Raw genomic sequence first — 144179 nt, forward strand, 5'->3', positions numbered from 1 at the left:
AGTACTTTGTATCTCCAGCTACAGCTTACATTCACAGCATGAAAAGAATAAGAAGTTAATGTACCAAATCAGAAAGTCTCTGTGTGGCAGTGTTAATCTCAGTGTTGAGTTATTATTTATCAGTAGTATTATGGTAGCGTCTAGAGACCAGGGCCTCATTGTGTTGGGCACTGCATAAAATACACAAAGAATATGTTTACTCTCTAGAACAGCTCACAGTTTAAGTTCGAGGATGTGGACAAGAGATACTACAGCTATCATTACTGCCACAGCCAGAGGCAAAACTCTTTTCATGCTTATTGTGGATGCTGACACCAGGAATAAAATTACCTACTGACAGACAATTAAAATGAAAACATTATTCTGGAATCATACCTCAAGGTGCAAGAAGACGAAAAGAGCTTCCCTGCCTGATTTCACGCCAGGCCAAGCACAGTTGCAGATGGTGTCTTGCTGCACTCTTGGGTACATTAACCATCCATAAGAAGCTCAAGAGGTGTCAGGCATTTGAGCTTCTAAGCCAGTCGATCATGGAGATGTCTGCAAGATGAAACTGCGGGTAAGATGGTGAAGCAGTTACATATCCCTGTGGGTTAGAGAGTACTGGAAAAGCGTGCATCTGTGGTGGTAGATCTACACATGGCTTAACACGTTTTCGGCATAGCAGCCGGAAATGTGGGTATGTTTTCTAGCTTACACACTGGTAACCATTCTGAGATTCAATGGCCTTTCTTTGCTATCTCTAGTAAATAATGTTGGGCTCCTGTATGTTGAATGCTGTATTTATATCACAACTTACTTCTAGGAACTTTCCTATGAGAATGAGTCTGATGCAGTCATTTCTGTCTGTACCTGGGCAACCCCCACTAGATGATTTTGAACTGCTGGTTAACGGTACCAAATGCAAAATACACTTGGGGTCTCAAGATAATTACCTTGGACAGAGTAAACAGCCAGAGAGAAGGGGGTGAGTATCCAAATACTCACCAGTTCACCTCTTACAACCTCAGATTCCCATCAACCATTCTTTACAGCCATACACAGCAGTCCACAGATTGTCATCATGTGTACGCAGGACTATGCGAAGAAAATAAAGGAAATGTACAGTTGTGTGAGGAGAAATATTAAAAAATAAATGAAAAAAAAACAAAACCAACAAACAAAACCCAAAAGAGCATACCTTAGTTAAAAAGTCAGAATTACTATAAATACCAGATTTATAAGAAGTTGCTTCCACTGTTCAGGGGCAAAACTGGTTAAGTAGCACATTGAAGCTGAATTGGGAATCCAAGAGCAGATACCCTCCTGGAGTGCTTGTGTAGCTGAACAGCACGAACTCAGTCTCTGAGTGTCTGCAAATAACTACAAATGCACACAAACTGTGAGACACCAACAAAACACTAATTTTCCAGGTAGGTTCAGAGCATGCCCTGAAATTCATTGGTATAAAAACTCACTTCCCTTTTCAGCAAGGGACTGGGTTCTCAGTCACTCAAGCAGCAAACTTCAGCCTGTTGCAGCTAAGCATTTACAAGTATTTAGTTTAAATTTTTCTTTGGATATTCCATCACTGGCCACAGGCAGCGGGAACTGCTGCTTTTGGCCTGGCAAGAGCAGCTGTAGGCTCATCTGCTTTGTGGGGCCCGTGCTGTATGGGGAGGGGGTGCTGCAGGCGGCTGCTACGGTTCCAGGACACTCTTGGATCTCGTTGACACGGTAAAGCAGAGACATGGGACTAATAATACTACTTGGCACTTTGACAGTCCTAGCTGCTCAAAGCACTTTATCAGTGTTAACCAATTGCCCCTCAAACTATCTCTGTGGAAGAGGGACTATCTCAGTTTAATGGGTAGGTAAGCTGAGGTGCAGAGCTTGGCTGGGACACTAGCAGCCTCTGATTTTCAATGACAAGCACACCACTGGGCTAGAACCCTCAGCAGAAGAAGGAAAGGGCTCTGCAAGGCAGCAAAGGAGCATCCCATGCAAATAAGCTGTGCAGACCCACCAACCACGCTCCCAGCTCTCCGCTAACAAGAAGTCATCATTATATTTCTGTGTGTTCTGGCCGGAGCACAGGCTCTGAGGGAGGTGACCATGCGACAGGATTTGAGGAAAGGTCATCCCTGTGCATAGGGGTCACTTAAGGCCACAAGTGAATTCCTACCTGTAAAATCTATCCCCAGTGCATTTGTCCACTCTCTCTTCCTTCCTCTCCCACCATCCTTCATTCCAGGTTGGCCCCAGGTGATTTTGCATTCATAGCAGTCCTGCTTTGGCATCACAGCCGCATCCAGCCTGGTATTAGCTCAGTGATGCTGCACCGTGCTACCCAGAGCAGCACCGCTCCCCAGCCCACACAGGCTGCTCCCCATCTGAATGTGTGTCCATCATCCTACCTCCTCTGGAAATGGATCAGAACTCAGATCTGCCCCTTTTCTCCTGCTCGATCCCCACAGGTCCTCTCTCCCCTGCTAGCTGTCTGGGTACTCACTGCATTAGCTTGATTCACCGTGGGATGCTACTACCTGATTTCAAACACCTTAGCAGAGTAGACATGTGAAGGTTTGAAGCAGAAGCAGGACTGCACCTGCTCTTCATGATGCACAAATGGCACTTTCAAAGAGTTTGTTGGGAGGGATATTGGCCTAGAATAGTGACCCACTCAGGTTTTCACCATGACCCCAGCCCCTCTGGCAGGGTGAGGTGTGCCATGTCCCAGAGCTGTGAACCAGGTGCTGAGTAAAGCAAAGACCCTGCCCAGAAGACAGGTGAAATCCATGGCTCATCCTCCTCTGCCTACCTGCCTTGTTGCATGCTCTCCCTGGCTAAGATGAGCCAACTGGCTCTTGAGGTTGGAAAATTAAGACACCGAAGGGCCTGACTCATTGTCCCATTCTGCCCACAACAGGCCATACAGAAACAACCAACTTATCCTCCCAGATCTGCGAAACAAAGTCCAAACTTGTGCACAGCAACCGACAGTAATACAACCCACTGGCCGTGAGACATGGCTGCCAGTCCTGCTTAACTACACTTGAAATATCCTACTGGTGTCTGCCTGCCTCATTAGGTGCTTAAATATCTTTGGGATTCAAGTCCTGAGCCTTTTGTTCCTCACAGTCCCCCACTGCTAATGGACATTATCAACTATCCTGAAAAGGCACAGGAAAAAATATTTATTAAAGATTGTGAGGCTCAAACTGGGCGGGGGGGGGGGGGGTGTTAATGGGAACCACTTAGGCAAATAGTGTAGCCAGAGAATAGGTGAAAGAGAATAATAATTTATGGGCTGAGAAGAGGAAAGGAACACAGGTCCTGGTCTGCGAGGTAATTCTGTTTCCCTGGCTGCCATACAAAGCCAGCAGAACTGACAAGGAATAGTCTGTAAACTTGAAACAAAGCATGTTTCTGCAGCTGGATGGAGTCAAGCACAGCTCTATATTAGCAAAGAAAAAAGAGATTTCACAACTTTATAGCTTCAGGCTCGTTTCCCCTCAGGGAGTGAAAATAGACCAGTCTCCCCACCTCCTGCCACTGCTCCAGGTCTTGTTTGTCTCAGCCATACATCAAACAGCTCTGGGATGTGAAACCAAGCAGGGTCAGCACTCGGGTCCTTTTACTCCTTGAAAAGGGTTTAAGACAACATCAGAATAATTAAAGTGTCCTTTTTTGATATAAATCCAACTTTGAGCTTAAAATGACATTTCTTTTTTCTTATCCAACCAAATTGTTCAAATCTCAGACATTAAATTGCAGCATCATAAACCTTCATAAGGACAAAAAACATGTGATGCACACAAGCCCGGAGCTCCTCAGTGGTTTCTGGCTCTGATACATGTGAGACCAGCAGCAGGGTTTAGCCACGCAACAAAGGGCCTTTTGGACTGTGGGGACAGCATTGCTGTAGCAGTGACACATAGCCATGACGCAACCCCCACCACTGTTACGCAAACCTTGAGAGAAACAAAACAAATTTCCACCATCTCTACATCCTGAGCTCAGGAAAGCAAAGAAATTGAGCTCCATGTCCCCACCACATGCATGGTCATGGTGCGTAACACCAACACACACAGCCCAGCGCAGACAGCACGAGCCCTTGTTGAGTTAAACGGCTGCTTCGGGCAGAGTGAGGATAAAAGCCAAGTCCCAGACTTGCTGCGTAAGGGGAAATGGATTAAGACATGTATAAAACAGCATATTTGTTCTGCACAGTGCTACGAAACCATCGAGTGAGCAGGGAGGGAGCAAAGAAAATGGCTGTGATTAACTACACCTCTACTGGTTTCAGCCTGGCTGCTTTAATAAGGTGCCTTTCCCCGGTTTTATGCAGGATTGTACACAGGAGGCCTCTTGACCAGCCAAAGTCTTAAGTTCTCAGTAACTCCTGCAGCTGCCAACAAGTACTTGTATTTTAGCTTGCCCAGGAGAGACCCTTATTGGTATTTAAAACACACCACTCTCCTGCAGACTGTTGGCAAAAAAAAAAAAAAAAAAACTATATATACAGCAGGAAATAGAAGGTGAAACAGGCAGTAATTTGGCATTATGCACCAAAACCTGAGCTCAGACTGAATAAATGGCTAGGCAGATGTGCCAGGGCTAACTGTGGCCCCAGGAGCACGTGCCACCTGCCCGTCACTGCAGACATGTGGCAGGAGAGGAGGCAGGGCTGGTGTGGCAGCCGGCCGCTCGCCCTTACACCTTCCCTCGCCCTTGCCTGCCCTGCAGGCAGGTGCCAGCGCGGAGCAGGTCCTCTCCTGGGACTAGCCGGCACATCTGTGGTACCTCTGCCGCAGCACGGGGCCATCAGGGCAGGACCAGGAGGCAAGTGCCAGCCTCCTGCCAGGTGCTCGCTCTGGCTCACTCTGACTGGTGTAAATCAGGGGTTACCATGCTGCAGGCAGCGGAATAGCTCCTGATTTACAACATCCTACACAAGAGGAGAACTTGACCTTACACTTCAACATCAGTGCAGCTTCCTTTGTTGAAAGCTTCTTAACCAAGACATGTAATCAATCCTGGAGAGCCACTGAGCAGCAGAGCTCAGGTTCTGCATAAGTCAGGGCTCAGCCTCCTGGGGAAATTGTCTGATCCAGGCTTCCATGACATCTATTCCTAGGCGCTGCCTGCGTGCTCTCTGATAGGAATGAGTGTGGTTTTCTGTGTTGCCTTTGTCAAAAATGTGTTGCTTTACTCCACAAGGAGAATTTTTCCGTAATAATTCTGACTTACCTATGCTACTAACCTTTCAAACAGACAGGCTTTTTGTGAGCTCAGGTCTTTCTTTGGAAATTCTGGCCTTTATAGACATTTGATGTTATTTTAGAATCTAAGAGGAAAAGCTTACTGCCTTACCTCTGTTTTCATGGCCGTAATTATGAGGGCAGTCTGGTGACGTAACTTGCTTGGGAAATAAATGATAGCTTTCAACAGAAAGTGCTGTCAGACACTTGGTTCCTTGTAACTATTTTAGAAATCCAAATTCATTTTGCACTCCACAGCACCAGATGCTGCTCTTACTTATGCTTGTGTAAGTCCCGTGCTACACTGCTGCCTTCAGACCTAACCCATGTTTACACTGCCTGTGAGGCAGCAGAATTTGGCTCATGGCGTAAGTCTATCTATACCTTGTGGTGTGATCTGCTAGTCCAGTAAATGCAATGGGAGAACTGTACAGATGTATTTAGTCTTACTCCCTCACCAGTTGTAACTATTCACCTTAGTGATACAGACTGTGAAAGCAAAGGTAGGATCAGACTTCAGGTATTTTCACACTTTAAACAGGTAGAAGAAAAGGGGAAGGCAAAGAACAGACAAAGGTTATTTTTTGCACAATAAAAGAGACAATTTCTTGTGATAGAGGCATTACCTGTTACAGCCTGACACCAACCAGAACCCGAGTGCTAGTGCTCCACTTGCTGAAATGTTACCCCACGGTCATCACACCTTCACCCTGCACATCCCTGTGCTTAGTGCTCCAGCACAAGCCACCTGCTGAGCTGCGGGAGAGGCAGCAGCTCCCGGGCTGCCACCCAAACAGAGCACCAGTCATAGCAGATATCTGCTAACCCCCCAAAATATATGTTTAAGAATTAGCAGTTACAAGCACAACCAGAGAGAACACGACAATATTTAGCCCTGTTCTTCTTCCAAGTGTGATAGAGTCCTGACTCTTGACAGCAGCTCTGTGGCAAGGAAGGATCATCGTTCCCTCTCGAGACATGAGGAACTGGGATACAGAGAGGTGAAAAGCTCTACCAGCTCAAAAAACAGACAAAAAAAAAAAAAAAAACCCAAAGTGAAAACAATTGGGTACATGATAAACCATTTACCATAAAATCTGTGGGAAACAGTCGGGTTTTGAAGATACCCCCCCGCAGTGTTTGTAACCCAAATTCTGCAGAACTGAAAAGCTGAGAGGTGCACTGACACAAAACAAAAAATGAAAAGAGGGCACCTTATGATGTTTCTTAATATCCTAAAGAAGAGCGTGTGGGCAGCAGCCTTGTCTGCCATGTGTGACTGCCATGCTGTAACCTGGCGAAGCTCCAGCGCTGCCGGCTCCCAGACCTGTGGTCAGACCCGCAGCTCCGTGAAGCAGCAAAGCCCCAGCCACAGCCAGCACTGCTCCCTGCCAGAACACTGCTCACGACAGAAAAGCTGCTGAAATGGTGCCAGTTTTCATGGCCAAACAAACTCACCTTTGTCCTCGCCACAGATGCACTCAGAGGTATTTCTCCCCCTCTCTGCTGTCCGGAGGTGAGTCGGTGTTTCTGTCTCATTCAGACACTTATTGAGTTTTACAGCCCGATTTGGGCAATTGTTTGGTGGGGCTGATTTCCTTTGCTGGAAAAACTGGCTCCTTTCCTCCTTGCCCTGGTTTCACCAAGTACGTGCCATTCTTAAGATCAAGCCGGTTGGGAGCCAGTTCTCTTGGAGTTTTTTGCATGGCAAGGACGTGCCTCTGCCATCATGAAGCCACAGGGATCTCTCACAAAGTCTGGGATGGTTGTACTTAGGAGGGGTCTCCTCCCTACCCAAGCACCAGCAGCAGAGCTTGTACTCAACTGCTCTAAACCCTGACTGTCCCGTCTCATTTTTGACTTTGAGAGCTGTTTTCTGCCATTCAGCTCCAGAGAAAAGGCTTCTTGAAGGATCCACTCGAGGGTGAGGACAACCTTGTCAATGCTTCTCTGCAGCATGGACCACTTTGAAGGAGTTCCCCCAGGAGATGTCCTCAGGCTTGCAATGCCCACAGTGTGGCCAGGACAAATAGCAGCGCCAACACGTCTTTTCCACCAGCCCTAGGAAGCTGGGGCAGTGTCTGGTGCTGTTTACACCAGGCAGTTCTAGCTACAGATTCTGTTTGTGCATTTATTTAAGATTGCCAAAATTTTCCTGTTTCCTCTTACCCCTCCTCCCTGCCTTGCCGCCCCCAGGGCAGGTACCAGCTCTCCTGCCAGATGATTTCTGTGTCAACGGAGTGACATGCAGTATCCGCCACTGCCCTGGCAGGCAGCGCTCAATGAGCAAGGTGGGACTGCACCTCAGCCCCCCAGCCCTCCTCACGGCTTTATGTTCTGATGGGACAACTGATACCAGCGTTTAGAAACAAGAACCGTAACCTAAATAAATGTGGTGCCATGTAAAATAAAACCCAACAGAGATTAATTTCACCTTCACTTATAATTAGACTGGAAAAGGAAAGTAAGCCTAAGAAATGCCATCTTAAAATAAAATTAAAGCCTGCTTCAATTCCTTGCCTAGCCCGTTTCTTCTACTAACAGCACACAAGCATTTGTACATGTTATTAAATTGACGTTGTAGCATCCTGGACAAATCAAATTAATTCAAATATCTGCAGGTATGAAACGCTGTAGCTGAGAAATGAGCACATGAAGTATATGCAATTTTCCCCTGGCAGTTTATTATGGTATGAAGAAAAAAACATTCTGTGCTTGAAGCTGACGTTATATTACAAATGTATTGCGAAGTATGACGTGACTATTAAAATATGATTACACAAAGTATGAACATTTTAAGAAGTTTACAGTACAGTGAATCTTTTATAAACAGACTCTTAAATATACATAGGACAACAGTAGCTGACAGAAAAACATCAAAAATTAACTATTAATGTTTATAGACTTTTCCCCTGAAAAAAAGTCTCACATGAAAACAGAAAATCTGAAAAGCCTTAAAACCAGGAACAAATCACCTGTACACTACAAATATACATGGCAGAGGTGTGCAAGCCAGAGCTGCCTTTTCACGGAAGGGCACGGTCGGCAGGGAGGTTTGGCAGGGGCTGCCCAGCGCCTCCGCCCCAGCATCACCCAGTTCGTACAGCACAGAGCTCGCCTGCCCGCGATGCCCAGACACGCGCCGGGCAGCAGCTGTAACATCACCAGCACACACTCGCTGCAGGACAATGGACGACACATTGTCAGTGTCAAATCGACCTACTGGAGTGTATCAAATTGAGAACTTGCCCAAGATATTGCAAATGGATCTCTGTGGGCAGATCTCTGAATGCACCAGGAGCCCAGATGGGACCTCCATACCAGAATCGGGCTGCAAGACTGAGCCACAAGGGAATCAGCAGCTCTTTTTATGGATTTTATTTTTTTTTTTTTATGCAACTTTTCCATCTTTTCTCTTCATATGGGAGAACAGATGCCATATCTGATTTCTGCTTAGTCTGGTTGCAATGACACCCCTAGTTCATGTGTTATGTCAAAAACATAAGTAGTTTATGCTGTAATACACAGTATTACTGAAACTAACAATATTATTTGCATATTTATAACAAGGTATAATGAAATCACTATAATAAAACCAAAAGTTATGCTATAGATTTATTTACAAACAGTCCAGCAAAGAAGTATAAATACTTCTACATTTAAGGTTTAGGAAAACATAATTTACAAAATATTCAAATATATACAGTCATCTGAAAAACTGCCAATATTAAACTTTGATGCAGGCAAAGAATTGGCTGAGTCTCTTCATTCTGTATTGAAAGAGGCAGCGGCTTTTGTGGGTTGTCTGCTGCTTTTTGAAAGTCACACGTATGTTTTTTACAATGAGACTGCTTCTCTCTGAGCTAAACATGCCCGGAGCTTTGAGCGTGCTGTCCCAAAATGTCATCTATCATTGTCAGATTGTTCAACCACTCCTCGTCGTTGCTGCTGCTGTTCTTCATGAGAGAGTCGAGGAAGTCGGTGTCGCTGCAGTTGGTGGGCATGACGGAGCCGCTGTGCTGGGACACAAAGTCATACTGCGGCAGCTCTGCCGCCGTGCTCATCCTGGGGAAGGCATCGGGCGGCTGGCCGGCGGCCGGGTAGCTGGGCGGGCCAAGGCCTGAGGCAGGATTGAGCTGGTTAAAACTGGACACTCCTTGTGGCATTGATTTCATAACATTCATAGCTGGCAACGGTCCTCTGGTTAAATTGTGTCTCAAGTTCTGATTACTCATTGAGCTCAAGCCCTGGCCAGACTGCCCCATGCTCAGTTTTTGCATCTGTCTGACCTGGACGCCGGGAGCGATCTGATTAGGCGGCACGACAGGCTGCTGGGAGAACTGCTGACCCGGTGCGCTTGGCCTCACGCTCTGCTTGGAGAAGAGAGCGTTACCGGAGAACTGCTGCATGCTGGCATCCATTTGGCTTTGATTTGGCATTCTTGGCACAGTGGTCGGCGTCCACATCTGGGCAGATGAGCTGGGGTAGACGTTGGGGATTCTTGGCATACTCGGCTGCCTGAAGTGCTGCTGAGTTGCAGAGTGATTTGCTAAGGAACCAGAACTGAAGCCTGCCATCGGCATCCCCGGCCGCACAGCAGAGTGGCTGTGTACTGTTTGGCACCCTGAGTTCATGCCCAGTGAGTTCTGGCTTGGCCGCAGTGGGATGTTAAAGTCAGAATTAGGTGGAAAAATCTCCTGCTGCTTGCCAGGGTTGTGTGGAATCATCACCACGGTCCCGCTGCTCTGGCTGGCGGTGGCCGGGGCCATGCCAGAGCCCAAGGAGCTCTGGAGCATGGCTGGGTTCGATGGCAGCATGCGGTGGTTGGGCGGAGGAGCCGGCATCACCTGGCTGCAGTCAGCGGCAAGGGGCTGCGGCACAGCTGCGTACAAAGAGACACGTTAACCCGTCAGCACACGTACAACCCTGGAAACACGGCAGAGCCTTAAAAGGCTGCTGCTCCATCTTCCTCTTTCATTACATGGGTCTATCCTCTGTGTTCTTTGCAATAGTTATTACTGGAGCGAAAAGGAAATGGGTGAATCTCATGATATATGAGAAAATGTTATATGCTTTTATTTCAGGGCAGAGAACCATTAAGCAGCCTCTTTTAATCAGAACCCAGGCCCTGGCTCCTCGAGGCTTTTCATAGCATGCCACTTCCCTCCTTACCTTGGAACTGATTTAATTGCTGAGCTGCAAATAAACTCCTCTGCTCAGATGTTACTCCCAGCATGTTTTGTTTCTGCTTTTCCTGGAAAACAAAAGGCATAACAGTCAAGCTGCAGTCTCTTGCAGACACTTGAAGTGTAGCCACTGTCATCATTAACAATTTCTCCTGTAACACACACCTCTGACAAGACTCAGCCCAGACAGTTCATTTCAGACCGGATCTTAATTGTTCCCATGCCCCTTCTTGCAGAGGTGTCCTGACAAGAGCCCAGCACAAGAAAGTGCAGCCTTCAGCAGATGCTGTGCAGGCAGCCTAAGGCCCAAGGGAGCTGGATGAACATGGAGACCCTTGTGTTCACCAGCTTACGAGTGAAGTGCAGCACAGCCAGAAGCTGCAGGAATCCTGATGTCTCCACAGTGCTTCTCGTGCTGACTACTTGGACGTGTTCTCTGAAGTACCAGATCCAGGGACAAAAGGTGCCCAAAAGTGTATTAGTGAACAGAATCTGCAGCAGCATTGCAGGGACACATTGCCAAACAGGAGACTGCTGGTGACCATTACCCTGTCTGAAGGATGGCTCTGCTCATTTGTACCATCACCTTTTGTGCTGGTTGCCACTTCTAACCAGAAGAAAGCAGTGAGCCAGAGCGAGCCAGGGATCCTCAGCAGATGCTCCCTGAGCAAGGCATTGCTGGCTTTCTCCAAGTGACATGATTTGCATCTCCCACCATTTAACCCCAGAACTCGCCACCACACTCTCATCCTTGCTGTGGACAGCAGCTGTGATCTGGGGAACTCTCCACGGATGGTAGAAGCTGAGGCCTGGCTGAAGTCCTGCTGTATTAGAGCAGCACAGAGAAGCCTGAAGCCAATTTGTGACAAGGAGGCAGAGTTGATTTTGAAAGGGAATCTGACCAATGAGCAGGACAGTACTTGGTTGAAGGTTTTCCTGAGCTACTTCTCGTCTCATTTCCCATCCAAAGAAATGAGTCCCCTTGACCTGAATCCAGCAGCACACTCAGAAAGTCAGGGGCACATATTCAATGCTGCGTCACCCAACTCATCTGTGGGATTCCTCCACCCCTGCTCCTTTGTACAGCATGTTACAAACCTCATACATGGACTTCTGTTGTTAGAGAGACCAGCATATTCCAGGACAAACTGAAGTCTAACATGTGATCTGGTAAATCCCCAGGGAACCAGAGAGAAAGGCAAGCATGGAGAACATCTCTCCTAGAGCTGACTCAGTCTCCAAGCCTCCTTTCTCTGCATTTTCCCTCCCAACACTGTAGCTGACCAAGGATGACAGCAGTGATATGGAGGTGACTGAATCCTTCCCTTGCATACGAGTGGGCAGATCTGCACTTGGACATGCTGAGCAGCACTTGACCACAGCCTGCCTTGGGTATGACATCCTGGACTCACCACCTCAGCCCCAGTCTGACTCAACCCAGCAATTCCAGGGTGACTCCTTAGTGTTTGCTGACTGGTGATTTCGCCATTCCAGTTAGTCCTGTCCTTCCCAGTGAGGCGGACAGCACAGGAACCCACAGAGGCACTCGGCATCCTACCTGCATCAGCTGTCGTTTCATTATTTGCTGCTTCAGTAAATGGTTCCTCATCGTGTACCCATTCACCGTGGCTGGTGCCGTCACAGAGCCTCCGCTTGGGATGGAGCCCGGCTCCTGAAGTCTGGCAACCATTCCAGTGTTTTGATCCTGCCAAGAAAGATGAAAAAAGAAAATTAATCTCATCAGGGAGATAACAACACAAGCCCTTATCCTCTTGATGTCCTCTCTCCAGTCTTTGGCTGTCCCTAAGGCCAAAACACCTTCTGCATTCACATGGACCCACACATCACAGTGAGGACAGCGAGGGGCGGGGGACTGCTCTGATTTCTGAGGATCAGCACAAGAAGAAGTGAGAGAAGCAAAAGGTTAATTCAAAATTATTTGTGACTAGCCCAAGGCTACAGGACTGATTCACCACCATTACTGGAGTCACATGGCTGCCTGGGTGGCAGAAGGGATGTGAGTAAAGTGTCACATTTCCCACCAGTTCTCCAACTGCTACACTGAAAGACATAAGGAAAGAAAAGTTGCATCAGAGTAGGATTTGGCAATTTGATATAAAGGAGAAACTTACAGTAAAAGAAAGCAGCTATCTAAAGGCAGAAGAGGGGAAAAGGTGCCGTCAGACTAGGGACCTGGAAAGATGGGGAAGATGTGGGCCTGGGATTGAAGTGGCTCTTGTGGTTTCCATGATTGGACAAATGAGAAGAGCTAATTGTGAAAGGAGAGGAGAACATATAAAAATGCCGGTCAGGTGACGGCTGGGCACAAGTCAGCAATGCCGTGGGCCTGATTCCTGGCTGGTGCAAACTGGCCTTGCTGTAAGTCCTCAGTGCAAGATCTGAGTTGACTTTCAGCAGCTGAAGATTTGACTTCAAAAAAAGAGCATTGTGGGGAGAAGAGAAAAAAAAAATCACAAGAACATGATGAAGACACAACGCAAAAGGGAAAAAGAATTTAAAAAATACTGAAGGCTAAACATCTTAGAAGCTGGCAGGTAGTCAGGGAAATACAAGAGAAAAATGAAGTGGAAGTCAGGGCCTCACTGAGGACAAGTAAGTGCTGTACCCAGGACCAGCAGTACTAGTGTATTCCCCTTTCTCCATTTTCACATCCAGCTTCTACATTATTTATGATGCTTTGTTATTATTGGCAGGGAGAAGTATGTATATTATATCCAGCATCCTTAGCTGGGCCATGCTTCCTTTGTTTTCAGAATGGAAGCCCACATCCTTTGTTTGAGAATCAATGTTATCAGGAGATAAGCAAGAAGAAAATGGTTGTTGCCTTTTGACATCTGACAATTAGAAGCATGCTCAGAAGGAGAAAACAGGATACGAGCCATGTTTCAGAGTTGCCAGAAGAAAGCCTTGGAAGGCATTTGTCACCGGGCAAGCTTCTCGGGCCTGGGGCACCTTTCCACAACAGTTTCACCATGAGGAATCACCCAACTCCTTCCTAGATATTCTTTGTAAGAGCGATTACCAAGAAGGTCACTGAAATGACTAATTTTTATGGTGCCTCCTTTTGTTGTAGCACTTTGGTCTATTATGCAGAAGCACAATTGATGAAATGTAAATGCCTGCTAGATAATTTACTAAAAGACACAAACCTGCAGCTCATCACTGCTCTCATTATCATTCCTATTCATGGGCAGTCTCATATGACTAGACTTTATTACTGGTGCTTTGCTTACAATTCTGCTGGACATGTCTCCTCCTCCTTCCCTCCTACCCATTTTACTCCTTGTCTCCCACAGAAAAAGAGGGAGGGTAGGAAAAAAGTAAATATGATTTACTGCAGATGTAAATATGAAAGTTCATGTAAAGCTAGCACTCTGCTTTCATGTCAGACATGATTCTGCAGCTACAGTTAAGCTTTGAATAATGCAGATTGCCTCTAGGGGAATATTTGAAAGTGCAGAGATTCAGTTTGTGTACTCTGCACATGAAAGACACTGAAATGTTCATAACACCAAAATCCCTGCCATCTATCCAATTTCCTCCAAACTTGTCTTGTTGCGTGCAGAGGGTCTGTGCTTACTGAAGCAAATGAGTTTAGTGCAAGGACAATCATTCTGATGTCTTGCTCAGGGCTATTGCATTAACAAGTCATAATATTAAAGTCTCTTTTCTTAATCATGTCCACCTCATTCTAATTTCTCCTAAGCATCATCAAGAAGATAATGTTGATTTTTCCATATTATTAATGTTACAGAAGTGTAAATCACATTATTAATTGCAGTTCTTGTGCTGTGGCAGTACAACAGCTTAATTATATGGGACTTTCTGCAGGCACCCTATAGCAATAATGACAATCAGCGAAGTTCATTTGCAAATACACAGAATAGGTTGCTGAGTTTTTCAGAGCAAAGTTGTATAACACTTAATTAGCCAGTAAAGAAACAATCTACAGATATAAATTTTGCTTTTGGGGAAATTAGGACAAAATAGTGTAGATGGGAAGACAAGAAATGAATTAAAAATTTTGCGTTCTACAGTTCACATTTAGGTTAAGTGAAAAAAAAAGAAAGAAAAAAAAGAAAAGAAAAAGGAAAAAGTTCTCTCTTTTCACCACTAGTGGGAACTACTGTATTTCCTTACAATAAAAAATAACCACTTAAACGTCAGGACTAAGAATAGCTCTGGTGTAGTCTAAAGGACACTGCTATCTGTACCAAAGGTTAATGAACTTTAAACATTTTTCCTTTTCATCACTCCCCAAGAAAAATCACTTTCCTTCCCATAGTAAGGGCATGCCAAACAAGCCATAATCTTAACTTGTCTATAGTTCAGACTATTGCATTTTAAAATCCAGGAAGACAGCAAAGGGAGAAGGATTCTCGTCTCAAAGTCGGGAATGATGGAAGTGGATATTCACAGCCAAAGTGCCGTGCAGCTGAGCCAGCTGCCAGCTACGCTGGAGGATACAGATGGCTACAGGGGATTCTTATTCTGCATTTTTTTTAGGAGAAAAAAAGTGTACGTAGGTATGAGGGTTTTTTTGCCATTCCCCCCGCAAATTCATATTGCAGTATCAAATGGTCTGAATTTCTAGCCAAATGGCATGCTGTGCGGACCTAGAACTGGAGAGCATGTATTTCTGTTGCTAGGCAAACTGTGGCACAGCAGATCTGGAGCTCCTGCAGCTCTCCCTGGGCTTTCCAGTGTGGCAATTTCTGTTCAAAAGGCACTGGGGCAAGCTTCACTGCTCTGACTTGGAGAAAAGAATCAGGTTCCAGGTTTGCAGGAATGTATCCTGTTTGTGTCAGTATTCCACCACTGGCTGTAATTGTAAAAGCCACTGCACAGCCCAGTGAAATCAGTCCCTCCCAGCCACCCAGCCTGTGCAAAGGCTGCCCAGTGTGGGCAAATGCATCTGCAGATCCCTGCGTCCAGCTGCAGTGAGTCTGGGTCTGGGCCAACACAACATTAATGCAAAGAGTGTGAACAGTCCCATTGAGATCTACCACGTATATTTATGAATCTACATCCTTCTAAAAACCCGCTGATGAGCTCGACCTGTCCAGCTCCATCACTTGATTATGTACAAGATGGACAACGGCAGTAAATAAGCACAAAGATACATGGTTCTGTGTGAACGCGGTTGATAAACTCCAGTCCTCGGCACTTATTTATATATCCAGTAATCACTTTGTGGCTTCACTTAAGCGAGAATGAAGAAATTTATGGCCCCTAATTCCTCTGAATCCTCATTAACAAACAGTCCAAAAAGAATTTAAAAGCAAGACTTTCTAAGGATCTGAGTTAGAGCTTTAATCACTCTTTGGCAAATACGTTAAAATCCCGCTAATCTTTAATAAAGAGCATTCATTGTTTTTTCAGGACTATGTGAAAACACTAAACTCATTTATCATTATTAAACTTTCCCATCTGCTCTTACAGTGTAACTCCAAAGAATATAACAAAGAAATGTACATGTTAAATTGTATTGACTTAAGCCCAGAGCTATTGGAGATGTACAATTTATTTCAGTGAGGGCATGAAGGGGACTGCAGGCTGCTAGACAGAGTCATTTGTCCAATGCTGAAAAGACAGTTATCTGCACCAAAATGGCTCTTGGAAAAGCACATTTGCTTTACAAGAAATAAGCTGCCAGGTGAGACCATTCAGCATTATGTTACAGACCCAGACAATAAAACTAAGCCATGAATTTCAATAGTTAACAGATGGACTAATTAGAGACAGAATTCTTTGCGGTTCTAACAGATAACCAGGTCACAGCAAGGTTACTGAGAGAGAGACAGGCAGCTCTGCGAATTTCGGTAGATATTTGCAGAATCAGGGAAGAACTGCACTTCCTAACTGAAAGCATTAGCAGCTAGTGGAAGAATGGAAACACGCCTAATTAAAAATGCCTGTAGTACCTGCATTTTAAAAGTTTCTTCCATTTCAAAAGACATTGCTGATTTGAAAAATATTCCCTCTGCTTTCAATGGGGCATCCAGCTGAATCCAGTAATTATAGAGCTTAAAACCAAATAGTTGTTGACACGAGCCACAGCACCTCAGCGTAAAAGATCAAAGGAACTGGGTCGCTCAGGGTAGACTTAGCTGTAAATACAAGAAAGGGACAAACTGCCTTTTCCACCAGTTGTTTTTCTTTGTTTGTTTGTTTCACTTTTAACCAAAGATAACTCAGCTTGAAGTATTTACTGAGACATCACACAGAAAAAACCAGACCAAACAAACAAAAAAAAAGCCAAACAAACAAACAAAAACAGAAAGGAAAACCATGGCTACAGGACTTGACAGGAGCCTGTGCTGATCCGCTCCGAGGCCCCGGCTGCTTGGCCAGGGACTTCAGGTGGATCCGTATTCACGGCAGGGACAGCTGTTCTCGAGGGGTGGGGTGAAGCTTCATTAATCAAGTTTTGTTCTGTACTTTAAGAACATCTGTTATGTATGGGGAGTTCTGTCCTCAGCTGAGGAAATGCAAATACTAGTTTCAAACTAATGCCCCTGCGCTTCCCTGTCTCCCGCCTGCCCGCCAGCGCCTCGTCCCTGACTAGTAGGTGTGCTGCATCGCCATGGTGGGGCTTTCATGCCTGGGCAGCACTTCAATCTGACATCCAGGACTAAGACTTGTAGTCACAAACACTCTATACATCCTACAGACTAAGCAATTAAAACACTAATACTATTAAAGTTGGCTCAACCATAGAAATGCACGTAAAAACTTTTGTGTTTAGATCTACAGAAAAGCCACATGTAGATTCTTGGTGTGTAATAACCTCGTGCAACCCCATAGAAAATCTTGACGCCACCTTGACAAAGGAGGATCATTGCCTCCACAGCTGTTAATCCAAGTAGAGACTAAGATGGTCAACCTGCTTGGTCAATGCATACAAATGAAGCAAACAAAATCCAGGGTCATGGTTGGGCAGAATGATTGTGTCAGCCCACTAAAGAGTGCAGTGGCTGTGAGATGCCATCTTCATTTGCTTCATGCTGAAGTCGGGGGTTACATGTGCTACTTGCCTTTAACAAAACTCTCCATTTGCTCTTCGGAAGTTTTCTGTCTTTTTTCTGCTCACAATTCAGAGATGAATTCAGCCTTTCAGTTCAGAAATGCTCCAAAGCTTTTTGTTTGTTTGCTTGTTTGTTTTAACAGAATGTATGAACATTGATGAAACAAACTGGGCAGGTCAGTGGATCCTTTTTTACCCGTCTTTCACCCATTTACTTGATATACAAGCATATGAAATACTAACAGACTCAAGTTTCTAAGCTTATCTTGGTGGCTGTCAGTCAGGAAAAGGCTTTGTTTGAACACTGTAAGTGATCCACGAACACATGGCTTTGTTTTTAAAAACCACTCTCTTTCTTTTCCGACGGTACAAGCATGCACGGCTTCCTCCAAAGGTAGTCCCCCTTCTTTGCTAGGAGCAATGACAAGATCAGCACACCTGGCTAGCAATTTTATCAGGGTCTCCTCCCTTCAAGCAAACCAGATGAAACACTAATTTCCCTATAGCTGCTTTTATATTACCTGCCGTTCAAAACAAAATAAAATCCTATCAAAGTATCCAAAGTGCTTTTAAAAATCCACCCATGATTTTAATAAGATGGAAACTGAGTCTATTTCCGCTCTTAAAAAACATCATATTAGTTAAACCTTTTGTGCAAAAACACTATCAATATTTTCAGAGCTGGTTTCATCCATGAAAACATGCTGTTGAAGAGCAGGAATAATCAGAGAAACAGAAAGACAGAAAATCCAGAGTGAATTATTTCAACAGTGATTTTTTCTCTCTTAGATGAAAATGCATCCCTTAGCAGGCAAGTTGAAATCAAGCTGTGATGCTGTTACCGGCACCATGTTGTTAGAGCATGGAAAACTGCTGTGGGAGCAGCCAAGACCCCGAGGCAGAACACGGACAGGAGAGCTGGTGTATCACAGACACACACACCTGCCCAGGGACTGTGGTGCTTGTAAGGAGGCACGATCAAGACTCCAGCAACAGCAGTTCCCCTGCAAATAGATCCTTTGGCCCCGATGAACTGCCAGGCCATAGGTGCAGGCAGCCCGGACAACAGCTTTGCTCCACCATCCTGAGTGAAAGACAATCCTTTCAGCAGGACTGGAAACCCACAGAGGGTCTGCCACACCCTGAACGCAATGGGACCGTGGTACCCACAGCATTAATATACTTCTCTTCCACCTGAGAGCAATGCTATGGGGCTGGACTCATCCCCAGAAGTCTTTGTACCACTGCACTGCATAAACTGGGTCTGGTATTGTTTCTATGTGTATACACCCAAAGATACAGAGGTGGGTGTTTTGTACCTGTCTATATAACATATTGTCAAGACCCAAAATTGAATTCTCTGCAAAGAACAAAATATTTATATTTGGCTTGTACAGCTATCATGATTCTCCAACCCTTGACACCATGCTCTTGTTCCCATGGAGGGCAGCTTGCCTATAAATTCAATGAGATAATCTAAAACTGTATTTATCTCACCCAATTTTGGCCGGTAGTCCTTCTGCCCGTCTCTACAAGGTTGCGTTAGCTGTGATGACAAACTACAACATCTCATATCTATAAAGTGGTTTGACTCAAGTAATCCTTGTGTTATGTCAAGGCGTGCTCTCAGAGGTGTCAATGAGATTCAAAAGGAGCTGGGTTAGCTCAGCACACAGCAAAAGCTGCTACAGAGAAATGCAATAACTGCCTAGTGGATTTATGTATTAGGCAGAACAGAAAAGATCTGATCAAAAAAAGGTGAAGATTTCACTCTAACAAAGTGAAAGTCAGGAAAACTTGAGCCAATGGGAGAAATCAGTTCTCTACCTGCCCATTTCCAAAAAGCTCTGTGAACAGCAGTGAGGTGGTCTGGATCACAGAGGCTTGCGAATCCCTTGATTTCTCTAAGTTAATATTTCCATGAATTTCTCTTTCCTTTTCATGCAAAGGTTCAATCTGCAGAGGCAGATGCCCAAGTCTTGTTGACTTTCAATAGCAGTTGGCTGCTGAACTGCTTCTGAGAAGGCCTTTGCATGAAAACCTGCCCACATGCAAAACCCACCAGTATATACTCCTGATTTCTCATGTAAGTGCACAAACAAAGCGTGCTCTGGCACGAAGTATCACATCACTTTTTCAGTATTAAACCTCTCACAATCTTACTCTTTCCTAACAGATGAAACTATTCAAACACCTAAAATGGTTGTAGCAGGTCAACTACCCAGCTGCCAAAAATTACCACATGACATACAAAACAAAATGCAGTGATAAATAATATGCTAAAATAATGAATACAAAGTAGGCTGTGACTAGGTAGCCCTCATGATCAAATTTTTAAAACCAAGATATTGACATGTTAAAAAAGCAAAACGTATTAAGGTGACCTTGAGCATGTGGAACAAGGAGCGATTCCATTATTTTTTTAAATGGAAATTATTATTAAAACACCCGGAGCTGAACTGCTGTAACCAAGTCAACTCAATCTCCCCTTAAAAATTCCTTTTCTCCCCTTCCATTCAGATTGTATTTACAAACTGTAGATGTCTCATTTTTTTTCCTGTGTCATTTCATTATTACAGAGTTGAGATCACTAGCCATCTGCAGCTTCATTTCATCAAGCTCTGATTTGTCCTTGGAGCAAGGTCATCCGGGACAAGAACATAAAATGCTGCTTTCCTCAACTGACAGTTCTTTATGCCTTCCTGTAAATATTACCCACTAATTTTAAATAATTTAACCACTTCATACTCCCCCTCACACACACTGAAAAGGCTGATATATATGCATATTAATAAGGATCTTGTCATTTAACCACTACATGACATATTAGAAGCAATTAATGGTGTTTATTTGCTGATAACATAGGCATTTCGAACTCCAGCTCAAGAATCCTTGGTAGCTTCATGTGACTTGCAGGATATTAGCTATGGGTCAGAAGTTGGGACCCCCCCATTCAGCATTAGCATATGCTTGCAGCGACTCTGTCTTCCATCAAGCAGAAAAAAAAATTCAGTCAATGCACAAAAATTACCAGCTGCTACATACCCTATGGTGGGTGAGTGATAATAAAACATCACTAGGTATATGTGGGTTCATTCATTGAAATCAATAGACTGGCAAGGAAATATTTTCAGGCGCATCACACAACATTCCAAGCTAAAAACTAAGAAAATGGAACATGGAATTTCTACTCAGATCACATGTGACTTGCCATAAATTTCAGAGCATCTTCTCTGAAGCAGAGACTGCTGCTCTGGATTATGGCAAAGCCAAACTAACCAACCAACAACAACGGCAAAAAAAGCACAGGGTAAATGAATATGATAGTCTTCATTAGCACACCCATAAAGCAACAGGGAATAAATGAGTGATAAAGAATAATCAGCACTAGCTCTGGGAGTCACTTTTTCTCCCAGTATCTGGCTGCAGATGGTGGCAACAGCAGACCGAGGGTCCAAGCTCTCCTCTCCAGCTCAAGGTGTGTATCTTTTGGCACCTGGAAAACTCACTCCTGGGCTGATGTGGTGCATTCTGGGATATGCTCTGCTGTGCACAGACATCAGCCTCACAAATAATCACGTGAGAGTTCTTACCTGTGTGCCTTTAATAGGCCAAATAGTCCTAGACATGAAGATGGGCACATCATAGAGATGTGCTTGCAAGCACACCTGGATACACACCGTGCAGACTGGCACACGAGCCTATGACAAGTTTACTTGCACAAGCAAGTGTCCCGTTGCACACACAGTGGAGCATCAGCTCATAAGACTGTGAGCACACAATTTGTCAGAAGGAAATGTAGCAAATGGGATCATTAAAGGTGAACTCCCAAGCTACCTCTAAAGGAGACGATCCTGAATGTTGAGTTTGCTTCATGGCTGAGTCACAGGATAAAAGCTGGCCATATGGACTGGGGCTTGAATGACCAGGTTCAGTTTCCAGTTCCATCATACATAATTTCTTCAGGTGACTATGGACAGGTCGCTTCATTTCTCCCTCGTCTCAGTTTCACCGTAAAAGGAATTAAAGTTACTCCCTGAACAGGAGGCTGAGGTTCAGTTCCCAGGCAGCATGGGGTTATTTCTTCAGCCTCCTGAAATGGTGCCTCTCCCACGTCCTTGGGTGGTGACCCCACAGACCTGCAGCAGAACTGCGCTCCATGCTGCTCACCAGCGAGAGGTGGAAGGGCTTTTTCTGCTTCACTCCACATATGAGATTTTGTCGTGTCCTCTCTGCATCTCTCCTCTGGGTCCGGCCACAGCTGGTTGCATCTCAGAGGAGCACTAAACTACACCAAGTTGTAATGGTCCCCTGGGGCCTCTAACCTGGCTGCACGGACCAGCGGAGCGCAGCATGTCGCAGCCACACGCCCCGTGATCCCATGACTTGCCCCTTCTGTGCCAGTGAAAGAAGCTGCTGCAACAACTACGGACATCGCTGCAGCAGCGAAATCCCTCAGTGCCCAGCTGGGAGCTGTGTGAAGAGGGCTGTGTGCTGGTACAAAAAGAAGAGATTGTCTGAGGTATTTATGGGTGAGAATCCTACAATCTTCCTGCAAGTCCTGCTTCATATTTTATTGTGAGAGCTTTTACTGCAGTGAGAACAGCCCTGCTTCGGCTCAACAACTTTTCCCACATCCCTGGCTTCTGCCTCCGTCCATCCCCATTATATGTCCTTCTCTCTCATTGGCATGGCCAGAGATACTTTTCATTCAAAATTTATCCACGCTGAAAAAAACGCCCAAGTGCCTCCAGATACCATCTTCTCAAATCAGCCAACAATCCCATGAAGTTCTATGGGATTTTGGGACCTCTGCCACTTAAGATAATGGAAGTTGAAGAAACGTGTGCCTTTGAACATTTGTCCAGCCACACTTCTGCTGTAAGGAAAGAGAGAATCGTGTAAAAGAAGCGAGGAGGCTGGAGCTAGTCCATGTTCCCAGTGAGGCAGAGATGTTGCAGAGCACTTATAAGTGTTTCTTCTACAGAGACACTGCATGTCAACAGTTAACTTCCCTTTGTTCCCATCCAAATGATTAAGGTTAGAAGCCTGGCTGGTGACATCACCAGAGTTTAAACATGCTGGATACGGTCCAGGGAGCCAAAGTTATTGCTGACCCCATGGTTACTGATCCGCTCCGCAAGTAGCTGATGTCTGCTCTCACTTTATGAATTATTTAATGGGTTAAAGATTGGTCAGATCTTCTTTATGCAACATACAGCTATACAGTGGGCAGGAGGACATAAACATGCATTAACAAGGTTAAAGTCATATACTGTAACTACACTGTCTGTTTTCAGCTTGCAGCTTTATTGACTTAATCACGCCGGCACCGCAGCCAACAAATCATTAAATCCATTCCATTCTTTTGCTGGTTACCAACCACAAAAACAGAGGCAGGCAAACACGGAGCAAATCTCGGAGGGGGTGGGGAGCGGCGGCAGGGTGCGGAGCAGAGGGAGAACAGTGGGATCACTATGGAGCGCTGCACTGCCCTGTCACTGCCAGCACAAAGACGCCAAATCTGTCTTTACGGACTAAGTGGTTTCATGGTTTAAAGTGACACACTCATTTGTGCCTGTTTTGCAATAATTATACAAAAGAAGAAGAGGGGAGGGGGGAGTAAAAAGCAAACTGAGCTTCTTCATACCGTAAGTGTGTGTGTGTGTGTGTGTGTGTGCATCCTTCCAGCGCTGCAGATCTGTCTGCGAGCACAGCCCAGGGCCAGGGCAGAGATCTGGGCACTCGCTCTACCCCGGGGGTCTCAGGCTCTGCACTGCACTCCCTGCTAATCTGCAGTAAAATGCAGGCATAATTAAGAGTCCAGTGTAAAAGAAAAGGAGCACAAAAAAGACAAGGAGCATAAAAGAAAAAAGACAAGGCAGACCAGGAGTCCTCTGTTGCCCTTCAGGAGCAACTCTGACCATAGATGTCCCAATTTTCAGACTGAAGTGACAACTTCACTTTCAGAGGAAGGCTTTAATTTTTGAGCCGGCACTTTTTTGTAACTTTTCATATCCATGTCCAGACAACTTCCTAGAAGCGCCCTGATTGTCAGCAGTGCTGATAACACAAGTGCCCACCACAGTCAGCAGATTGGCCTAAGTACTGTTTCTAGGTGGTAAGTTCAAGACATCCAAGCTTGAAAAGAAAGCAGTCAGCTTATCGGTTTTGAACTCGTAAGATCTTTATTTGTCACTGCTGTCGTCCCCATTCATTTCTTGATGGAAATAATCTTCTCTATCACCATAAAATATAAGTGGCTTGTTCTGCGCTATGGGAGCACCACGTTGGGACACAGCTCCTCTGTGTTATGATCAGGCTACAGAGGAAGAATTCAGTATGAACTCTTGGAAACCTTCAGATACCAGGGTGTTTTGATTCTTTCAGAGATGCTAGACACAGCCTATTTGCAAGCTTTCCTCCGCTGAGAGAACACGAAATAAGCTCTGCCTTTCTGGGGAAGACTCAGCTACACCAAGAAAGCTTCTTGGCCCATTACTCTCTATTGTGAAAAGGAGGAGTGGCCAACAAGCTCCTTTTTCTTCACCTTCTGGGTACAGGCTGCTTATAGATCCCTTTAAGAACAACCCAGATTTTTGCATCCTACCCGTGTAGGGGCTTGGCAGAAACATTTGCACCTTGTCCTGAGATAGACTGCTGCAGACCTTTCTGAACACCATAATTATTTGGTTTTTATAGTTGTTTTCTTTAGACCCAAACAAGTGTTCTTAGTTGGAGTTCCAACATTGCCCTCTTTTGTTTACTAGTCTCCAGATCCCTATCACCCAAAGACATCTCCTGGCTCCATATAATGCAAATAAATGTATCATTACTTGGTGCAGGAGTCAGCCAGAATTCTTCTTGGAAACAGCCACCAGAGAACAGCTTGTCCCACAGCCCCTTGCCCATGGTAGTGAGGTGACAGAACACCAGCAAAGGTACTTCTTTCCAGCCATTGCACTGGAAAACCAGATAGAAACAAAAAATGCTTTCTGAGGCATATGTCAGCTATTTAAGGTACCTAAATGATTTTCAACATCACAGACTTTTGTATATCGGATCACCAGAGCTGCTGCTCCTTCTAAAGACGGAGAATAAAGGTACCCCCAGCAGACAAGTGTCAAGCCTAAGCATGTTGTCCAGGCTTCCCTCACTGCAGACCATCCATCACATCTCAGAGGTGCAATTTAGGGTGAGGTGAAATTATCCTCCAAAGACCTTTTATTCGTGGGCCACAGGAGAAGCCTAAAAGATGGGAGCAGGAGGATGAATCCCAAGTGGTTGCAGAGGAAGGCTGACAATGGAGAGCACTAAACCCACACCTCACAAGTTCCAAGCCAGTGCTTAACTAAGGAACTATTTTGCCTTTTGTCCAGGGTTCAGCAGCCCTGGCTCCACGGCTTGTGCTCAGCAGAGCAAGCTCCGTGTCACCCTGCTGACACTACTTCCCACCACCCAGCCCCAGCGTTCCCTGCCAGCGTGCACCCACCTTTCCATTCACGTGTGCTCACTGGCCCGAGTCGGCAAAGCAAGGGCTTGTGTGATGGCCACATCAGCCTGGAAAGCATCTTATCATTGACCTGTGCTTATCGAGAGAACGTGGAAATGCAGGGGAGGCTCCGCTGCCACGGTCATTAGCCAACAAACTGCTTCAAAGGGAAGTGACAGTTGTGGTGATGTTTTAGGACCGACACACCCAGCTAGGAGTAACACACCACTTGGGCTATTTATAATCACTGATTCTACAGTCTTAAAATAGCACGGCTTTTATTTTTACATTTTTAGGCATGCTTGTATATTTAAGCAACTCCATTAGCAGGCTCCGCATCAAACACGTCACAGCCAGTCTTGGAAATGAGAAGCTGCGCACTGTGCTTCCCAACTGAAAGCAGAGGTGAATTCCTCTCTCCCCACAGCCCCTGTCTCCTTGGACAGTGTGACTAGAGTCCCCAGGCCTGTTTCCACCTATTTTTACATACAGACTGGCTCTTCCAAATTCACAAAGCAAGGGACATGCAGCATCCGCCTGCAAACATCTGAATGCAGCAGAGCGCAGAAGTGTTTCACAGGCTGCGGTACATGGCCACACGTGTGCGGCTCTTATCAACAGAAACCACAAAGACCCTGAAGGAGTTAATGTATTCTACAATAAAGCAATTCTGATTGTTTGTGTTTTTCTTAAAAAACAAAGGTCAATACACAAAAGTAGTCAAACAAACCATGGCTGCGCCTCTGAAAGGAGAGCTCTCTACGACCTCAGCACAGGTATAGCTATATGTTCTCTGCTCTCTGGTGCCACAATATACCTTGCTTGGCATTTCTTAATGACTGGAGCATCCATGTACTCTTTAAACAATTATAAAATATTGAGGGCAGGAAAAAAAATACCTTGTGCAGGCAAGGCTCCGGCAGACTGCATAGGTGTCAAATGGTAAATCGTTAGGTGTTTTGTTTTAATTGCAGAGTTATTTATACCCTGGAACTTGTTATTAACATAGGAAAAAAAAAACCCAGAACCTACTGTTACCCATAATTATAGGGACTATTATGGGACTGCAAAAGCTCGGATGGCCCCAGCCAGACCACCCCTCCTTTGGCAGCAGTGACTGGCATGGGGAGGAACATTAAACAGAGGCCTTGTCTTAAGATACTTCAGCCAAGAGCTTCAAAGGTCCCAACATGTGAACCCCAATTTCTGCACTGAGCCTCACCCCGCTGCACCCCTCCCTCCTGCATCTGGCCACTGACCTGGCATAAAGCAGGGGTGCTTTTGGGAGACGGTACTGCAGGGGCGCAATCCCACCTTCCCTGTCAGCAAATCCTTTCTGACCAAGTGGCACCCAGATAGGACACAACCTGGATTTGGCCTGGAGTTGCATAACCATCCTTGTTAAAATTCAGGATTAACAGGTTATATTTTCATTTGTGAGATTGCTATCTGCCCCAAGAAAGGTTTCCGATTTCACCAGCACTAATCAGGACGCCACAATGGATTTCCGGTTCCAGCAATGAGGCTCGAGAGTCTTTGTACCTTGTGGAGCTGGTTTTAATTCAAATCTAACTGGCACAGCTATTGTAGACTGCATGTTGAACAGATTAGATAAAAAAAAATATTCACTTACATGCTACTGTACCTCATTTCTAAATCCATTCCTTACAGACACAAATCCCTCTGACCACCAAAGCATCTGGTGGCTGTGCTACCTTTCCAGGAATGACACCCTCCATCTCTCCAGTGGCCCTGAGCAAAGACCCTCATTACAGCTTTGTGCCTTAAAAGAAACCTGTCAAAAACCTGTATTGGTGCCCACCTCAAGCTCTGGTTTATGCTGTTATAAGGATATCATAAAAAATAAGAAGCAAATATGTCCTACATAAAGAGATTAGCATGCCATGATAGCCCATGCTCCTGAACAACACGGGGATACATGCCCTGCCTTATACGTCGGCTCATTGGGCATTTCACATTTTAATGCTACCACCCAGGCACGACACCCTGGCAGAGGACCTAGGAGGACAGTCAAGCACAAAACTACAGATGCCATAATTACAACTGGGAGGCCAAACAGGCTCTCGAGAGGGACTATCTCTGTGGACAGAGAGGGGCAAGGCTCACTGATGACTGGCTTTACCAGATGAGTAAATTAGACCTGGGTTATAGCCTTCTTGTTCTCCCCCTGCCTCCTCCCCCAAGTACTGTGTGAGTCAGTAGAACTGGAGGGAAAATATATACTAAATTCTACAAGTGCAGGAATTAAAGAGACATCTACAGAGCTTGCCTCTGGCACTTGATACCAGCTGCAAAATTGGGTTAGCTTGACATTGCTGCTGGAGGTGAACAGAGCCAGGCAGGCTGGCCGAGCAGCAGACGAGCAAAGCTCCTCTCTGCAAAGCAGGTGAGCTGAAAGCTGACTGCAGGCTCATTGCTACAGCACGGAAACACGTTTTTAAATTTTTAAATCCGGGAGTGGAGTGAGAACAATTAAGAAAACAAACTCTGTTTCCTGAACAAACATGAGGTTCAGACAGTTTGGGATTATAAAACACATGCAAATCTGCAAGTCTGGCCTGAGCCAGTTTTTGAGGGCTGCAGACCCTTGCAAGTTCTCCAAGGTTCAAAAAAGCTTTTCCTTTAATAGTCAGATCAATAACATCTCGGTGCTGAGGCTCTTATGCAGGTGAGAGCACCACCAAATCAACTCCAGTGACATTCACACTGTCAGGCAGCAGCCTGGGAGATCTCTGTAACGAGCATTGCAGCTCCAGAGAGGAAATCTCAAATGTCTGGTACATCCTGCTGCGGGGAGTGCCACATCGCAGGGGGCTGGCTCAAAGCTCTCCGGGTTTGTCCACCGGGACAGGATGCCAGGACCCGCCACCGATGACACCCAGCTGCCCCTCCCAAAAGGATGCCACCCGAAGCGTCTGCCTGTCGCTGCCCTGTCCCCGTCCCAGCCTACCCCTGGCCACCAGCAGCCTTCAGAATCCGGTGTACAAACTAACCCAGAAAAAAAGCAACAAATTACCAGGTTACAGCTGAAGAGGCTTTTTTTTCCTTAACACTTTCCTTTCTCTGCCCATTTGCTGCTGGATTTGAGATAAAGGCTGATAAAGTCCAGAAGCCTTTGATACCTCTCCCCAAGTTAGGGAGGTTTCCCTGGGGCTGCGGCTGCTGCTGGGGTCAGCTGGGAGGAGGGCGAGGAGGGCAGGGGAGGGAGAAGGGGAAAAAATGAACAGCTGCAAAGCAATTAAGCCTGCCTCTCTGCCTTACTGTCCAAAGCAGGAGGCAATCTAATTCAGCCTGGTGCCTCTCTTCCTTCAGCCGTCTGGTGCCTGCCTGGGATTCAGGAAAGGGGCTGTCTGACTGCCCACTTTGTCTGCTGAGCCAAAGGGGCCCTTCCCAGCCACAATTTCCAAAGGAAAGAGATCTTGGCGGGCGCTGTCTCTTCTTTTCTGAGAAAAACATGCGCTGAATGTAGTGGCAGCAGCTTTATAACCCTCTCCTGCCCTTCCTCAGCAAACAACCAAAGTGGAGTGAGAGCATGAAAATGACCCCACTGGCTCCTCGGCTCAGCACTTGTCTCCCAGCACAATGAATCAATTAGCGTCCGATCATTATTGTGGTAACTGTATCTTTCACAAGCAAGATTTTATATAGAGATAGAATAGGATGTTTTCTGCTCATTTCCTTCCTGTCATTCCAATCACGAACTACTGTTAAAAATACAATGCATTTAAAGTCTGTAATATTTGCAAGCATGTGTTCCAGTTTCCCAGCTGAATGGCTGGTCTTTTGTTTTCTGCACAGTAAAGGTATGGAGAAACAACTATACAGGAGAGCCTATAGTGCAACTGGGCTAGAAAATCGCGCAGGGCACATACAGAAGGTCATCTCATTTTCATGTTCCTAATATCAGGGATTACTTTAATTCCTTATTCTGGCCAACTGTTTCAGTTTATAATCCATGGCACAGGACTCCTTCCAGCACGTCTAAGGTGGTACTTGTTCTGCTTTTTATTTGGAAAACGTTAGTGCAGCAGTAAATGCCTTTTAGTGCCCAGTCGGAAGGAGAAAACAGGCTCTGTTAAAGGAATAGAGTACAATTCAACGGTACTTTTGGTTAAGATTGACAGTAATCGAGTCAGCAGGTAGAGCCCCTCCCTCTATCTTAATCAAGACAGAAATAGGCAAAAATGTGTATTTTAAATGCAGAGAGACAGCATTTCATCTTATTAAAAGCCTCGACACTATTATCATAAGCAGCAAAAAATAAGAAATCACAGAGAGAGCAAGGTTTTAGCTCACCATACTGGGAAATGCTTTATAAACTATGAAATTTGAGGAAACCTCTGTAAACAGTTGGTTTTGCATATTGTGTCAATCTAGAATGGAGCAGCACACCCAAGGCAGAAGTTCCTTTCTGACCTTATGCCAGATAGGGTCCCTGATACAAGGTAAAGTTATTTTTAAAACTAAAATTTAAAGACATAGACATATGCCACCTATATAGCAAAAAGCTCATACTCTGAACTGGCCACAAAACGGATTTGCCCATTACCACCCCCACTGCCAATATTTTTTCATAACAAAAAAAAAAGTTCTTATTAAATGGTCACTTTTTAAAAAAAAAAGTAAAATACAACACAAATGAATGCTGGGGATTTTAGACAATGACTTAAACTACGGGAAAATACCAATATGTCTAACAAAACTTTTTTTCAGTTTAAGATTTACTCACATTTCAGGACCATCACACAGTCTATGGTGATGTTATCAGCATTTCTCTGTTCCTGCTGACCTTAAGCACTCTCAAGCCCCTAAATACATAATATTTTCTGATAATAAAATGCCGTTTCCATTTCAGTAACAATAATTCACTTTGATGAGATAGGAACTTACACATCAAATGAGTCTACCTCTGTTTGAGAAATATTAGCGCACTTTGGGGAATTGTAGAATCACAAATAATGACATCAAGAGTCCAACATATTCCTGGAGAACTTGTAACTCCCAGTTACATCAACAGGAATTTGAGATGTGTAAGGATTGCAAAATCAGATGTTAATCTGCAGCCAACAACACAGGTATGGGCAGTCTGTATTTGTGCCGTAAGCAAACCAGGACTAACAAAACTATTAATGAGGGAAAACAGCAACAGTTTCTAACTGCATGTATAAATACACATTAAAAACAACTGTATTCCTTAAGTGAGTCATTACACGGTAAAGAAAACTTTTACAAAAAACTGCATGTTGTTTGCAAATCTCTCTTTTTTTGCAATTCTTCCCTTCCCACTCGTAACACACACCCCAACCTCGGCAAAGAGAGCTCGGAAACCTGATGCTTAAATTAAAAAACACAGAATCATCAAGATTTACTGCAGCACCTTCAGTTAGCAGGTTCTCCACTTTTTCTGCAGTCGAATAACCAATGCAATCTAACCATAGACCTTCTTATCAAACTAAGACAAGATTACTCAGCTTTCTCCTGGCACGGGGAGGTGCAGCTCTTTAGCTCCCGGCGGCTGCTCTCGGTGCAGGGTCTGGGCTGCGCAACTGCCTCAGCGCTCCCCATCGCCGAGCCAAGGACAAAAAATACAGCAGGAATAGCTTAATTCCAGCTCTAAATGAGCTCAGCGGGGAATCTAAACAGTCAAGTCAATTGCCAGAATCTGCACTTTTCAACCTCGTTCTGCTCCTTTGATCAGGCTGAATTTTGAGTTACGGCGATTAATGGACTAATAGAGGAAGTCACAGGGTATCTCTTGGGAGAAGAGGGAAAGGAGAAAAAAGTATCTCATCCTCATTATGCGTCTATTCTGCTAAACGCCACATTTCCACGTAGAAAAATATAATGCCGCTGCAGAAAGTGTGCTGACTGAGCTGGAAAGGAGGAGAAAAAGGGGCTGTACGAAAGCAAAAAAATAAATGCCCATACGATCGTTCATTCATTGCTTAAACACGCCCTTCAGAGCAATGGTAAAAGAAAACAGACTATCCAAATACAAGTGCCCTGTAAACTGCCCTTCAATCCAGTACAGTAATAGTTTGTACTTAATAATGCCAGAGAGAAAAGGAAATAGTAAACACTTTTATTATGCAAAGAGAAGCTTTTAAAAGCCCTAAGTATTTAAGCACTGAGAGAAACGGATTTGTTTGTGACAAGGGTACATACTACTGATATCCCAGGACAGTACGTCCTCATCCTTCTGGAAAGGGAAGAAACACATTAACAATAGCAGCCTGCAATGACCAAGAAAAAAAAAAAAAAGAGGGAGAAAGTTGTGTTTTTTTTTCCTCATTGGCTTTTGTTATTGCTGTGCTCAAGAAGAGGGGGCAGCTTTTCTTCCTGCAAGGGGCGAATTTTGCTTCTGCAATTCATGACTGGAAAAAACCAAACACCAGAGGACTGCAAATAATCACTGGACTGATTAAAACAGAAACTTATCCAAAGTTTGGCACGTTTACAAAATGCTGGTGCTAACCTGCATGAAAACAAACAAACAAACACAAAACAGCAACAGAAAAGCCAAAATAATTCAAACGTAAGCTTGAGCTAAGGTAGGAACAAGTGCATCAAAGCTTCCTATTCTCTCTTTTTTTGTCGTAGCACTAATATGCCATTGCCAATGATTACTGTGCCCTTTGCTGGATCCTCCTCCTCCACCTTTGCTCTTTCTTGAGCATACAAAGACTATATACATACATGATTCACTCTGCATCAGAAATAATCCTCTAGTTGTCCTGGAATGACCTCCCACTGTATAAATTTAGGTGTGTGTGCATCTTTACAAAATCAAGCTGTTAATGCAATGTCTTGAACAGGGATATGATACTATTTTGTCTACATTTTGTCTCCTTGTGGATCTCTTATCAATTCTGTAATGGGGAAAAATAGCTTGGCACAGCTTGTCCACATCTGCATCTGTCTGGCACTGATCTGAGGTATCATGTTTTCACTGTTTAAATGAGAAATATTACATAATTTTCCTGGTTATATAGAGAGTATAACTTAAGCTAAAGTAATGTATTTCTTATCTTCTTATTTTAACATTCCCATATGCAAAGGGTTTAATTGTAATATAGGATGACTTTTTGTTTAGCAGTAGTGATTTAAGAATTACATACTGATAATTATAATATTTGCCTTTAAATATGTTATAAAAATTTAACTTTAAAGTGTGCATGTAGTAGAGTGATGAGCCTTCAAAGTCCTAAGAAGAGCTGCTACATTCTGATTGGGGATTTTTATCAATTATTAATGCTGGCTGTTTGAAATAGTCCAAAGTGCTCGAGACAGGAATATTACAGAGCCAACACAGCAGACTGATACGCTTCCTAAACGTACAGTTTTTGAAGACAGCTCGTAATAGCGTTTGGCTTTCAAAGCTTAATGTTAACAGCTTTGATGGGACTGCTTCTAATTTGTATTTAAGACCCATTACCTCTCCCTCTAAGCAATCTTCGCAAAACATCATTTGTTCCAGGGGGATATTTGCCATCCAGTGCAGCGCTGTAATGGCCGTTAATTCACACCATTTTGCTTGCTCCTGTATTAATCAGCAAAGTGTGAATCATCCCAGTGTTTCCAGACTCGCAGATGTACGAGAGAACCACTGAGGCCAGTTCAGTTTCTCTCTCCATTCAGGCGCAGAGACAATATCAGTTCCTGTTTACAGGCACGGCTTTGTTTTCCCCCACCCACACACTGAAATTTCTCCAAAATGCCCAGAGAAAAAGAAAAAAAAAAGACACTGAGTTCATTTTACCAGGAAAGTTATTTCTAGGTATTGCATCTGAAACAAAACATGTTTGTACTTTTATTTTGTGTGCAGCATTTACTGCAGCGAGGCAGAAATGACAGGGGAGCAGAAGGACAAAGTCGGCTGCTCCGGCACCCCACCCTGCCGAACCGCCGGCCGGCGCCAGGCACAGGTTTAACAGCATCTGAGGGACTCTCTTATTTATTTGGTTGCTTTTTTATTCTAATTGTTAAATTAAACTTTGGTTCTGTAAGTATTTCTGCCTTGTGGAGTACAGACGTCATTTTAGACTACTGCAAGACAACTCTAGGTAGAAACCGCCCCCAAAAATCAGGGGTACAAACCATGCTCTCACAGTATCACTGCAAAAAGTACTAAAATTAATTATTAATCTAGGCATCAAATTTGAGGTAGTAAGAAGGGTAAGGTTTTAGGGAAATGAGCACATTTTCTGAAAGCCAGGCTGCTTTTAGTTCAAAATAAGCGCCTCAAACTGCTATTTACTAAGAAAAATACAGAATATACAGGCAACAAACAAACCTATCTTCCACACATGTGGGAAGAAATGGAATTGAGAAGTTCTGATATTCATGGGAATTTACAACAAATGAAACAAGTTGGCTGTACAACAGGGCCATGGAAACCATTTCCTCATTGCTGTTCATCAGCATGAACACACCTTCTCAATATAAGAATTATAGGTGCACTGACTGGTAAGTGAGGATGCAAGTAGTGTGTCTTACCCATCGCTAACCACTATTCACATTGTTATTTGCAAGAATGATACACAGAAGGAAGTTGTGGCATTTGTTATGAAGCCAAATAGTGAGAAGGTCCCGGAGTCTTTCCCTGGATTCCTAGGATGTTTATATCTCCATATCATCTAAGTGCACAGTTGAGAAAAAAAAAATGTTCCAAATCTTTTGCTCAACTGCTCATAATTTTAAATTCCAGTATATGGATTTTAGGGCCTGATTGAGCTGATGTTTAGCCTAGGAAAGCTTGCAAATACTGCTACCAAGCTGCCTAGAAAACCCAAGAGAAACCGCCCGCCCAGTCTGGCCAGATCAGAGTGGTTTTGGTACAAATGGGTGTCAGAATATGGTTTGACATGCAACAAATCAGGCACTTTTTAGCGTTACACCACCACTCTCCTTACGCCTGTGAGAGAAGAGGTTCTCTACCACCCCTGACTGCAAAGCAGAAGGAAACAACTGTCTGTTGCTTAAAGCTCAAAACCACAAAAGCGAGGGGGTTTTTGGAGCTGATGCAGACGCTTGGTGCGATGGCAGACTCTGCTCCGCTCGCCCTGGGGGACACAGCCCGTGTCCTGGGCACCGGGAGCCTCGGCAACAGCAGCCTGTCGGGCTGAAATCCAGCACCTTGTCCTGAATTTCTCTGTGATAAGTCACGTTTTCATCTAGCTGTTCACTGCACATGAATACTGCTTCCTCTTGTCTTTCTCCACCAAAATCCTGGACAGCACCACATCAACCCCCACACACACGTTGCTTCACCTTCCGGCAGGTAACGGAGCCAAAGCCTTTCTTGAACCCTCCCAGCAGCCCTTGCTGGTGTTTGTATTCTAGTACCTCCCATGTCTCTTTTTTCTTTCCAAGTGGATTTTAATTGTCCAGCATGAGGTTCCCATAGAGTTGTCTATATCCTAAAGGCTAAATTGCTGGTAGAACACCTTCCACTTTATTAAACAGGTCATAACTAAAGAAAAGACCCAGCTGGGCCGAGGAAAGTGGTGCAGCTTTGGTGTAGTGTCCACATTAATTTCAGATTCAAAAGGATGGTGATGGTGAGGGTGGGGAAGGATGCTTCCTACATGCTTTTCAGAAGGATTTGGTCTATTTACAATCATCTCCTCTGCAGATGGCTTCCCCTAATGATGTGCTCTGTGGTATCCAAAAGTGCTTTCAGCACAACAGAAAGCTAAACTGGAAGGAATGATGCATTAGGCAGAGCTGCTAGAAATATCGATGCCTGTAAACATCTTAAAATACATGCCAAAGAACTGGGAAGGTTAAGACATGGTTACCAGGGCTCCACTACAACAGGGAAATGCTTTGAAATACCTGTAATCTAACAGAAGAAGACAACACGTAGAGTTTAAAAAACACTTTGAAAGAGCAATGGGCTAAGAAGATCAGATGTGAACCAAGTTTTTTATCTCGATCACTGCATTTCTGAAAACGTTGTATTGCTGCTGGCATGTTGAGGGCAAACATCCCGTTTCTTTCCACAAACTTACTCCTTACTTTCCAAAACTTATCTTACATTATTTATTTCCAGGGGAGGGAGAGGAAGGGAAAAGATGGCAATCAGAAAAGTTCAGTCAAGTTCCTTTCAGACTCTCTCGAAAGAAGAGAGGGGAGAATATCCGAGTTTGGGGAAAAAAAGAATCAACTCAGTTGCAAGTGCATGGGTAAATATAAATTCAGAAATGACCACTCAGGAAGATGTTTTTATATCTGTGGAGAGGTCAAACTCCAAGCTCAGCCTTATTCCTCTCTGTAATCCAGATGCATCACCAGCTTCCTTCTTTCACCTATTCAAAGGCACTTAATTAGTGGAAGGGTTTGTAGCTTTGCCTTCAAAAGCTCTCCACTCCTTCAAAAGCTTTGCTTTGGTACTGTGCTACCATTGCCCTGTGAAATCAAATCTTGTTTTGCTTCTCCACAGCATCAGTACAAGAAAAAAATAAAAAAGTAGTATTTTAAAAACTTTTTCAAGAGAAAAGGAAAGAAAGGAAAATAAGGAGGGGAAAGAAAAATAAAGGAAAAAGGAAAGGAAAGGAGAAAGAAGAAAGAAAAGAGAAAGAGAAAGAAAAGGAGAAAGAGAGAGAAAGAGAAAGAAAAGAGAAAGAAGATAAATAAGAGAGGAAAGGGAAAAGGAAAAAAAGAAGAAAATGAGGGGGGAAATACCACTGGAACTTCATTGAAAATGGCTTTAAAGGTAAGTTTGACACTTAATAAAAGGAGGGGGGGGTGAAACTGCAGATGAAATCTGGCCAGTACCTTTGGTCTTATATATTATACATGATACTGTAGTTTTTTAATGTGTTAGGAAGACTCCTTGTGACATCCTGGGGATCCCAGATAAAACATGTTTTTTCCCTGTACTTACAAGAGGACTGTATGTACTCAGGTGCTGCGTTCTCTGCTTTTCCAAACTCTTCATCAACCTGCATCAGAGCTTATAAATATCAAGTGCTGCCCAGTCAGAACAGCCTCACCTAACAGTCCGGGTGCGCTGACTTGTCGCAGGCAGAAGTAACTTCACATAATGTAGAACACCGAGGAATCGATCCATGGTATTAACATTTCTGTTTATATTAAAAGCTGTATTTTGTATCCCATTATATTTATTTAACCTTTGACATCTAAGCTCTGGGTCAGTTTGCTCTTTATAACTATATATATAGTGCATTTTTTATATATATATATATATATATATAAAAAAAACTACATATATAGTGCATTTCCTCTTCAGTTTTGTTTCTAAATTTAGAGAACTCATGCTCAGAAACAAGATTTTTTGTTTAATTTCCCCCCCTTAGTGTATTTAATCTAGCTCAGGGGTTTTGGTGTTTCTCTGCAAACTATAATTTACGCTGCCAACTCAGATGCTGTATTGTTGCTTTTACCACAGTTAAAGAAAAACTGCTAAGTCTTTTTCAAAGGTTTTTTTAGTCTTCAGCATGTTCTTCACTATCTCATATGCAGTCCATATTAGTAAAATATGGCCATCTTTACTGCAAATAAAATTATGTTTCTCTCTGTCTCTTCTCCTATCATTTTTCCTCCACCATCATTTTTGGAAATGGAGCTGAAACAAATATATCCTTCACTGACAATCCAGTACACAACTATCTGGATGTCAGCAGGAATGCGAGGAGCTCTAAGAATAGCACATTTGGTTCCAACAGCGCAAGCAGAGCTCAGAAATGCACAGTGTGTCCCACCCAAACAATGGCTATTTATTAGCTGCACCCCAACAACAAAACAACCTTTTAAGTTGTGTTTTGGTTTTCAACATTTTACACCCAGAGCAGGGGGCAATACTGCCCTCTGCCCCGAGACTCTCAAATTTTAACTCGGGCACACTTGGGCTTGGAAAAGCAATGGCCACCCAAAGGGATTCTTTTATTCCAGCCTGACAGAACCTGCAAAGATCACCGTCTCCTTTTCCTGCCTTTTGAGGAACCCTCCTTTCTGTTCACAAAGACCTGTATTTGTTCTTGTATTGGCGAGAGTACAAGCAGAGCTCTTCTGGAGGCGGTGATGTTGTAGCAATATTGCTGAAGGCAGAATTTGGCCCAATATATCTGATGTGCCAGAATAGGAGATCTGCAAGTACGAACTGTATTTAGACAGGAAAATCAGGGAGATGCCCAACTATTCAACCTGCCTGGGCAAATGCAGCTTTTCATGCACCCAAGAACAGCCAATAAAGTCAAGTGGCTAAACTTCAGCCCAGAAAATAACAAGTGATAGTTTTGGAGACTATCTTTGACTCTCTGGCATTTACTACCAACTTTATTTCGCAGATTTATGAGCTCAGACCTTTGAGTATAATATCACTCAGCAAGTATCAGTCCTACATGAGTAAAATGAAAATCTGCACATATCCACAAGAGTGATGTTAGCACCACCAGGCTTTGCAATAGCGCACAATGCAAACTGTCAGTGCCTCAATCAATATCCCTCAATGCTCAACAATAAAGACATAGTGCTTCAGATGGGAAAAGATTAGCCCTTATCAGATTTACCAGTTGTCCAGGCAATACAGGATCTGGGATGCAGACTGATTACACTTAAGAGATATTATCATTAAGTACAAAACCAGTAGAGCTGTGAGGCACCACCAGTAACCCAGCTTTTGGAATGCGGACTCTTTGCTTTAATACGCATTTAAACAACAGCAAAAATCTCACTCTGGGTCCATGTCCCAGCCGCTGCTGTCTTGCCCATGTTGCTCTGCCTGCTACAAGGATCAAATTTCATGGTTTATTGTTCTCTCTCCAACTGGCCACCATCCACATTCTTTTTCTGTACAAAGCTGCACCTCTTGCTCAAAAGAAGAGAGTACTATGCCTTCTTTTTATAAATTTTAGTCACATTTAAAAACACACACACAGAGTAAGGGGATGACTTTTAGACACTAAACAACATTCCAGGGAATGCTGGGTTTGTTTGGGTTTTTTTTTGAGCAAATTTCTGTGGGCGATGCTAAAACATGCAATTTTCCACTAGAAGGTTACTAATTTTTGAAGATGCAGAAGTCGTCTCCCCTGTCTTCTGAATCTTTAACATTTTGTCTTTTAATGAAACAACTGCTCTATGCTTGAAAAGTCCTATTCATCACTTGCCTCAGGAGAGAATTGGCACTGAGATTCTGCAAAGCTCAAATTCAGCTCCAAGTACACTGCTGGAAATCAAAACTAACAGTCACTGTAGCTACTTCACTATAATGGAGTAAAATTGGTACACAACAGGTTGGGTCCAAAATTTCAGTATCAATGTCTCAATGTAAATAATAAATCTATTGCAGAATACCTAGAATATTTTTTCCATGTGACTTTTCTTCCAATTCAGCACTCAGGATCCATTTTCTTCTATGGGATTTGCAGTTAAGTTATCAAAACCTAACAAAACATTCCACTCCTGAACATCCACCATCTTTCTTTGGCAGCTCAACAGACTGTAAAACTGAAGCACTGTCATCTGGTGTGTAATTATTGTAATAAGTCTTACTTGTAAAATGAGGGAGGCACCATAAGCTTACCTAACTAGTCTGAAAATGTAAAATGCTCATCACCTGTAATCATTGTTTTAACTGTCCTTGATCTTTACTGATAGCTGCCAAATTATAATAACTCTCTCTGATGGTGAGAATCAGCTAAAAATGCAGCACAGGGCACTAGGAAGGCTGCTGGAGGAGGGGTTATTTTGGCCAGTTAAAGAGACTCACTGCAGGATTTTTTCTAACCCCTGCACCCCCCCCCCCTCCTTTTTTTTTTTTGGCTAATCAATGAAGTAGGGGGTTCAAAGGTGTAAGACAAACATGCAAAGCAGGGAAAACTAGGGCACAGGAAACCTCAGGAATCCAACAGGGACGAGGCAATTCCACACACCCAGCAAGGGAGCCAGAAAAAAAATGTGCTCAAAGGTTATGGACATACGATCAAAAGTAATTGTGTTACTGCAGTTAACTTACCAGCCATCATCCGAGATGCAGTAAAACACCATGAATGTATTCTTCACCCACACTGCCTCCAGAGTAAAACATCTTATGGGCACTAATTCATGAAGCTGCAGCAACCTACTCACTTTCAATCATATGTCCATCCATACCCCTAGCTCCCAAGCCAGCAGGACCCTCTACTTTGTGTTTAATTTGGGTCTGACTGAACACAAACAGGGTCCTCACATGCTTATAGCAACATAATTGCTTCAGGTCTTTCTTGAATTAGGGGTCTTATACTGATAACCCTTTAAAATGAACTATATATGCCACATCATTACGTCACATGTTTGGATAAGCGAATGAAGCAAGGCACCGGTCCTTCCCAGCTATCTGCTTTAAGCTGCTGTGTTGAAGCAAGGGAGTACTGAACGTGCACAACTTGGAAAAGAATTGATCCTGAAGTGGCACAGTGGAAACGCACCTCATTGATTTACCACAAGAAGCTGACATTTAGTAACTATCCCCTTACTTCTCGTTGCTATCATAGGACAAGGTTACACCAAGTCATCTACATGGAGGAAATCCACCTCTAGGAGAACCAGTCACTTAGCAGGGAAGAAGAGCAAAGAAACCCAGGTTGTGGAGTGTGTTCCCCAGCTGAGCACCATGCTCTCGAGCAGATCCTAGTGGAGCTCCAGAGATCAGCTGGGTGAGAAGTGCTTCAGTCCTTCACGGGAGCTGATGGAGTGCCTGTGTGCACAGCTCCGCAGCTGGAAGGATTCTCCTTCTAAAGTGTTGGTTCAGCCTAATGAGGTACTTGGCTTTGGTGGTGGAGCTCAGTGTTTGCCACTATTTTTCTTAATAAGAAATAGTTATTCCTCACACCCAGGCTGCTCTCAGACCGAGTCCCCAAGCCCTTCCTTGCTCTGAAGTCCCCGTTCACAGTAAATCTCTCCTCTCTGGTGTGGTGGCAAATAGTGCTTCACACCTCTCCTTCAGTCTCAAGGAGGGTTGCTGGAGAGAAATCAGGGTTGTGTCTCACTCCTGCCAGCTGCATTTTTGCATTTACCAGCTCGGCTGGTATCGCAGATCAGCAAAGGGTGGGGAATGGATCTCATCCAAAGCAGGGCATTGCTCCTGGCAAATACTGGTAACAGGTATTTCAAGTCTGCCTCTTTGCTATTCGGCAGCTGTACTGTTTGACCTGCTGTCCATGAAGGAGTCATACTTTAACTTCACTTCTCCCCTGCCCCCACCCTGATCTTTCCTAGCCTCAGAAGCGTAACACAGACATGAATTTTTTGAAGGGCACTAAGAAAAAAAGTATTTTCCCACTAAGAAGATGATGGGAACATCTCTACAGATTACGAAAGAAGCTAAATAAGAATACCACCTATACACATAAAAATAATTTCTTTTGTAATAGCATAATTGCTTTGTGTAATAGCATAAAGTTCTCCACAGGGCTAGAAGAGACAATGGATGATGGAATTAAAGTACATTTCAGGTGAAGAAATAAATAAAGTTACTTCTGCTAACACCAGGATGTTGTTACTGCCTTGTCCGTGTACACACTGTGCACACCCCAGAACTTCAGCAACGTTGCAATTGAAACACAAAGAAAGTAAAAATAAGAAAATAAACGACTCAATATTTTCACATAAGCCTTATAAGACAGAAGAGACGTTCTCACCTGTCTGCTTTGAGACGGCAAGGCGGCAGGCTGCACGTGTCTCTGCATCCGATGGGGCTGCATCAGCTGCCGAAACTGCTGCTGGAGAAACTGGCTGTTGCTGGGCTGCTGGGCCGGCTGCGGGGCTGGGGACTGCTGCTGCTGGAGATAGTGCATGAGGGACTGCTGCCCTTGGCCTGCTGACAGAGGTGACATCTTTTGAGTAGCTGACTCTGAGGCAAAGTGAGACAGCGGTTTGGTGTGATTGAAAGAAAACTGGTCTTGGCTAACAGGGCTCTCATTCACCAGACCTGGCTGTAAGCTACTGGATGGCTGTTGCATAATTATGTTCATATTTTTGGACTGGTTTGTAGTCATTGATTTAAAAAGGGAGCTCTGCATACTTGTGGGGTTGCTGTTTGGAGTGATGTTGGAGATTAATGTACCTTGAGGACTGAAGGGCTGCTGATGCAGAGCTGGGCTTGACAGCTTTTCTGGTCTGTATGGTGGAGAAGGTCCAGTATTTGTGGAGGCCATGCTGCCAACCAAGTTGTTCTGTGGACTTTTAATGTTGTTGGCTGGTAAGCTGGCTGCTGTCAGGGTGGGCAGCATGGAGCTCTGTGGGCTGAAGGGCTGCTGGTTCAGAGCTGGACTGGAAAGCTTCTCAGACCCATAAGGAGGAGAGGGGCCATTGGATGCGGTGCTGTTGGAAGTCATGCTTGAAAGCAGAGTGTTTTGAGGACTTTGAATGTTGTTTCCTGGTAAATTATTAGCAGGCATGCCAGACACCATAACATTTTGAGGACTGAAAGGTTGATGGTGTGGGGATGATCCTGTCCTGTAAGGCGGAGAGAGACCAGGAGGAGACATAGCTGGCCAGCTGGAAGCCTGCACTGGTTGCTTAGTAGTAGACACCTGCTTGCTTGCTGCCAGCTGCTTTAGCTGCTGAGCATGCCAGTTGGAGCCAGGTATGTTGGGTAAGGGGACTGGAAGCATAGGTGGTGGCTGGTTCTTGCCCTGAGCGGCTGTAGAAATGGGTGATGCAGCAGGTTTGTTTGAGGGAGGAACTTGGAAGTTAGCTCCAGCAGACGATGGCCTCATCTGAGGAGATCCTCCACTGGCTGGATTGCAGCCTGGAGAAAAATCCTTGTTAGCAACATGGTTCTCCAAGTGGGAAGTCTGTGGGGAGGACTTCGGAGGAGTGCTTATGCTTGGTTGAGAATGACTCAGCCCAAGTGGCTCTTCAGCCTTGCTGCACAAAATCTTCTCCAGATCCAGGTCACTGGGTGAAGGATCAGGCATTTTTGTCAGCTCTTCCAACAGATCTTGCAGCTCCTGGTCCACAGACTGTAAGCTGTTTCCTTTCTCATCATAGTGGACGATGTTATTGTTTTGCCCTCCTATTGATGCCTTCTGATTTATTTCCGTGTTGGGTGGCACTGAAAATGGGGAACCAATGCCACCACCATTCATGTGATTATTTTCAAGGAGCACTGAATGACCTGTGACACCCAGGGAAGAAGAGCTGTGACTGGTGGAGAATGGAGAACTTTGTATGTCTGGACATGCCACATTGGGATTGGCACCTTGGCCCATGGCAAGGTTCACATCATCAAGACAAAGTCTTTTACTGTCGTTCGGGAAAATGACATCAGGCACGCCACCAGAGGCCGGAGAGCTATCATCTTCCAGTTTTCTTTTAATGGATCCCTGTAACTGGGAAAATAAGAAAGAAGAAAAGATCCATTATCAACCTTATTCTAACATGCTCTGAAGCTCCATAGTGTAACACTGGATTGCAGATAAAGAGAATTAAATCGTACAATTAAAAAACAAATCATGTGAGACAAATTCAATCAGGATTTAAGTGTGTGCAACTTCACTGAAATCAAAAGAGTTACAGTCAAAGGCTAAATCTCACATGTTGGCCTTAAAACAGATGTAAAATACGGTCTGTCATGTGAACTGTAATAGAAGTTTTTTAAATAGTTTCTGGTACCATTTCAATTAAGACATTATACTCCCTGAATGACACACATGCCAACATTTTTATGGTAACATTTTTTAGGTCTAAAAAATGCCAGATCTGAATGAAACCCTGGACTGAATTTAGTGACTTTCTACCAGTGACTCAGATTAAATTCAGACCTGAGACAAATAAATTGTTTTACATTCTTTATAGGCAGAACATCTGAAATAACTGGCATACTTTCTAAACAAACCAGAACAAAACAAATTCTCAACTATCTGTCTAAACAGACTTCCAAGCTTCCTAATCACAGATGTTTTAGATTTCAGAAACCAGCAAATAACAGCTAAACCTCTTAATTCTTGTTTATTCTTCCAAGTCTAGGGCAGTATGGGGTTTATTCTTTTGAAGGATTGCAAATCATTCATAAAAACATAAATGTTTTCAAAATGCAATTATATAAATATCTTGACCTACAAGAAATGGTAAAGTTGTAAATCCACAAATCTTAGGGGAAAAGACCTGCCTTATACATATAAAGAAAGTGAAATTGAAAACAACGCTTCTAACACTAATTGAGCATGATATGGCAATCTCTTCAAAATATAATCATCTGTGGCTTTCAGTTTTAACAAGCATGACCTGTATGTCATAGGATTAATCAGACATTAACATTACTGCTTCAAGTTAAGGGAAATAAGCAGTATGTCCTTGTTTATCAATAGAGGGAGGCAGCATTTAGAGAAGTATCTAGGCAGCAATGGCAAAACCATAAGAAGTCACTGTTCCTCTAGGGTGGCTCACAGTAAAGCCTCTCCCAGCCCTGGCCTACACTTGAAAATGCTGCCAGTCATCTTCTACCACGAAAAAAATAACATCTAATAACTGCTAATATCAACAGAAAAGCCCCACCACCCAACCCCCGTGTAACTAGATCCACTCTAGGGCTCTGCTAGGTATGACTAACTTCTAAACTTTACACTAATTATTAAGCACATCACAGTTTTGCCTGAGAGTCACTATGCAACAGCCAGCAACTTTGGTGCTCTCAGACAGCAGTGTCAGAGGACGATTGCTGTAGGGTGTGCAGAAGGTGCAGAGCTCAAGATGGGAACACCTCCTGCAGCTTCTTCTGCAATGGGCATGTGAAGGCCACCGTGCTAACAGCCCATGTCCACCCCTAAATTCAGCCTGTCTTCAGGCAATCGACCCCAAACGTGCATTGTTCTGACCCGGGAACACAGGAGAGCTGCCCAGTGGCTCACTCAGCTGGCTCACTGAGTGCTTACTCATCACTTATTTCTAAATTGGTGGGCAGAGGGAAGATTGCAGATTTGTGCCCACAGTTGCTTAGGCTAGAGATACAGTTTAGGATTAGTATCAGGCATTGCCATACGAGTACCCAGCTTGCACAGACATTTGGAAAAGTGAGAGGATACAAGTTAATTGTACATGATCAGCATGATGGATGGAAAAGCAGGTGTGCATACTACAGAGACCTGCTGATCAGGTTTTAGGAGGAGTTCACCTACCCTCCGTCAACAGGCACAGCAGTTTTCAGTGGCATTACGGCAAAGAGACCTTTTTACATGGGTGCCTTCCCCTTCCCCTCTAAGAGTTATCCCTTCCTAGAGCAATCAGTGCTTCTCTCCCGTGACCCCCAGTTGCATTGCTTTAACACGGGTTGCACTCAAAAACCACTGGCAAGTGAGAACTGGTGCCAAACGGGGATAGTCGCTCTGAGTCGCACCATGCACGGGTTACCCGACAGTCCCCCGGTCAGTGGTGCGATGCGTGGTTTGAAGCGTTGTCCTGTGAGAGAACGACTTCACATCACAGCTAAAACAGCTGAAGCACCAGGGATTTGATTATTCCTCTGGACTGATAAGACCAACATTTGCGTAGCTTTAAGGAACGGAACAAGGCCTAAAGCTTCTCCCAAGTATTGGTCTAATGATGGACAAAATTGTTTTCCTTCATTTTCTTTGCTAAAACTAAGCCAGAGTTGCATGTTCCAACAGATGTTGCCCTGTGTAGGCTGAAACATGTTGGTAGAGCATAACTACGTATATTTAAACTCAGGCATGTATAGAGAAGCTTTACAGGGGCTTCACACATCCAAAATAAACACTGTGTGTTCCCAATTGTACCCTGGGAACCTTCAGGCAGGAAGTGGTGGGGGATCTCCCACACTTGGCCAGCTGACATGCTGGCACGCGTGTCCTTGCCAGGGCTTCTTTTGCCATAGGACATTCCTATGCTCTGAGTTACTGGGGAAAAATTTGGGCTTTTGAATACTTTAAAAAATAGTTTTTTTAACTGTTGTGCTGGGGAGTAAATGTGATGGGAAAACAAAACTCCATTTCCCCAAGACTGTTACCAGATATAAACAGATAAAATAAGGCCATAACTTTCAGATGGCATAGGCATTCCAAAACTGGGACAGGGTTTTTAAATAGGATGCTGTTGCTTAGCCCTTGTGAGAAGCCTGGCTGTAAGAGAGGCAGTGAAATTAGCTGGGTGTCACGTTCTCTTGAAAAGCAAGACTCCTGTTTCCCAGGTGAATATTTGCACAAGAACCATAAAATCCCCCAGTGCAGGCATGTATAACTCTACACAATTTAGTAGCATTGCTTTTGCTTAAGACAGATTCGACTACAGCCCCAGATTTGAAAGATACTGTCCTTAAAGCAGCTAAACAAATCATAGAATAATTTTGGTTAGAACGGATGCCTGGGTATCATCAGACCTCTGCTTCAAGCACATGAAAAAGCAAATGAAAAAATACACTACAGTATTTCACCAGGCTCTTAAGTATGAACTACATGCAGAAATCCCTTCTCGGGCTGGATGGGCTAGCTGAGAAGTTTGCTTCAGTGTTCCCCACTGATGCACACGTGGTTGTTACTCCCACGCAGGACACTCTGTGCTGGTCTGTCTGTGAGGAGCCAGTGTTTTTCCCCCCGGCTCCCAGCGACTGCTCTCCATGAACGTGCCACTGAGGCAACTCTGACCAGTGCAGGGGACAGTAAGGCAGTGTCATATCATCGGGACACTGGCTGGCTCAGATGTGCTAACAACAATGGTGGCAGGAGATCATCACCAAGGCACTATAACTTTTAGGACCAGGAGCTTCTGACCTTCTTAATTCAAGAAGCTGCTTGCTGCAGATCATTCATCTGGTACTCTCAGATGTCTCAAGACTAACTCTTTAAAGCCTATCTATCCTTTTCTACACCCTTTCCTTACTAAAAACATTTTTACTGCCCACTTCCTTCATCTGACCCTGGATTCCCCAGGAAGGACCCAATTTATTCCAACTCTTTCTCCTCTTTGAGAGGGCTTATGCTATTTGACAAAATCAACAAAACATGTTCTTCCTCCTTCTCTGCTGATTACTATATTGGGTAGCCCTGTTTCAAATGGATAACTGAGAAGCAAATTGAAAGATTTTAGTAACTCATAAACACACACACACTTAAACCGGCTGCAACTGTCTATGGCTAAGGATGGGAAAGCTTCATTCATATGTGCAAGCAAGGACAAAGCAGACAAGCAACAATCTTGCGACCTTGTCAAAATTCATTAAAATGCATTAGCATGCACAGGCTAACTTCTGTTTGGGAATACCTGGGAAACAAAGGCAGGCACTCTGAATATCTGATTATGAGTTCTCCATTACCTCAGGTTTGCTTTTAGAAGTGAGAGTGCCATGACCCCAGCACTACTACCCTCTCAAAACCAACAAGCTGTCTTCCTGGGAGAGACCCAGGTTACAAATGAGTAGTGCTGCTAGCTCGCAATGGCAGCGTAACAAGAATAAATAATAACTGTTTACCCAGCTCTGTCCATGGAAGCTATACAGTTGTGGTCACAAACATCTAATTTGTCACACGCTACCTCTTTGCACAGAACTTATTCCCTGTGTGTGGGCAGAGCGCTCTGCAGGCTTCTCTTGTGCAAGGAAGAAAAGGCAGATTCAGTGAGTGAAACTAGTCCTCAGTTGCACCTTCTCCTAGACTGAGCTCTCAGAAAGTGCCCGCTTGGGTGACTTTTGGCATCAGGCACTTTCCAAACTCAAGAGGTGGTGCTGACCTTGAGTGAATTACTGTTTCTCAAAAAAGGGAGAAAGGAAGGCTAGAAGTGGTAGAAGCTGGAGTGATCAAATTGTTAATAAATATACACTGTGGTGGTTCCATTGGATTTTAATAATCAACCGAACAGGCACCTCTGGACTGGCTCCCTGCCTCGCTGACACTCAGCCTCCCTCCTGTCTTTAGGACATCAGCGGTCCTCAGTCGCCACTCCATCTCTCCACGTGAGCCGGGCTGCCCCACAGCCCTGCTGCCAGTCCCTGTTAACTCTCCATCCGTCACTTGCTCCTTCGCCCGCGTGGTCTCTGGAAGGAAAGAGCCAGCGCACTCACCTCATTTTTCCAGCCTTACAATGATCCCCCTTCTCCCAGAAACAAGCCAGCTCTAACCATAGATTCCTATTTAGGTCAACGTAATGCAGAAATGAGAGAGAGAGAAAAAACGTTACACGAGGTATTTCTGTGCCTCTTCCTGGCTTCTGCAGCCTGTCAGAGATTCAAGCCTTGATTTACAGCAACCGCAGGGAGCTGATCATTGATCTGCAACCACCCCACCCCACTCACTGCCATTGAGAGATCCAACCTACAGCAGCGATTCCCACACCTACGCAGCGTCTTCGAGCAAGAACTGAGCCCGATGGGCCGCTGCCATTTTGAACCAATGTCTGTAGCGCCTGTGCCGCATTTTCTTTTGCCAGCAGGCACCACCATTGCTGGAGTCTCTCTTGATTTAACAGCCTGAAATCTACAGATTCATGACTGGGATATCCAGAATAGGAGTCAGATAACCTTCTTTCACTGGGAACCTCGAGAACCTTGTAACTTTTGGGATATCCCAGCTGTTGGCTTGCTTGATTGAAGAGAGAAATTATGGTAAAAAGGAGATGGGGTGGGTGGGAAAAATTTCAGGCCCACCACGGATACCGGGATTTGCTAGTGTTGTGGCAGCTTTGCATAAAGCATTTCTGAGGAAGACACGGGTGCCTCAAAAACCTGGGATCCAGGTCACTAACAGGCTGCTAAGATCTGGTATATGTGAATTATTTTGTCAGAGACAGCATGTTTAATTTTTGGTGGAGGGGCTGAGCAACACAGCAGCCTGAGATGAGTAGACATCTTTTTTCCAGTATATTTTCAAGGTATATTGCAAACCATTTCTTTCTCTCTGCAACATATAAAACCTGAGTCTTAAGATTTGCTCAACTGAGCTGACCAGAGAAACTCTCACTCCCTGTCTCTTCCAAACACTAGACACTGCCAAAACTGGAAGTATGTATTTGCCAGAGGCAAACTGTTCACAGCATTCAATGATCAAGACTTCAGTCTCTGTGGCTTCAACAAGCTTCAGTGAGAGCTATCTGCCCATCAGCCCAAAATGTTTCTATCTGTTCTGACAAAAACAGTCATGTACTGAGAAAATGAAACTGGCAATTTTCCATATAAAACAAGAAAACGTCACGATTTTTTTTCCTGTGCCTTAAATACACAATGTGGAAAGGTTTCTGCTCCACACTCCAGATAGATTTTAATGACCTACTAATCTTCGAGGATAGGTAATGAAAAAAACTTCAGAATTCAACTATGTGTTTGAAGGCTGGAAAGTGTATGTGATATAAAATTACCTTTTAAATGGCAGCATTTACTTGCAGCCCTGCTTAAGCTATCAGACGTGCTGCTTTCAGTAGCAGACTGGCTTGCACATGAGCAACAAAACCCAAATGCTCATGGGCAAAGATCCCATTTAGCTACAGCAGGACCTGGCACTGCATGAAGTGCATTTAGCACATCTGCAAGTTTCCATTTGTGCATGCTGGCTGCAGTTTGGTAACAGAAACTCACATGATATATCTGAATCCAAGAAAAAATGCCTCCTGCTGACCAGTACCAGTGAGTAGCCAAAGCACTCCATGACTACAAGGAACATAAACTATGCTTTATCATTGTCACATCTCAGGCTACAAGGAGAACTCAAGGAGACTCAAGCAATTAAAACTACCATTCACTTTCTCCATACTAAGATTAAACATAAGCTAAAATCACATTCTTCCTACTGCTTTAGGCTGTTTGACCCTTCTGATTTCAAGCAATATTAGCATGGGCGGACACAAAGTTGTCATTTCACATTGTCAGGAAAGAGATCCCATGTTTCACTATGCTTAAAAATAGCAATACTCAAACTCCTCCGCCAAGGAGCACCAGAGTAAAGTCTGCTTTGGGGTCTGTTGGGTATTTGCAGGCTGGAAAGCTGACAGATCTGTTCGTCATGAGGTGTGGTAGTGGAGAAAGGATTATGACCAGGGAAAATTCATGGGGTGGATTTCCTTCTATTCATCACGCTCATGGAAACAGGCAACTGGAAGGGAGGATGTAGGAAGAGAAATCAGGGATGTCAGCAGTCATTTTGACCACGAACGGCTATTAGCTAGTTTGCATGCATTATGTGGATTATTTTTACGTGGAACTACAGCTTCTCCCAATTTATAAACTACAGTGGCAATATGAAATCTGCCACCCTTAAAAGAAGCATATTAACATAGGCTGGAAGTTGCTACTTAGGCTATGCACATGTAAAACGCCTCCTAAACACCACTGCTACGTGTGTAGGATCTGATCTCCCATCAGTACAGCACACACCAGTTCACTTGATGGGAGTGTGCTGTGATCCTTTGCCCCATGACTGTCACCACTCATTGTGATCTCCAGTTATTCCCTCAGTAAACCAGGAACCTCAAGCTGCCTTACAAGTGAAAAAAGAAAGCAAGGTGTGTGTTTTCCCTTAAAATGATGGCAATGCTCCCTGTTGTGAGCAACTAACAGGGCAGGTGTGCCCATGCCTGTACGTGTCACCTGGACCTGGGCTGACCTGCTTTGATGGTTGAATATATGTGAACTTTTTAAATGGTGACGGCCAACCTGGCACTTTCTTTTTTCTACGTGGCCTTCTTCCCCGAGTCACCGTGCAGCACAGGAAGCAATCCTGGCTGCAGATACTCAGAACTGCATAGTCCTGCTGGCAAGCACAAAAATCCAAACCACCATGACGAAACAAAACCAGAAAGATGTGATGTTACAATAAGCTTAAACCACAGAAACTAACAGGAAGTTCAACCTAGAATACCAAGAGCCTAAGGTATTAGCTTTTTTTCTGAAATCTTAACCAAAAATTAAAGGGAAGGAAATACTACAGTTATTATTTCCTTATACCGATTTGTGTGAATGCAGTTACATTTATAATGACAGAAATATATCTGATGTGCATCCTGCTTTAAACTGGAACCCCCTCAGGCTATAGAGCAGCAAGTTTGTGAACAAGGCTTTTCTGATTACCTTTGTGTAAAATTACAAGCAACATCACTAATGTCCGTGTGAAGATATCAATGTAGGATCACTTCCAAGGAGAAAAAAAAACATAGCCAAGAATATACCTATTTTGCCATCTTGCACAAGCCATCCATATGCAAGAGACCAAGTAACATTCATTGTAGAGAAAAGAATTTAAAATAATTGAACCAGTAGCTTTGCTCCTTTTCAGGTCAGACAGAATTACCAAACTAATTTAAAAGGCACCAACAGAGATCTGCCCTATCAAAACAAATGCTCAGAGCCTTCCCCATCTTGTCTTTCCTTAGTAATTCATCTGCTTTCAGTATTAACAGCACTGTTAAAATGGAAATCTTTCCAGGGCAAAAATTGCTGTTGACAAATGGCTCTGGAGGAACAGGACTACTGCTTGCTCCTGTGTTGTACTGCTAGCAGGAGATCTCTGTACAGATGCCTCTTAATTAGTCATCTGAAGACTTACAGCAATCACGTCACGTATATTGTTTGGCTGTAACTTCCACATTCCATTTAATGACAAGTGATATTAACTAGACAGCTGAAGACAGAACAAGTTCTCTGCCTCTTGGTTTTTAAGCTGTAGTACAAGAGCTGTTCTTTCATATCTGGCTTTAAATCAAGATCAATCTTAGACTCAACGCCTTTCCATCAGTATTACCTCATCTTACCTCAGTTTTAATACCAGCAGTATTGTTCTATATCGTTTTTTATAGTCCATTAATTTCAAAGTCCTATGGAACACTTCACAGTAATTTTGTAGACTACATTAATTTCTCACGGCAATAGCTAGGCTGGAGAACCGCAGATCCTCTCCACTGAGCAAAAAGTGATGTTTTTGCTACTCGGGTCTACCAGGATTTGAAATATACTTTTCTCTCTTATTTTTCAGCTCCTAACACCAGCACAGTTATGCAATGACCAAAAGTTAAAAGGAACTAAGAATAAGAAACAGGCTGTATATGTTCCTAAATTATGAGGTAGGTTTACCATTTACTAGATAACCAGATAAAACCCTGTCTGACACGTTTTTGCTGCTACATATTGCATTATTTTTTAAAACCCCAGAAGACTTATTCCTGCAGTTTTATCAAAATACAGGTTCCATTTTGTCAAACGGTATGGTTGGGGAATTAACAGCCCAGAAGCAAAGCCTTCAATTAGGTCAAACCCGAGGCCAGAAAACTCTCAGATTCTCAGAGCACTAAGAAACAACGGGATTTCAGTATGAAAAAAAGGCATTCATCTTTCAACAGCTGAATTACTTACGCTTACTCCCCTAAAGAACAACAGCTCCAACCTCAGTGGTGTGGTTGCCCCAAACGCAAATGCCATGGGACTTTATATCTGACTGTGGAGCGGCCTTCTGCTCACCTTCAGCATGGAAAGCAATGCGTTAGTGCACCCAGAGCTCTTCACTAGGCTTAGTGGGGGACAAAACATTTAAAAGAGCAGTCTGAAATTTGTCCTAAGTGGCAGCAGAAACTGGAGCACAGCTCTAAGGTATGGAGCAAATGGGCAGGGGAAGGAAATGTCCCGAACGGCTCCTCGCCTGCACGTTCAGCCTTTGTTAGCCTCCGGGATGTTCCTCTGCCTTTCAAAAAATGAAACAATAAAAGGGATAGTGATTAATACAGAACCATAAAAACAACCTGTACTTAGAGTAAAAAGATCATGAATCCAGTGGGTCTCTCACTGAACCTGGGTGTAGAGAGAAGTCTTTATACAGCCAGAGCACATATGTAAAGCAGAAGAGTCTGGCAGTGAATATTTAATTTGTTTCTGACTACTTCATTTTATCCTGCCACTTTCATTTTTACCCTCACAGCAACTCCGCTATTCTCAGCATGCATTAACTGGAAGAGGAACATGGTTCATTGGCAACACATTATTTGCAGGCTTCCTTCCTCCTGGACCAGCAAGATGAGTGGACCAGCATGCAGCTCTGGTTTCTATGACACAGTCCCTTTGAACAGTATCTGTTACTGTCCCAGGGACCTTTAAAGGCATTCTGCAAAACAATGGTACTAAAAACCCCAAACCAAACACAGACCATCGCCCCACCCCTGAAGCCCTCATCCCATATAAAGCTGTTGAAATCCTGGCCTCAATGAAATAAATATTTTGGGACACTGACTTCAGCTGGGATGGGATTTCACTCTTTGCTCTTTCTTTATTATTAACTAAAGGAGTGAATTAAAAATACACAGGACTTGCAGAAATTATCTCCAGCAGAAAATGCAATGCTTAAGTTACTCAGTTTTTAACTGGAGAACCTCTCAACTTGCTACAGATACCGGTTCCGCTCTGTCCTAGAAGCAATGTTAATCACACATTCATCACTGCAAACTGACATCATAAATGCTGACTTGTGCAAACAATGTTGTAGAAAATGGTGTTCTTGCTGCAGAAGTGAGTTACACAGCCTTCCAAGCTTTCTACACTTCCCAGCTTTATGTAAACTCTAATTTCTAAGCCTTTGTTCTGCCTTTAAAGGTCACACAGTTGAAATCTATGAAGCATAGCATGTGTTCCCACTGATATTAAAATACTGTTTACTAAATCATGCATATAAATGTAAAGAAGAAACTGTTTGCAACCTACTGTGTTAATAAGAAGTGATTTATCAGTCAACACAGTTCCAAGTATCAACATGTGGAATGTAAAAATCTGATCTTAATCACACAACATGATTTTTTTTGTTCTTTTTTGAAGTAAAGTCTCCACATTGCCATGCAATCACACTAACTTCTGATGACACTGTATTTGACTGATTAAACTCTTAATCTTGCCAATGCCTAACTTCAGGAATACAAGTGGTCTTTTTAGATTTGAGCAGATGATTGCACATTTGCAAGATCAGGATTTCATTTGCATATTCAAATCGCAAAACTGCATCTTCCCTTTGTGTTAGGCCAACTATAGCTCTCCAAATGCTAAACAACCACCGTAGAGTTGGACAGTATTTTTAGCATCTCTGTGGTGCGCTTCTATCTTTAGCTGCTGTGTTCACAAACAATCCCACAGGACACTGCATAGCTAACATAGCTCGGGCTCTTCACCACATTCAATTTTTCTTCCAAAACATGGTAAAAGCAGATTGTACAACAGGCCAGTTCAGGACCCGCTGAACTTTCCTTAGTGCAGTGTCTTGAGCAGAGCACAACTGCAGCAAAGTATTAAAACATTAGAACATTCTGCTCTGGAGTGGGGATGGAGGTTGTCATGGCTTCCTCCGGGGAAAATACAGCTTTACACACTGAGTTTGCACAGTACAGATAAATCAAGGAGAACAGTGAAGGATTTCTGCATGTTGCTTCCAAGCAGGATGTGCCCATGAGTTCATGGCAAATTTCTGGTCAAAGCTTAACCCTGCAAGAGAAGTTAATAATTGAACTTGCCAAATCATCACAATTTCTAAATCCAACTGCGTCTTGTTTTTACAAAGGGGCATCTTAAACCAGTGAGCCATTTTATTAGACTCATGCTCATGTAACAAAAACATGTGTTAGCTCTTGAGTGCCAAGTATCATCCTGGAGGGTTACCAATCCCTGTTATAGATTTTGTAGCCAGACTGCAGTTATCTGTCATAACAGAGGAGGTAGTTTTGAGTACACAGAATGAAGCACGCTGCTCGCTTTGGGAATACTTTACGTGGTCAGGGTCTCTTTGTAAAACTCTAGGAAGGAGATGTACTATAGAGGGGGAAAAAAGAGCTTGAAACTTTCTGCTGACTGTAGTGGGACTATCTCACAGCAGCTCCCTGGAGGGCTGGGACATGGCCCCAGGCTTGCTCCTTCATTCCCTAGAGGAACTTTTGAAAATGGCTGCAGCACCACCAGTTCCAACACACCACCCTGGCAGCTGGGTCAAGTCTGAGTGCACAGGAAATTATTTTAGAGTCATCTGTGTAAGGTGTTTCACAACTACAGGTTTACCACAGAGAGAGAAAAAACTCATTGTGGGAATGGCAGTATTAATCAGATGATTGACCTTTGGAGCTTCAAATCTGAAATGCTTTCCACACCGAGCTAGAGCTGCATTGGGAGAAAAAAGCCTCTGATATCTTGATTTACAGAGGAAGTACTGATGGAATCCCATATATCCTGTTAATGGTGAGAGGAAGAGAGTTATCTAAAGGAATATTTTTTTTCATTAAGCGACTTAGCTAAGGTTTGCAGATGAGCCTAGACACTTGGCTCCAATTTAATTTCAAGGGGAAAAGACAACCTGAAAACCCTTAGAAAACTTTAGACGTTGTGGGCGCTTCACAAATGGGTGCCTCATTTCCCCATTTACACTAATCTTATCTCCCATTACTACATGGTATCAAACACTCTGTTATTAAAATTCTTTAAATGATAATGTGACTTTCCAAACAAGCTGTGTTCATTAGCTCTACCCCACCACAGGTATGGCCATACATCTGGGAGGTGTGAGAAGTGGGGAAACAGCACCAGAGCCGGGAGGGTGTCCCTTGGCCCCATGGCAGCACCAGGGCAAGGCTGAGATGCACAGGAGGCAGCGGCCAGGCAGCAGCCCGTGCCGTGCTCTAGGTCTACAATACACATCTGCGGGTTTTCTTGGTCAGGGTTATTTTTTCCTTTTAAGCATAGCACATGTTCATTCAAAGTGTTCGCATTATGTAACATGAGCATTAGGTTAAGGAGAAAAGAAGGAAAAAAAAAATAAAGAAACACAGGTATTTTGTTTTTTTCTGAGCCCTCTCTCACAGGACTTAATTTTTAAATTAATATAGGCTTCCCCTCCACCCAGCACGAGAGGCTGACATCCTGGGGTATGATCTTCATCCTACTAAGGGCTCCTCAACTGAAAACTGTGGGTTGTAAGACTTGGCCTTTACTAAGTAACAATGATATTACAGGAAAACTCACTGCATACTTTCAAACATCAACTGTAAATTACCCTTCCATTTTCTAATACAGACATGATGTCTGGAGTTGAGCAAACACATTCTTGAAAGGTCAGAACACTTAAAGTGTATGTACCTAGTTTAGGGTGAAAAAAACCTGTTGTTGCCTTTTAGTTATGACATTTCAGTTTACCCACAAGAATTACACTACTTCCCCTAAAAGTTTTCAAGCCCAAGAACATGCCTATCTCCCAGTCTTGGAAAGTGAAGGTTAAAGTTGTTTTCTGTATTAGCTTATCACAGCTGTCACTGAATCCAGTGATTTCCAAGAATAGGGGCATTCCTCCTCAGAGAGCTGCAGCCATCAGCAGGTGTGTGTGTAGGGAAGCCCTGTCCACCTGTGAGGAGAATAAGCTGGAGGAACTCAACAGCAGCCGATGGTGAGTCACTGCCCAGGCGAGTCACATGCGACCATTCGCACCAAGCTTTGCAAACCTGAAAGAACTACGACATCTCCTAAAACAGAGCTGGAGGGTGGGTAACTCTTCACTTTTTTCTGAAAGAATGGGAGGAACTTCTGCTTTCAGTTATGGTTACATGGTCTAGTGAGGATATAACTGCTGTAACGATCAGGAAACAACTGTCATGTTGAATGGCACGACGGAGTGTTACTGGGGAGCTGCAAGGACCTTGCAAACTGGGGACGAAAGTTTGGATTTGGTGGAAGTGCTCTGATCTGTCACTAAACACAGTGTTGTGTCCACCTTCAAGTTTCAGGGTGTTGAGGGAACTGAAGGAGCACCAGTGTAAGCCTAGCCCAAAGAGGTGAGGTTCACTTCATTTCAGCGGAGCTGCTGGAGGTCACTTCATCGCTTATGACTATATTCCTTCCCTGGGGCTCAGACATCCCAAAGCCAAGGCTGCCACTGAGTTAGCTCTGGGACTAATTAGCACAGGTGAGCATGGTGTTAATGCAACCCACCATGCTGGGCCATGCAAGGACCTCAGCAGGACATTGTGTGCATTATGCCCAATCTCAAGCTGAATTGCACCAAGAGAATTGCACCCTTTAGTTTAATCAGTGCTGGTAAACAGGGACAGCTTGGACACAGGAGAGATGACTGTCCACTGTATTATGAACTGACAGCCCCTCAGGTGGAAGTTGCTGAATGCCAGCTGAGAAGCACTGACTGACTGCAAATGCAATGGAGATTGAGACAGGTTAGCCACTAAAAACTGGTTGAGGATAACCATTTTATTTCATATTGGCACAGAGGCTGTCAGATGCTGCTTTGTAGAAAGGAATGCAACTTCTTCAAATGGACTAACTTGAGCACCACCAAGTGCTTGCCATGGCTGCAACCCCTCACCTCCATCCTTACCACAATGCAAAGCTGCTGCCAGCCCAGCTTGGTCCTTGACAGTGTCTCCAGCATGCATCACAAGCATCAATATGCATTTCATGAGCCTCCCATTCCCAAGTTCCTAACAGAGAGCCAACAACCCTTCTGAACCAAATTTTCAGTACAGTCCCTCATAGCACCCACCAGCACCATTGGTACCGCACCATGGCACGACACATACCCAGACCAGTACACCTCATCCCACCACTGTGGTTGCTTTGTAAGAAGAGAGCTCCAGTTCTTCAGAACAAACCTATTTCCTATTGAAGCAGCTTGTGGGGACTGCAAAGAAACTCTACCTGGTTTCCTGTGCTACAGTCACTAGATTTGCCAGACATTACATAGGAAATGGGCAGGAAACATCAATGTTGCGTATCACAGCAATTCTTCCCCTTCCCTCCTTGCCACAACTGAGCAGCACATCAAGACCTGACCTTGCACTTTTTAGTGCAGCTTTTCTTACACAAACATTTGAGTCAGATATGGAGCCAAAACCAAATATAAAGCCAAACATATTGCCTTTTTTTTTTTTTAATGAAAAAGGCTGTCACCCTGTTTCATACCTATTTGTACTCAAATCTAAACCAAACAATGCATTTTTAACTGCATGAATTTTGTAAGATCAACAAACATTTAAAAACTCAACCTATTTTTTACTCCTTGTACCAGTGTAAAAACTATTAAAGAACTGTTATTCCTGGAGCTCTGTACAGACATGAGAGGTGATTAAGCCCAAAAAGGGTGTATTATGATTAAGCACATGAGTTAGGAAATTTCAGCTGTTATATTTCTCCCTCTCTTTTCTACAGTCATCTTAATTTTACTTCCATTAAAAAATCCAAGGCAGAAAACCGATGGAGACCTAGTCTTTCACGCTCCTTCTTTGTGCAATCATTTGGACAATGGATGTAAAATAGCACTTTTCTAACCTGACAGCATTTTATATTCACTTTATCCAGGAGTAAATGACAGCATAAGGAATAAGAAAGTAGAATCAAGTACAGCATGTATTTCTCTAATAAAGCTACCCATTTTCCTCTTGAGTACCTTGAACTGAAATATAATTTTCCTGTTTTGTTTCCCCATTTATTGTATATAAACAGGAAAATATAAATTTAAAGTGTATCTTTAAAGGCAAAATGCACTACAATTTATCAGTTCTCCAATTAAAAAAAATCTCCTTCTTCCTGGATTAGTCTCTTCCTTTTACAAGTTGTCTTACCTTTTTGTAGTTTTTATTTACTGCCAAGAAAACAAGCCTTAGTATATCATTGGAGAATCTACAGGTCTTAACTAATCATCCAGTATCTTCCAGTATCTGCTGATCATTTTTGAAAAATGAAGTCTATATTATATTTGGTCATGATCAGTTAAGAATTAACTCACAATACTGAACCCAATTGGAAGTACTTTGTGTTAGTACACAACAAGACACCCAAAATACTAACGACACATGGGAGAAATGGGGTAACATTGGGGCAGACTTTCGATTTAAGGAAGTTTCTTCTCCAGCAGCACACTGTGTGTTCCTTTACACAGCGTTTCCTGATTTTCGCAAGACGAATTTGTTCTGTAACTAGAGAGACACTAAGTCAGAAGTGTCAATACAAGTAACTCCCTGACAATAAACTTTGCTCGTTTACAATACAGCGCTTCTACTGTGGGACATGAAGCCCAACTGTGGGGAAAGAGCTTACGGTGCTGCCTGCAAGCGATCTGCACCAGTGGCAAAGTGCACGGTCCGATTCCTCAGCCCAGTGAAGAAAATGCGATTCCCTGCATGAGCTGCAGCATGAGCCCATCGGCTGCCATGTCACCATGTTTGTCCACCAAGGGGTTGCGCACGAGGAGATGTTGCCCATGGGTGGGTACCTCCTGCAGCTCCTCCTCAGCCCCTCCGAAAACTACCAGCTCATCAGGACTGCCCATCTGATGATGCCTAAAGGGGACTCCTAGACAGCTCTCACATTGCCATGGTCTGGATCCCTCATTGCCACATATTAGTTTTGGGTTTCTGAAAGAGGCTGAAAATGCTGAAAATGTGTAGAAGCTCATGGACTGAATGGGAGAGAACGAGAATTAACCTCGAGCACATTTCCTTTACTTGCTCATGGTGTGTGCTTAACTCTAAGGGTAACCCAAGAACAAGGAGGAATTTTTGTTACCCCTTAAAAATGTGTTTATGTTTATTTCCATATGAGAAAGCAGCCTTTACCAGCACATAATTTGTTCCTGGTTTCTGAAGCACACGGCTGTCAAACAACTAAAGACTTTTAATGGAAAACTGGTCCATTAACAAGCTGAGCCATGAAATAGTCACGTGAAAACAGCAAACAACCCCAGGAAGAACTGCTGTCTTCCCGTGCTGAACAAAAAGCTCTTCACAGTAAGAGAAATCACGTAACCTCTAATGCTTCTTTGCCTCCCTAACACATTTGCACACAACTTTTCCTTGGTTCCTGATACAAGTTTAAAGAAGCAAAACTTGCCTGTTTCTATGCTCACTTGTTTCTGGGTGCTCCCTTGTGCAGATGTTCTCCCAGGACCCATTTTGCCACATTCCAGTGCCAAGAGCAGATCTCATCAGGTCCAGGCTCTCCACTGTCTCATGCATCAAACAGATTTCTGTTTGGTTATCTCAGTAATGTTTTTTAAAATAAAAGTAAACTTGGTCTTTTCCTCTCTGGAATCTATCTTTGCAATATTCTACATGCAGAATAATATCTATTGTGTTTTATAACTGGACCTGGACTGCTGAAACAACTGGAAACTTTTCAGCTGGTTTCAGTGGGCGTTTCTCTGTGTATCTACTCACAGCTGCTCTTTTGAGAATGAAATGATCACCACATCTTTTATAACAATACTAGCACATACTTATTTTCACATTCTGTATACCTCTGCATATAAAGAGATTTTATTATTTCACCACATTTGACTTGTTTCAAAACCCATGTGCAATACAAAGAACTGCACTAGACAGAAGAGAAAGTGTGTGTCTAACACAAACATTTGTAATTCCAAAGCTTTATACAACAATCAAGATAGACCTCGCATCAACTGCAGTGCAAGCTGTGCTGTGCGATTCAAAAGGAGCCCTGAAGGTGCAATTTGCATTTAATGTTTTTGCCATTAGCTCGAGCTTTAGGTGAAACAAACAAACAAAAAAATCTCATTAAACAGGTGGAATTAACTGAAGGTGAAGTCTGTGGCAATCCTACTCAGTGGGGAAAGAACCACGCTCACTTGGCAAGTAAGGTGATGCTATATCCCGTGATGAATATTTAATTTCTGTAATTTTTATTTCTGAAGAAGCATCAATCCCCGTCATTTTAAGTATGTTCATCAAGGAACTCCTAACAACAGTAAATCTGCACACAGTGCTTTCCTCAAATCTTTTGCCTTCCACATCTAGGACAGCTGCTTTTCAGCCAAAGCACTGGGCTATAGAAATGGGCTGTTCTGATTTATAACTGAGGTGCTTAAAATCAGGCAATCTAATTATCGAGTTGATAGTCCACAACATCTTCAGTCAGCAAAATTTAAAAAAATGCAAAATATTGACAAGATCAGACAAATACATAATGAGGGAGTTATTAAAATGCAAATTGCCTGCCTTCTGGTACTGCTGTGGTGTACAGCACAGGAGCCCTGAGCCTGCATCTAGCCCAGCCTCCCTCTAACTCCGTGCTGGGTATGAGGGGGGGAGAGATGGAGCTGGGGAAAAGGAATGGGCAGAGCTACTGCAGGCCAGCCGAGGGGTCCCCACATCACGGGGACCCCCAAGGAGAGACAGCGACTGTATGGGAATAGGAGGCATTGCATTTTGTAAGGAAAAGGCAGGCTGGCACACACTGGACCCCAGACCTCACGGGACCCTGGCCACAGAGGGAAGCCCAACAATAGCAGTTTGAGGCCACATCTTTCTAGGGAGAAGAGCCAGAAGCGGAAACATTTTGCAAGTTGCTGAAATTTGACATCAAAATTCATGCATTAAGATTTAGTAAAAAAGGCTTTAAGAAGAGAAAGCCCAGTGCCCTGATCTGCTTCGAGAAGTCCTAGCTGGAAGGTCAAAGAAGGTATCATTACAAGCCATGTAATTCCCTCCTTTCTCATGTCTGCCCTCAACTTTTTCTTCTCATTTAAATAGCCTTATAATCCTGTGGACTGTCTAGTATATGCTTATTATTTCACTTTGCAGACACATTCTTGTAAGTCTGAGGGCTGCGTATGTGTCTGGATGTCTATAATAGAACAAGTAAAATAATACCATTCTCAGCTGTGGGCTGGATGATTTAAGCCCCCAGCAGGAGAAAACTTTGATAGATATGATAATTTTATACAATGTATTTCAATCATGTTAATATTGCTGTAACAATCTCTAAGAACTATGCCAATACAGACAGTGGCACCCAATTAACAGGCAAATACTAACAGGGAGGTTAAATGCTAATTTTACATTGGCATTTAGCCTAAGAACTTCATTATGCCATCTTCTATTTTAAACTGTAGCCATCCCACCTTGTGCTGTTGCTGCCATCCATTCTTAGTCAGTATTACGTGAATCACAGTAATTCCTTGCCAGACAGATGGGGTCACAACTGTTGGTGTGAGATACCTGCCCAAAAACAGAAGAAAAGATGCTCCCTGCCCCCAAGAGCTTAACAGTAACTCTGAAGCTAAGCTTTATCAACGCTTGGAAGGGAGATCTGGTGCAGGGTGTTAAAGTGGTGGTTCAGACAGACAGACGTAGCTACTTGTTGCTCCTGAAAACACAGTGAGAGGAAAAGGACAGTGCAGCGATACAATCTCCACTGAATACTGGCCCTTTTCAGTGTCTGGAGGAGCGCACATGGGCAGCGTGGAGTCAGGCAGCCAAAAGGCTGCTGAGTCTCCCTGGCCGTTATCAAGCAGCACTGATACAAAGCCAGCTCTTTATCTCATCTTTCAGATAAATAATATCCAAACTAGATGGAGCTTAACACACACAGATAGCAGCAAAGGTACAGAAACAAATTGAAAAATATTACAGCATATTTGAAGCTACAGGCAGGACTGTGTTAAAGCTGTATTGAATTTGCTGAGAAATTAGATGCCTCGTTAACTGTGGATAGATGCACAACTGCCCAAATTTAAACTTCCTCCTTTCCCCAGCTCACCACAGTCATTACAAATCATGCAGCTGAATGAAAGCTGAAAAAGCACTTGGAGCTCTGCAATTTTGCTGTGGAGAGTCCAATAATAGATGAGGGAAGAGGGGTGGCAGCACTGATAATCTTTATATCAAACACATTTTCTGCAAAGCAACCTACTGTTGTTCATTTGTAAAATACATCATGCTGCTAGTAGGGAACGAACTGTCCTGCATTTTACAGATAGTAATTTCATTACAGATTCCCCCTTATTGTGACTCAGAAAACAAATGTTTCATGCACCCTTTCTTTTTAATAAATGCACAAGATACACAACATGGCTGGATTATGTTATACTGTTTTAGCCTGTGTTTTAAAATGAAGTGTTGGAGGGATATTTCTACGGTGCAGTATCACACATAAATTATTTTTAAAAGCTAAGGAATGAAAGCAAAGCAAAGCTTTATCTGTCCAACGAAAGTTGGCTCCTGAAACATGCCGAGCATCCTCCCCCTGTTCTCAAGTCAAATTGGCTGGAGGCAGCACGGTACCCAGGAGCCCCGATCCCTACGGAATCTCTTCCTGATCTTCCCATCTTTCTCCCTAAAGCAATTAAAAAATCCTGAAGGCTTCTTGGCAAACAATTCTTTTTCTCTTCTCTCACCCTGAAGCGACAATAGGTGGGGTTTAGTTTTGTAAGTGCTAGGTCTTTCTCCTAAAGCTAAAAATGTTTAGATGGATGTGAGCAGCCTTGACCACATGCAGGAAAACCTAGTCCATTGCTTATCAGTTGATTTGGCTTCACACCAAGAGTAACACACTGCTATAAAGGGCCAACACAGTGTGAAAAAGGAGCTGTTCTACTAGAATACACTCCGTTAATTCTGGTTGAACTGACATTCTCCTAGGACAACAGCTCAAAATGCATTTAGATTATTGTACTAAGCGTGGCAGGGAACAGAGCAGCAGGCTGGTTTCTCTCTGATGTCACAAAACAAGATACAGACAAAAAAAAAAGAAAATAAAAAAGCAAACCTCTTGAAAAACAAATGTGGGACAAACTCTCACAGCGTCAGCTTTCACCAAAATAACATGTCAGGTTTTAAAAAGAAATCCTCACCACTGTAGCAAGAAAAGAAATACTGAAAAGTCAAAAATTCCAGACTCGCTACACTTACTGTAATTGCCCTTTATAAGAAGAGCCCTCTAGTTATGTGAAATGACATTACCTCACGGCCCCAGGCTCCCCGCGCTCGGCACAGGAAGGAAGCAGACACACATCTCTTTAAGAGCCGTTTCCTCTCTGCTCTATTAATTTCGGAGATTAAGCAAGCCACTCCTTTGTGGCATAACAGAGCAAGATAGAGCCATTGTGTTTACGGAGAGTCCTGCTCACTGTTTTTCTACCTTTGAGCATGGGGGATGCCTTAGTGCTTTGTTTTGAGATGAAAAGCCAGAAAACTTCTAGCAGCCCTATAGCCTCCCTTCTTCTTAAAGTCCAATTCCAGCACATCAGAAGCCAGCAGCTTCATTCCTCTCCCCCACCGCTGATGAGGATTTCAGTGTCTCACTGATACAGTTCAGGATGGGAGAAAAACCCAGTCACATCAGATGAGGAATTCTCTTTTCAAGGGCCCTAAATCAACAGGACTCATTAAATCAGGATTTTGTTGTTGTCTGGACACGCACATCCCACCTTTCTGTCCCTTCCCGCAACATTGAAGCTGAGGCACTACATTTACCATAATTTTTTGCTTTTAAAAAAATTTATGCATTCCTTTTGCTTTCACAGCACAAAATGCCTGATGACCTTTAACAATACAGAGGCCACGGTCTCTCCGTTTCAAAGACTATCAACACAGCTCATGTTGAAGCCTGGGATTAGACGGGCTACAAAAATGACCACCAGCCGACCAGAGCTTCAGCTACTCCTAAAGCTTTTCTAAAGGAAGAAGAGAAGCAAGAGGATATTGACCCAATGCCAGAGCAAGTTGGGATCACGCTCCTGGGCTTTCAAATTTCCTTCTAAACCTCAGATGATTTATCCTCAACTTTGCAGTTTTCTTTCCGGACTGTTAAGCAAACGAGGTTGGAAACACAGGACCTTTTTGGAGTCAGCGCCACAGGACATACCACTTTGCGGGGGCGTGCAAAGCTGCAGAATCCTTGAGACTAGTTCATATTTTTTACAGTGTGTAAACATGGCCATTACTAAATAGAAATGCCATCAGCAGAGAATGGATTTCTTAAGGGGGAGGAGGAAAAAGATAACACACGCTCAGAGCTTTTGAGCATCAGGAGCAGCAGGAGAAAGGGCGATCTCATGGCTGGGGCAGGAGCACATGAGCCAGAACACTGTTTCTACTGTACCTTCCCTGCAACACAGAGTCAGTAACACAAAACCCGTCCAGATAAAACAATTTGCCTATTCAGCAGCTTTCTTTTCATGAGCTGCTTCATCTTTGCAGGCTGCACCCCTCCCATCCCCCGCCTTCCTAAGTTGCTAACTGAAAACTTCAGAAAGAAAAGGAGAAAGGAGTTGTTCAGACAAAGGCCTGATTCTCTGCAAGAGGAGGGCACACACACCAGAAAACACCGTCACGGTGCTTTGGGCATGGTGCTGCCAAGTTACTCCGCTGGTAGTTGTGGGAGTCTGCTCACTCCCCAGGCTCCGCTGCAGGTTTTGGGACCAGGCAGTAATGAAAATTGAGGGAGCTGCAGCTCCTGCACCTCCAGCGCCGGCCTCCTGCATGTGTCCCTGCCAGTGCCACCAGCCGCCGATCTCCCATCTCCCTACCTTCTCCAAGCAGCTATATGGGGCAGGTTCCTCTCAAAGTTTTCCTTGCCTGTTGCCAATGGAAATCTTAACCCTTTCTAGAGATACTTCTTCTGGGGCAGTGTCTTTTTTGGTTAGCTGGTTGGTTTTGTTGTGTTTTAAATGTTGTTTTTTAAGTTATTGAATGAATAAACTTTTCTGATGCATGAATGTAAATCACCAGTTCATACTGCAAAGGTGACTCAATAGCATTTAGATGCCAACATGTAGTTACTTCTGGACAAAGCAGGATGTGATTCAGCAGCTACAAGCAAGTAGCAGTGTATCCCCTGCATCTTCTACACTCCTTTTCTCTTAATAAATTAAACTAAAATCCAGTTTAGTCATATTTACTTTGATTTTTTTCTTTATTACAGTTGCTATTGATCTAACATAATATATACCTCTTATCCTTCTCCTCCAGTATTCAGAAGACCTATGAGGAATCATAGTATTGGCACACATCAATAACACTAAATAAATCTTGCACTGAGCATCACATCAGTCTTACCATCTGAAGAGTTTTCCTCCCCGTATTATCAAAATTTCATCCAAAATGCAGCCCCCAGCAGGGCTGTCTTACACCAACAGCTGGAGCAGCTTCTCTGCTGCTCTGTGCTGCTATGACCGTGCCAGAGCAGCACACATCAGCTGCCGGTGGACACTGCTCCATGGGCAGAGCCTGGAAGAACACCATCATCGTCCACCCACATACACAGGCCGCTGGGGAAGAGCAGAGATAAGGTGATTGCAAAACGCAGGTGAAACGTTTATTTTTGACCGTGTTTCCTGTGAGGAACAGAAGGTAACTGACTGCATTTGAAAATATCAACCTATAAAGTTGAGCAAGCAGAAGCCCTGGCAGGGAGTGCTGATGCAGAGGCTGCACAAGGACGCTGGTGGGGAAATGCCCGGTGCCTGGATGACCCCCTTAGCATCTTCTCTAGAGCAGTTCTGAGTGTCTACATGGAAAGGCATGGAAGAAAGGGTTTATCTTTACATAGCACTTTTCATCAAGGCAGAACTGGGGGGGAAGTAAACTACTTGAACTCTCTTGGAAGATCTAACAGGCAGGATTTATTCGTTTTAATATTAAAATATTAAACTACCTTGATCATAAACTTAGGGGGTTTGAGTCACTAGAGAAAAAAACACATATTTTTTTGAAAATGTAATTTTAGAGTTTAGAAGCCGAGAATAAATGGCGATATTAAAAACATCAGTCAAAGCCACCCTGTCTCCAATATACAAACCTATTCACACATCTTCTGTAAGGGCAAATGGTATTCTCCTATTGCCTTTATGCCAAACCTGACAAAGGAAACAACTATGTTCCTTGCCACCCACTTCACCAAGGGACTGCCTGAGGTGGCACTCCACAAGGTTATCCTCATGTCTGGGTGTAGTTCCTGGTACTGAAGAGACTCTGCACCATTTCCAGGGATTAAGTGGAATTTGGTGATAGGGAAGGTCTAGACCAGGACTTTGTATTAGAGAAAAGACCATGCTTATTGGAATGCATTTTAGCTCCCAGCTCCAGAAAACAGCTACCCATCTATTTATACCTTCCCTGCACAACAAATCTGCATGTGTTTAAAGTATGAATTTAGGCTGTTTATATAAGAACACTTTTTCTAAAGTATAATAATGGCCTATTATAGCTTTCATTTAAATTGGTTCCTAATGGAGGTAAATAAAATGAAAAGGAGTGGTTTTACCCAGGCTGTCTAAACCACAGCATACACCAGCAGATAATCAGTCGAACTACCTTGTTCAGACAAGATCCGAGTCCTCCTGATGTAAATTCTGTCCTGAACATAAACAGTTTACCTTTTGGATGGGTTACATCTCAGCTCTACTGTGCAATATTTACCTTCAAATAGGGTAAAAGCAAAACACAATAGAAAGAAGCTGCATAAACAGTGCTCAGCATTCTACAGGCACTTTGAGGAAAAAAAAATAAATTAAATTAATCAGAGCATAATTTCTTCAAAATTTGGTAGTTCAGAAAAATGACCAGCCTTTCTTTGCACAGAGAAATATCCACCTAATGTTTTGCAAGAAACAAAAGCATGCACAAGGAATAACAGCGATAAGCTAAAAATTGTTCTACTCTAAAAATAGATTGTAAAACGAAGGGGAAAAATCCTAGAAAAAGCTGAGAATAAGGTTTTAAATCTTACACTGAAGGGTTGGAAACATGCAAGCTCAATACCTCACAACCCTTTTTAAGTAAATAAAGGTTTAAAAATGTTCTTTCTTTAGCGTGACTGAATTCCTTTCCAATGTGACCTCAACATGCCATTCCTCTATCTTTATCTGCCGACGCAGCAGAGCTGTTGACCTTTCACCAATGACCTGCGCAATCAATAAACAGCCGACAAACTCTCTCCACAGAAATGCTCCACGGACAAGTTTCTCCCTCACTCTCTACACCATCAGGCTCTGCTGTTACTGAACTTTTCCTCGGGCCCTTGGTTGTGCGTCAGTGTGACTTAACAAACAACACGGGGCTCAGAAATACATTTTCTTGGGCATTCCCTATCCAAACATATTAAACCTCTAAGTGATTTTGCTGTTGTTTGCAGTCCCATGAACTGCTCTCCTGTTACGCGTAGGATCTACAAGATCTCTACCTCATGCTGAGCACTTCATGTTGACTGCCAAGGGCAGAATCCAAACTCGCATAACTCAAATATGCACAAACTGCTGGAGAGTAAGATAATAGCTTTAGAAAATAAAAGATCATACTAAAGACTTGCCCAAAAACCAGTTGGCACAGTCTCACCTTAAAGAACTTCTCTAAAGAAAAAAATGACACAGTCAATTACAGATGTCTGGAATAGGAAATGAAATTAAGGCAGGTCAGAAAATACAAGCGGTATTATGGATGTCTTTCAGATGGCTTCCAATGATACAAATTCTGTTGTACTGTTACACTACATAAAAAACATTTCTATCACCATGATTTAAGAAGGCACTGTAAGTGTTTTAACTCAAACCGCCCCGTCTATTGAAGGTGTTGCAAAATGGGGAACCAGTAAAGTGCTGCAATGTGTTTTGCTGGAGTACAGAAAAGAGAACAATCATTCCCTGCAGTGGTTAGAGCAAACATACTGAAGCATTGGTCAAGATCTGTGAAGGCAAAAGAATGAACACTATTAGAGACCAGCCATAAGCAGAAATGAAACTAATTAGTCCACAGAGTCTTTTATCAAACAGAGTGAACACAAAGGTAAAGCAGAGGTGGAAGTACTGAAAAGGAATTTAAGATTATTAAAACTGAAAGAATAACAGTTTAAAGAGTTTATTCCCATGTCATCTAAAATGCTTAAGAGATGGGGTTTCTCTCTGTATATATAGAGATATATATATACATATACATATACATACATACATATATACATATTAACTTTTCTTAGTGTATATATATATTTATATATATATAGTCTAAGGAACAATTGCAATGGGTCTTAAAATGTTAATAATATTTGCTGATGTCAGGCAGCTGTAATTTCAAAACCTAATAAGTCTGCTAAAATTTGTTCAAAATACTACTTTCTCATATGCTTCACATACTCCAAAAGACCCATTTATTGTCTCTCTCCCCATCATTTGAAAAAAAATGGTAGCATGATTACAATGGTGTTTTGAATTGTTCTGTTAAATTAATAATGTAAATCAGTTCTAAGTAGAGCATAACATGACATTCCTTTACACACGATTTTTTTCAGTCTAACTTGAAAGTGTGTTCACTGCGCATTTTTAGGACTCACTAATGACAAAGATTAGCTCTTTAAAGGGCAGTGGCAGCAAAATTCAGTAAAAGTGATCAAGTGATTAACCTGCTCATTATGGAAGCAAGAGTGTTTGCATTATTATTTGCACAGCAGAGAGCTGAAATGCCTGTATCAGCTCTGATTTATTTATTTATTCTTAACATAAGCAAGTAAGCATGGTTCAAATTGCAGTATTTAACAGATTACACTGATGGATCGATACAATGTTCCAGCGAATTTAAACTTCAAGCAGACAAGAGCTATCAAAGCTTTTGATTAAAAAAAACCCTTTGTATTTCTCATTTGAGTCCTGATCTCACAGCCTGACCCTCCAAGCAGGATTTCATAGGCAGGAGCCCTGCATGGCGCCAGCACTCGGGCAGCTTTCCTCTATGGTCAGGGTGCCCGCGGAGCTGCCGGGGCTCTGCAAGGACAACAGTCACCTGCACCAAGCCCCAGCTGTTTCTGAGGCAACTGTTAATAACTTGGTGAAGTGAAAGAATACACACTTCAGATTTCTACACGTTACAGGTATTTCTTAGTTTGAGAGCAGGACCAAAACCTCCTGTTTGGGATTGCTTAAATAAACTGGCGCGGATTTCCAGCCATGGGCATCTGCAGCCCAAGACCAACAAACTTCAGAAGAGCCGGGCATCCCTCTGATCTGGTTTGTCAGGGCAGGACACAGGTGCCAGGCAGGATGCTGGCCAGGGAAGGCAGTGGGGGCCTCCGCCGGATGAGGTGGAGGTGCAGCCAGGAGCCCTTGGCCATCAGCCACAGTCCTCACCTGATTCACACTGTGACCAAAGCCCCGTCACCCCACACTGCGTGGGCACAGTGCTCTGATGAGGGGGATGAGCTGTAGCTAATATAGGTGGCAGAAAATTCACGTCCAAGTTCCCTTCTTTTTAATCTACCAGAACCTGCAGAAAGCCCTTGAGATCCCAGCACTCTCCAGGTCAAAGCTATGTGGGAATATTTGGCCTGTGCTGGGTTTTGGGGTTTGGTGATTTTTGTTTGTTTGTCTTCTTTTTTTTTAACCTAGATGAAATGAACTGAAAGTGCTGCTTAAGGAGAAAAAAAGAATGCAAAACTGAAGAAGCTCCATAAGTAGGTATATTAATAAACAGGCTCCTAATTTTTTATCTTTGATGGTATTCAGTACTATTTTAAATATTCTCAACAGAATCACAAATATACAGAAGGTCATACATAAAATCCCCGATGAAGCAATTTAACGCTAAATTAAAGCTGAAACTAGGTAAGCCCAACTCTTGGGATCTTGGGTATTTTCAAAGACTAGAATAGAATCAACACTACCCAAGAACACCGTGTGTTTTTCAGATTTTTAAATATTTATTTCTTAAATTAAATAGAATAGGTTTAGCTGGTTCTTACAGCTTAGCAGGAAACAATTTAATTTCCAAGCCAATTGTATATTGACAGTTGGCAACAATGGTTTTACGTTATAAAAAGAGAATGGGAAAATAGTTGTGCATTTCTGAAACGCTTCCAGAAAATTTCCTTTGAGAACACATCCAGTGAAAAGTATACAAACAGGCATTAAACATGAATGTAATTTAATAAACATCCACTCAGCTATACGATGTGATAAATAGGTAATAAGAATGTAATACAGGCATTAGCTTTCACCTTCCAAAGGAGCTGGAAGCTAAAACAATAATACTTTCATTAGACTCTCCTGTCTGGCATCGAGAGCCAATTTCCACCTATTAATATGGATTTCTATTACCTGCCTTGTGAATACTGTTAACCCATTTATCAAGCAAGAAGCCGTACTTTTGTCACTTATTACAAGCAGAAGGAGAGCAGAAGGATTGCTAAACCATGTAACATTAGAGCATCAGATTAAATCATTTGACCTAGAAGAAAAAACATTCCACTTACATTTAAAAAGGAAAAAAAAAAAAGACAACAAAACAAAAAAAAAAAGACCCAAAATACAAACACCAGCTCTGCTCATATTACAGCTAAAAAGAGCTCTTGCAGGATCAAATCTTTCCTTGCTGTATCAGAAGGAAAAAAAAAAAAAATCTGTGCACAGACTAATTGTAAACTCTGTGCATGTGTAATTAAACATGCCTCATTGGTTCTCTTGATATGTCAATAGTGGGTAGGAGGAGGTTGATTTAAGTTAAACGACTCAAGTCTTACCGAACATTTGCCCCTTTCTGTGTCCTCTAAGCAAAGCATCATTTAACAGAACAACCTCAGCCAAATATGAGGAGCTCGGAATTAAGTGTTTATTATTCAGATTACAGCGGTGCCCAAAACACGCCAGGCACTTTTGGGAACGTACAGGGAGGCGCCGGGACTGATCCCTGCTTTACACCCAGAGCACATGTGCCCTCCCAGCACGGAGCTGCTGTCCCGCTCCCCTCCCCCAGCCGCCGGGGAGATGAATGGAGGGACTGTGGTGCAATCGCAGAGATGACAGGCACACATCTATTAATCACATGTTTGTTGCTAAACACACTAAATTCCCACTTACCCACAGCGCCAAAGTCTCCTCGTCCTCACAGCCGGTCCCCAGCTGCAGCGAGCTGCACTCAGCAGCTAACGGGGGCAAATGAGCATCTGGCTTTAGCCTCCCCAATACCTCACTGCTCCCCCACTCACCTTCCTGCTAGGGTATTAAGACCGTAACATTTTTCTTGTTATTCATGCTGAATCAGATTATAAAACATGTCAGCTTCCATGCCCTTGATAAAAGCTCCGCAATATCCACCTCACCCACTTTTTCTGGAGCCATGACCCAGGAGAAGCACTTGTATTCCTCCCACCCTACACATATCAGCTGCAGACGCCAAAAATACTGAAAGCCTCAATCCACAAAGGAAAGACAGGATCCAGTAAAGCAGCAGAATGCGAGCCTAATTTCTGAAGTTATAATACTTCAATTTTTCTGGTCTCCATTCAGCGGAGTCATTGAAGATACGTGAATTCTTCAACTGGGATGTCTCAGCTTTCCTTGCCTCACTCCCCACTGCTGTAACTCAGCAAACCTAGTTCACTTGGCTTCAACTGCTTAGTGCTTGTTTACCCCACTCACGTGGCAATTCCTGTTTTGGTTCAATTTTGCGAAACCACTGAAGTCTGCCAATGTGTTTCTTTTGGTAAGACTTCCATATGATTTCCACCCCTGGCAATGCCACAGAGCTTCCTGCCCCACACACTCCAACACCTCCAAAATTACTACTAATAAAGAATATTGCTCTTTTCTGTCTTTGAAATCTCACAGTGATCAGTAAGTTAGTGAGTTGCTTAGAAGTCGTTGAGCAATCAGACCACTCATTATTCTCCTCAATGAAATTATTACCTTGAGTAATTTTTAGTGCAGTACTACAGGTTGGCCAATTTTATATAGTTTTCAAAGGACTAGAAGAAGTACTGCAGCCTCATGAAACAGATTTTGAATTCCTCTTATACTCTCAGGTAGTCATTTTATCTTGAATTTTACCTTTTGCACACTGCAAGTTCATCCATACCCTTTTCTTTCTCAGTGGTCCTTTAAGCCTTTTCTATTCATGCTGCAGCTCAGCACAAGGACAAGTATATTTCTATAAGCCATGTACTCAGAAGGCTCTGTCAATATGCATGTATGGTGCAAGGAAGAAACATATTTCTGTTGAAGAATCAGAAGCTGGGGTCAAATGTTTTATATTTTAGCCAGATTTTGATAAGACATATTAGGAATTCATAGGGCTTTTATCATTTTCAACAGCAAGAGGATTAGACCCTATGCTGACAAGAGCAAGCACATCAGTTGTTAAAAGAAATATGCACCACACTGAAATACAGTAAAGCACCTGAAAGACATAACATACTGTCTGATAAAAGCACTATAAGCACTTTCAAATTCAACCCAGTGATGACTTGTAGTGTCAGTGCTTCATTTGTCTGGCAGATCCAAAATTACAACTTCTCTTCTAATGCTCAAAAATACAACAGAAGTGCAAAGGGAAGCCATGATTTAAACCATGGCCTCACACAATAGCAGAGATCCAAACTATGGATAATATACTGATGCTTAGGCCACAGGGCAGAAAGAAACAGTAAGAATCTTTATTGGGATTCAGAAATTTTATCCAGCAAGCTTGCAATACTGATGAAAAGACTCAAGTCTTAATTTTAAATAATATCTATTTCTTTTTTCTCAAATTCAAGGAAAGGTAAAGATATTGACTCAGTAAGTCCCTCCCCCCATCTGAAGAAAGACTCCAAAACCAAAGAGCATCTCAAATTCATCCTTCAATCCCCTAAAATATTCAGAGCACAGCAAATGTGTTACAAACTAAATGACTTTTTGTACTGAACTTCTAAACCCCTTGACTTCTAATAAGGTTGTGCATCATTTGATTTTAATTACAGATTTTTTTTATCCCTTAAATTTGACTAAAAATGATGTGATTTACAAAGCAAACAAGCCAGTTAAACAAAGCTAATTAAATTCACTAGAGACAGCCTTGCTTTTCCCCTCAGTGAGTGTTTATTTCAGCTCCCAGTGCTCTGATAGCTCCTGACAGCTTGCTGGGACACAAGAAAGAAGTAGGTCAGGGTAAGCTGGAATCAGCAACAGAGGATCCCATTAGACAGGCTTGTAGGGTAATACAGAGATCGAGGAAGTGTGTGATGTAGTGACAGTGTTAGAGACACATAACAAACAGCCTGAGGACAGCCTCCAGCAGAACCGGTACATTTATCTTCTCTGTGTTATAATGACCTCTCATACAGCTTATCCAGTTGGTGATTTCACGTACAAGAGGTGTTGTATAAACCTAACGACAAAAAAATGCGCTCGTGGTTTGCAAGATGAGGCCGTGCCGGAGGCAGGGCTGGCAGAGCCTCTTCCACAGGGACAGGGGCTCCGGGGGGTGCAGAGCCTGGAGCTTCCCGGGGCAGCTACTCACGGGAGCAGGATACGTCCCCCTTTGCTCCAGCTGGGAATGCAGCAAGGAACCTCACTGTGCACAGAGATCAAAGGGGAATACGACTGGTTTCTCCTAACCAGCTTCTAAAACGTTACACTGATGATTACGGTCAAGGTGCCTACCTGGATCTGAAAATATCAGGTATCCTGTAGCAAGAAAAGCCATGGTGGCAGATAGAGAGCCCAGCAAACCGCATTATGGGGCACAAAGACACCCACTTCTGACTGCGCTGTTGGCTGGGGGCTCCCGATGTACGGCCCCCCAGGTCCCTATGTGCCACTTGAACTGATGGGAGGTCTGGGGTATGTCTGCCTGTGCCATAGCACCTCTGCCTTTGGGAACAGCGGCTGGCAGACAAAAGAGGCTGAAAAATCTGTGGTTTCTGCTGGCTTTCCCAGCTGGGATTGCTGTGTAATGAAGAAACATTAGCGGAAGCAGGGAGGAGAACAAAAACAAAAAGACCAAAGAGATTGATGTAAAATATAAAATGCTTTATGTTACTACCACTGTACAACTTTTTAATGAAAAGTGTATTTTTTACTGGATATGTGGATATACCTGGACACTTGCTAAGGCAACTTTTCCCTCCCTAAGAAAAGGATAAGAATATATTTTTCTTTTCTTTTCTTTTTTAATTATTATTTTTATTTATTTTTTTTTAAGCGCCTTGGCAATGAGAGCAGAAAACACAGTGTCATAAACTCTGTAGTGTAATACTAAGTCAGAGGCAAGTGGAAAAGCAGAGCCCTAACCCTCCTTGTTCTCTTGACTACTGCTCACACCATGAAAAGTTCAAAGTGTCTCCCACCATCTCTGGCAGTGCTGTACATACCCCAAACATTTCAGTTACAAGAACCAATTTCTCAGGCTTACACACACAGCAAGAAAGATTTTCCTCAACTCCAAACTGCGCAGCTTACATTAAAAAGCGAGCGTGAGAGTGCGCTATCTCAGAAAATAGGTAAGTTTGACAGGAACAATTTAAACCGCCATGGGCATAAACAAACACAAATGGAGAATGTTGTTTTATTTTGTTCCGAGCTCAATACATTCACTTTGTTTAGTGATGTCTCCAGCATCCACTTTACTTGAAGTGCCTGAGTGACACGTTTTTTAGAAATGATGGAGCCTGCACCAATTAAACAGCTTGCATTATTTCGGGAGTTTAATTTTTGCCACCCCAACTTCGTTTTCATGTTTATTCAATGAGTCTGTCATGTTCAGCACTTGTCCCTTTCTTTGTTTCTAGTTACAATCTTTCTGCAACACAATCTGTCTCCTGCGCTAGCAGTGCTTCCTGCTCTTCAGGGGGCCACACTACATGGCCACTCGCACCCACCCATTTTATGACACAACACATCCCTTTCCTGCAATTTTTACTTTAAGCAGACAGTTCCACTGTGCTCTCAGAGGTTTTGTTCGAGTGACGCCTGTTTACTCCAACCCTGAGCATCCAGGTAAAATCCCCACCCGCTTAAATGTCCTAAAGAAAAACATGCATGTCCTAACAAAAATATACATTAGGATAAAAGCATTAAAATAAAGGAAGACAATGAGAATGATCAGAGCAGCACTGCCTGTGAGGAAGGACGGAAGCTTTTAACAGCACTAAAATATAAAATTGATTTGTACACATATTTGATAAAAATCAATACAATTAGCAAGTAACTGAATACTAGAAAGGGAAATTGATTGCTCGAGGGCCCAGAGGACTCAGGGCAATCAGTCCATTCTTCTAGCTCCTCCACTCTTAATAAAAATTTACTTTTTCATAATCCTGCCTGAACTCTTTGCCCATTAATAATGCTGCTAAATAGCTCTTCTTTTAGGAGTATTATTGCAGACCTGCTTGAATTACATTTAGAGGCAGTTTCGAGTGGCATGTCCTGGCCATTTTGCTATCTGCAGCACAAACCTCCAAGCAATAGCATAAAAGAATACTGGCTAATGAACAGGAGCACAGGAACACTTGAGAAGAGCTTATAAAATTAAGTACCAAAGTTTAAATAAACGGATTACCATAGAATTGATTTGCTACATCAATTTGGTCAGCTTTTGCTGATACATCATTCCTTCCTCAAAGGAGAAGAGCCACCGTTTCGAAACAACTAATTAAACATTTTGAACTGTGGCCTTACAAGGAGAGCAGGGCTGCATTGCTCTGCTCTCCTGTCTCCCTTCTCTGGCTGAGTGATTCTTCACTGCAGCTTAAAAATCGTTACTCCACATGAAACAGAAGTCTGAATTTACAGTCAAATCTAGACAAAATGAAGTGTCTTCTACAGCTGTCGTCTCTCAGCAGATTCCAGTTTCAGGCAAAAGCATCTCCTCCTCCTCCTTCACTGTGGTGGGACTGGAGGAACTAAAACACGATTGTTATGCCGCCCTAGGTGAGGATTTCCATTACAGTCAACCAGCTGTACCATCTGATAGAGGGTGCACAAAACTCACACGCGCCCACAAAGGAGGTTTCTCTTTCAAAATGTCAGATGCCTTCTCAGATAAGAACTTTCTCAGATGTTAAGCTTTGTCCACTGACTCATCTTGATAGGAAGCTCTTTAAACCAAAACCTACCTTTGGGCCCTCAACAACTTGTGTGCCAGTCTGCAGTTCAGGGCAACACAACCTTTGCTGTTCACTGGCGCCCCGACTCAGCAATGCACTTGAGCATAAACTTAAATCAAGCTCTGTGAGTTGCCCTGTGCAAGCCAAAGGTAAACAAATAATTTTTCCATATTAATGAGACCACTTGCATGCTCAAAATTCAGCAATATAATTTAAGCACTTTCTAGGGCATCTCCAAGGGAACATCTCAAGAATCACTGAATTGAATAAGATCATGTATGCACCTCGTCACATTGATTCCAGCAGAAACTCCTTTAACTCCAGAAATCTCTACACATACTCATGTCTCCAGTGGTCCAGCAGACCAGTGACTAAACTGAGCCATTATATCAGCCTAAGAAAAGACCCATGGATGCTTTGCAACTCAAGCAGCCATCTGTGGTGATGCCTCCATAAGGGTGGATGAGAGACTACAGTGCTGAGGAAGAACAGTACATCGCTCTGCAGGTCATCAGCATAAGTGCCACAGGTGTAGCTGCAACATCTGCTGTTGCCTCACTAAATTCTTATGATGTTCTTACTCAAAATTTTGTCCTACTGCTTCTTCTTACAAAGAAGAGACATTGGTCTGGACACAGAAACAGAAACCAGAAATTATACCATTTCAGTGCTGGCCTTCTTTGTAACCATGAGAAAATTACTTTAATCTTGTCACTTCAGTTTCCCTGCCTTTATTAATAAAGCAGAGACTGTAAAACTTATTTGACCTAACTCATACATCTTTTGTGAAGATGAAATGCTTGTTCTGTGTAAAGTACTTGAAAGATGAAAGACATCAAGTAAGCATTAATCGTAGTCACCACACCTAACAATAGGATCTCCAGTATGCTGATTTGGATCTGTGTTTGAAGAGTCTTTCTTTGTGCAATTCAAGAATGATGCCTTTCTGGAGTAGTAGGGGTGAATTAAAGCTAATCAAAAATTCCTATGTTAATTAGCCTTCTAGACTTCAGAAGATCATAGGAAGGACGATGCTTCCATTTCAAAAGACAGCACAGTGCCACAGAATGAATTACATCAAACTGGCTGCAGCCATTTACAGCATGGTCATGGAGGGAGCTACAGGAGTTCACCCACCAACATCCATCTCAGGGCATACACACTTGTAAATCAGCTCCTATTCAATAATGAAATGCTGAGTGACTCATTCTTTCTACGCGTGAAGAAGCTCTCAGAGAGAACGAAAGAATCTTTTACTTTCTTATCTGCCTTTATAAACACTGAATTATATCTCCTTACTTTTGAGAAGCTACAATGCTTCCCAGACAGCTGTAAATGAGAACATTACCGTCTGAGGTTTACAGAATCCAAGGCCACCCTAAGATCCAAAATTTCTGTTAAAGGGGATTTGGGAAGATGGCTCTTTAGCAGCTTAGCTGATTTTCTGCACCAGCTTCCCGGGCATGGCGAGGCACACTGACCTCACGCAGATGTGCCCACAGGGCTGGCCCGGGGAAGGCGAGAGACAGCGCTCCGGGCACTGCTGCTGTTGCATGTGGGTCAAGTGCCAGGTTATTTACTTAATGTCTAAAATACCTCCTGCAGCTCAAACTTAGCTCATGCAACCACAGCTGTCCTGCTGGCAGTAACCAGCAGGCTAGCCAGGTGAAAGTAGTCTTCACTATTTCTGCCCAAACCATGGCATTTACACAACAAGAACAGTGGTGCAGACATACCTTCACTTCTGTCCCAGTCTCAGCACCAGCTCAAAGCCAACCGGCAGGTCCTGCAGCCACACATCGAACAGCAGTTTTAAGCTTGGTCAGCTGTTCCGCAGCCGGACTGCCCAAGCACTGCGCTCACCCAAAGAAAAGTGCTTCAAACAAACAAAATAGACCAAACCAACATGTGCCTGTGATCACAGGACAACGAAAGGTGTGCAGCCCCAGCACTGTGCCTGCTCCCTGCCACAGCTCTGCATGCCTCCAGAGGTGACACCAGGTTGGGTCCCTGGAGCATCTCTTCACTGCTGCTAAGAGAGTCCAATTCCTCCAGCAGAGCCATCACAACAGAACTATGAAAGCAGAAGTACAAGGAAAAGAAACCCCAAGAGTTGCAAACTTAAAAAAGACAACTGAGATAAAAAAAAGCACTGTCTGTGAGTCAGTGTTGAAGGAACACAGACTGAGTCTGCACAGAGGAAACATTTACTGCTTGAGTGGAAGCAATAGGAGATTCCGGACCTGGTGGACCAGGCACGTGAGGGATCCCAGCCCTGCCAAGGTGGACCTGGACCTGCTGTGCCTCCACCCTCCTCCCAGATACCTGCCTGGCTTCCTCAGCTCTCCCTCTGTCTCCTTGGCTTTGCCCTCCCTTTGGTCCCAGCCCATCCCGCTCTCTCTCCCCTACCATCGCCTCCTCGTACTTTGGACCGCTTCATCTCTACACCCGAGGTCTCTGTCTCTCCATCAGTGGCTCGGGCAGCACCAGCCGGCACAGCCAGGGCAGCCAGTGCCACAGAGCAGCTCAACTCACGCCGGCAGACCTGGTCCACCTCCTCTCCAGGATTCAGCGGTATGCATAAACAAACAAATTACACTACAGAGACAGAGCTAGGCTCCAAAAGGAAATGACCACTGGATGTTATTGCTTAACCTTCTTAATAATGAACGTATATTTCTTGAAAATACATGCTGCCTAATTCCCTCGGCATCACAAACATGTACAACAGGAGGGTAATTTAAGTTAATCAAGCCCTAAGCTCCACACAAAGTGTAACAGTTTGCTTCACTACGTTTTGGGTAGCAGATGGCAAACCATTTGATGGTAAGTTTTCCACAGCCCTTTTACGAAGGCCTATTCTGCTCCCAGTGCAAATGCCAAAAGAAGGGATGTTCACTGGACTAGATGAAGGCTACAAAGTGGGTCACCATTCTAACTCCTGAAATAAGACATGTAGATACCAATATAGATGCTCCAAAGGGAGAACTCATGGAGAGTGAGAATCAGTTATTTGTCTGGTAGTTCACCATTGCTGCTATTCTTAGATATGATAAAATTAAAGCTAGAGGCTGGCGTAAGACTTCAAGTAATTAACTCATACCTTATCCGCATGAGCACAAACATCCAAAATCAGTTCCATGCAGGCAAGAAGAAGGGGTTTTCTTACACAACAGAATACCACACTGCTGCTCTATCTCACACCACTTTTATCTGTGTTGTCCTTACAAGTGACTCCAGACTGTACGTAGCCTGGCACATGGGCATCGGAAAATAGTCCAAGTGTCTAATTTGGGTTTAAAACTGCCTCAGTGTTCAGTCACTCAAATGCTCTATATCTGGCCAGATTTTGGGGGGCTTGGGTGTGGGGAGAGAAGAGCTGTCAAGAGGGAAAAAAAAGAATTTGTAGAAGATGTGTAGAGCCAGATTGATTTTAAAGAAAGGACAATCATGTCTACCCAAGTCAAGCTTTTTCCAGATATGTTAGAGTGAGCAGGAAGCAAGAAGGTGAGCAACAAACAGTTCATCCTGCGACACTCAAGACTTCCATAATTTAGAACCAACAGAAGACACATACTTCTTCAAAACACAGAGTGCACCCCTCAGCATCCAATTAGGGATGAACATTCTTACACTAACTGACTGGTCCACTAATGCCCCCAAGCATTTCTGGAAGTAGCACTTCTGGAGCAGCACCATGCAGAAACGCTTCACATTTATTAACTTGTTTGGTTTTGATTGTTGCATTGGTTCCCCATTCCCAAGGCACTTAGATTTATTCTTTTAGCTTAACACTACAAAGCAATCAAATCACTCGATTACAGCTGACAGGCAGTAGGAGCCCTGAAGGGGAGGGAGGCATCAGAAGAAACATCTACATTTTATCTTACATCCTTCACACTTGCCCTAAACTTTAGATTTAATTCATCTATATTTCTGGAATTCAAGAATATTGAACTTTAACTGACACGGGAAGTTATTTGAAGATGCAGCACTTTCACTTGAAATTAAGGCTGATCTACCTTCTGGGATCAGGGACCAAGATTCACTTCTCATAAAGACTGAAAAGCCCGAACACACTTTCCTTCTGCTTCAAGTCAAATACAAGTGCTGCTGCAAACAAGAAAACATCCTTCCAACACTATGTGAAGTTCAAACCAACCAATCCATAAACAGGGAGATGAGATGAGATGAGATAGAGGATTCAAACACACCTTTGTGCCCTTCCATCAAATGTGTAGAATAGGTAAGAACAAGAAAACAAAGGAGATGGCTCGAAGAGTCAAGATTAATATGGAAATTGAGAAAAGGGGCATGCCTTTGGTTGGATCTTGACTGTGTCTCTTCAGTATAATTTTCAGCTTTATGCAATGCCACATTAGAAAATGCTTACACGCAACCCTTGATGTGGAAGACAAAGAGAATTTTTTTTATTTAGACAAATTCCAATCTCCTTGTCTAATGTTACCCAATGCACAATTATAAACAAATTAGTGCTTGCATGCTACTGTGTGCTTAAAAATACATTGAATGATCCACTGCTTGAAGTATGGAAAGGTTATTAAAATCCAAACATGTTTCATTTTAGACTATACTCAAACAGGCAGGGTAAAGCTTGAAGAACATCACCCAACTTTTTTGTTTGCTTGTTTTTATAGAGAAAAACAACAAAACAAAACCTCATGGAGCCTGTAATCAAATGATCTCACAGAGTTTGGACTTAACACACCAACAATGTCAGGCATTTCAATGCAGTAGCATCAAAACTAGATATTTACTGCATGGTAGTAAGTAACTCTTTGAAAAGGGAGGAACAAAATTTCTTTTTAATGAGTCACCATTTGGCAGTCAGAGATCAAAACCTTTTGCCTGTACTTCTGACTGCAGGATTGTATATACTTGGGGGTTTTTTCAGTTTGTGTGACTTTAAATCAACGCAGTTAATTAAGAAAATAAGTTAAAGGAACAGGAAAAGTGGAGTCCTTAGAAGTACCTGCTCATCAGCATGATCTACTGGGTTACTGAGATACTGGATGAATTCAGAAATTATTTCTGTATATAGATTTAAAACGGTGAGAATCCTAGAAAGATTTAAAGTAACTAGTCAAAACAAAATGAAATTATACTCAGTATCCATTCCAATAACCACAAGAAATGAGTGTTGCCTAATTATCCTTAAACTAATGAAAATGTTTACACACTAAATGTTACATACTAATGTATGGGGGGAAAAGCTTCTTGTGTGTGAGTGAAACTGTGTGTGACAAATGTCTTTATATAATATCCATTTGTTTGTCTTTGCCCAGAACTTAACCTGTGAAGATCTGTAGCTGAGAATGAAACGTTAAAATACATCCCTGAGAGTATATGCCACTTTTTTTTCTTTAAATATTTTCTTTTCCCCTATATCAAATTCTGAAGTTCCAGCAAAAGCAAGATACTATGATGTGATGTCAGGAGGGAAAATACCCACTTGCATTGGCATTACAGTCAGAGCAAAGAAATCAACTATCATTCACACTGAGATGCTGTTAGAGTAAGATGTACCTGACTTTATTTTTAATATAATTTCCAACTGTGTGAATAGTCCCTAAAGACATCAGCTAGTAACAAGCACTTATGATTTCCAAAATATTTAAATAGCTAACTTTCACACTAAATATCCCTTAAGGTAAAGCACTACTATTCCCATTTTACAATGGACAAGTAAGAATCTGGGAACTATTTACTCCAAAAATTGCCTCCATGTCTGGAGGCCTGTGGGGTACAGGTATTCAAACCCTCTGAAAAAAAAAAAGTCTGACAGTTTTAAAATTAGAGCAGGCATTATTTGGGGTTGGATTCTACCTTAGGAAATCTCCAGTTTGTTATGTGAAAACTCACATCCACAAAAAAAAGAGCAGGGGCTTCCAGCCCCCTCCACACAGACAGAAAACAGCCATCCTGTGTAACGACTGATCAGCAGAAGTGTCTCCATACCTTATTGTCAGCTCAGTGAACCATCCCATCCTTTACATCAGTTGATCTTAATTTATGTTCAATTTACTTGTAGATTGGAAGTTATTAGAGTAAATAATCACAATAACTGGTTGCAGTTTGGGAATTGAGAGAAATGAAGAAAGAATTCAGAGGAGTAACCTGATCCACTACTACAAAGAGAATCAATCATCCATCTCCTTCCATTAGTCATTTTGGCAATCCTGTGTCACTGTTGTCACAAGCCTGGATAACGATGCTACATTAATTCTCCTTTTGCGAAAGGGGCTACAAGATTTGACTCCGTAACTGTGTCCTATCTGACCTTGGGGAATCTTTGGGGAAAGTTTCCCATCAAATGCAGTTACAGTTTCTACTGAAGGAGAATTACTGAGCTTGGCCCATGCTTTATAACTTGAAGGCATGACACAAAAATATGCAATCAACCTTCTGTTTCCACTAGAAATAAATCGTCAGTATCATAACCAGTAATTCTGCAGACCAAACTCTATGTGAGAAATTACATTTTCAAAGTCATTTCAACAAACCTGCTCAGAGGTGACGGACGCAGAGGCAGCTACTGAGAACTTACCATGTAACAACAGCAGTGCTTTTAACTGCATTTACCTAAACTGGAGATAGACTGCATTTCCCAATACAAAACTTGCCAGAGGAAAAAAAACAAAACAAAACACACCTTTGTTGTAAATATTACAGAGCACAGAAATGTAAAAGAAGAAAGTGACCCTATGTCTCATAACAGAAACAGACTCACTCCCTTCCTTCAAGACTACCCACTACTCTCAGTGAACTGCTGCATCACTGATGTCAGTGTGAGCAGGCAGAAGAGGACATATGGCCTTTTGTACTGTTCCCAAGATGCTGCATGTTTTTTAAAAAAAAAAAAACAAAAAAAAACCAACCAAAAAACCAACCAAACAAAAACATATTATCCAGGCTGGAAGAAACCCAAGACATTGAAAATGTTTGTTTATTGCAATTTGGAAGACCCTTTTAGAAAAAACAACAAACAACTCTTAGACATGTAATCCTAAAACCAAATGGTGGATGGGAATCAAGCAGAAACCATGCACTCTTTTGGGGAAACCATTAATTATTTTGGGGAAACCTTTGCTGCCATTCTTGTTTGAATATTTCTAGGTATCATTCCTATTACTGTGGCAATGACTAACGAGTTAACAACACTATTTACACTAGTACTGTTGTATCATTAGAAACAACAAGATTATGTACTTTAATTCTAACGTCAGTACAATTATTTTAACACCAAGTGTGTCAGATCTGACTCTATACCCCCTAAATTAATTTCAGAGTAGTGGCTAAATAAAATGACATTCTTCTTTGTGCTTTTGTTATAACACGCTCATGTGCAGCAAACTGTGAAGAAAATGTAGTAATTAGAGGTTAAATTAATCCCTGACAGACAGGCAGCTTCGTAAAGCTGGGCCCTCTTCAGAAAACATAGCATAAAGCTTGCCAGTCTTTCAGAATCAGGCACAAAGAACAGGAAAGATTGGCAAGTCCCCCACCACTGCAATCCAACCAAAGGGTAACTCTGAAAAGTCGGAGTAAGTCTTCAAGCAGCCAGTACTACCGGGCAGATCTTGTGACAAATGTGATTTCGAGCTCCAAGCAATTGTTGCTGCAGCCGCTCTAACTGCCTGATCAGGATCAACCACTTGAAATTAAAGACAGGCTTTTGCACAGCAGAACAGGCTTCTTACCACCGTATAATCAACCTCGAGATGTTAATAAAAGCGAACAATGCCATTATATTTCACAACATAACTAGAAAGTTACCTTGCTGCTTCTGATTTTAATGCAGGTAATGGGTTTCAGTGCCCACAACAGAGTAAATGTGCTGTGTTATTCTGAAAACAATAAATAGGTATGTCTGAGGTAGATATAACTCCTGAACCTGCTCAGAGTCCTGAGGTACTAAATTCTAGAGAAAAATAAACTTCCACAGAAATGCAAAAGAAAAACAATGCAATACAAAAGAGGCAGCCAGATCACAGTGACGATATCAAGTGAGTATTTCTTTTTTGTGCGTGTCAACAGACATAAATATTTTTTCCGATCACTCTATCTGTGGCACGACAAAAGTAGCCGGTAGCTACAAATACAACCTGTTATGAGAAGAGAAAAAATGGAAGAGTGCTTGCTCTGTGCTGTGCAAAAAGCGCCCTGGCTTCTCTGTACTGACGAATCCTGGTTCAGGAATTGCAGAGGCACCACTGCATCCATCCCACGGGACTTACACTTCACCTCCAAAGGTGGAAGGTGCAAAAAACTGGCTTTCCCCTGGGCTCAAACTGATGCCACTCGGTAGATCGCCTGACATGGGGTGAAACAATAACGTAGTTAACACCCTCCCCTGCAGAGGTAATCTATATCATGTCTGCGCCAGGCTGAGCCCCCAGCTGTCCCTGCCTGAACAGGGAAGCACGACAGGCAGCTGTGGTTGAATCACCAGGTAAATTGAAAAGGAAAATAAAAGGAAGAATGCTTATATTCCAATTAAATTCAAAGCAAAACATGGGGCTTGCAGAGATTGCAGGTTAGTGTGGGAGTGCATTAACACCACTGGTATTTCTGTGCTACCCAGATCATCAATTATTAACAAATTAGGACATGCCTGATGGGGTACTTATGTAACACTTCGTTATCAATAAAACTGCCAAGTCCCTTGCAGGGGAAAGCAGAGCAGATTTCAACAAGTCACAATACGATGTCTCTCTTTTTACAATGATGAATTCTGCTTTTCCCTCTCCTCAGCCTGGTCACCAATTGCCAAAGAGCAATTTTGGTCAGTGCGGCATCCGCCCAAGAGCAGCAGCCCTTTCCTTGGGTCAGCACTTACCAAGGGTTCATTGCTGCGATGAGGCAGCACTTGGAGTAAAGGGCCATACAAAATCCTGCACCCACTGCGTCACCACATGTGGCCCCCCCGGCCCTTCACTGGCCCCATGGGCACAGCCTGCATCCCCCGGCCAGTCCAGCCAGCTGGGAGAGAGGGGAGGAAGGAAACCCATGGTTCTTTTCCCTGCTCTAGCCTTTGGGCACAACTCTTCCTGCACAGCAGCAAAGGGGCTGCTAAAATCCAGCCAGTGGAGACAAAATCTTTTGCTCTGCTACATTTCCATCTCGTTTCCTCCAAGAGGTGAAAAGAAGCAGTTTGGAAGCACATACCCACACCCTTTCCCTATCAAATCTGAGTCTCATTCCCTATAAAATGAAAAAGTACTGCTAGATTTGGCCCCTGAAAGGAGAAAGACCGGTGTACTGTCCTACAGCCTGGCCTACAAACACCCTTAAGCTCATCTGAGACACACACCAAAGTAAACAGATCTAAAAAGAGCTACTATAACTTTGCAAGTAGGTGCTGTACAAAATAAGTATTTTTCTCTTGAAGGGAAGTAATGACTTACTAGTACACTTTCTTTCATTTAGAAAAAGAAAATTATTATTAGTGATGAGGCTTCCTTAGAGGAATAAAGACTCTTCATAGCTCATTTGCATTTACTAGTTATCCATCTCTGGCTGCATCACTTTCTGGTAGAGCAACTGGTGACTTCAAAAATGATGGAGTCATATCCCAAGAACCATGAACCCTGCTTATGCTGTCAACCTGAGATATACTTTCATTTTGCACAGAGCTAACAGGCTGGTTCATAGCAACTGCAATGAAAAATATCCAGCAGAAGAGAAGGACATAAAGTGAAACCTTTAACTGACAAAGACTTCAATTTTCTGCACAAAACACTAGCAGTAATAATAAAGAACACAGGAAGGAGACGGTGATGCAAGTACAGACTGCTTTGCAAAGTTTTCCTTCAGCTGCTGGAAGCCCTAAAATGGGTTATAGAAAGTCAAAAACTGTGTTATTGATCACTGCCTATTCTGCAGGGCTGTTTTTTCTTTTAAACACAGCATTGTTATTTTGTTATTTTCACTTAAAACAATGTCTGGTCCCATCTGAAACAACACTAATGAGAGTAGCAATAAACGCCTAAAGGTTTCTTCACATATTTGTTAAGCATCTGCTTTTCGAGTGCATCCCTTTTACAGGTTAAACAAAACAAAACAAAACTGACTATAAGCACACAACAGTATTGTGCACATTTGGCATTTCACAGCAATGCTCTGAAGTTCCCCTTCAAAATTACTGGCAAGGAAGGAAGTTCTGCATAATTTTAGCACTCAACATCTGAAAAAATTAGAACAGTCCCAACTGTTCTTTGAGATGTATAAAAGAACAGTTGAAAAACTTACAGTTGACTGGTGCTACCTAGGTTACCCGTCAATGGCATTGAAACTGGTATATTATTAAGAGAGGTGTATGATGGGAATTGGTTTATTGTGCTGATCCATAGTAACCAGCTCCTGTTCGTCCATCATTTATCTCTCTCACCAGCGACATATGGGTTTGTCTATTCACACTCTCAGCATTCTCTCTGCTCCAACAAACAGTCAGCCTTTTCTGCTGGGATAAGGAGATTTTTTAGTTACATCCATTATGTGCGTATCAACATTTATGGCAGAAAGATAATTGCCAAAGAGCTCAGGGGGATAAAAGCTCCCTCTTTATAACACAAACCCCCTTAAAAAATCAATATTGATATAAAACAGTTCAATGCAAAGCCTTGGTGTGTCTTCTGCTTCCTTCAGTTCAAAATTCTCTCTCTCAGTTTTTTGTTTGTTTGTTTTAAGACAGCAAGTCAAACTTGAACATCAGGTAGAAAGCCTTCGTAATGAGTTACACTACTGCTCTTCCCATAGAGAAAAAAATAGCAGTGTAGCATATGAATTGTTCCTTGAAGAAGTGAGTGGCAAATGTGTCAGATATAGAGGGATCCTTGGAGAGGTGCCAGCATCATTTAAACTGATTTAGCTATCTTTATTTGGAGACCATACCAATTACTAATGAATTGTAACTTACAGTCACCTTCACCTAAATGTTGAAAAATGCTGACACTGAGAAAGAGCCAGAATGAGGGAACAATGAAAACCTGGGGATTTTGCCTTTTTCCCTATTTAAGGAGCTCAGACAACCTTCTATTACTCCATCCCCCAGTTTGGATAAATCCATGTGTCACAGCTTCTGCAAGATTTACTTCACTTTCCAATGGTTACATGCTCATAAAAGTTATTTTAAGGCAACTTTCATCAGAGTAGCAAGTAACATAGAACATTTATTGATTAAATGACTGGGAACCAGTGAGTTGCACTGTACTTAACCTACAGGACGACTCAGGGATTTTACTTACTGTTATCCTTGCCCTTGTGTTACCTTCTGCCTTCCTAACTTTTGTTTCTCCCAAGAAGGCAGTTCCTAAGTCGATCGCTGTTCTACCATTGCATCCAGGCAGCTTAGTAACCATTTAAGCAATGGCAAGAGTGTCAGAGTGACACCTTGGATCACAAACTCTGGTGGTAAATTTCCTGCATGTTCAGAAAGCATCTGGCACAATAGCTCCCTAATCCCATTTTAAATCTCTGAATGCTACCACATTGTAACATTTGTAACAAGATCAGTGAAAAAAACAAAACCAAACACATTGTATTTATAGAACAATTCTACCTGTGTAACAGGAAGCCATACAAAAGAATTTTTAAAAATATAACTGCCTCTGGCAATAACTAGTGCCCCTCAAAACCCTTTAACAACTACCTCAGCTTTAAAAAGTCCAAGACTTTGCAAGTTTGAACTACTTAGTTACAAGGGACTAAAACTGAAGCCCTGTCAATATTTGCTTTTCTGATTCTGAAGTATCGGTTAAAAGGATTAAAAATAGAGATGAAAAACCTCAACTTAAAAAAACCCCACCAAACAAACAAAAAACAAACAAACAAACAAAACCACCACACCAACCCTCTGAAAATAAAAAGCTAAATTAAATTTGAGTCGCTCAATTCTAAACATTAAACAGCTTTTGACTGCCTTGAAAGGAGCTGTTAACTGCATGTTACCTGCCTTACAATATATAGTATTTGTTTTTTATCCCTGAGCAACAGACAATTTCCTGGTTGAGTTTAAAAACTCAGTGACGTTCCAATTTCAACCCACACATGTGTGTCACTGTCAACGTCAGTGGCAGGAAAACATTAGAAGTTACCCCTTGCTAATGCTTTCCTAACATGGAATTTCCTCCTATCTCGCTCCCTCAGCCCACCTCCTCCCTTTAGCTGAGAGCATCTTTCCCAAATTGCCTTTTATTTCCCCTTCCAAACATATGGCAGGGAGAGAGAACTGAAAATGGTCAGTGCCAGAACTACATCGCTGCTTTTTTAGGTGCCCGCGTGTTAACTCCCTCCAACTGCACCCTCCTGCCGGAGCCCGGCGAGCGCGGCCGCAGGCGGGCAGAGCCCGAGCGCGGGGGCTGCTCCCCCCGGAGCGTGTGTCCCCTGAAACCCTGCCCCTCCTCCAGCCCCCCCGCACCATTAGTGCCTCCCACCCTCGGTGTTATTCTCCTGGCAGTCAGCTGCTCGCACGGTAACACACATAAACACGTCCCGGTGGGTAGCCGGGTATGGGGGTGGCGGGCAAAAGCCGCCACCAACGAGCGGGGGTGGGGTGGGGCGCAGGGCCCCCGCTTATCCGGGGGATGCCCGTGCGCCCGCCAAGCCGGGGGGGGCGAGCCCGGGGCGGGGGCAGCAACCAGCTGCCGGGTCCGGCAGGTTCAAGGCCGTTCCGGCTCCTCTCCTGGAGGCACCATATGGGCCATCTCGCGCATCAGCAGCTTTATTTCCCCATCAGCTCGGCCCAGAGGGGGAACTCCGGGAGGGGCAGACCCCCTCTGCCCCCCCAACCCCCAGGGCACGGGCATTAGGCATTACCCGGGGATTACAGCGCTAAGCAGGGAAACACTCACGTTATATAACAGGGGGAGTATTTCACCTCTCCTGGCGCTTTCACCCCCCCGCTCCCAATCCGGGGCGGCCGCGCGGCAGCGAGAGGTGGCCGGAGTGGCGGCGGGGGGGGGTGCAGCCCGGCGCCTCCGCCCCCGGCTCGGGAAGGGGCCAGACGCAGTTAATCTCCCCGCTGGCGGGTCGGGGGAGGGACTGCGGGGTCCCCCCCGGTGGCGGAGGAGCAGGCAGGCTCTTCGTGCGGCGCCCGCGCCAGGAGGCTCGTCCCCTTCCGACGGGAAGAGGCGAGGCCATCACGCGTCCGCACGCTGCACCGGGGACACTGCCCAGCCGGTCGCGTCGGACAGCGGCCGCGGCTCCGCGGCGCCTCCCGGCCCCCGCTCCGGGCTCCACCGCCTCCCCCCGCCGCCCTGCCGGGAGCACCGGGGAAAACAAAAGCAGGCTTTTAATTTATTGTTTCTAGGGTGGGAGGGGGGAGCGGTGTGAAAGGAAACCAAAGCCCGTTTTCTTCCAAGAAACGGCCGTTCTCCCCAGGAACCCTGCGAGTCACCCTGGTGACAACCCCCCTCCAGCCAGACCCGAACAAAAGCCGCGGTGCCTTCGGTCCCGGCGCTCCCCCGGGCCGAGCAACAGGCCGGGGAAGGCGGCGGAGGAGGGACCGGGAGGAGGGATCGCCTATTGACTGGGGGAGAGGGGCAGCCCTGCCTTAGAAGAAGTGGGACCGACTCAGCGAGCGCCTTGTTTACCCCGCAATTGCTCTAAACCCCGATCTTAATCACAGGATGAGAAACCAAAACAGTTTAAATCGTGAGTCAGCATGCATTTTATTTCAAATACATGTATAGTCTCGGAGAGAGTGGCAAACACGCCGCGTTTGCGCCATCTCCCTCACTTTTGGGCTATTCCCGTTTCGAGAAACGCGCACACACGCACACGCAACCTCGCCAAAAAGGAGGCTGCGTGTTGGGTTTCACACTCTTTTCAGGAATAACCGAGGGCTTTTTCTGGGCTCGGCGGAGCCTTTTGTTCAAAATCCTTCCTATATAACGTACGCTTTGGAGTCCCAAAATAACCAGGCACGCCGCTGCCAACACAAATGCCAGGAGTTATTGAAAGAATAATACAGACCAGCACTAGCCTATCTACGTGTGACACCTTTCCCGGAGGAGTTCCCCTGCGATGATGGGTTTATCCTTCCCTGCCCGTTTGATCTAAGTTTAAATGAAAATTCCCCAGCGCTGGGCTGGGCGAGCCGGCTGTGTTTACACACGGATACTGCGAGCTTGCAGCTCTGGGCTCACCGGCACTTCCCCAAGCCCGCTCGCCCCTGGCCGCCGGCGTTTCACCCCGGCCGAGACCGGCAGCATCCCCACTCCTCTCCTGGCACCCCAGCGCATCGGCACACACGCAATGACATGAAAGCCTACAGAGCGTCCCCTGCCGCGGCCGGGGCTCGCCGGTGTGGCTGCCCCCTCCCCGCCCGCCCGCGGCTATCCCGGGACGCAGCGCCCCGCTCAGCCCGCCCCTCGGCCGCCACGCACCGGCCGCCCCGCTGCCGCCCCGGGGATCACCTTGTTCGCTAGCGTTTTCAAGCCCGCGAACCCCCTTCCCTCCCTCCCGCCGTAAGCGACAGCCTCCCTCTTCTCCCTGGAGCCATCAGCTCTCACCAAAAAGGAGGGCGAAGTCTTTACGCCAAGTTTCTGGTTCCTTCTCTTTCACAGCCCCGGCGCAGCCCCCACGAACACAAACCAGCCGGGCAAAGCCAGCATAAGGTGGGCACTTTCTTGAACCGCGTCTGCAAACTTTGCAACCCCGCCTGAGAGCGGCTCCGGCTGCAGCCGCGCCGAGTCGGGGAGAGCGACTATTCCGAGGGTGTGTAAAGTCCTTTAAAATCAACTGCTACTTTCCCAGTTCATATCGATTTCAAATACTACTTACGGGAATATGTGGCTCCATGCGTGGTGCTTCTACCCGCTGGGAAACCAGCAGCATCTTGGCCTGGGGATCAGCCGGCTTTTAGATCCACTTTGGCTGTATTTAGCAAAACCCAGCACCGCCAAGGACTCTGAGGCTGTTTTCTCCTTTTAGGTTCCAGACAAGTTCATCCTGGCGTTGCAGTTTGCTAATGATTCACTGTCTGTCTCAATCTGCTCACTACATTTCCATCAACCCACAGCTTCCTCACTTAGAAGGTGGAGTTTGTGGGGTTTAAGTTACTGATAGGCATATCTAAGTGCTGTGTCACTCAAAGAGGAGGAGACACACACACACTCACACACACACTCACGGCTCCAGGCTTAAAGGCGAAGCAACGCTTTCTTCTCTTTAGAAACTGGAAACCTCACAGATCTAAGGATTTTAAAAATTTTCTTCCTCTTTTTTTTTCTCCCCTTGTGCATGAAGGTGAAAATCATGCAGCCTACGGACAGCCTACGCAAAAAGCTCTTTAGCATGTTTACCACCTTCTTCGTAGAGCTTCAAATTCATTAAGTGTGGAAGTAGCATAGCTCAGAAACATACAAGCAATTAATGGATATTTTTACTTCCAAATCAAAGTGTACAAATCACTGAAAAGACAGCCCGAGGCATGAAGTGTAAAGGTTTGAGTTATTCTTAAAAAGTGTAGTCTCCTCTCTCTTTATGCCATTATGACATTCAGCAGTGATAAAAAACACTTATAAAAGGGTTAAATTCCTCTCACACAGGTGAACCCAGGTTACCAAGAAGGAAACAGTGGTGGTGTTTCGTTTTCCCCCTTTGTGCTATGCACATGTATTTTTGCCGACAGATACAATTCCGAATAGAGAGCTCTCATAAAACCACACACTTCTCATATTAATATAAACGTGCTTGTTACAAGCTGCAATCTCTGAATATTAATTTTGACAGACCATCAGATGAAAGCTAAGAACCTGTTCAGACCTTGTCCTGAATTGTGCAGAAAGGACTGGGAAGAACAAGTTGCTGGCAGCCAGGAGAGCACATTTGGTCCAAAATAATTGCCGGTATAATTTCATTTCATTGCTAAATCGGTATGATTGTCACTCCTGTCCTGATAGGCTGGAGATGCTAGAAACCCTGTCCCGGTACACTGACTCAGTGGATGAGATGTGGAAGATTTAGTACCATTTCTAATAAAATGTCTAACTTTAAAAAGTAATAGTAATATTAGTAAATTATGCTCTATAAAATTAGGAAGAAAGTTATTTGAATAAAACTCAATTACTGTAGCAAATATACACAAGTGGACCCAGAATCTGGCCTCACTTTCCTGGAAGTTTTCCATACAGCAATCATCTTCAACTCACAACTTATAGACCAAACCCATCTTTGTACCCCAAGTTAATAAATATCAGAAATATCAGTTCATCAACAAAGAAAAATTTATTTTCACCTTTCCTGAAGCCTCTAGCTTTCCTGTGACTGCTGTAACTACAGGCCCACTCCTCTGAGCAGTATTTGTATAACTTCTTTTTGGATTGTTTGGAAGTTTATTGATTTGCTTTTCTGGTGATTTTGCCTTCCATATTATTTCAAATTACATCAATGTTTTTTGCCTACTGAAATAAAGAAGCACAAAAATAATAAACTTGTCTGGGTGTAAGCACCCTGAATTCTACAGACTCCAAGGGCTGGATCTCAGAAAGTTTCTGCATCTAAAGGGAGGTGTATCAACACCTGATGTTTGCATTTGCTAAGCTGCCCAGATCAAATCTACAACCCTGCCTGAGGTGCCAGGGCTCAAACACAGCATCAGGGCACCAGCATGGCATTTTAAAAAGCCAACATGCTGAGGAGGAGTCACCTAAAATGAGCAAGCTCAGTGGTGACACACGTTCATCATGCATGAATTAAGCTCCACCTGCAAGGAGGTGCTGCTGTCTGCCCAGTATGCAATGTCTGGAACCTTCCCCTGAAGGTATACGCGGGTGTGTAAGGGCTCCCATATATCTGCCTGGAGTTTTTTTTTGCTAAAATACGCATGTATGAAATGTGTGGGACACACAGGGATTCCTGCATTCTGTAGATATACTGAACCTACTGACACCGCCACGATCAGAAGATGGATGCATGACAGGTCCATTAGAGTTTTTCTATACAGCCCCTACAGTGCACACTAGTAATTTGTCCAGAAGTTTCGGACAAATCCTGTCATTCATGACTCTTCCAGACATCTGAAGTTCCTGACAAGTGGCAAAAGATGTAAGGACTGTAATTTGCTATGTATACTTCATAAAACTACACCAAAGTGCTTCCCCAAAAGGAAAATTATGTGAGTAGGATGTACACTAGTCCTGCCTGCACCTGTGGCAGGAATGATGCTGTTGTCTTGAGTTGTTAAGCAGATCTACTTTCCAGATGGTGGTTTGTGTTCTCTTGTGTAAGGTGGGATACACTCAGATGGAAAGCAAATTGAGACAACTGAGACACTGCAGAAGGTGCAGAGGTCTGTTTTCCACCCTGGCAGCCCAGTGCCAAGTGTGGTGCTCTGGACTGGTCAGGCGGTGCTGCAAGGTAAGTGCTGGCATGTTCAACAGTGTCACAACAAGGACAGGTTTGGGTGTACACAGAAGCCTAATTTGAAGCAGTGTGAGCATTTAATAAAAACTTAACAGCCTTACAGCAATCCCTCATTTTCGACAATAGGCAATGGCTAAGCAGGGGATTTCAGGATGCAGTTTTGGTCTTTGGTGATTAAATTATGAGCCCTTTGTTTTGGCACATTTACTACAGCTGACCTGGGGGGATCTGTGGCTGCCAAAATCAATGACAAAACATTCACTAGCTTCTTCAGGGCAGCATTTTGTCTTCCCAGGTTAGGCCTACCCTAAACAAATTGCAGACTATCTTATTATTGTCTTCCTGTCTAATTTTGAAAAGGTGAACTGTGAGATTCTTCAGAAAAGAGGAAATTTGATGGCCATCAAGGCTCTTGTTATGGATACAGGTGAAAGCTTACCAGAATGTATCCTAGTACCTCAAATAGAGACATCTTATTCAAAAGCCAGAGCCTGAGAGCTGATAATTTATATCTAAAAAATTACAAACTAATAAAAGGAGTGCACTGAACTGTATCTTTTCTGAAAGAAAACAAATAAACAAACCACGAAACCAAACAACAACAAGGAGAAAAAACAACAAAGAGGACCATTGCTTGTCCTGTACTCCCCAGTTTTCGAAAAAGCAGTATATTTTTACCTAAGAAGAGCTGTTAGTTGGAAAGCTGCAATGTGCTAAAAAGCTGATCAATGTTGTTCACCAAGTGAAAGGGTCACGCACCTGGAGCTGATCTTGAGGAGTTGTGTGAGCAACAGGCACTGCCAATATGAGATGGCCAAGAGCTAGAGAAAAGATTTGCATCTTTCCAGTTGGTGTGAACTAAACATGCTAAAGGCTAAAAACCAAGAATTCAGGTAACTTTAATGCCAGAGGACTGTTCTCCCAGGAGAACCGTGCCTGATTCCCATTTGGCCTCTGGGTGTTCCTGACATCAGTAAGGACAAGAAAAGTCCAAGCAGACAAGGGCTGGTCCACAGCACGTCTTGTACACTGAAGGGAAGGAGCAACTGAGCAGTGCAAGGATTTACCACAAATTCACTGAAAGATTCATAAATTTGTCAGTGACCCAGAATCAGATGGATAGAAATCAGGTGATGCTTGCTACTTGCATGTTTTTGACCTGAAATCAGGTAAAATCAATGGTTTTGGTTGAAATACACTTTGAGTGTATGTTTATTGGAAACTAAAATGCAAAGTAAAGCTCCTGAGGAGTAAAACCACACAAACTGCAACAGATATACACAAGTCTTCATAAGCTAAAAGAAGATTTTGTTCCAATTCTACCCCAAACACAAACCCTCAGCACGTGAGAATGAGGTGCAATATTCAGAGGAACGATGTGTAAACTGGGATGTGGGTAACTCCACCCCAAGGCTGAACATAAACAGGGTGATAAGGAAGAATGTAAAAAAAAGATCAAATTATTCCTCTGATAGAAAACTACAGAAAACCCAAGCAAATCCAACTGTGTTTGCTTTCAAGGAATGAAAACAACTGTGGCATAATCACAAGTCAGTGTAACATGAATAAGAACACAAGAATTCCCATCAGATCAAAGGTGCGCCTAACCAGTGTTTTTCTTCTGGATATCAGTGATATCCATTTTCAAGGAGTACTTAATTAACTGTAGAGATCGTTACCATGGATGGACATTTTAGAATAAATGGGTTCAAAAGGGATTGGAAGTACTTATGGAGGGAAAATTCATCAGCGGCTATTTAACACAAAGGTCTGGATGTGACCTCTGGTTCTGGCAGGTGAGGTGAGGGGAGGAGGGACTCTCTGTCCATGCCTTGAGTACAAAGCAGGTTCTTTCCTAAGGGTCTAGTAGCAGCCACTTCAAGGCACAGATATTTGGCCTGATGAACCTTAGGTTTGACTGGTCAGTATTGCATTTCTTGTACTAGATTAGATCAGTGATCTAGCTAATCTGGTGTTTTGTCTCTGACCATGGGCAATAGCTGATGCTTCAGAAGACAGAAAAGAAGCGTTTACTGAAGAATTGCAGGACAAATCACATGTGGCAGTGCAAGTTTCTCAGCAAGTTTCTTCCTCAGGACAGATAATTTGTAACTGGCTCCGAACTGGGAGGGCTCGTGTCCTTTGTGTACTTGCCCCATAGTGCACTACAATACATTGAGGCTGAGATTTCTAATGCATGAAAAATTTCAATTCATTTCTGAAACCCATTATACCAGTAACATCATACGTTGATTTAAACAGCATCTCAGGTAATTTCTGAATGTATTTAATTAATGTTCTTTTTTTTTTTTCCTAGTAAAAAGTATATGGGAAATACCTGAAAATAGACAAATTACATCAATTTTAATTTCCTCAGCAATACTTGCTACATGTCATTATTAGCTACAAGTCATTACTTATTAGTCATGTAGAAAAATATGTATGATTCTTAATGTATCAATTCTAATCTTTTAAAGAAACATTATTTTCAGAAAAATAGGAAGCTTCAAGGAAAAAAAACTTCTGTTTGTGAGCAGTTAACTAAAGGGTTTCAGCCTGGCCTTTGTTGATTTGGATGGGAAAGAAGAACACAGCTGACCAACTTTCCCTTCAGTAGGTCATTAATTACATGAGTGTCCATGGAAGAGTGTATAGGTAAAATTATCAAAGGATAGACTGACACGCTAACATTTCAGTAAGTACGTGAACTAGTTTAGAATATCATATAAATCAAAGTGAATGCTGGTTTTGTCTTTTGTACAGAAAAACAGATGCAGCTCTAACCAGAATGTCTGTGTTTAGGAGCTAAGAGAGGACAACACTGCTAGTAATTTCTTCAGATTTTCATAGAAAGGTACATAGCATAAAGTATGTATCTTCTACTAAAGTATAGGTTAAAATAATGTGATTAATGTCTGCTTGGTTGCCAAATGCTCATTCCAAATTGATCTACTTTGAACTTCTATTTTAAATACAGAAATCAATTATTTGCATAGGTCAGAAATACACTTAAGCACATGCTTAACATTATGTATGACTCTCAGAAACTGAAGGGATTACTCGAGTGCTTAGGTCAGCACATACACACCTGCCCCATCGGAACTGGTGTGGCCAGGTCTGGCTTGCGTGAGGCAAAATCCCAGCCCTAATGACATCCCAAACTCAAAACCACCGCTCAAAATCTTTTCATGTGAGCAAATGTCTGTTGATCTCATCCAGGCGTTTCATTTTTATTTGAGTGAAATCTAGCCCGCAGGATTTAGCCTTGTAATATTTTACCTCTATTTATTTTTACTGGCAATTGGGCCATGCACAGTTGCAAAGTGCTCTGAGGGCAGATATCCACCATGACTGAGGCAAGAAAGCAGTGCTAGAAGAATATTAAATACCTGATGCACCTTCATCAAGGCCAAAACATTTTATAGAAAGGCTGAATTATGACCAACATGTTTAACTGGCTTTGTACAGGACCTACAGTTACATCAATCCTGATTGTCTTGCAGCTAATAAGATTTTTCTGTTAAAAATATAAAAGAGGATACAAGTGAACATAATATCACATTTAATAGCTGTATTGCTAGCAAAAATACGCTGAAAAAGTTTGCTAATCAATGGCATTTCTCCAGTTCTGACTTGTGCATAATGTGTCTTCCCTCTTGATTGACTCTGCCGCTGGCCTGTCCCATCGAGGTGTGGGGTGGCAGGGCTGGTGCTGCTGCACTGTCACCTGCACCTTTGGTTACATCCAAGAGCAAAAGCATCACACACTCAGCCCAAAGTGCACTTGCAAACACACAGGCAACACTTAAGTGTGCCTGTATTTGCGATGCCTGTCACTACCCAGGAGATGCCTTTTCTCCAAGTGTTACATTCTCACATTTGTCAGTCACTGCAGAGCTCCAGCAGCCAAGTGGACAGAAAAGCAGCTTCCAGCCCATGGAAAGGGTATCAGATCAGGAGCAAAGAGTGACAGGTATCACTTGCCCAGTTTCCAGTTTAACAATAGGCCTGGGCAATACCACGCTCTTATTTGGCTCCTGTACCTGACTGCAAGTAAGTCACCACTCGGAATACATAATAATGTAAAAAAAGGCTTACTAGTAATTGTAGCTTTGCTGTTTTCTTGCTGCTGGATCATACAGTTCATACATACATGCAATGATCAGGAACATATGGACCTGCCCCAACTGCTCTAGAAGTCAACAGAAAGGCAGATTCTGGCCCATACCTGATACAGAAGATTCCAAATTGCTTTACATATCTAACCCTGCAAAAATGGTTCTATATTTGTTGTTTTTAAGACAGGATCGCATAATTTTACTTCCCTCAGGAAACACACACCTTTCTTCCTTTTTTTTCCCCTTCGTTCTTAGAGTTGTCCTCTCTTTGCTAGTGCTGACACAATTTTTCAAAGCATTCTCCATTTCATGACTGTCAAACTACTCTTTCCATGCCAGATACATGGCAAAGTTACATATTCTTCAAATCAAAACAATTTACATGAATATTCATAAACTACCTGATGGCAGAATTGGCCCTGAGATTTAAAAACCATAAAGCCCACAGAAACAAATGTTACCCTCTTCTCTTTGTCAGAAATCCCTTACATCAAGCATAGAAATTATACTCTTATGTAGTTGTCAAGAAAATGCAAAACCAATGCATGAAACATCGTATGTTCTGTTTATTAAAGAAGAGTGTCTGTGATGATACAGATATTCAGCCAGACTAGGATGTTGCCAATGTCAGTTTGTGATTTACTAGAAATTATTGATTTCAGATCTTGGTTTCCCAGGGCTACTGAGCATATCCTGTCATATAAAAATGCATCCATTTGCTAGCAGCTGCAGTCTTGTATAAAAATGTGTGCTGTCTCAAGTAGTGTCAGATTTCTTGAGCCAAAAAATAAAGCTCTGCTTCCCTTCAGTGCAGGAACAAATACTAGCGACTAAGATACATTTCTATGTTCAATACAATATCAGCATGACTTGCACAACTATGACATCCATTCAAAATCTTACATTTTGTTACTAAAACTAATAAGAAGCCACTATCCTAGGAAAATGCACCACCCTCTCTCCCCCCCGAAAGGAAACTACTCAAAAGATTTCACAGAACATCTTTAAATTACAAGACAGGCACAGCCTCAGACCTCATACAGCTCAAGAAACAGTTCAGATTTCACTGCTTTTAGGTACAGATCTGTCACAAGCAAGTTAAACAACATGCAAGTGCAAAAGGATGGTGGGGATAGTAACTCTTTGTTCATTAGGGCCAAGGGAGTTGAATTGCCAGCACTTGTAAAGACTAGAAACAAAGGAGAATAACCCTGTGAGCTCTTGGAAGTTCAGGCATGTGTGTCCTCTCAGCCTGTCCCCCTAGGTCCTGCTGTTCTCCTGCCCATCTTCTGCTCCTGGTCACCTGACACATTCCTGCACAACGTTCTTTTCATCTGGTCCTACCACTCCTCAAGACATTCTCTTGGTCCTTCTGCTGTGCTCACACCTCTAATCCCAGCTACTCACTCTGCTGCCTTCCCTTCCCCAAGGGACACGCTCCTGAGTGGGGACAGGTCTGCCCTGACCTTCTGCTTGCTGAACACTGCTGCTGCTGGGACATGCTCAGCAGCAGGCTACTGCCCACTGACAGTGGACTTTACAGACCAACAGAAGAGTCCATGAGGTTTTGGACCTTTATGGTTCAGCCATTAGCTGCTTATGAAAGTTCAACAACATTTGTGGGATTTGGTGAAAGATGCTGATAATTCTGCAGCATGCTCACTTTGGTGCGTACCCATCTCAGTGTTCAGAGCATGTTTTTGTTTCCGTATTTTTCCCCAAAAAATAAATATCTGTTTTACCATCACTTTTCTCAAGTCACTCACACGCCATTATGAGTTCTCTGTTTACTAAAATACAAAACCTTCAGGGCTGACAGCAGTGGCAGAAATGACAGAATCAACCGGATTGCATTTTCTTTTGTCTTGTCACTTCACCCTCACTTGTTTTGTACAGTGCAGAATAGACTATTTCAGGAATGGTAGAAAAGGGCGCAGCCCTCACATGACCAGCCAGTCTAACCTTTGCAGGTAAGGACTGTGAGAGGTACGTGAACCCGCTTCCCTGCCTGTCTTCTACAGTGGCTGCCATGGCTGGGACAAGGGAGCCCTTTCCCCTGCCAGAAAGGTGACGGGGATCGCCCCGCTCTGCTCCGCAGCTCCCGGGTACCCGCTGCTGTTTGGAGCAGCATCAGCTACAGGTTACCTGTTAAATGGGGGGAAGGCGCATGTTGGCATGGGAGGATGGAAACAGTGACCAGATGTCTTCCAGTTGTAGGGGATGTCACCTGACTGATGTCTACCTCACATAGACAACATAGCCCCACGGAAGCATGTGATTTACATCAGTGAAGAATCAGGCCTGCTCAGTCAAAGACAATTTTCAGCTGGCTTGCAAATTAACCTCCAAATTCCTTTTGAGCGCTCCAGCTCTTCCTAAAGTATTCAAAAGCAATTTATCCCCAGATTATGGTGAGATCTTCTTGCTCTTGCAGGGGGAAAAAAAGAAAGTAAAGAGAAAGAGGGAGAAAAGGAAGTGCTGTAACTTCCCAAGCCACTTCAGCACTCACAGCAGCGGGATCCTGAATCAATGCAGAGCGGCTGACAGCAACAATGAGCGTTCACTGCTGCAGTGAAGGGGGCTATTTAACCTGGCTACCAAAAGTTATTTCTGCCACAGCTATTTGAACAAAACATTTGGCAATTAAATTAATTCAAGCATATCCTCTCTTTTCATGAGAGAAATGTGGGAAAAATGCATGCAGAGAATGAATGGCATCTAGATTAATGAGAAATTGCACAAAAAGAAAAAACTAATGGTTTTCTAAAACATATTAGTATTACATTCTGCAGTAGCACCATATGCTAGTTTCCTGGATGCTGGTAATACTGATGTATTTTTATCTTGGCTAGTACCAAGGAGGGAGCTATACAAGGCCAAGTTCTTCCCACATATCTATGTTGAATGAAGTTTACCTTCGCTCCATGTTGTGAATCTGAACCAGCAGACAGCCATGCAACTGCTTAAGATCACACCTTTATTTTCTGGCTGTATCTGACTTTGCCATTTAAATATCATAATACTCCATGTCTTGAGTCTTTGATAAAGACTTTTTATCAATGATAGAGACTGGAAATGTTGGACTTAAAATCACAAGCCTCTACTGCTTCAATTTAAGGATCAGATCCATTAATTAGATGCAGCAGCAGAATATAAATTGCTTACGTTCCAGGCAGAAGAGCACAACAAAAAGCTATTCCGTTTTAGTGAGGATGTATTAACATATATGTAGGACTTAATTCTTCTCCAAGTTGAACAAATATTCCTTAATCAGTCCTTAAAAAATCACATTTGAAGCTTGCGGCCATTCTTCCATTATTAGACAGGGAAGAATGGCTATGATTATTCTAGAAAAAAAGAACCACTGCTAATTAACATTGTTTAATTGGATGGATCTGAAATACCTATAGCACAGGTGACCCTAACCCTAGCCTGCTAGCCAAATTATTGTACTCCCTTCCCTGTCTGCAGCAGTCATACCCCTCTGCTCTAGCTGCCTTGCCCTCTGAACACTTATCTTGATACAATTTCTTGTGCAATGATTCTGAGGCTTTTGGAGAGTCAACAGTTGTAGAATGAATGTGATCACACACTCAAAATTCACCAGGGTTCACTCTATTTTGAAGGCTTTTAGTAAGATGTTAGTATGAATATGTATCATAGTTTCTGTAGGGGCTATAAGAAAGCATTTTCAAGACAGCAGAATTGAAGTCAATGACAAAGAAATGGAGCAGCATGGAGCTAAGAGCAGTCTTCTCAGTTGGGGTCACCTCTGCTACAGAGATGACGCCAGCTAAACTGTGACAGAAACACAGTGGGTACAATTTTCAGTTACCTCATTGCTCTCCAGAAAGTTTTTCAGCATGTCTTTGAATATGATAGTTCACATCTTCAGTGAACTATCTTCACATCCCTGTTGACAGCTGTTTTGAACCTGACCATCCAGCTTGGTCTACTGATCCTCTGGGTACCTCCGCCCCAAGCCGGGACTGCCCATGCAGTCTGACGAGTGGGGCAAACAGGTAAGCACAACTTTGGGTGTAATGCATATGAGGGAAGCAAGGCGTGCCATGCAAGGAGAGCCAAACAGCAATTCACTCACGTAGTTTTAGTATACAGAAAGAAAAGAGAGATTTCCTTTGAGTTCTGTGTTGAGAATTTGAGTGTCCCTGACCATCTAGTTAGCAATGCATGTTATGCTCATCACCATGGTATGTGATTCCCTGTGACCACATTGCCTCTTGGTAACTTTAAGTCACTCTAAAGATAGGTGTGGTAGCACCTCAGAGTCACTCTGGAAACCAGGAATACACGTTTGGGAGGCATCTTTTATAATTGGCATGGCTGAGCTGCAGCTCTGCCTCAGGCAGAAGGTAAACTCTGTCTCACTGGGGGTGGTGAAAGGAAATTTCTTAGCACAGAAAGAACACGGAGCTGCTTAGAAGCCTGCAGGAAGGGGTTGGCACCTGGGGTTGCACAGAACCTCCTTGCAAAGCAACCAGAGGGAATTTTTTTCCCCAACTGAGGAGCCTGTGAAAAGAATGTTGTTGCCCAAATCACTAGAGAAGTTGTAGAGAAATTGAAATTATGGGCTACAGGAATCTTATTGCATTTTGGCAAGATCTGAATCCACAGCTGTTTATAAAAACATAATTAGTGGCCTGCCAAGCACTTTGAAGGTGTTCTGAGTGCTAGAAAATTGTGATAAACTTATCTTTCTGTGCATCTGTATCTTGTGAGCGATTAGTCAATCAGAAGGTTGTTGACTGGAAGACTCAGCCAAACAATGATTTGGCTTCTAACCTATTCAATTACCTCTAATGAAGAAGGATCAGGGAAACAACCCTTAAACACCTTAAACAGAGCAGCAGTATAAACTGACAAAATGAGTCTCAAGAGAAACCCCCAGACACTTGCCAAGGTTGGCTTCAGAGCAAACTGTGATACAAATGCATAAAATATTAGTTGCTTAATGGTTGTGAAGTGTTGCTCTTTAAAGATTACTGTCTTCCTGTCCAGACAAGGCTGCAGCTGTATGATGAATGAAGTGATCCATATATCTGAGAGGTTTTCAAGCACCTGCAACTCCTTTTGGTGTCAACAGGAATTTTGGGCAACTGGGAAAATTTGGGGCCAGTAAAACCTGACTCTGCATGATATTAAAATTCCTGAGGGCTATTGGCCTCCTTGGCCTCAGCATTTAGTTGAAGGAGTACTTGGAGTGGGGTGTCTAAAAATGCTGGTTATTTGGATGCGTGTTTGTGATGGGAGACCTGATCTCTAAATCACAGGGACCAGGTGTCTGTGCCAAAAAGTCTGCCTAGAAGTGGAATTGAGAAGAAATCTATCTGTGGCTGAGCAAGAAATGTAGCGATCGCTGCAAAAAGTACAAGACAGGGTTTTGCTTGTGAGCAAATTTTTCTCTCTTCTCCATTACAAGTCTCTACCATATACAAATAGCTGACTTGTTATTGCAGCTCAAAGGAATGAATGAGCTCAAAAGAATGTGAAGGGGAGAGAATGCTACAATTCCACTGGGAAGAGCCGCTTCTTTTTATTTAACTTTTCAGTTCAGTTAATATTTTACTGTGGCCTTCAAGAGCAGTCTCATCAGAATGCCTCCGTCCTGCGCTTTAAAACTGGACCGTCATCTGAAGTGTAAACCCTGCACCTGCCTGTAGCTGTCTAGAAGTGTTTTGTGTGTCTGCATTTTTGAAAGTATCTCACGGTTTTGTTTCCTGTGAATGTGCATTCAGCCCTGCACACTCACGAAATGCTTAGCTGAGTTTGGGAGCACGCACATAGTGGGCCACGGCTGGGGGATGGGGACAGGGGAAAGAAAGAAGGGGCTGTAAGACAGCCTGAGAACTGATAGGACGTTAATGTGAAACTTCTTTGTGAAGGGAACAACATTGTCAGGTTTGGGCTTAACGAGCCTCAAACAGTCTAGCAGCTTTAGAAACATGACCACGTACCAGCCTCAGCTGCGCAAAGATAAAACACCAAAGACGAGCCTCAGTTTAAAACGGTGCCGACTGCTCGGACGGCTTCTGAAATTCCAGGATCAGGCCCTAAAAATAACACCACGTTTGACCCAACATAGCTAGCAGAGCCAGATAAGATCATAGACTGCACAGCATAGTTTTAAGCCTGCTTTCCTAAACTGTAAAACCATTAAATATTTAAGTGGCCATATGCAAATCATTTAAATTCTGTTTCTCAGAAGCACACCATGTTGTACAGACACGCTTTGTGCTGAGCTCCTCTTCCTAAGCTTTCATCAACTATTTATTTTAAACCTATAAAGGACTTAATCAATGGTTAATTGTGAGCTACCTTTTTTTCAAGGGTATTTATACATGAGGGAGGATGGGGAGAAACAGAAATGCAAAGACCTTGGGTTTTGTCAGAGAACACTAGCATAGAAGAAAACACATTTTTGTGAATGTATCAAAGAAAACCCTGAGACCGCTCAGATATTTTCAGCCCCCTTCATGGGTAATAATTTGATAATTCAACAAATAAACAGCCCTTTATGTAGGAGCTGACTTGTGGACACTGTGAACACTTTAGAGACCAGGGCCTCAGATCTTCTTTTCTTAATGTCACTGTGAATTTGCTTGTGGAAGTGTATGACACCATGCATGGAGCCTGAACAGCTGAGCTCATGCTTCAGGCATTCTCCCAGGACCGGAGGGGGAGGGGGCTCTCCGCCAGCTTTCGGCTGCCTCTCCCCTTGCATTTACACACACACAAATCATGTTATCATAGTGAAAATATGTAAGAATTCCAGGAAGCAGAGGAAGTTTGTGTGTTGACCTTAATTTATTTTTTTCCAGAGGAAGATCACTCCAAACGTTAAAAGGATGGTGGATGCTAGCTAAATTCATTTGCAGATATTTTAATTCTCGCTGAAATTATTTTTTCTCCTGTACTTTGTCTTTTAGGATTAATGCTGTTTTTATCTTACCCCACATGGATACTTTGAGAGAAGCAAAATCACTTGCTGAGAAGCTCTGTGGAACCTATTTGGATATGAAAAAAATTGGTAAAGGAGGCCCAAGTGTATTCTGGTTCCTATTTTCCATTACAGTACTGTAAATTGGGTGAGACTGTTTCTGGAGGGAAGGGAAGGAAAGGGTGGATGAAAGAGTGGCCTAACATGTTAGGATCTTGCACATGGAGGCCTGGGTTTAGTCTGCTTTACAGTTCTGGGCTTGAACTCTTAAAATACTGACCAAATTGGCCCCAAACCCAACTGCGCTTTTAAAAATGCACCTTCAAACCTGCAAGTGTCTTTGTGAAGACTGAGGGACCTTAAAAGTGAATCGTGAACCTGAAAGCTTAGTCACCTGGCACTGGCTGGCGTTCAGCATGTTGCAGCATCAGAGAGCAGCTCCAGCAGCAGCTCAGCCATGATACCCGGCCTCTCGCTGCCCCAACCCACCAGCCTCGACCTTTCCTCAGGGCTCACAGTTGTCAGGGTTTACACACACTCCACCACAGCCGTTCCACCACACCTAGCGCAAACCTCTGCATGCGTATGCACAGAGCCAGGGAAATAGTACCAAAGTCCTGAAATACTCGTCTCTCCCTTAATCCCCTACATGGTGAACAACATGGTCACACATAAGACTTACACTTGTAAAATGGCAAGTAAAAATACCCCATGCTTCTTGACCGGCCAACGAGAAATCCAATCAGTGAAAATACTTCTGTTTAATTGCGCGGGTCAGGCCTTCCTCAGCTTTGTAAGCTCTGTTAGGAGCACAGTCTGTGCCTTGTTCCTGCCAGCACACCTGAGCCTGATGGTTATTCCAGCAGAACTACACCCTGTTGTGTGCCAGGGCTCGCAGAACAAACCATAGGCACTTGTGGGTTTTATAAAATACACTATGGCCAGCATGCATTTAACTTGCAAGAAGACTGGACATTAATCCTGGACAAATCTTGAAGAGTTTGGTTTGAGAATCTATCAGATTACTAAAGATTTTTTTTTGCGGACTATTTCTTATGTTTCTCTGTTGCAAACACAAGCTCAAAGCCTGATTCAATTTTAAATGAGCAAGCCTGTTCTTCTAGCTAGCAGGCAGCCTATGATGTATATTAAGGCCAGGCATCCCCACCCAACAGCTATGCTGAAACAAGTAAGGCCACCAAGCCGAAATAGCCTAAGCAGCTCACAGCGTCAGAGGCCTCATTGAAATCAGGGGATCTGTGACAGTAGCTGTCAGAGTTTTCTTCTCTATTCATGTTTTTCTCTATTCCTTTCTACAGGTGTTCTGAATTCACTTGTTTCCCCCTCCCTCTGCTTGCCCCCCATTTTATTCTTTTGTCACACATTTCAAAAACATACCTGCCTTCCCTGCCTCATCTCTGCTGGGCTCAGGCAGAAGGTGGCAGAAAAAGTAGTATTTGAATTGTATTTTCATATTCAGACCATTTAGACTTAGAAACAGGCAACACAAGCTTGCTGCTTTTAATGTTTTGGTGCTGAGACTTTTTTTAAAAGCATACAACCCCCTACCAGCTGCAGTCTAGATTTATACCACAGGGGAGAACACAGTAAAACCAGATTGGAGATTAATCAAAGCAAATTCTGGCCCGCTGTTCCACGTGTCTCAAAGATTTAAAAAGTAAAAAATGAGGGGGCTTTGCTTTGGTAATAAACATCTCAACAAAAGGCATAACTTTCCCAGATATGCTGTGAAGAGAAGACAGATGCCTTCTAAGGCTTCTCAGTGTCTCCAGCTGTTGCTCCTGGGTCTGTCCCAGCGCTGCCCATTGGGGCTGCCCCAGCAGGGTCCGTCGGTCCTGGCTCCTGCACTTGCTAGAAACATGCAGCAGGTTCTGTGGTATCTCCAAGGCTGGTGGCAGAACCCAGTTTGCCTGCCTCCCTGGCCATTAAGCAAATTAATTAGCCAGAGGTTTTGATGTAATATAACCACACTGCCCAGGAGAGAGCCAGAAAAACTTCTGGGATATTTTCTACACAGAAATCCTTTCTATCCACCCATTTCTTAGTCTACCTTATATAGTTTGTGAACAAAAAAAAGTGTTGCATACAATGATGAATTATAAGTTATTCTGAAATGTGATATATTCTTCAGATTTTGTGGGGATTATTATTCTACAGGACTTAGAATAAAGTGAAAGTTTGTAGTTAGCAATCAGTAGAATAACATAGCTTGTTTTCATTAAGAGAGTCACTTTGCACCCACTTTTGGGGTGCAATGCTCAGTTGACATGAATTGACATAGCTCCATTTAAGTTAACGTGGTTATGCTCAGCAGCCGGGGAGGCTGCCTTTGCTTTCTTGTGGAGAGAAAAAACAAAGGGATTTGTGGGGTCAATATTTTTTGGAAAAAATATATACACAGGTAAATAATTGTATTTAGATGTAAGAACTGAGAAGATGCCAGGACTAGTGAAAAACCATCTGTATCTAGCAGAAGGGTATGTTGCCATCTTTAGTGGCCTGTATGAGGTCTTTGAAAGACATCACTAATTCTTTTAAACATCCTTCTCAGTAGAGATATGGCTGAATTGAACAATGTGTGTATCAGGGCCACGGTTATACTGTAAGGCCCAAACTCAGCAAAGTGCTGATGCACACCTCCAGCTTTTAGTGCATGAGGAGCCCCAGCGAAGTCCTTAGTAATTATGTGTTTTGCTGAATCAGGACCTGACTTTATTTGGGGCAGGAAGACCTTAATATCTTCCAAGGAATTATACTTATTAAAGGGGACAGTCTATTAATTAGTGTTTAAGTTAAAATCAATTTCTAGATAATACATATCCCTAAAAGACAGATTGTTAGTTTGTATGAGATTTGTAACAAAACTTTAATTAAACCCTTTTTAAATAAAACCTGTCGTACATTATACTGCTAATTGACTTGACCTGGTACAAAGAGGACTCTGCCAGCTAGAGGAGACTAAAGGAGATTATTCTGTCTGGTGCTGCAGTGATTGTGTGTTAATAAAATTTATTTCTGCAGTCTTGCCCAACTCCCTATTGTGTATTCAAGAAATGTGTGGGCTCGAAGCCAGTCATCACAAAGCAAAAAGTAATAAAACCTCAAAAGCTGACTTCTTCTACCTCATGTTCTGCTGCTTTGCTGCAGCACAAACTACATGGTACAGTCTGCTTGCATGCATACCTCAGCTAGACGTCTATTAAAAAAACTTTCCCAATTATGTAAAACCCTGCGCCTTATTAATGCGAGCACAGTAACAAGAAAAGGACAATTATAGCATCCAAAAAGCTTGGTGATGAAAGAGTCTGGGTGTGGCAATCATATTTTATTGCCACTACACTGATTACATACAGTATAACACATCTAGCAATTAGAGAAACATGCTTAATCCTCTTGGCCTGGGCCTATTCAACACAGAATTCATTTAAATGGGCCAAATTCTTCCTTCACTATAATGTAAGTAAATCTGAAATAACTTTGTCAACCATTATAATAATTTGTATTGGAATTCACGTAAATAACAGCGGAACATAACCTGCTGACTTCACAGTTATTCCTGATATTTGCTGGGTGCAATCACCAAAAGTAATCACAAGAACTTATACAAGAAATACAGGGAATAAACAGGAGGATTTGGAAGTTTTAATACGTGCTCAAAATTATGAATTAATTGGCACAAGAAACTTGTTGGGATAATTCACATGACTAGAATTTTAAAATAGACAGTACAGTTTGTTCAGGGAGAAGAGGGATGAAGTGCCATCCATAGATATACTCACTCCACAGTGTAAAATGTAGAAAGAGATAAATTGTTTGAAAATCCCTCGATCATAACAGGGCGAATGAAAGCAGATACTGTCACAATGGGGTTGTGTCTGGTGTCTAGCGTAAAGCCACGAAAAATAGACAGATGCAGCTACTTCTTTTGGAGGACAAGGTGAATCACACATCCAGTGCACTGGGCTTGGGGATGATGGAGGCTGATGGCAGAGAGCTAGCAGAGATGCCTTCTGGGAGATAGGGTCTCACAGGACATAAAATCCATGCTGCCAGCGTCTTGCTACCAAGGTTGGAGAAGGCTCCCTACTCTTGATTCTGAGAGTCAGGAGAAACAGGTTTAGAAATATGAAACTAGAAGGCAATTTGGGCAGTAGTTATCATGGAATAAGAAAACTCACTGCTCCTGGAAAGGAACAGCAAATTACAAAAAACAGACTTGAAGAAAGCCAGCTTAAATAAACTCAGAAAACTGGTAAGTAATGTCTCACGGGGAACAAGCTCAGAGTAGTTGACAGTTCCTTAAAATAATTCTATTAAGGGCACAACTACAAATTATCCCAAAGCAGCAAAACCATTACAGGTGTTGTAAGAAACCATCTTAACTAAATAATGAAGTCCTTGCTGACTTGAAACATCAGAAATTGAACCTAGGTCAGATTACTGAAGACCAGGATGAAAGAGAGGGAACGCAGGGCCCGAATCAGGAAGGTAAAGTAATAACAGGGAACTCATTGGTGCAGAAAGGATAACAAGAAAATATGCTGCAAACATATTTCATATTAAGAGAAAGATGGAAAAAAGAAATGTTGGCCTGCTTTTGAACAAGACAGGAAAGTTATTGACAGGTGATGCTGAAAAGGTTGAGTGCTTAAAGCTTTTTTGCTGCAATCTTCACTAAAAAGGTCAAATGAGATCAGGCAAGAAGCAGCACGAGTGACAAAGGGGTAGAAACAAGTGAAAACAAGGAAAGAACAGACTGAACATTACATAGATAAATTTGATCTTTCAAATTGGCTGGGTCAGATACAATTCATCCTAAGGTATCCTACTGGACTGTCCGAAGCAATTTCAGAGCCATTAGTGATTAATCTGTGAGAGTTTATGTAAAATGGGTGAATATCCAGAAGACAGAAAAAACGGCACATAGTGCGTTTCCTTACAGGGAGGGAAAAGATTGTAACGGGGAGTTAAAGAGCAGTGAGTGAAGGTCAGTTTTTGGAAAAATACGGAAACAATCAAATTATTTGTAACCACTCAGGAAATAACAAGGAGATGAGTAACAGCTAGCATGGCTTTGTGAAAAACACAGATTTGTTAAACCAATTTAATTTCCTTCAGTGGGAACAGGGGAGAAGCAGTAGATAAATCTCAACTTTATTAAAGCTTTCCAGTATCAGCCTCCTCAAGCTCTTAAGTGAGCTAGGAAAAATATGGTCTCCCTCCACCTACAAAATTCTCTGTCAAACTGGAAGGATGTTGTTAAGTACATTTCTACAGGCATCTGCCCTGGATTTGCTTATGTGAAATACTTGTACTGCAGTCTTGTTTGTTAGAACAGAGTGACTTACTTTCTGCATGCGGTAAAACTGAGAAGGGCCGCACGGGAGATTGCAGGCTAGTCTGAGGATGTTTGCTTAGAATACAACATGATTTTGACAGCTGGAGCAGTGTATCCAGTTTGGGGCAACACATTTCAGCTTCAAAAAAATAAAAGATACAAAACAGAGAAGATCTAGCAGAGAGCACTGAGTGCAGCCAGAGGTCTAGGAAACAAGGAGAACTGGAAAGAATGTGCTCATAGTCTGCAGAAAAGGCTGAGAAGGACTACTATGAAATATATATGCACATGAAGAGGAAAGGAGTAAGTAGTCTTCCTTATCCGCTGTTAAAAGGAGTATTGGGTTAAACAGGAGAACAGGAAATTTACACCAAACATTAGGAAACACTTGGTAATAATATGGCTAGTTAAGGACTGGAAAAGATCTCCTGGGGAGGCTCCAGAGCCCACCTGCTTGGGAGTTTGCAAGACTTACGCTTATCAGAAATGGTGCTTTTGAAGTTGCAGATGGACTTGGATGACCTCTCAAAATCCACTTCACTTTACTAAGTCTATTTTTTCCCCCCCAATTTGAAAGGATAACTCACTCTGGTGAAATGAAAGCCTTGCCTGGGTGCTGGTATGGCACAATGCCACAGCAATCCCATCCCAGCCCTCTCGCAGTGTCGCAGCCTCAGCTGAGTAGGTGCCTCACCCCAAGCAGAGAGGCAATCCCTCCTGCAGGCATATCTGTACTTGAACAGACATCTCGATCCTTTATTGAACTGGGGTCTACACTGGCAGCCTTTTCCCTGCTCAGTTGCAGCACAGCTTGTCCAAGTTTCTAGTTCCTGCCGCTTGGGCCCATGGAAGCAAGCTCAGCCTGGACATGCTTCTAAAAGCCAGAGGGTCTTTACTCAGTGCACAGTTCTGCTCCACATTTCCAGAGATCATCTAGCTGCTGAAAATGTAACCTGCATGCCGTGCTCTAGCTAAGAATTAATTTTAGAGAGAAACAGAAGGTATCACTGCTATTAGAACCCAGAAATGCTGAAGCCCAAGTTACAGTCTCACCAGATCATGTTGTACCCACGACACCTCCTGCCCTGCTCAGGAACATCTGCATGATCTGTAGGTAACTCTCAGGCAAAGGGGAGACATTGCGTCATTGGCCACTAGCCAACAATGATACATGCAATTAAACCTCAACCTAGCCACGTGTAGAACATAATGAACAATACAGTCATTTAATCTCTTTCCATTAAAATTGTCTCTAGAACCTTGAACATCTTTCCAGTCACAAAAATCTTTACATTCCTACCACCCATAGAAGTCTCAGATAAGCCTTACTCTATCTCTGCCCATTGAAGCCACAGTACAAAAAATAATGAGAAAGTTAATGTATCACTTACACAGCATGAGCTGATATTGCTGTAATAATAATAAAAAAATTGGGGGGGTTGGAAGAAGGCAGAGCTTGTCTGCTGGCAAATGAAAAGTGTACAAGAATTCTTACATTCCCCTCCTGTACAAGCACTGATATATTTCCTAGGGTGGCAGTTGTGAAGGAGGTGTGTTTGGTTACACAGTGCTTTTCATTCAATTCATAACACTTAGTTACATGCTAATAAAAATATTATGTTAAACTAATTATTTAATCACAAATCCTTCCCTGATACTGCTCTAGCCTGAACTGGATTTAAGGCATAAAGAGGATACATTAAATATTTTGTTGTTTTAGTAGATGATTTTTCTAGCATATCAGGCCAAGTTTCACCAACTTGTAACAGGAAAGAGAAAAGACGCAACACGTGCACGCACACACATACCCACAGCAGGGAACCAGGAGCCCACGCAGCCACTGGTGGGATGTGTCTGCTCTTGCTTTCACAGTGCCACCCAGCCCTTCGGTGGGTTACAGAGTGGGGTTTTTTGCATGTTATTTTGTGTCTGAATGCCAGCACTGATTGTGGTGATTGATTGACTTAGCTGGTGCTGCAGGATTCAAAACAACAACAACACTGGCAGCAGCAGCTCGGGGAAATAGAGAGAGAGCTGGCTGGGTTAATCCAAGGAGAGAAGAAACAACGCTGGTGATCTGCCAGCTCTGAGAATCCTACAATAAATTAGGAATAACTATATTCATTGTTTTGAAATGAAGGATGCAAGCAGAGCCTGGCAGAAGCATTTTAACCCCTCTGCACTGTATGCCTGGGGGCTCAAAGCAAAAGCCCTTTTTCCTTCATGCTGAGCTGTTCCTCACACACCTCATCTCACCAGCTTCAGCACATAGACTCACAAAAACCATTCCCTGCCTTTGGGGGAAAGGGGCTCTCTATCTGCCTGTTCCCACCATGAAACTTCACTATTATTCACCTACACTGAAAGGTAAGAAGTGCCCCTCACACAAAGCCTCTCCCCTCCTCCAAGAGCAGTGTCCCTTTCCCCTCGGTACCCCCATCTCACCTAGGATCAATGAAACCCTCTCACTTTGCTCCTGCAGCTCCCACCTCCTATCAGCACAACTGCCAAAGTATTGCACAGATTCTTGTCCAGAAGTAATGTTTCTCTTTGCCAAAAAAACCCAGAGAATTAGAAGACAACACTTGACCTTTGTGACTTTGTTACTTTCCCCCACAATTCCATTATCTCTTGTGATCTTCTGTCCCCCTTTCTCCTGCCTCTGCTCACTCCAGTACTGCTGCCTCTTCATTAAACTTCCTCGTTTTGACACTGACCCTATTTTCATTTTATCTAACTCCCCTCTTGCTCCCTATAGAAGAGCAGAGTCCCAGTGACCTGCTCCCCATTCTCTTTTACTTCCCACTCAGCTTATAGCAGCAGCTACTCGCCTTCTCGCCTGATAGGGATTCAGACTTCCCTTGGCTGCATTATGAAGATCAGCTGCTCGTTCTATGGACAAAGGAATTGGTAATGGACATGCCCACTTTCCCATCCTGGGGACCATGGCTGCTTCTGTCAGTAACTTTTTCCCTAGCACAAGTGGTTTTCCAGCATGCCCCACAAAATAGACCACATTTATGACTGTTGGCATACTAACAGTGTTACTGGGCAGCTTTTTCCAGGACAGACTTACACAACTTGCATATAGATGGACCCAGACATGGCTCTGGTTAGAGACAATGGGAGATTTACTATTGCATGTATTTGCACCAAGATTTGGTGGCTTTGTATGAACAAAATAGAAACAGAAAATAATTGTTTGCCAGCCCACTGAATGTAGGGGAGAAGCACAAAGTTTTATTCATCTGCAAGCTCAGCAGATGTCAGTGTATGAATGGCCTGATTTCAGTCTCATTTCTGGACTAATGAAGACGTAATATAGCTAACAGAACCATGAGGTAATTCTGGTTTTGGACAAAAAGTGATTCCATATCATCCCATAAGTTGTTGCAATTAAACATTAACTAACTCCAGGAATTTTGCTGGTGGTGTTTTGTTAGAACAGCTTCTGAGGGAAGTGATAGTTCAGTCATTATTTGAATGTCTGCTATAGTGGAGTCTATCACCACTGAAAGCCTAGAATAATGGCCTGTGTTATTCTTTTGCATCTTTTTGTATACAGCTTTTGAGGGAGCTGTAATTGAAGAGAAATGAAAGGGCAGCCAACCAAGAGACAGTACGGCAAGGATCAGTACGGGAATGTGAGACAACATACTTTAAAAGCTGAAAGTTTACTACTCCTGCTCTGTTTGGAAAAGGTAACATCAGTAGCAAAAATAAGAAACCCCAGCTATTTTTCCCTCTGATTAAGAAACAACCAAATGATTTTTTTTTTCCAACTTCATGTTTATAGTCTGATGGCCACCTATTAAGGCATGGAGAAAAGGATTAATGCCTTCACTGGAAATCTATTTTTAACTGCTATTTTCTTTAGAAAATGTGGTTAAATAAAAAGATGAAAAAGAGACCAGTGGAATTGAGACATGAGAACACCAAAGCAGGGTGTTAAAAAACAGGGACCCTACAGCAATTTACATAAAGGCTGCAAAATACAAACTGCTATTTAGCATCAGGTCCTGTGTCAGTTATGCCAGTGTTGTACCTCCTCATTTCTAGTGTTTATGGAGAGCTGAAATACCACAGACAACATTTTCCATACTTAAGTTTCAAACTCCGGTACTGACAAGATCGCCAGAGGCTTACAGTTGTGCACTGACTGATGCACCAAGTTTAACATTTCTTACTTTTTCTACAAATATTAACAAGGAGAAGCTCTCTGAGGGCCTGATGTAAAGCAACTGAAGCCATTTTAAAGCCATTAAAGTCAGTGGGAATCTTTACATCTGTCCCTTGCTCTCTAGGATTCTCCAGGTACTCATGTGCATACTTCATACTCACATGAATAACATCATTGAAGAAGCTGTTTGTCTGAACCATAAAAAAAACGGCAGAGTTTAAGATGGCTTTAACTAAACCTGGCCAGGCTAAGCCCACACTCTAGCTTTTCCCTATCCAAGACAAGTCAACAAGACTACCCACTTCTGGAATTATCTGTGCCTGTGAAGATATCTGTGATATCTTAAAATTATATAGTCAAGGACTGAGTTTATTCAAAATAAGCTGGACCCCAAACACAGGAGTCATTAGATCACAAACATAAGAATACTGCGTCTATTTTAGGCTGCAATAAGTAGTGCTTCCTCCAGTATATACACCCCCAAAAGATTAAGTAAGCTTATGTTGCTTTTAATGATGGAGAATTGAACAAAGCATAATTTGGAACCAGTTTTCAGTACTCCTGCCAAACTCTGAGTAAAACATAATTTACCTCCTAAGTGAACGTTTTTCTGGCAGTTTTGTATGAATTAAACATTTTGGTCATTTAAAGGAAAAATGTTAAAAATCTGGAGTGTTCTTAAAATAGCAGATCAGTATACCTGAAATATCTCTTCATCTCTTCTGATTTTGGGAAACTCCCCCTATGCATATAACTCGCTATTAAAACCACAGATATTTTGCACTAATTTCAGAGCGAGCTTATGAAAATAATATAATGAGGCAAAGCATTCAGCAATGCCAGAGCATGGGGACCACAATGCTGTAATAGATGATATCAAGATGATGGCAAAATAATGTCACTGCAGTCACTGGAGACTACATTACTATGTCAAGATGATGGCAAAATGATTTTGACGCAAGTCTATTGAAACTCTGTTAACATATCCAGATGATTGCAACATATCAGGCAAATTCCCCAGATGCAGTGACTGATAAATTTGTGTTAAAGTATTTCAGATACACCACTCTAACCTATGTCAGATGGGAAAGATCCTGGCTTGCTAATGCATTAGCCTGACCCCACCAATATCAGCTGAGGCTCCAAAGGGAAGCGTTGCCTTTGGTGTGGAAAGTTCAGATGACTCTGGGCATTTCAGGATACACAGCTGATTTTGTCTTCTGTGCATGCACAGCTATAGTTTGAGATTACCATGGCAAGATGACACAGCTGAGAAAACAAGGTCACTGGTAAATGTGTCCTCATCTGAGGCTGAGCAGTTCTAGGAATTTAAGCCTTGGAGAGGCAAACTGTACCCTGGTGCTCCAGAAGTGGAAATATCAGGTGGTAACTGAGCCTCACAGCCAAAATAAGGCTTCCCATCCTGGAGAATGGCAAACATATCAAAAGTAATGGAGAGTTAAGGTAGCTTTAGTATCTTCTCCCCATATGAAGTAGTGGGTTAATCAGCAAAGTGACGTCATTTTAGATGTTGTCATTTACCCAATGTGGCTTATTTTTTTTGCAGTAGAGAAAGATTGCTTCTGAAAGTCACAGCTGAAAATGGATAGAATTTGGCTGTGAAGATCCTGATGGAAGCAAACACGTTTATCTGAGCAGATTGCAGCAAAGAAGTGTATCAGTAACAAGCGATAATGTCATTTCTACCTCTTATGCAAGAAAAACTTGCAGAACACCAGCTAGCACTGCTCCCTGTTCTTGCCAGTGCTGACAGTCCCTTAGTTTTAAGAGCAGCGTGCTCAGCAGGAACTGTATGTACTAACTGCAGGATTGAGCCCTCAGAAGATTGTTAGAGCAATTAGTGCAGAAGCAGCAACATTCCTGTTATCAAAATGAACAAGAAGCTGCAAGAGCTGTTTCAACAGAAATAGTCAAGGCTGCTCTAATTATATGTTCTCTGCATTGGCTGGCGAGTACGATGATTTTAGAAACTGGGTTATTCAAGCTTCTGAGGTTACAAATGCTGCTGTGCCAGCTCCACCCACTAAGTAAAAGGTTGTACGCTGCAGTCGGCTGATTTGTTCAGTGCAGCCACAACCGTAGGCAACTTAGAAGGTAAAATAAGGCTGCTCAAAGGACAGTCGTATTTAGAAGGTGGCCTTGCTAGACTTTTGGTTCTACTACAGATACATTTCAACAGTGGTGAAGTGTTATCTGCCATTTTCTAGAGAAAGAAGGTTTTGCCGTTTGTTTTCTGATCTTGCTGCTCTGACCCACTTGTTCTTCACCTCTAGCTGACAGTGCTGGGCTGGCCCTGGCATTCAGCTGTGCCCTGGATCTTGGGCTCATCAAGTCGATAGTGAACAGATGGAGCTTGGGGTTCCTACAAATCCCATCTGCTCTTGCAGCAGCCAATACTAGTACTCCTTTAGAAAGAAGCCTAGGTCCCCCCAGAAATCCCAGTCATCTTTGTTGGTTTGCATTGTCACTTACTGGGGCAGATGAGCTGGTGGAAAATGGCAGGACATGCCAGCCAGGGAAAAAGGGCTATTTGGGATGCTCTGCTCTAGTGATTCTCCATTTCATGTAAACTCCGTTCCAGTAGTGTAGACTGGAGTGATCTCATGATCGTTTTTCGTCCTCCAGGGTCAGTTGGTACAGACTAATCAGCATAAAGAAGGTTGTAGTTATGTCTTTGACATCTTCCTTATTCTGCCGTGCTGAGTAGAACTGTGCTACTAGAGAGAATCTGGTAGAAATACATATTTGTTTGTTTTGTTTCCTATTTAGACAAAATTCTGATTCCAGTAGCACTAGCTGAATACAAAGTAATGCCATTAAGCTCAGTGTTGATAGCTATTAAAATTAAATTATTTGGCCCTCAAAGCTCAAAGATGCAAATCAGTGGTTGAAACACAGGCATCTCTCCTTGAATGTCAGTCATTCTGACACCCAGTAGCAGCAAGCAACTGGAACGTGAAAACTGTTTTCAGCATGAAACTAGCTGTAGTAGCTCAATTATTTCCTTTATTTTACTACAGTCACTAGTATAAATCAATACTTTTCCATCTGCTGCCATTTCTATACTTGAACTGTGAATTTGAACCATGTATCGCCTTTTTAACCATTATGCAACCTCTTGACAGAAACCCATTATAAACCTTTCAATTTATTCTGCAGCACAGCTCTGCTAGTGATATTTACATCTATAACATACACATCTCATGCTCTTTTCTTTATTGAAGGCTCTTTTATTGCACCACATTTGTACACTGTACTCACTTCAGCCTCTAGCCAAGGAAAATACAGACAGAAGTGTACTTCTTAAACATATTTCCGGTTTAACTGCAGACTTCAGTGTTTCCAGTGAGAAGATCATAAAGATCTGTCAACAGAAAAGGGAGTTGATTTCAACTTTTCATGCCTTCATGGTACAGGAGACTTGTTACAGGTCGTGTCACTGCTGTGGATGTTGAGCTGTTTCAGTCAGCACAGGAAGCTGCTCCTTGGCTGGGCAAGATGTGAGCACGCACCCCAGCTACTGATCCTCTGCCACTTGCTTATAGCAGACAACCCCACATTTTCTTACAAATGTGTCCATACATTAGTTTCATGGCACAGAAGCAGCAGCCTGACAGGACCCCTGTCTTTTGTGGCAGGAGATGGCAGGTTTCATTGCTGATCCAGAGGACCATTTGTTCAAACATCACACCTGCTTTCCTGCCAATACCACCTGCAGGTTCTGCTGGGCTTGAAGTAAGGCAGGTAATGATTACAGAAGCAAGACTCTGCCCTAAGTAGATCATACGAAGTAATTTCCCAATACAACCAAGTTATTTTTCTCTTTTCAGGTTAACTGAGGACTTATATTCTGCATAATAGCAACACATGTGTTTGCAAACACTCCTTGTTCACACCAGGCACTGGGTAATTGGGTGTAACATCAGATCAACAATCCAGCCACATGGTAAATCTGGAAGTTTTTCAACTATGTTACCTGGACAGGAGTTTAAAATGTGGAAAAAGAAATAAGTGGAAAACCCCATGTTGCCTGATAAAACCCAGAAATGGACTCTACATCAGCACTAGGCATGTCTGAGAGAACAGGGATTGTTGGCCACAGACTTCATCTTGCAGGAAGGTGGAAATTGCAGTCCTGGATCACACTCGCTGTCCTGTCGTCTGCTATCGTGGACCAGAGAAAGTGTGTCTGTAATGGCTGATTATAGAAAAATAATCTGGTTTTGCCCTGAAGGGAAATATTTCCTTCAGTCTCATCAGTCAGTACTTGCATACTCTGTGAATCATAAGCATTTAAATCTCTTAAGATTTTTATCCTAGTTAATATCACCATAGATAAGCTCATGACCTGTTTCTGAGCATTTAATTGTCTTTTCTTGAGTACTAGTAAGGTCTCAATATCTTGTTCTACCCATTGCACATAGGTTGAAAAAAAAAATACGTTATGTTTGTGAGTATTAAGTCTGAACAACTTTAGTCATCAGTGAAGTCTTGTGCAAGCAATACCCAGCATTGCAGGTAGATGAAGGAGAGGCTCCCATTCTTCTGACTGGGAACAACATGCCAGAAAAAGGAGGGGAAAGATCCATAGCTTGAAAGAAAAACATCTTTCAATACTTTACATGGATTTTGGCTTTGTTATGATGAAAAGTGTATCGAGAATTCCCTTATGCACCTTTTGTCTTACATTCATTGTTTTACATATCACTGTTCTGTCAGATCTAATTTGCACATTTCCTAAAGTATTCTAAAAATCAGGTTTTCCTCACATATTTTCATGTGTTCAGCTATAGCTACATCTTTAGCCAACTTGTCTATGTTAGTTAGGACATGGCTAAGAATAGCCTCCCCTCGTGTGCTCTGCAGCTGGTTATTTCAATTGTGATTACTGAAGGGCTTAAGAACTTGTTTTGCTCTGTCCCATTTGACCAGTTTATAAGAGGGAAGCTGGACTCACCAATTATTACTGTTTTATTTAAAGCTTTTTGCCTCTTTGATCTCCCTCAATGTTTTAGTCACAATATTTTCATAGGACAAAGAAATAAATATTACTTTATTTATGTAACAGTATTCTCATTGACTGGGGATTTTTTTCTCTCTTGTTTATAGCATAGTTCAGTCCACACAAAAATGTAATCTGTACACAGATTCTTGGCTGTAGTACTAGTTGCTGTGCTGATGAGCTAGTCTGCTGTTCATATGCACTTTATACCCTGGCACGATGGTTTGGTACCTGGTCACATTTCAGTACCCTGTCCAGAAAGGAAATAGGACTGCACATAAAAAGATATTAGAGCTACTCAAGGAATATTAGCGATGAGATCTCTAATTGCAAGCAGGAACATGACAAAGAAATCAAATGATGTAATTTTGGTGTGTGGATGTGACTATGCTGATAATCATACTGACCTGCTGAGAGAAAAGATAAAATCCTGGTTCTACTGAAGTAAAACTTCATAAGTTTCTAAACACCAGAGTAAAATCACATAGAGCTGACTGCTCATGTGCTTAATAACAGGTAGTGTGCCTTCTCTCCTGAAAAACCTGCCTCTTGAGTATTTATAAAACATAACACGTTGTCAGAAGTTATCTTGAGCCAAAGATGGAACAATTACTTCCTCCAAGTCTAGTGGATTTATGTGGGAAGCTTGCAGAAAAATGGTGCCAGTCTATCAACACTTTGAAATATTTTTCTCTGCCACAGGGGCTGCAGAGGAATCACCTGAAGGACAAGCTGCCACATTTCTTGGGGTGGCCGTGCTCAACAGCCTCCCAAGGATAAAGTGTATTTGGAAGGGAGAAGATAAAAAGAATTTCACACAGTGATGGGAGCTAAATAAAAGCCTTACAGTGATTAGGAAGAGTGGCCAGTTAAACTTGCATAGAAATCTCAGAGCAGAAGGAAGTTGACTTCAGAATCAATGGGAGATGCTGGAGCGTGCCACCCATACATAGTGTCAGAGAAGCACAAACAACAAAAGTGATCACATGTACATTAATTTCAACAATTTCCATCCTTCTGACCACTGAAATACAGGACTGGAGCAACAAATGTACAAGATCTGTTTTCCAGTCACAATCTGGTTTTTTTTGTACCTTCACACTAGAAAAAAGGGGCCGTAGCAGCTGGTGTAACCCAATAAACAGCAGTTTTACCTAGCTCTGCTTTGGATAGAGCTGACAGGTTTGGCACTACCTCCTTATTTAAGTTTTACTCGTCATATTTCCCTGGTCAAATGAGCCCCACTAGCCACTGCTGACAATAACCCCGCAGAGACTCCCAGCTTGGCTGGAGCCACAATGAACTTTCTGCTTCTCCTCGCTGGGTGTGCCCTGTCCTGCTGGGGATAAACCAGAGCATTCAGCTGGTGCTTACCACAAGGAATAAATAAAACCAGGAAGGAACTAAGGGCTAGTAGAGGAGCAGTCAGTAACGGTGACGTCCGCAGCATGCATTTGACCCTGCTCCGAGCTGGCCCCGTGCCCAGCCTCACTCACTGAGCACATTGTTAAAGTGTCAGCCCAAGCTGCCCACTGCAGCCAGAGCCCGATTGCACAAGCAAGTGCTGCTCGTCACCTCTGCCGTGGGGACATGCCAGCGTTGGCCCCCGCCAGGGGACATGGGGCTTGGTGGTGGAGCCTCATGGGAGGAGGGCCCTGAGCTCCAGCCCTGCCTGTGAAGAGCAGCTATGTCACCACAGTGCCACATTGCTGCTGTGCCACTAATTCAGACCCACTGTAGGAGAGCCTAAAGTGTATATATATATATATATATATATATATATATATATATATATTTTTTTTAGAGAAGAAAAAACTCAGGAGAGTTTCACAGGCTGAGGCTAGCATGCCAGCACTGTACTCCTGAATTAGCACCACTTAAGCTGGGCAATTCCCAGTATCAGCTGGGAAAGGGCAGGAGCAAATGAGTGAATGCAGGCAGAGGGGAAGATAGAATACAGAGCCAGCCCGGACGAGAACCCTATACTACTTCCAGGAGTCCCAGCTGTCAGCAGCCCCTTCGCCTGAGACCACTGCCTGCCGAGCCAGCTGGAGAAAAAATACAATTATTCCAGTTGGAAGAGACCCTTAAGTTCATAGAGCCCAACCATAATCTAACTCTAGCACTAAACCATGTCCCTAAGAAACTCATCTATGCACCTTTTAATGACCTCCAGGGATGGTGACTCCACCACTGCCCTGGGCAGCCTGTTTCTGTTCTTCACAACCCTTTCTGTGAAGAATTGTACAGAATTCCGTGAAGATGTGTGCAGGCAGTTTCCAATCACATTCAGGAAGCAGAGGACCATCAGCTGATGCCTTCCACAACGTGCTCAGTGGCCAGGAGCCATCAGCTCCACTGCTGAGGGAGAAAAGAGCAACAGAGAGAAGGAAGGAGCCGAGAGGGAAAGGCCCTGGTGACAGAGACCCACGTTGGCTTACTGAGTGGTACCCCACATACACACTGCTTCACCTCTGCATACAGCTGAGCCTCTTGAGGTGTCATCTGAGGGAAGGGACAGTGAATGCCAAGCTCAGCTTGCTGTCCACAGCTGCTTTTGGCAGTTCCCAGCCATGCCTGGGTGTGAGCACAGCCCACGGGTTGCTGGGTCAAAGCCCAGGAGCAAAGGCACGGAGCAGACACAGCCTGTGAAACCACCCCAGTGAGGCAGGTCTCTCCTGTTTCTTTGAAGTCAGACAGATTTCAAAATGACTCAACAAAAGCTAGGTTTCACAGTATTGAAAAAGATGGCTTAAGGAAGGCACTTTCAGGCAATTCAGCCTGGGAACATACTGGTCTTCCCTGGGGAAAAAGAAAAAAAGGAAAAAAAGAAAACAACAAACAAACAAAACAAACAATCAAAACACTGTGGAGGAAAATGGATATATTAAAAACATCAAAAAACATCACAGAAGTGTTTTGCCAGACAGATTGAGGAAGGAATGGATTTCTAATGCTTGGATTCAGGACCTGATTTCCTATTTGATAGATTCTAGATTTCATTATGTCATTAAAGAGTGCCTAACTCTGATTCAGTATTCTAGTGTGTATTCCAAAAAACTCACAAAACCAGATATGATGTGAACAAACTTATGTTTATATGTACTTCCAGGCCTTAAAAAAATTTGGCACAGAGTTTTCTATGACATAGTTCAAACCAGTGTTTTAATATAATCGCTGTATTTCAAAGGAACGTGAAAATGAAAACATAAGAAAACAAGAAATGGAGTGTTCAGCTTCAAAGAGAAATGAAACTTCACTTCCTACTTCTGTCCCACTGTTCTATGTTGCAATTAAGTGACTAGTTTCAAACACAATACTGTGATTTATCGTTAGTCAGAATGAAAAAGTTAGCTTGTACTTTAGTAGAAAAGACAGCCCAGTTTGTAGAACTGTGATACCCAACTCTAAAGGTATTTGACTAATAAATTAAATCCACTCAAGAAAAAGACATGAACGGAACTTCAAGATGAAAATATGGACCAGGCATTAAGAAATAGCTGGCTAAAATGGCTCAAGACTGAACACCTTAACTGAAGACCTACAACGAACTTCATTTTTTTGGTTAATTTTTTAAATAATGCTAGACTAAAGAGAAAAAACTTCAAGGCTAGAGCAAAGGTACCAGTAGGAAAAAAAAAAACAATCAGTAGTCAGCTATATAGGAACTACTCTACTGGGCTGAATTGTTCTTTTCAGGAGTTAACATCCCTGTACTTCCCCCCGTTTCAAGTCACTAAAAAACAAACCAAAACAACAAACACCACGACTACCACCACAGAAAAACCCCACACCAGAACAATGACCTTTTTTGCCCCTGTTACCCCCAGCCCCAAGGACCAGCAATGGGCCTCCCCTGCTCAGAACACCCAGCAGAGCTCAGCTAAGCCTGACAGCCACAGCGGGTTTGGTACCCGGCCAGTGGGAATTACACCGAGGAGTGAGGGGGAGCAGGAACCCAGCTGTGATCTGGATTCCTCAGCTTCTTCAGTACACGCTGCCTTTTTATCCAGGGCTTGTAGCAACTCCGCAATTAAGAGCTTAGCACAAGTAAGATATACTTTGCAAGCGAAACATTATTCATTAACAAATCTGATTAAACTGCTAATGCAGTGAGCACTAACACAAGTTCAGAAAGACACATAGTCTCAGTGGTGCAGTGTTTGTGAGGAACACTACCCATAAATGGATTTTAACTATTTAAATTGGCTTCTGTTCAGAAACTACGAAAAGACACAATGAGGCACAGAACACTTAATTTAGCTTACTGTGCTTAATGTGAGGGGGGAAAAAAACACTACAGATTAAGACTTCAGAACAGTAACACGCATAATCCTGCAAAGATACCTGGATTGTAATCCCAGATTAAAAAAGAAAAAACAACCAACTTCCCCCTCCAGCAGCACTTTACTGATTATTAAAGATTTATAGCTAACTGCTATTCCTTACTATGTGTAGAGCATGTAAAACTCATTCCATATAGACTATGTCATGTTCGGGTCCTGAATTCCACAAACGTACACCATGGCTTTGCTATTGTAACAGTAAGATTGTTAAACTTCATCCCTTTATAGTATTGTGATATTTCAGATCATGGGGGCAAGTTACTACAGGAGAATTTTAGCTTTTATGTTTTTATTGAAAGTATATTTTCACTGTTTGGCAGGAGTAAAAAAAAAGTTCCCACTGGCTGTGACAGACATCTGATGGCTCTTCCTCCTTGCACGTCTACTTTTCACATTTTTTCAGAAGCCTGGTGTCAGATCCTGTAAGCCTCTGAGGCTAACGCATGCAAATAAACCAGTCTTCTCCAAACTAATACCTACCCCTACTAGATTACACTCCTGCTAAACCCAGGTTCATTTTGAGCCCTCGGAGAGGAACCTATTTCTTTGCCTTCAGACCACAAGCCCTTATCTCCAGCTCTGTCGCTCTGCAGGGCCCAGCCAGGCAGGGTGCGGCAGTGCGGCAGCCCGTGGCGTGGGCTGTCTCGGGAAGATTCTTGGTGCTGTGTTTATTGCCATTCTTTGATCCTTGTTTGTGCAGGAGTAGGTGCAGAGCAATGACCTACTGAGCTATGCTAACATGGCCAGAACATTTCAGTAATTATTTCATTGTACAGCTGAGAGGTTCTTTTATGATTGAGAGCTCTGATTGCTTCTGTACAATGTCAGCCCGCTGAAACGCATATTCTTGTATAACCTGAAAGATGAACAGATGAAAACCTGCCAAGTGGGATTTTTTGCTCTTCCCATTGATCTCTTATTTCATTCTCTAAAACTCAAGATGAGCCCCAAACCAAAAGTCCTGAAATCCATAGGAGTTTTGACTAAATCAGAGCAATAAGATTTGGCCCATGATTTCTAAAACTATTCTTACAACCTGAGAAATATGGACAGTCACATCTCTCAGTGATAATGAGCTGTATAAGCACACTGTTTACAGTAGCCTGATAAAAACCTTCTAATATAAATTCAGCATCTTTTCCTCTCATAGAAGCCTATTTCACACATCCAAATCTTGTTTGATGGCAGTCATGGAACCAAGCAGTTTAGAATTTCTGAAACATCCAGGGAGATATAAATCAAATGGTGCTCAAGCTAGTTAATTAAAACATTTCAGAATCCTTCACCCGCGGTGTCAAGCTGTTTTGTTAAGTGAAGACTTGAGAGACTAACAGAGCAGGTGCTGTTGCAAGCACAGATTGCCACAGAAAATCACTTTATAGAAGCCTATCAGAAGTAGTCTGACTACAGGATCTAATAGAGAGGGCAGCGTATGCTCATTGCTTCTCATTACCTGATTGTGAAATCTTTAGTTAAGGAGAGCTCTCATTGAAGTCAACAGGGATTTTCCCAGAGTAAGACTGCAGGATTGGGACCACACTGTGCCATTATGGTAGATATCACAAAGACCAGGCTGCCTATATGATGGTTTTCAGTGGCAGCATCTGATCTGAAGCCAAATGATCTTAATAGAAAACTTCCCATTGATTTAATTGCAAATCAGATCAGGAGAAGAGTCACCACATGACTGGTCCAGGATGAAATAGTAGAATGAAGCATCCTTGAAGCTGTTTAACATGTTATGTATATATGTTCCCCCCCTCAAAAAAAAATTATTTAAGGAATATTAAATTATAACACAGAAGGGAAAAATCTAAGCTGCAGTCAGCTAGACTAATGGGAATGGACTCTTGTTTGGTGTTTCAGGGCATCATTTATTTATTTTTAATGGAAAAGAAAGCTCAGAAGCAAAGAGCTGCACACCACTGCACATCTGAGCAGTGTCAATTAAGTCAATGATGCTCAATCTATTTATGCAGAAAAAATAAGACCAATGTTTACAATACTAATTGTCCAAGACCTGTTCTTCTGGAAGGTCTCTTGAGCCTTGGCTCTGGAGGACCCCCTTGAAATCATTGCCAACATATGTAAGAGTATTTGCCTCAGTCAGCAATTTCCAAGACAGAAACCTTAGTCTGTATGATCCTTGGAGCAGAGGACGTAATTTATCTGTATTATATGATGTATATATACAATGATGCCTCAGTCCTGCCTAGGAGTATAAGTAACAGCATAAAAACAAGCAATACATATAAATTATCTCAAGGCTAATGAGTGGATTATTTAAATAGTCACACATCACTCTTTTCCAGATAAACTAAGAGAAAAGAAACTGAAACACATTTTAAAGGACTTTTCTGAAAACATCCACTTTAGGAAGACACCTTTCCAAATATTTACTTTCTCATTGTGCTCTTAAAGTGCAATTCTTCTTTCCTACTCACCCTAATAAACGTGATAATGAAGATAAAGCATTTTACTATGTTGAACCTTGTTTTTCCCGGTGAACTAATCTCCTTCTGGAAGTTCATTTTTACTAGGACAGATGTGCTACCTCTTTCCCATTGGTGCAGCTTTGTGTTAGTAGTTATTTTTCATGTTGGCCCAGAAGACTCTACTTCTACATGAGCAGAAGAGAGTTACTGAGAAGGAGGAGTGGGAAAAAGCTGGATGTGTAGCAATGAAACTTCCTTTTCCAATTTACCTGTGTATTACCATAAATGGATCAAAACCACATCTAGTAAAGTGTGCAACTAGTCTCAACTGCACTGCTTGATATACATGAGTGAATCAAATGCAGATATAGCTTCAATTTGCAAGAGTTGCCTTGTAATGTGCTACAACACTGAAGCAGCTTCCAGGCTCAGTTCATTAAGCTCTGTTCCTTATATGGAAATACTTTTATGAAAAGTGGTACAGGCACAGCTATTATTCTGATATCTCTATCATTTTAAGACAACTCTTAATGCAAGTTTTGTTTTTTTTTTTCCCTCTCCTGAAGTGGGAATGAAAAAAATACAACTATCCTTCTAGACAGATTTTCCTCAGGCAGTAAACCTAGACTTTCTGCACCAAAGTGTCTAAGCACCAGTGTCTCACAGAAAAGGACCAACACTATTAGACAGATGAGAAGCAACGGCAGACTCAAGCCTCTGTATACACCTGATTGGGACAAAGAGCCACACGAGTAAGGATTACACATGCATGCATAATAGTATGTTCACCCAGCAATTACTGTGGAGAAAGCACTGCCCATCTAGATCTGTAACAGCTACAGTACGTGCACACAAAGCATTTACACTCTGCCTTATTGATGAACAGGAATGGAGCAACCTTTTTTTTTCCCAAAAAGAAAATTGTTGAAGAGGACATAAAAAAGCATATGCTGAGTTATGATTGACAGCTGCCATAATGGACTGTCATGTCAAAAGAACTGCCTTGCTAATTCTTACATAATGAGTTAGATGCTAGGCTCTCCTTGCAAGTTTGATTGTGCACCCTTCCATCAATCTTACCGACATCTTGGCATCTAAAATACAGCAAAACCACTTAACAAGGGCTCTTTAAACAGGCAAGAGGAGGGATGTCTTTGTGTATTAAATGTGATGTGGAGGTTGCTATGGTAAATTTGAGCACGTGAACATTGCAGTGCAAAATTCCACACTGGTGGCTAGAGCTGAGGCTGACCATGCCTCCAGGTTCTTTGAGTGTACTTGGACTGCATTACTTAAAAAATAGAAAGAATATGGTTCTGGTGCTACTTTCATGATAGAGGAAAAAAAAAACCAAACAAAACAAACCCAAACAAAAACCAACACACCACAACAAACCACGTGCCTTTGTCTAATCCTCTTTTTCTGTATGTGCAGATCCCTGGGTGTTGATGAGCAGTATCTAAAATGGATTGTAGCATGCTCTCTCTATAGCTTTCAAATATGGGGCTCCACACCACAGACTCCTTCAGTAACTGAGACTGGAAATATATTTGCATTTCTCTTTCTCTCCTCTTTTTTTTTTTCTGCTTCTTCTGGTTGTCACAGTTACATAATGCTGCCAGTTGTAATCACAGCTCAATGGCGTTGTTAGGCAACTCAGTTAGCTTTATTTGTTGAATTGAAAATTGCCATATAGGTGTCGATTATCTGCCCTAGAGTTCTCATGATTATAGCTTTAACTAGTGGCACTTCTTTTATTACCAGGGCTCTGACTTCCCATTTTGCTTGGTAAATTTATAATCCACAGAGCCCCTCCAGCTGTGAACTGCTCCCTCCCAAGCAATTGTAGATTAATTGCCAGCTCCACCCCAGGGCCCTGTAGTGGAAGGGGGTTGAACTGCACATCAGAGAGTGAAGTTTAGTGTGTAAATATTTACTAGGATTTACTGTTTTCTGGGTTATTTCACATTTTCCTTTTAGAAGTTCCACGGGAAACCTACTGGTTCCTTAGCTCCATAGTGACACTTTTTAGATCTATTTTGTTCCTGATTTGTTGTTACTACTCATTTATGATCTCAAAGGCACTAAAATGAATAATGTACTACAAGCTAACATCTCCACCATGGTCCAGCACCTTATCAACATACAGAAGCCACCACCATTATGCCTGCGATATTATCCAGTGACTTTGGGGCTGTTTATTCAGGGATATTATTGTTTTTATTTGTTCCATTTATCTATTTCTTCCTATTTCTTCTTGCTTACGTATATCAATTTTAAGCATCAGTTTAGTCCATGCTCCCCACATCAGATTTTTCCTTTTGGTCAAGAGACAACAACATTCCCCTCCACAAAGAACCATTTTTCACATGCATGACTCCATTGTTCTCACTTCACAAAATCAAACCCTCTGGCAGACACATCCTGGTCTGACCGAACACAAATGCTGATCTGACTATTCAGTATGATCCTCATAGTCACAGATATTTTCAATCTCCCACAAACCTCCCTCTTTCTAGTATTTGGCTGGCTTCAGCTTTCAGAGTCTTCATGCAGTAGCCACCCAACACTAGAGGCTTCTCTATGTCTTTGTTTAAACAGGATTAACAGGACCCTTCCTGCAACTTGGAGACATTTTCTCAAGGCCCCTATGTCTCCAAAGATCAAACACTTCTGTGTAGAGCAGCTCGAGAAACACCAGCACCAACTCTGTCTCCTCCAGTCAACCTCTCTGGTATTCACAACCAAATGCCAGCCCATAGAAACAAAATTTGACACCTGAGGCATCATTTCCCTTCTCAAACAACTTTCAATACAATACTTATTTTTCCAAGGCTTGCTTACTCACCTCACACTCCTCATCTCTCCCCTTCAGGGCTCCAGACTCCCCCAGGGCTCTGGGTTTCTCCCCTCTTATTCAGACTTTCCCCCACCACTACAGACCTACAGGCTCCCTACCAAGCAACAGCCAGCAAGCCTTAAAAACTTTGCCTTCCTACAGGACCCTCCCTTATTTGCCACAGCTGTTGCTAAATTAATGCCTTGAATGTTCAATTAGTAGAATTGCACCAAGGTATTAAAAAAAAACTTGTGGCTGCATCTTGTATGTCTGTGAAGGTAGGGATAACTTTCTGAAAGGAGAAAGAAAAGTGGGAAAGCTATCAAGTCAATTTTTTTTTTTTTTAATATAAAACTTTGTTAGCTGTCTATTGTGTCCCTGACATCTCTGATAAACTCTTTCCCGGTATTTCTGTATGGATTTTTCAAAGCTGTATGTCTGTTTTGGTCACACACCTGTTCAGTTCACTTATGAACACAATCACTTTATCAGCAAATTATCATCTTTGATAAACAAATTCACCCTTTGGGATCCTGAATCCTGCCCCAGACAGTCTAATACACAGCAGAAGTCTTGCCCATCCTGCACATATCCATTCAATATGGGTGAGATATTTGCATAGGCACTGGGAGTACAATTTGGTGTGGGGAGAATATTTATGTGATGAAAGAATGTGTCAAGGACTCTGTTCAGCTCCTGATTCTATCTGTCACAGGCTTTCTGGGTGACCTTGGCCACTTTGCTTTATTGCTATATGACTCAACTTCCTAGCTGTAAAATAATGAGGATAATAATCTGTTTGAAATGACCAGTGCTTGTGGGGTTGTGAGGAAAGATCTGTAGACAGGTAAGTAAGTAGAAAGATAAAAAGATTTTTGCTCTCATAGGTTGGTGTAGTTTTTTTCCTACCTATCCCTCTTCAGAGTACTTGAAAGTGAGGAAAGGATTATGTTTCTCAGTGGGCCAGGGATAGGTTTCTCAGGGAGAGCATGTCTTCATTTTTTAAAAGTATCTCTCATTTCAATTGTCCTTTAGGAATTCTTCCCCCCCCATCACTTGTGTATCTGTTCTGCTTCTAGCTTTGTTATCCTGAGTTCAAAAACATTTTCACTCCCACTATTCAGGGGTTTTGTGTTTCAGAAATCCAGACATCAGCAGTATCTGACTTGTAGCATGACATTTAATACATTTTTACATGTAAGTTTGCTCTGTGGGGCTTTTAAAATTGCTTCTAATAAGGGCAATCTCTTAAGAGAAAAAAATGCTTTCATGGCTATCTTGCTTTGCATTAGCATGTAAAACCACCTCTCTACTTTCTTGCAATTCTGTGGTTTCTTCTATGACAGTACAGATAAATGGACGTATTTTCTCTTTCTCGGAAAGATCTAATCATAGCATGGGAAGAGAAGGGAAGCCAGTGAGAATCCTATGATCATCCAGCTCTCCCTAGATCAAATGCTTTCTGTTTGGGAACACCTGCCTTAAAATATATCACCTGTTCATAAGATAATACCAAAAATAAACTGCTCATATATCAAATATTTCAAGGAATGTTTAAAAGTCCATAACCATCATTCCTTGTAAAGAACTAGGTAGTAAGTTTAAGCTGAAAATAACATTCCAAAGCCAAAGCTAGTGCATCTGCTTCTGTGGTTGGTACAACAGGATGGTACATGTACAGCCATGAGCAAATTACAACATTTGATATTTTTAATCAAATCCCATTTGAAGGTGTGATGTGTTTTACTCTGCTAAAGGTCATTTTAGTTACAGTAGTACTAAGGGTTTTCAATAAAACATTTTAAATGCCAGTTATATAACTGCTTTTAAAACATTTAACAGCCACATTGGTTACATGACCTGAGACAAAGGATATTTTCTCAGCTCTTTGATATATTGTAGCTAGATTATCCTTATGGGAACATTCAGTTCCATAATGGCCTCAGGTCATCCCATAATACGTGGTGTAGGATTTTTTTCCACCAAAACAATAATTGCTAATGAAGCCAATGGTGATGGAAGTTCAATGACATGGCAGAGGATAGAGACTGCAGTCAATAACAGCAGCAGACACTGGCCAGTACAAGAAGTTCATCAGCAGTATTCAAGGACAAGAAGATGCAGCAATAAGGAATGGACACACACTGCTCTGTGTCAGTGCTGCACTGTATGGTACAGTAAAATAGCTCAGGTAAAGAGAAGTTCTTTCCTCCTCTGCATATCCAAGAGCATTGCACCATTACAAGATGATGATTCTATGATCTATAATGGGATGTTGTATATCCGTATTATAGGATATATATGATATAGTTTCAGGGCCTCATACCCAGGTGTACCTGGGCACATAGAGAGTTACACTGCACCATACCTCTCCTTTCCTCTTGGGAAAAGGGAATGCTGTGAGACAAACAAGTTCCATTTAACATACAAGAGACTCACGCCAGATCTTATTATTGAGGGTAGACAGCGATTTCCTGTTAGGTTCTCTGGAGAAAAATATCCCTGGAGCAGCATTTTCAGCAGTGGCATCTCCCCTGCCAGCACTCTCAGATTCTGGATCTCATTCCCAGACCCTGTAATCTTTTTGACTCAGAGGCGAGACTCAACATGGCAGATCCTCACGAGCCGGTCAACAGGACACGTTCCTCTCTGTTTCTCTCATATTTTTTCTTACTTATCTCCTTAGATTTTGGGTTCTTGTGGTTAAATCCACCTACTCTTGTGTGATACCGGACTGTGTAGCACAGCTGGGGTTGGCAGGTGGTTCTGGCCATACTTATAGACTTCTGCCTCCTCAAACCAAAACAAGAGGCTCTTGTCTGGCAAACCATTACCAGAAGGAAAAAAAAATATCAGAAAGCAAGATTTCTTAAGCCTGCTTTTTAAAAAAATAAAAATAAAATCTTTGTTCTAAAAATGAAATAAAAATGTTGTACCGTGTATTTTCTCATTCTTTGAGCAGGAGGCAGTAGACAACCTTCCAAGGACCTGTCCAGCCTGAATTATTCTACGAAGAAACATGTATACTTCTTGATCAGCAAGATAAGCAAAAGGCACAGTGACAATCCTTTTTCACAGCTCCTAGGCATCATGTCTTTCTCAGTGACTTCAGGTCGTAATGAAATTAAGAAGTCACTGTGTTTCAGAATAATATATTCCACAGCCAATTTTATCATGAGCCAATGAAATAAATGTTTCCAAAGTGAACAGCTGGCATCTCTTTTCATAAAAGATTCCTTTTTAGAACACTATTTCCAAACAATATTACAGTGGTTCCATTCACACAGTTATAGTTAAGACTGTGTCAATACTTCTCTTATAAACCTTATTTTTCAAGGGTTTATAACTTTACAGCTGAGCCATAATTAGCTGGGATTTGAGTTACTGCACAAGAGTTCAGTCTGTCTGTGATGACATTTTTGCTAATATTAATAAAATCAGTTTTAAATCATAGAAAAGTAAAACATAGTACTTTATATGTATAAAAAGGATTATTGAACATTAACCAGCTTTGATTTTAAAAAAGGAATTTTGGCAAGTTATTATAATATGATCTCCATCTTTTTTTGTCCTTTTAAAAGAAAAAGAGAAAAAAATCATTTTAGAAACTCAGTTTGACAAACATATGGACATTCAAAATAGAAGTTGACAGTCTCTCCTTAATTTATATTGTTATGAAGAGCAAGCACAATGGTCTCACTAAAAGGCAGAGAATCAACCAAAGCTCATATTCTGTGGATTTTCTCAGTTCTTGCTTTAGCCTTGCTGCCATACGAGCACAGCTTTTAGTACCTGATTTCATTTCGTTTATTTTATGACAATAACAATTTGCACCCTGCCTGTGATGTTAAGGTCCCTTCAGTCTCAGCTGTTTAGCCCATCTTTTTGCACTCCTTGTTTCCAATGCCATTCCTGATTCCAATGCAAAACGAATGCCTCCTGTTTTCCATTCCAGTCATGCTAAGCCGCACTCCACTGTGAGCCCAACTCTCCCTTTCAGGATGACTCAGCTCTCATTTCTGTTCACAGAACTCTCCTCACTGCATCAGGATTTTGTGTCAAAGAGAGCCATATGTGATTCACTCACTGTGTGAGTTAATGGCAACATCCACTGGATATCCCAAAAGAGCTAATGAAGTCCCATGAAAAGAGGCCAAGTAATTGATGTCTTCATGCAGAAAATAATTTGTACATAAAAACTTGCCCTTTGTATCATAAATTATTCTTAAAAAATACATGAAATGAGAAAATGGAGAAGATATGTCAAAGCTGGTTAATCAAAACATCTTTTTTCTTGTAGGTATAAACTGTTAAAAAAGAAATAAATATGACAATGTGGAAAGCCAGTAGCTTAATAAAGCCTTAGGGTGGCTCCTTTCCAGGAACTTTATTCCTTCACTATACCCCTTTCCAGATCTTCTCCTCTGTGGTTTTGCTTTGGACTTCAGTCTCCTCTTTACTGTGACAATTTCCATGTCAGAGTCCCATGACCAGCCTAAAACCTTACTCTTTCTAACCTTTACTTTTCTAGTTCACCCCTCGAATGATGATCCTATTTGTATCGTTCAGACTTCGGGCTCCTGTGCAAAATTGCTGGGTGTTCATTTCTAAACCAAACCAAAGAATCATCCAGAAGGGCAGGCACTGCACGTGACAGACTCACCCTACGCCTGCTCAGATTCAGAGAACCATATACAGATGTCAAAATCTTCATCCTCACCAGCAAAATAATGGTTCAAGAAAACCTATGACCTGATTCTCCACAGTGCAACTGGTTCTGTTTCTAACTGGTTCTGCTGCCGTTGTTGCCACCCTTCTGAGACTTACCATAAGAAAGCCTGAATAGTTCACTAGATCTCAAACTCAAAAGGAGGTCTAGCTCATGTTTTTAATCATTTGTGCCTTTCTTCTCTTTTCCCTGCCAGTCAACTAAGCTTGTGTGCTCCCGAAGACTTTATGGTCCTAAAAGACCAAGAAAGAAACAGTGAGAGAACAAATGGTGAGAAAATACTTCCAGTCACATACAAGATGGCTATAACCAAGGAACTCATTCACAGACATTCAAATCTGACCCTCTGCATTAGCCAAAACCACATCACACTCCTTCCCCTTTCTCCCTGTGCTATGAAAGCACTGTCAGTGTTTTCCTCCTTTTTCCTTTACAAGTTAGCTCTTCATGCACCCTGAGCTTGGTAAGGTAATCAGTGTTAAGCTGGAAGACTTTTCCTAAATAGAAGGATAATCGGGGCGATTTGGAAAGACACCTTCTTTAGCTTAGTATGTTATCTCCAATGATGCTGAACGGAGCAAAAAAGATTGAATTTCACCTCGGTGTTCCAACATTGTGGAAACAAATATGAATCTTGTTAGAGTGCAAACAGCAAACACAGAGCTCTCCTTGTTATCCTCGCTGACTGACTGGGATGATGATTGCAGGCTCAGATGACGATATCCCTCTCAGGCCAGAGTTAACCATATTATACAGTCAGCAGCCTCACTGAATTCTGTGGCCATCACCCTGCACAAAAACATGAAGTTGAAATTGTTTCTTCGAATTCAAATGCGATCAATACCTCTCAGGAGACAGATGGGGTTTTCTTTTCCACACTGAAAAAAAGAATCAGTGTCTGGAGTTCTGGCTCGAAGTATTCATTCAGCTACAGAACACCACCAAGAAAAATCAGCAGAGAGCAGGCACCTGCTCTTTTCCTTGATCAGCCCTGGATCTTAGAATTCAATGTTTTTTTATAAAGGGAGCTTGCTGTTGCTCTTGCGTGCTGCTTTCGAAACTACACAGTGTGGCTCAGGCAAGCAGGCATGTTTATTCTTTTTTGGAGCATTTCATTTTTACTTGTAGCTGAATCCTCTAGGTCAATTGTATCTGCAGGGGTGGGAAAGGAATTTAATTGCTTTTACTTCCTACCTTCATCTCAGGTTGACCAGTCCATTAATAATGCACAGGAAGCAACTAAGAAATGCATGGTAAATTAGGGATTAATTGATATTTGGACAGATTTCAATCCACATTTGAAGGAAAAGGTTACGTACTGTATTCCGGCTCTCATTACTATTTGCATTTGATTATTTTATTTTTTCTTACAGTTTTAGATCTGTTTTCCCTTTCCTTGGCCAACCAGGCTTTTACAAAAATTTCCTTGTTTGCTTCTTGCTAGAGATATTTGTTACATTTCTGGTACATGCCACCCCATATCAAATAAACACATACATTTCTCTGTATTTTCCAATACATATGTTTGTTTTTTTTTTTTTTCTGCACTGACACTACCCCACAGTTCCTTTATGAACAATTTGACTTTCAAAAATGTTATTGATTTCTGCGCTTGGAAGTTGCAAGATTAATAGCTTTAGAAGCAAAAGTCCTTCAATTCTTTCACCAAATAGGTTCTGCAAACTTGCTTCACTGCCTGCTGATGTGCTTCTGCACTTCACTCGTACTAAGAAACATGAGCAAGGCACTCCTCTAATAACAAGGCACTAAACTACAGGAAACAGAAGGGTAATTCCACTGATGTCAGGGCAGGAAGGTTTGATTTAGTTGGTTTGAAAATGACAAGCTTGACACCTCGACTTGTTTTGCCCGTGTTGCTCCATAGAAATGACAATGGCTTCAGTAATTTCCTCAGCAGTTTTAAAGGCTGCAGAGCAGCTACTTTTGACACCCATAAAACCAGTAGCTACTGGTAGCAGAACTTGACTTGAGCTGCTAGGAACAAGAGACAATGTGAAAAGAAGACTCAATGGAAAAGATATATTAGATTATTTTAAGACCTTGAGATATTTGCCATATTTTCCTGATGCCACGTACATTAAAAATAGACGACAGTTAGGAATATAAGATAAATGTCCAGTTACAAGTACTTTGATAATGTTAGGTGAATTGGACAAAGACCTTTTGAGGACCCCATGTCTTATAGCAGCTTTTATGATGGTATTTGAATTTGAGAGTAATGGAATAATCTAAGGAGCTAAAGCCAGACAATTTGGAAGAGTTTCAGGGCTGCTAAATGCACACCACAGAGACACATTGACGATGGTAAAATCTGAGTGGTCATCTCAATTTAGTATTAAAATGTCAAAGGAGAGGTAGACCTGCATTTCATGTGTTATACCATGAAGTACTTGGAATACTATCCATGGAAACAAGTTCTTTTCTGTACAACCTGCCACTCTGGAAGCAGAGCAAGACTAGTTTCAAAAATGTGTTTAGATACAGTATGTGAGTAAAAAACCAGTGATGATGACCCTCCTTTGCAGTAATCAATTTGGAATCGGAGAATTTCACTTCCCCATCACTCAGAGGTAGTAAAGCTCACATCATAAATTACTTCCATAGTCCTAATATGGTGCATTTTGCTCCCCAAATGCAGTTCTGCTTTTTCTCCCCTACTGGACAGACCAAGAGAAAGTCACTGAAATATAAGGTGTAGCTCAAGAAGATGCCCTGGAGGAATCTTTGCTCACCATACCACATCATGGTGGTATCAGCTGCTGAACATTGCACCTTTTGTACACTGTAGGATACCTCAGTCCAGGCCTGAATTTTATTCAGGTATCCACTGTCTAATGAGTAAGAACAGTAAGCAGCATGTCCTGTATTATAGTATTAAATTTAAAATATATACAATTTACAACTATTGTTAGGAGCTATTTTCAAATCCCTTTAGTATTTTTCATCCATAGAGGTATTTGGGGAATTTTGCTAACTCTGCTTTTATTAACGTATTTGGTGAAGGTTATCTGAGTTTCGTCTCTTAATCTAGGAGACTCTGCAAGTGCTATTTGCTGATTTATCTGCTTTCACTGATCAAATAAACGAAGAAAGAATCATAAACTGTAGTGGTGTCACAATGGGGTAGTTATGCTTTATTTTAATTAAAATCAGGGTCTAAAAAAATATTTTATTCGGTGGTTATCTACCTGGGCATGCTTGGCCTAGTTTCTTCACGTACCTAGAGATTCTGCTGAAGTCTTCATTTGTTCATTCTGCCAAATCCACAGACCTGCATTCTGTGTGTAGCTCAAGCTGCAGGCATGTTTTCAGCCAAAAAAAATCTGAATTCGCTGGTCACGAGCATTTGTGTAAGGCTTGCATTGCTTTTATACAAATCTGCTCTTTCTACCTCTGCTCTACTTCCCACACCTTCCAAGCTCTGCAACTTGCCGTGGTTGTAACCTCCCCCTGCAACTTTTGAGGAAAGAAGGCTGCATGAATCTTCTATTTCTATTTTACTTTCTGCCTAATCTCTTTGGGAGCCTGAAGATAGTCGTGTACAAATTGGCCTCAGTGAGTTTTCCGTCAAACAGGAATGACCAAGAATCACAAAAAAATAGTGAAACTTGTGAAATCATCACAGCAAAAAGCAACACAAGTTCTTTCGAACGGGAGAATCAAAACTTAAATATCATTAACTTACCTTTGGTGAAATTCCCAGCTACATGGTTTATGGCTGTGCCCATGTTCTTGGCCGTGCTCAACACATCCTGGGTTCTGCTGGAGGAAGTGAGGCTTCTTGTAATTACCAATCAAATAAATAGGAGTTTCCATCGTAGCTTATTTTCCATTTTAGTTGGCAACAATCTCATCACTCTCAAAACAGTTACATATTGCCTTGGAGACCAACAGGTTACCTGGATGTTGCTAGGATGCACCATTTGCCTGATCCTCTCTCCTTTTTCTCAGCCACATTGCCCACTCCCTGTGCTGTTAAACCATTTGGACATTGCCCTGGATACCCTTATGTGGGGAAGCCCTTAAGTAGCCATCTGGAAAGTCAGTTTATGGCAGCGGGACAAGGACAGTAATGGAGGTCAATCTCTGTTTCTAATTATCAATATAGAATTTGGAAGAGATTTTTAACATATTATTCTGATATGTTAATTTACTATGGGAAGGGGTACCTTAGCACGATACTATCCACCTTACAAACATTCCTTCTCATAATGTGTTGTGCTTATCTTGAAGCGCTAAACAGTTAATATATGCGTATGTGGTTATTTTCCCTAGATGGCCTGTGGTGGCCTTTTGTGGGAAATGTTGCAAACAGACCACAAATGAAGTTGATGTGAAGCTGAGAAAAGCAGGCATATAGGGTTATACATAGATAAATTGAGAGGGGATGTGAAAGACAGGCAATACCCAGTATCTAAACTTGTATACATTCAACACAGCTCATGTGTTGGAACTGTATGGACATCAGTGGTGAACAGCTGCAGTTGGGAAGCCCGTGTTGGTCCTGAGCAGCAGAGGGAAATGGAGTGAAGAAAGCTTTCCTTCCTAATCATAATGTTTTAATACAACAGAATAAAGTGGCATAATGTGCATTTTATTCAAGGACTTGTTGAAAACTATAATACAGTATCTTTGTAATTTACTGGTAATATGTACACAATGTAAAAGAGCAGGAGCAGAGAGTACTATCACTATATTTAGAGATAATGGTGCTTTTCTTTAAGAGGCTTGATATAAACTTTGATTACATGGCATTTCTTTAATTTGCTGCTATTCAAGAAAACCCTTGGAGCACTGCAGCGAGCAATGCCTCTCTTTTACATTTGCATTTTTTAATTTGCATTTTTTAATTTCCCAGTCTACAGCTCCACACCTACACAGGCTTCCCCTGTGGGAGGGAGAGAATATTTTTCAGTATGAATGATACTGTTTCTCTTCTCAAATAGCTGTAGTTATTAATTCCAGAGATTTACAAAAATCACTTTGCTACTGTATCACTTAAGTGTGGAGGTTTTTACTAACATCAGATGCCAAACTATTGCTCCACTGGTACCCATTTTAAATAGGGCAGCCAAGCAAAAAGTTCAAACTGCCGAAATGACTCGCTGCCATTCTCAGCAGCCCGTTCCTGCATTCCTTGCATACCCCGAAATGCCATCGAGTTTGGGAGGAGTTTGGTGCTTTTAAAGGAAGGACCATTATGTCCATAATGAATCAAGCCCCCCATGGCACACTAATGACAAGAATCTAGACCAGGTTACCCAGCAGAGCCTAGGATCTCCTATTTACTAACCATCAGGGAGCAGTTTAGTAGATACCTTTAAAATATGTACTAAACACTACATTCTAGGAGCTAGGGTATTTGCCTGTGATCTGGGTGATCAGTGTTTTAAACACTATTCTGTCTCACTTGGATGGGGACCTCAACCCAGATCTCTTCCATCTCTTAAGAGTGTCAGGCTCTTCTCAAGACAGAAAGGTTATGAGAGGAAGATTCTGTAAGCCAATGATTACATCGCCTACACAGCAGGTGACAAAGTTAGGACATCTCATCAAGTAATTCTTTCAACTGCTGGTATTTCACTGGGGATGCAAACTGGAGAAGTGTCACTGGAAGAGACTGAAAGAGCCCACAGCACCTGAAAAGTCTGGTGGGCAGAGCCCTTTCTGAGGTGTGAGAGAGACCGAAATTTAATTCTATATGCCAGATTAGGCAGAGACACATGTAGCTTCCCATTTCCTAGAAGAAGAAGAAGTAATGGTCTCTCCCTCACTCTGTTGTGGAAGGAAAGGGTGGGTCCTACCTTCAAGGGTACCTGCCTTCAAGGGAAGTGTCAGAATCCCAGGCGACACCTATGCACTCAGAGGCCAGACCAAAAGGCTGTCCTTACCTGGGACATCTCCTCCTGACTTGCTCCTTCACCCCATCAGCATGCTGGCTCTCAGGACTGTCATTTTCACGTGCCTAGCCCACCTCCTGCATTGCAGGCAGAGTCGGTCCCTGAGCTGGATTTATGTATCTAATGCAGACTCTTTGCTCTTAAAAACCTGGGATGCTAAATCTCAGGCATGACACAAAAAGGGAAGGCAACATGCAAAAACACACCTGGAAAAGAGATGGCAACAGCAGAGCAGTGGCTTTGTTCAGGAATTTTGGCCTTTCTGGTGTGGAGTGACTGTCTCCAGAACGACTCCATCCAGAGGCAAGGGCGGCAAAACAAATGGTTTATTTGACTTTCTCTATGCAGGACATTGCAAAATAAAATCTACAAACACCACATATCTTTCCAAGACTGAATGTTTGCTCACATAATAAGGTAGGAAAAAAAGAAAGGAACTTGGAAGATATTATATAAGAGCACAAGCTCATGACACCTGCCATAACAATATTTTATTTGTCAGCCTTTTCTCATCCTGTGTCTCTTGAAGCTTGACTAGGTTACTGCATCAAAGGAAAGGAGTAATAGTATCATTTCAGATAAAAGAAAAAGAGAGAAGTATGTTGTACACAATCTGCCCATCATGTCACCTCACAGTTACATTAACCAAACAGGCAACACATCTATGAAAAATATGCAGCCGTATAGTATGGCAATCCATGTAAACTACAGCTTCCTCTCAGGTATGGTAACTGTGCTCCATTCTTATATGGCACCTATAATTCAAAATGCTGTACGCAGATTAATTAATGTAATGTACTTTATGCACATCAATACTTGAGCCAGAGAAAGATTAAATAAATAACGAAGCACAAAGTTTAATAGACATGGGAAGTACCAGAGCCATAAACAACACAGAACTCCTGGATTCCAGAATTAAGGAAAAAAAGACCTATTCTATCTAATGTAACTATTTCCTTTCCCTTTCTTTCAATATGTGTTTCAGACACCAAGTTTTGCTGTGCACAGCATTGAGCACATCATCGAGCACATCATCAGCTCTTTACAAGTACTGAACTGAATAAATAATATTAACTATAATCCCACTACCGTATCCTAAACCGCTAAATCTATTGAAATTTTAAACCTTCATATTTAACAGACTTCGGTAAAGATAATTCTGAAAGCTGCACTATCTTGGTACTACTCATTCATATATAATAATAATCATGACTAATAATGCTGCTCTAATAAGGATTTAATCCTACAGATCATTTTTATAAAAACACTTTGATAATAATGATTATTTATTCTTACAGTGCATTTTTCACGCTAGCAACTCCAACTACCATAATGATTAATAAAGCTAAAGAATTTGAGAGATACATAAAATAACAAGCTTCTGAGACTGCCAATGTGCCTATCTTATTAAATAAACATTAAAGAAAAATAAAGCTGTAAAGGAGAGGGGAAAAATAAAAAGGGGAAAAATAAAAAAAATAAACAGAAAACCTCTTGAGTCTATGTCAGCAGGATTGAATTGACCTGTGTATCAATGTCACTTCTATTGTCATTCTAGCAAACAAAATAAAATAATAAATAGCACTTAGTGAACTGTGGACTAGGTTGTCAGCTGGTATAAACAGGTGCATTGGCATTAATCTAAAGCAGCTGTGCATCTGACCCTCCAATTTCAATGGGCTGCATAAACATAGGAAAATGTGTCTTGTCCATGATGACTTCAATGCACAGCAGAAGAAAAGTGTGCACTGTCAGTGTTCAAGTGCTCTGGTGATAGTAGAGACATATATATGTATCTATATATGTGTGCTACTTAGCTGAATTGGGCATACTGAGATCTGGTAGGGTCATTTTTGTCTGCAATGCCTAGAATTTAAGTTCAGTAGAGGTGCCTCTTGCCTTCCTCCTCCCATCTTCCCACTCCTGCAGGTTAAACCAAAGGCTTTGGTATGACTCAAGTTAGATTTCCATTGATGTTCACAGCAGGTCAATAGAAAGAACTCACCTGCTTCAAAAAAATTCCCCACAAGGGATCAGCTTAGCCTACAAAGCATTGCATAGGCAGCATTTTGCCAAGATAGCTTAGGAAGGAAATCACCTGGGCTGGCACATTTTATAACAGCAGAAGAAACCTTTCCCAGGGTGGCTTACATAATTAGAGAAGCCTGGTTAGCAGTACAGACAGTTTTTATACACACAACTTCATCCTTCTCAAGAAGCTTTTACTGGTTTAACTTCCCTGTCAAAATCTTGGGAGTATAGATCAACCTTAAGAGATACGGTCAACAGCAAAGACATTTCCTGGAAGCAGAAATTAGCAGGGACTGAGTAACTTTCTACTCAAAAGAGTCCCCTGACTTTGTACCTCTCTGGCACAGGTCACTCCAGTAGCAACATGAAACCAGAAATAAACAGATTATGGGACAGAGAAAAGTCTCCAGGTGGATGTTTACTGAGAATTCAGATATAAATTGAAATCATCCACAGTGACTTGCTCGTGGGTTTGCAGCAATATCCACACGCTGGTATCAGGAAAGTGGAAAAGGGAGTGCTGGGTTTTAAGAGGAGCTACACGAGGGTAACCAAACCTGAGGTGTGAGAAAGGGGGAGTGGAGCAAGTCTTTGGCAGAAAACCTGACGGAACATTTGCAGGGGAATTCTGCAGTTCTTCCTCTTTATAATCATATTTACTTAGGCAGTTTATGAAATTATGACAAATTGAAAAATATAAAAGAACAACAACAAAAAAATGCCAGGTAAACAGAAGCTCTCTGTTAAAAGAGAAACCCAGCCCATGGTCAGAGAAACTACATGATGGCAAGAAATAGCTGGCGTGTTTTGAATACATACTATACAAACACTGTCTGAGGTTCATGGAAGTACTGAATGGAACCAACTGTCTCTTTGTGAAGGGGATGAACAATATTTCATTCCAAATAAATATCAAGAGTAGCCTCCAGCAACAGAAATCAAATCTGAATAGGAAGAGATCTTAGCAGATCTAATGCAGGCTTTCTACACTACCGGTCGATCCTTCTCCAAACTGATTTGTGAACAAAGAGAACAAAGGGCTGGATGTTTCTCTGGGGACACTTATATTTTCTAACTCAAGAGTAAATGATTTTCAGTGAGAATACAAAGTCACGAAATATAATCAGGCTATTAGATAGGTAAAAATTGTGAGGAAGTTACAGTGCTCCATAACGAATTCCTAGTGTTATGTATGATATGTAGTAGAGACAATATAAATCAGTGGGAAAATTTGGCATGCAGTGTTTTCCTTCCCTGGGCCTCCTGCAATTTGCAGAACTCTGCAGAATTTCTTGGGCTGCTTGGTCAGCTTTCTCTTTTGCAGAATTATACTTGGATTTCAATGCTAACTACCACTGCTACAAAAGGAGGGTAGTTATAAAAGGTTGATTTGCAAAAATATTTATAAATTCTGTAGCTTTCTATTTTTAGTTGTTCAATTTAAGGCTTCTGGTGGCTGCAGACTTCTGTCTTGTCAGAGATTTCTCCGTGGTGCTAACAGAAGTGAAGCTGAACTGAAGACTTAGATTCATCATGAACTGGGAACGGAGACGTTGATGCTAGAGAAAATCTAACCCAGAGGAGAATCATAAACACACACATTTTCTTTGCATATAGATGTTTCTGTTATTCCTAGGATTATCAAATAAATCTTGAAATAATCACACAAGCCAATTTGTGCAGCAACAGAAATAAATAGGAGTTTTGTTAGGGACTTCCGATGGGACCAAGACAGCGCCTGGCTGTAGTTGGTAAGAACTCTCAGACACCAGCTAGCTTGTCTGTGTGGTGGACTCAGTCCCTGCTGTTCAGCCTGATGTGAGGCTTGTGTTGCCTTTCACTTTGCCTGTGTTTCAACAATATATAGCCTAGTATCCATGCTTAACCATACGGTCTTGGTTAACGGTCTCCTGTTTGGTGTGTCAATGCGTGCTCTTTCCTCATTCTTTTTCATTTTGATATACATCGAACATCATCGGAGTAAGATTAATGTTATTAGAAGCCCATTTGCTCAATGTTAGAGCTAGGAGACAAAAGTTCCAGGAACTTTTTCCTTGAAGGCTTATCCCAAATAATATTTTCACAAAGGCTAGAGAGTATATCAAGCACAAAGCAGAGATCATGCAAGACCTCCTGGATTTTCACCAACACCATATTTGAACAACAGACTGAAATCCAAAAGAGGGAGGAAAAACCTTGGTGCGTGTCAGTGAGATGATCAGCATGCAACATGTGATGGAAGGGAACCAGGTGTGAAAGAATCAGAGTCTTAACACAAGTCTTGTTCAGTCACCTCAGAAAAAACAAAGCAATTGGCCAAATTATAGTTAGTGCAGGCTGGCACCACCCAAAAGATCAGGGAATGAATTTTCAGCAACAACTGGTATACCCTGTCTGAAAATACTAGTGCAGAGCTAATTAATGGATTAAAATTTTGAATCCTTAACGAGGTGAAGCAAAGGCTGTGAGGGACTAAACGCAGGCCTGTTTCACATGGCAGGCAGAGTTTCTGCCATCAGCAAGGTGCAGGGCAGCCCAGGATTCCATAGAAGACAAAATTGAGCTCAAGAAGGAGCTGGTCAAAACTGGGTAAACAGCTTCTCACACTGGATTGAACCACATGGTGGATTTTGATCAATGTGATTTGCATGCTGCAGCTTCTGTTAAACAGAAAATAATTCACATGATATAAAATATCATTTTGTTTGTTCTTAAGGTTTCCATTTTTCCTTTTCTGTAAGGTTCAAAGGAATCTTTTGCTCATGCTATTTTGTTCATACCATACTTGAAAGCACTAAAAAGTGAACTGTTTGTTTATCCTCAGGGCAGGTGCTCTGTAGATTATCACAGTCAAGCTTTGCTGTTCTGCATTTAAAAGTCTTCAGCCTTGACCTAACAGTACAATTCTTTCCCGTTTCCCCACCCGCCTAAAAAAAATGAAAAAATAAAGGAAAGACAAAGAAGTCTTTCTTTATTCTAAGCTGGTGCTTTGTCTTGCTTTAGCAAAGCCTTTGCTATATAGACGCGTATACCAGTTTTCTAGTTTCCTGTACTTGACTGTTACTCGATACTAAAGCTTGTCTGGGGTTGAAATCGCTGTCTTAGTACAGGTAGAAAATCAGAAGCATAGACTGTCTTGGAGAATACAGCAGTGTTAATTGCATGACTTGGCGATACTCAGGGGAAACCTTCCAGGTGACATGTAAGGAAATAACACACATATATCTCACTTTAACATGAAGTGAACCAGAGTGCTCATCTCCCTGCACGATCTGTTGACAACTTTATGCTTACATTGAATGATGACACACAGGTGGAATAAT

At 42.6% G+C, this 144179-nt stretch overlaps 1 protein-coding gene and 1 long non-coding RNA gene across 5 annotated transcripts; one reads left to right on the plus strand and one right to left on the minus strand.

The window, feature by feature from the left end:
• Positions 1–7905: 7905 nt before the first annotated feature.
• Positions 7906–90734, minus strand: MAMLD1 (mastermind like domain containing 1). 4 transcript variants are annotated; one of them, XM_005512238.4, is made up of 5 exons: positions 90335–90734; positions 40635–42329; positions 11988–12134; positions 10416–10497; positions 7906–10125 (listed from the first exon to the last, which is right to left on the minus strand). In XM_005512238.4, exons 1-5 carry the CDS (start codon positions 90386–90388, stop codon positions 9107–9109), a joined length of 2997 nt encoding a protein of 998 aa, XP_005512295.1. In that variant the 5' UTR covers positions 90389–90734; the 3' UTR covers positions 7906–9106. The 4 variants fall into 4 exon arrangements, with proteins under 4 accessions (XP_005512295.1, XP_064933921.1, XP_064933919.1 ...); XM_065077849.1 differs by lacking the exon at positions 90335–90734 and adding an exon at positions 90064–90199; XM_065077847.1 differs by lacking the exon at positions 90335–90734 and adding an exon at positions 88402–88622.
• On the plus strand, positions 89105–91985 carry LOC135580713 (uncharacterized). Its single transcript, XR_010475681.1, has 2 exons — positions 89105–89203; positions 90118–91985. It is a non-coding gene; the product is annotated as an uncharacterized LOC135580713 (long non-coding RNA).
• Positions 91986–144179: the final 52194 nt, after the last annotated feature.

This window comes from Columba livia, chromosome 12 (genome assembly GCF_036013475.1).
Source record: "Columba livia isolate bColLiv1 breed racing homer chromosome 12, bColLiv1.pat.W.v2, whole genome shotgun sequence".
In the NCBI taxonomy this organism is placed as follows: domain Eukaryota; kingdom Metazoa; phylum Chordata; class Aves; order Columbiformes; family Columbidae; genus Columba; species Columba livia.

Bases quoted from the DNA above. Each gene is read 5' to 3' on its own strand.
- MAMLD1 (XM_005512238.4), bottom strand. From the start codon at position 90,388: ATGCTGCTGGTTTCCCAGCGGGTAGAAGCACCACGCATGGAGCCACAT. The intron at 12,135-40,634 runs GTGAGAACGTCT...CTTTCTTGGCAG, and splicing joins TGCCGTCTCAAAGCAGACAG to GATCAAAACACTGGAATGGT. The intron at 10,126-10,415 runs GTAAGGAGGGAA...CTTTGTACGCAG, and splicing joins GCAATTAAATCAGTTCCAAG to CTGTGCCGCAGCCCCTTGCC.